Source organism: Scyliorhinus torazame, chromosome 10, assembly GCF_047496885.1.
Source record: "Scyliorhinus torazame isolate Kashiwa2021f chromosome 10, sScyTor2.1, whole genome shotgun sequence".
NCBI classification, from domain to species: Eukaryota; Metazoa; Chordata; class Chondrichthyes; order Carcharhiniformes; family Scyliorhinidae; genus Scyliorhinus; species Scyliorhinus torazame.
Genome location: NC_092716.1, coordinates 95,886,369 through 95,992,650, shown reverse-complemented (window position 1 = coordinate 95,992,650; position 106,282 = coordinate 95,886,369). Strand labels below are relative to the sequence as shown.

The window sequence follows — 106,282 nt, the reverse complement described above, 5'->3', positions numbered from 1 at the left end:
AATTTAGATTTATCAATTGGTTGTTCTTTTTTACAGTTTGGAATGCAAGTTTGGAATTGAGCGGTGCAATGGTAGGGTGGGTATGAAATTACTGTTCTCATTTTGCTCATGATCTTTGTGCAAAATATCTTTTATTTTGAATGTGTGGAAATCCCCTGTTATAATCTGCGGTGACCTTGAAAGCATCCAAACAACATTGAAACTGAAAGCAGAGTTTGTTCCGGGAAATTGTAGCAGTGACTAACCACTGAACAAACATTCAACATTTCAAATTAAGCAATTCCAAAAGGATGGAAGTCATTATTTATGAAGCAGCTGGAGAAGATTTCAGTTTGTCACTGTAAGGAGTTTGGAGACGGGTAAAAAGCATTTTGCAGATGGTGTGGAACAGAATTGCTAACTGTAAGCCACATCCTGCCTGTTTGTTGGGCTGTTGGTGGTGAGATGTATACAGATAAGTACTCAACGGACTTGTCAGTAACAAGAGTATCAGGATTGCCTCACATTGAGACAGGACGGCAAGTGAATGGTAGGCTTGTAACCTGGACAGAGACCATGTTAGTATTTTGAAAGGCAGTTATTTACATCAAATAGTTTATTATGATCTGTAATAAGTAATTACTTTCCTGTTGCAGCAGTTAATTCATTAACATTAACAGCGATGGACATAAACCCCTGTACTGCTTAATTCCCAGTGCAGGTTACATTGGAAACCAAGGGAAGAGAGTGAGAGATAATTATAAGGAGGAATTCTGTTTTAGCTGTCCTCAGCACTCCCTCAGAATAGGTGTGATAAACATTTGAGAGAATCTGGCAAGAAGCCCTGTGTTTGTCTTTTTGGTTGCAAGTAGCCAACCAGATTCATGGATTTAACTTATGGAATGAGGTTGAAAGATGTCCATCTGGAAAAAAAAACAAGTTTAAGATGAATACATCCAGCTTCTAATGGGCGATGCGATAATGCTCAGTTTCAGTTTAGAATTTGCTTTTAGAAAACTATGTGACTCATTTCTAACTTTTGTGGTACTCATTTTGTGGTACTTTTTGGAAATATTTAGAGATATTTTTCTGGTAACGTGACGAACGTTGCAGAGTTTATGAAGGATGAAGATGGCAGGAATGTGGTGATGTATTCTAGATCCTAGTGACTGGGTGTGTGATCTGTAGTTCCCGAGCTGTGTCATCAGATTGCTCAGCTTTATTTATTGTAGCTTCAGTTACAGGGATCCCAGTGGAAGGATTTTTAACTCTGCAATTTTGCAGCACAATCTCCATTAATACTTGCATGGACTTCAGGTACAGTCTCATCATCTCCCTCCACTCTCTGCCTCTCTCTCTACATATGAAATCTAAGCTGCTTTGAGCAGGGAAGTGCTAAATAAATCGTGAAGAACACTGGGAGCCTCTCTGTCTGCTCCTTGAAGTCTCCACAAAGTCCCAAATCCCCCAACAACAAGCTGTTGTCTCTCTCATGCATTCCAGGGTTTTTGTCTCCAGTGCTCTATCCGGAAGTCCTTTCCAAACATTATTTTGTGTGAGAAGATTTCTCATCAGCTCCAAATTTACTAACTTGAAGTTCCTGACTCACTCTAGTTATTTTGAAAATAATATTCCAAATTTATTTTCTGTAATTTTATTAAATATTGTGTGTGCAAGTTTAAGATCACTTCCCTAATTTTCTCTCAGGGGGTGAGAAGTCCATGATTCTACAGATTGACCTCACAACTCTGACCTTTAACACTTGGGATCAATCTCGTAGCTCTCTTTCTGCACTGAATCCAGTCTTGGAATATCTCTCACGTCTTGACTATCACCACTTGTACAGTTTAGTCATGACTTTTGATTTTGAATTTACTGATGTTCAATGTGGTATCACAGAATTGTTGCAGCACAGAAGCAGGCCATTCGGCCTATCGTATCTGCGCCTGGCCCTCCAGATGATCTTATTGGCCTCTGCTTTGGTAGAACTAAGAGTTGCTAAGATTTCCTGGGTTTCCTTCCACTTCATCCTTTTGCTCTTCCAAAACCACACTTTAACACCCATTTCCCTTGGGTGTAGCAATTTATATTCATCGGTATTAAATTGTTACTGTTGTTGTGTAGCCACACAAATTCTTAAACACATTTTGTCAATTCTGACTACCTCCTTCTGGTTCCAGTGCTGTTTCAAGGTGGTATTAGCCAACCTATCTAGGATGAAATTAGACTATGGTGGATTGATTCATTGATGCAGATTTCAAAGTATTTACAATGCAGAAAAAAGCAATATAGCTCAAGAGGTTAATCTGTTTGAATTAATTGCAAATGACAAGTTTCAATCTAGGCCTGTTTTTGTAGAAGGACATGAAGCATCCTGTGGCCATATGGTGAAGTCCAGTGGTCTGAAGGAATTGTGTAAGGCCCTTCTAGATTTGCTGAGTTCACAACAGGTTAGAATTATTTCCCAGTGTTGAGCTATAGGCTCCAAGGTCGGTCTGTGACGATCGAGGGGGTGGATGGTAGAACAGGAAACAACTGTTCTGTCCCAATTCACCAGTGAGAATTCTCCACATCGTAATCAGTCATTTTTGTAGCTATGGAGCAGTCAAAATATGGGAGATACTCTAATTCTATAAGGATCATTGAGATGCCCAGTAAAGTTCATCCTAGGTGAATGTCCAGTCCATGTTTAAGATTACTTAGAACCTTGTATTGGGTTTGACCCCGGTCCTGGGTCACTGTCTGTGTGGAGTTTGCACACTCTCCCCGTGCCTGCGTGGGTCCCACTCCCACAACCCAAAGATGTGCAGAGTGGATTAGCCCCTTAAGTGAAAAAGGTAAACAAAAATGTTGTATTGGGTTGCTAAAGATTATTTATAACAGGACTTCCTGAACTGTAGATTCACAAGACAAAATTATAGGGTCATAACCTTCGAGGCAGCAATGGATCTTGGACTGAATGCTAACTTGTTTATTTTGTATTGTTGGTAAAAAGTGTAACGAGGCCTGATAGCTGCTGCAAAGAAAAAACCTGTGAAAAGTTGCTATTTTAGAAAATAGCAGAATAAAGAAGTTCATCCAGGCTGAACTTGTCTCCACCACCACCAACACTTCCCCCCCCCCCCCACACACCATCACAGCGCCTGCACTAACCACTTCCCCTCCAAGCTCCGCAAATCACCACCCCCACCTCCACGTTAAGGAAATTCTGAGGCATTAAAATGGGATCACACTAGGCAAAGGTTTGGAAAAGACTGACCTCGAACCTTGTACTGGGTTTCAAGTCAGCTGCAGGGTAACTGCGATCAATGCAACAATATGGTGCCACAGTATTGAGCACATATTCAGCAGCAGCAGAACTCTATAAAATCTCAATGTGAAAACTCTTGGCTTGGCATAACCCCCACTCCACTTTTACCACCAAGTTAGAGGTTCGACGCTGGAAATGAAAATTGAGGGAGAGCATGTCAGGAACAGCACCATGTGCACCTAAAAATGAGCTGTTAATCTGGTGAAGCTTCAACCATAGGACTACTTGCATACCAAACAACGAAAGCAGCGTTCGATAGAACTATGTGATTTCCCTCAACCCACCGATCAAACCTAAGCTGTACAGTGCAGCTCCATTTAGTCATCAATGGTGGTGGACAATTAAATAACTCGCAGGATGGGGAGTCTCCAAAATATCCCCATCCTCACCGATGAGGGAGCCCAACGCATCAGTGCAAAATTTGCCAGTGGGTAATTCACCTCGGCCTCCCCCCTGGGTCCCTAACTTCACAGCTGTAAATCTGTAGCTAATTCAATTCACCCCACATTATATTTAAAAAGTGCTGGCTACAGCAAAGGCTAAGGGGCCCTGAAGACCTGTGCTCCATAAATTGCTACGCCTCGCTAAGCTGTTCCAGTGCAGCTCCAACACTGGCATCTACCCAACAATGTGGAAAATTGTTCAGGTATGTCCTGTCCACAAAACAATTCAATCAGTTACCGCCCCATCAGCTTCTGTTTGATCATCAGCGTAGTGATGGATAGTGTCGTCCATTGCACTATTAAGCAGCACTCACACAGTCAAAAAAACCTGTTCACCGGTGCTCAGTTTGGGTTCCAGCAGGGCCACTTGGTGCCTGAACTCATTACGGCCTTGGTTCAAATATGTACAAAAGAGCTGAACACGTGGTGAGGTGAGAGTGACTGCCTTTGACAAAATAGCATTTGACTGAGTGTGACATCAAGGAGCCCTGAAAAATTGAAATCAATAGGAATAGGGGAAAGCTCACTCCTGGTTGGAGTCGAGACTATCACAAAGGAAGATAATTGTGGTATTCAGAATCCACATCTCAGTCCCAAGATATCGCTGCTGCAGTTCCTTAGGCTAATGTCCTAAACCCAACCATCTTCAGCTGCTTCATCAATGACCTCCAGAGGATGTTCACAGATGATTGCACAATGTTCAGCACCATTTATGACTGCTCAGAGTGGAAGCAACCCATACCCATATACCGCAAGACTTGGACACCATTCATATGTGGGCTGATAAGTGGCAAGTTTCATTTGCACCATGCATGTATGAGGCAATTATCTCCAACAAGTGAGAATCCAACTATCTCCCCTTGACATTCAGTGGCATTGCCATTGCTGAATCCCCCACTATCAACATCCTGGGGTTTATCAATAACCAGAAATAGAACTGGGACAGCCACATAGACATTGGTTACAAGAGCAGATCAGAGGCTGAGAATTCTGCAGCGAGTAACTCACATAGAGTAGAATCCCTACAGTGCAGAGTGAGGCCATTCGGCCCATTGCGTTTGCACCAACCCTCTGAAAGAGCACCCTATCTTGGCCCATGCCCCGCCCTATCTCCGTATCCCAGTAACCCCGCCTAACCTTTTGGACACTAAGGGGCAGTTTATCATGGGCAATCCACCTAACCTGTACATCTTTGGCTTGTGGGAGGAAACGGGAGCACCCAGAGGAAACCCACACAGACATGGAGATAATGTACAAATGCCACACAGACAGTTACCCAAGGCTGGATTTTTTGGCGCTGTGAGGCAGCAGTACTAACCACTGTGCCACTGTGTTGCCCCTACTGTGCCAACACTGTCCCCCCACTGTCACCATGCTCACCTCCTGACTCTGCAAAGCCTGTCCATCATCTAAGGGGCTGGTTTAGCTCATTGGGCTAAATCGCTGGCTTTTAAAGCAGATCAAGGCAGGCCAGCAGCACGGTTCAATTCCCGTACCAGCCTCCCCGAACAGGTGCTGGAATGTGGCAACTAGGGGCATTTCACAGTAACTTAATTGACGTCTACTCGTGACAATAAGCGTTTTTCATTTCATTTTTCACAAGGAACAAGTCAGGAATGTGATGAAATGCTCTCCACTTGCCTTGATGTTTCCAGCTCCAACATCACTCAAGAAGATTTACACGATCCTGGCCAAACCATCCTGCTTGATTAAAGGGCCATCTTGGGCCAGACTCCGAGTTGTTGGAAACATCCAGTTAGGGACCAATAAGTCTTTGTTTAAAGGAGATAAAGTTTGAGATTCAAGACACTTGCTCAGTGAATAAAGCCACAGGATTCCATGGATTTTGAACAAACAATAAGAAGCTTTAATGTATATAGTTGGAAAGATAAAACAATTTACAATATCTATCTTATACGCTTAACATTCAGGGTAAGTATGAGGTACGTGAATTTTTTTTCCATAAATTTGGAGTACCCAATTATTTTATTCCAATTAAGAGGCAATTTAATGTGGCCAATTCACCTACCCAGCACATTTTTTGGGTTGTTGGGGTGAGACCCACACAGACAAGGGGAGAATGTGCAAACTCCACACAGACAGTAACCTGGGGCCGCGATTGAACCGGGGTCCTCAGCGCCGTGAGGCATCAATGCTAACCACTGCGCCACCATGCCACCCTTGAGGTACGCAAATTAACAGGAAAACTGTGGTCAGACACACCACACTACACAATAATTGACAGATGGGACTACTCCATGGGTTTCTCAACAACCCACCAACTCTTTGAGTTGACCAATCTGACTGAAACTTCATCTCCAGAGGGTTTCCAGTCTTCACCTTTCAAGATCTTGCCTTGGAATTATGTCCAAATGTCGTTCCAACTCGGACCACTTCGCAATGGCCAACTTTGGTAGATTGTATCTTTCGAGATTGTGTTTCCCTGGATTCCAGAGTACGTTGAAGCATCAACTTACAAGCACAATTTTAGAATTTCGCATGGCGCCAAGCAGAACATGACAGCTCTAAAGGAGTACCCAAAGGGGTAACGTTTGCCCAAAAGGCCTGCAGCACAGAATCACTAACCTTCGGCTTCCTTTGGGGATCTTCAGGGCTTCTTCCAAGGTCTTATCGATTATCAGGGCTTCTCTCGAGCCCATATCACTGAAAGGCTGCACCCCGCAGCCTTTTCTCTAACTAGGAGCCTATTTCTCTGCTCCTTTCTTTTAACTTAACTGGGACACATTTTTATTCCTTTGACCCTCACTTCAGACACTTGTTAGCCAACAGACTTTAACCCAACTGCATCATCAGACCAGCTGTTCACTGACCTTTGAACCGATTTAATCCTTTATCAAAAGAAGAGGGTCCCACCCTTGTTACTCAGCAGGAACAAACGTAACATGCAACGGAACATTCTGCACCTTAAATGTTACAATCTCCACAGAGCACACAGGGACACAGAAAAAAGAATTTCATGACATCCGTCAACCACATTCAACATCCACTCCCTCCACCCCTGAAGCACAGTAGCAGCAGTGTGTACCATCTACAAGATGGTACAGCAACTCACCAAGGCTTCTTCGACAGCGCCTTCCAAACCCACGACTGCTGCCACCTCTGAGGACAAAGGGCAGCAGACGCGTGGGAACACCACCAACTGGAGGTTCCCCTCCCAAAACACTCACCATCCTGACTCGGAAATAAATCACTGTTCCTTCACTGTCATTGACTCAAAATCCTACAATGGCCTGCGGTGCTTCAAGAAGGTGGCTCAACATCACCTTCCTGAGGACAATAACAATGCTGGCCTAGCTAGTGACACCCACATCCCGTCAATGAACATTTTAAAAAAACACACCCGCCACTCACTACTCTAAGCAGGTACTTGCAGTCTGTGCAACTGCAAGGCATTTGCTCAGCTTCTGAAGTTTTTGTGGTCCTGGGGCATTGCTTTGCTGGGCTTCTTGTAATTGGTGCATCTTCCCCAGTATCACATAGAAAAAACAGCCTCAGCAGCAGAAACGTTAATTTGCTGAGAACACAAAGCGTGCAACTTTAAGAATGTTCATTCTGTTCCATTTCAGAACTTTATCCACATTGTCCCAGCGGAAGTAAACAATCCCACATTAGCAGCAAAATTATGACTGCAGCAACAAATATATCACATGCGATCTCGGATGTGTGAGGGTTCTGAATATCTCAATTAGAATATACATCAGGAGGTGTAATCTATGTATGGATTTTCTGAATGGCTCCATTAGATTCATTCCAGTCAGCAACTCATTTTAAGATTTCCGTTACTCTGTATGTATTAATCTCCTGCCAGGGCCATAGAAATTCACAAGGGTAACATGCGGACTCGGGTAACTTAGAGCTTCACTTTAAAAATTAATACATACAGAGTAACGGATTTTAGCGTGGCCAATCCACCTAGCCTGCACATCTTTGGGCTGTGAGGACAAAACCCACGCAAACACGGGAAGAATGTGCAAACACCACATGGACAGTGACTCAGAGCCGGGATCGAACCTGGGACCTCGGCGGCGTCAGACAGTAGTGCTGACCACTGCGCCACCGTGCTGCCCTTATTTTCAGATTTTTAATGTTTACATAAGTGATTTTGAATTGAGCTGCGATTGTGTTTTCAAAGTAAGCCTATTAACAAATGTTTAATTAATAAAAACACCATCTTTTCAGCTTTCTTTTACACTGGGACAATGAGGTCAGTTGTCTCATCCCTAGTCTGTCATAATAACAATATAATAATAATCTTTATTATTGTTACAGGTAGGCTCACATTAACACTACAATGAAGTTACCCGAATTTGAGGTTGGCCCACCCAGAAGGAGACAATCATGCCAACTAAATGAGGATAATTAGCACCTATTTCTTCCTCCTTGTTGAATCAAGGAGATAGAGAACACCTGTTTCTCCATCTTCACTTCCTGTCTGTAATATAAATTCAGCTTAAAGTGTTTAATAATTTACATGGGGCTGTTGTACCTTCAATAATGACGCTAGAGAGTAAAACGGTAAAGAAGGCTTTAATAAGCTAAGAACTAGCCTGGTGCCGAGACGGGTGCTAACTGGGTACCGCCCACAAGGCGGCCCCTTATATATGACTCCCAGGTGGGCGGAGCCGGTGGCAGAGTCCCCCAGGGTTCAAAGCCTTAAAGGGACATCACCTTACATGATGACAAGGGTACAGTAGTACAGTAACCATTCATCACATTCACCCCCTGTTTTTAAAAAAAGTCCGGTGGGGGTGAAGTGCCATCATAAGTCCATTCGTCTCGGTGACCTGATCGTCCTTATCGACCTCCTCAGCTCGGGCGGTGGTGCGGCGGACATGGACGTCTTAGTTGAGGGTACGTCCGGGAGCACGGTGGTCGGAGCCTTGATCCGGGTCGGAGTAGGGGATCGGGGCGCAGGGGGAATAGGTGGGGCTGGGGGTAGCGGTGACGACGCCGGTGAGGTGTGTAGGGGGGGGGGGGCTGGGGGGCTAGGGGGCGCGTGCGGTAGGTGCCCACCAACGGGGAGTGGGGCCGGGAGGGTGTGTGTGTAGTGGGTGCCGGGTCCTGCAGGGGAGCTGCGAGGGAAGGGGCGTCTGTAGTGGGGGAACCAGCGGGTGCCAGATCCTGGAGGGAAACTGTATCTTGCCTGTCGTCGGGATACTCGACGTAGGCGTAACTGGGGTTTGCGTGTAGTAATCGGACCTTCTCAACCAGGGAGTCCGTTTTATGGCTCCTCGTGTGCCTCTGGGGAAGAACATGTCCCGGAGCCGTCAGCCAAGGTGGAAGCGAGACCCTGGAGGTAGATTTCCTGGGGAAAACAAACAATCGGTTGTGAGGGGTCTTGTTCGTGGCCGTGCAGAGGAGCGACCTAAGGGAGTGTAGGGCGTCGGGCAGGACCTCCTGCCAGCGGGTAGTTGGAAGACTTCTTGACCGTAGGGCCAGAAGGACAGCCTTCCACACTGTTGCGTTCTCCCTCTCCACCTGCCCGTTTCCCCGTGGGTTAGAACTGGTCATTCTGCTCGAGGCGATGCCTTTGCTGAGCAGTTCATCGCTCCTGAACGATGTACCCCGGTCGCTGTGGATATAAGTGGGGAAACCGAACCAGGTGAAGATGCTGTGCAATGCCTTTATCACGGTGGCAGAGGTCATGTCGGGGCAGGGAATGGCGAATGGGAAGCGGGAGAACTCATTGATAACGGTGAGGAAATAGGCATTGCGGTTGGTGAACGGGAGAGGCCCCTTGAAGTCCACACTTAGTCGCTCAAAGGGCCCCGAGGCCTTCACGAGCCGAGCCTTGTCTGGCCGGTAGAAGTGCGGTTTGCACTCCGCACAGATCTGGCAGGCCCTGACCATGGCCTTGACCTCCTTGGTTGAGTAAGGTAGGGTGCGGAACTTGATAAAGTGGACGAGACGGGTAACCCCCGGGTGGCAGAGGTCATTGTGGATAGTTTGCAGGCGGTCCTCCTGCACGTTGGCGCACTTGCCGCAGGTCAGGGCATCTGTGGGCTCGTTGAGCTCCCCTGGGCGATACTCGATATCGTACGTGTAGGTGGCGAGTTCGATCCTCCACCTCAAAATTTTATAGTTTTTTTTACTTTGCCCCGTTGCGCGTTATCGAACATAAAGGCGACCGACCGTCGGTCGGTGACGAGGGTGAACCTCCTACCGGCTAGGTAGTGCCTCCAGTGTTGTACAGCCTCCACAATGGCTTGTGCCTCCTTCTCGACTGCCAAGTGTTGAATCTCGGAGGCGGTGAGGTTCTGGGAGAAGAACGCTACTGGTCTGCCTGCCTGGTTGAGGGTAGCAGCCAGGGCGATGTCTGATGCATTGCTCTCTACCTGGAAGGGGATAGTTTAGTCCACCGCGCGCATAGCGGCCTTGGTGATATCGGCCTTGATGCGGTTGAAGGCCAATCGAGCCTCAGCCGTGGGAGGAAATAGCGTGGTCTTTATGAGTGGGCGCGCTTTGTCCACATATTTGGGGACCCACTGGGCGTAATAGGAGAAGAGCCCCAAGCACCGTTTGAGGGCCTTGAGGCTGCGGGGAAGGGGGAGTTCCTTTAGGGGGCGCATGCGGCCTGGGTCGGGGCTTAGGACCCCGTTTTCCACGACATAGCCGAGGATGGCTAGTCGGGTTGTGTGGAAAACGCAATTTTCTTCGTTATAGGTCAGGTTAAGGGCTTGGGCGGTCTGGAGGAACTTTTCGAGGTTCGCGTCATGGTCCTGCTGACCATGGCCACAGATGGTGACGTTGTCCAAGTATGGGTATGTAGCCCGCAAGCCGTACTGGACACCATTTGGTCCATCGCCCTCTGGAAGACGGTGACCCCATTTGTGATGCCGAAGGGGTCCCTGAGGAAGTGGAAGAGCCGGCCGGCTGCTTTGAAGGCAGTATAGGGTCGGTCTTTCGGTCAGATAGGGAGCTTGTGGTAGGTGGATTTGAGATCGACTGTGGAAAATACCCGGTATTGGGCGATCCGTTTTACCATTTCTGCTATGTGAGGAAAGGGGTACGCATCAAGCTGCGTGAAGCGGTTTATGGTCTGGCTTTAATCCACGGCCATCCGTTTCTTTTTCCCAAACCGGACTACCACCACTTGTGCTCTCCAGGGGCTGTTGCTAGCCTCGATGACCCCCTCTCCCAGTAAACACTGGACCTCTGACTTGATAAAGGTCATGTCTTGGGCACTGTACCGCCGGCTCTTGGTGGCGACAGGCTTACAGTCGGGAGTGAGGTTCGCAAATAGAGAGGGGGGTGCGACTTTCAGTGTTGCAAGGCTGCATACTGTGAGGAGGGGCAAGGGTCTGCTGAACTTCAGTGTCAGGCTTCGGTGGCTGCACTGGAAATCCAGTCCGAGCAGCAGGGGGTCGCAGAGGTGAGGGAGGATATACAGTTTGGATCGGGTGTATTCGGCGCCCTGGATCGAGAGATCCGCAATACAATACCCCTTGATTTGGGCCGAGTGGGACACGGATGCGAGGGCTATGGTTTGGGACATGGGATGGGTGCGCAAAGAGCAGCGCCTTACCGTTTCTGGATGAATAAAGCTCTCCGTGCTCCTGGAGTCGAAAAGGCATGGAGTGTCGCGCCCGTTGACCTGGACATGCATCATAGAGTTCTGCAGGTGTTTTCGCTGCGTTTGGTCGAGGGTGATCGCTCCCAGTTGCGGGTAGTCTGAGTCCTCAGGCGAGTAAGATTCGTAAAATGGCCGCCGCTGTCGGTCGCATGTGTCGCGTCAAGAAGATGGCCGCCGCCAAGATGGCTGCCCCATGATTCGCACGAGATGGATGACGCGTCAGAAGGGGGGGTGTCGGGTCGATGCGCAGCCGCGTTGCGAAGCCTGCGGGCCTGTGAGCCTGATTTTCGGGCCTGCTGTTCTTTGTGTTTCTGGCCCTTGGGTCTGGCCAGGCAGACCCTCGCAAAATGCCCCTTCTTCCCGCAGTCGCTGCAGACGGCGGAGCGGGCTGGGCAGCGTAGGTGTGGGTGCTGGCCCTGCCCACAGAAATAGCATGGTGTGCCCCCGGTCTGGGTGGGTCGCCGCGTGGCGCAGGCCCGTAACGTGGCCGAGTCTGGGGAAATCCGAGGGGGGCTTGCAGGGTCCGCAGGGTACGTTCCTAAATTATGTCTGGCCACTTCCAGCGAGGTGCCGGACGTTAGCGTGTCCTGGAGGTCTTTTGCCCCGTTTTCGAGTAGTCGCTGATGGATGTAGGTCGAGGAGACGCCGGACACGAAAGTGTCCCTGATGTGCAGGTTCTTATGGATTTGCCCCGTCACATCCTGATGATTACAGTTCCTGGCGAGCGCGGTGAGTTTTTCTACGAATTCGTCTAGCATTTCCCCTGAGAGCTGCCGGCAGGTAGAGAGCAGATGTCGGGCATGTACCTCGTTGATGGGTTTGACAAACCACTTGCGTGTTATCTCGACCACCACTTCGTAGGTAGTCGCCTTCTCGATCGTGGCGGAGATTCTGTGACTCACCCGAGCGAGGAGTAGGCGCAGCTTGCGTGGCCTCAGGATGGGAATCTCTGAGGAGTCTAGGTCGGCCTCGAAGCATCGGAGCCAGTATTGAAAAAATTCCTTTGCCTCCGGTGTCCGTGCTTCCAGATTGAGCTTCTCTGGTTTTAGGCCTGCGTCCATCCTGATGTAGTTTAGCTTATTAAATTGTTGTACCCTCAATAACGATGCTAGAGAGTAAAACGGTAAAGAAGGCTTTAATACGCTAAGAACTAGCCTGGTGCTGAGACGGGTGTTTACTGGGTGCCGCCTGCAAGGCGGCCCCTTATATACGACTCCCAGGTGGGCGGAGTCAGAGGCGGAGTCCCCCAGGGTTCCAAGCCCGGTCTTGAAGGGGACATCACCTTACATGATGATGAGGGTACAGTAATACAATAACCGTTCATCACATATTGTAAACCCTTAGCAGACGTTGTTTGCTTTCTGTTTCTATCTCTCTTTAGGAAAAAAAAAGCATTCTTAGCTGCCAGGGCCTGAGGTAAAATAAAAATGTACATATTCCACAACAACAGCAGGGAGTCAAACCCCCCCCCCCCCCCCCCCCCCAACTCAAACTTCACCTTCTCCAGGGTCAAAAACTCCAGCAGATCCCCCGCCACACCGAGCCACAGGGTGGCGAGACTGACCTCCACCCCAACAGGACCTGTCTACAAGCAATCAATGAGGTGAAGGCTAAAACATCCACACCCACCTGTAACTCGGGCCAGTCCCACACTCCAAATATGGCTTCTAGGGAACCGGACTCCACATCCATGTGCAAGACCCCCAGGATTGTGCTAAATACCGTCCTCCAAAACCTTTCCAGCTTCGGGCAGGACCAAAACATATGAGGATCCTCTCTCACATCGCTCACAGACATCCTCCACCCCCTCAAACAGCCGGCTCATCCTTGATTTTGTGTGGTGCACCCTATGCACAACTTTCAACTGAATCAGCCACAGCCTCGCGCAGGAGGTTGAGGCATTTGCAGCACCTCACACCACAATCCCTCTTTCATCAACCCCACTCCTCCAGCTTCTCCTCCCACTTTGCCTTAATCCCCTCGGTAGACACCCTGTCCTCTTCCAGGATCCCCCCATAGATCGCTGAAACAACACCCTCTCCAGCTCTCCCACTGAAAGAACTGCCTCTAGCAACAAGGAGGCTGGCTCTATCAGGAAGGTTGGGAAAGCCTTCCTTGCAAAATCTCGAACCTGCAGGTACCTAAACCCTACCCCCTGTGACAATCCATACTTCCCTCCCACTCCTCCAGACTCGCGAACCATCCCCCAAGAAACAAATTCTTCATCTCCTTGATCCCATCTCCGAAACCTCACATCCACCCTCCCGGCTCGAACCCATGATTCCCCCTAATCGGCAGCCCCCGACCCTGCTCCCAGCCTGAAATGTTGGCTGAACTGCTTACAGAATTTCAAAGGATCCGTCATCACTGGACCCACCTTGGGAGGATGCAGGCAGGGAAAGTGGCGGGGCCTGATGGATTCATAGATCATCGAATTTACAGTGCAGAAGGAGGCTATTCGGCCCATCGGGTCTAGCCTGGTCCTTGGAAGGAGCACCCTACTTAAGCCTACTCCTCCATCCTATCGCTGTAACCTAGTAACTCCACCTGACCTTTTAGACACGAAGGGGCAATTTGGCATGGCCAATCCACCTAATCTGAATTCAGTAGAGGTGTGGGCCTATACGATCCACTCTCCACTGGGTCCTTATCCTCCTTATCTTTGGACTGTGGTAGGAAACTGGAACACCAGGAGGAAACCCACACAGACATGGGGAGAAAGTGTAAACTCCACACAGTCACCTGAGGCCGGAATTGTACCTGGACCCCTGGAGCTGTGAGGCAGCAGTGCTAACCACTGTGGCACCGTGCCGCCCTGTTGGATTTTTAAAAAAAAATTTAGAGTACCCAATTTCTTTTCCCAATTAAAGAGCAATTTAGCGTGGAGAATCCACCTATCCTGCACATCTTTGGCTGGTGGGGGTGAGACCCATGCAGACACAGAGGGAATGTGCAAACTCCACATGGACAGTAACCCGGGGCCGGGATCAAACCCGGGTCCTCAGTGCTGTGAGGCAGCAGTGCTAACCACTGCACCATGCTGCCCTTCCCAGTTGAATTCTATAAGAAGTTTATGGAGAAGTTGGTAACGCTGATGGTGGGAATGTTCGAGAATGTGATAGGCAGGGGTGTCTTATCACAGCCAATGGGGCAGGCTTCGATTTCACTGCTGCTAAAGGAGGATAAGTACCAGTGGGGTGTGGATCATATAGGCCCATATCTCTACTGAATGTTGATGCCAAGATATTGGCAACTGTTCTGGCGGTAAGGTAGGAGGGATATCTCCCGAAGGTGATTGGGGAGGACCAGACTGTGTTCATGACGGGAAGGCAGCTGTTCTCGAACACGAAGTGGTTGCTGAATGTGACCCTGTCTCCGGCAGAGTGAAAGGAGATGGAGGTGGTGGTGGCACTGGATGTAGAGAAGGAATTTGATCGGGTAGAGTGGGGTTATTTGATGGCGGTATTGGAGAGATTTGGAATTGGGCCGAGGTTTATGGCGTGGGTGCGGCTGTTGTACAAGGAGCCGATGGTGAGCATTCGCACTAATAGTATGAACTCAGGGTACTTTGCACGGCACCAGGGTATGAGGCACCAGGGTATGAGCATAGGGTGTCCCTCTGCACCAATGATTTGCTGTCGTACATCTCGGAACCGGGTATGTTGGTGGGAAGTAAAATGGAACTGCTCCAAAGATTCGGGACGTTCTCGGAGTATACATTGAACTTAGGCAAGAGCCAGTATTTCATGAAGGAGGGGGAGGGGGAGGGGGGGGGGCTGCCATTCCATTTGGGGGTAACCCACTTTACCATTCAACCAACCCAAAACCAACTGTTCTTTCCACAAATAACAACCCAAAATGAGAAATAAAGGCTAAGTACAGCTACCCTCCATTCTGTCCAAGCCCCAATCCGAATCCCATCCCTCGTTTCAGCCCTAGTTCTTCAGCCTTCATAAATGCCTCCACCATTTCCACCGTCTCAAAGTAGAAATCTGTCGAGTTGTAGGTCATTCTCAGCTTTGCTATGTAGACTACGCCAAATCTCACACCATTACTGTAGAGTGCCACCTTTGCATGTCCGAAGGCCGCCTGCGTTCTCGCCAACTCCACCGTCAAGCCCCGGTATATTTGAACGTCAACGCCTTCCCACCTCGCCTCACGCATTTGCTTCACCCAACTCAGGACCTTCTCCTTGACATGAAACTTATGGAAGCAAATTCTATCTTCCCTTGGTGACTTCTTTGCTTTCGGCTTGGGCCTGAGCGACCGATGAGCCCTGTCCAGCCCATATCGGGAGGGTTCTTCCCCCTCAGCCAACAACTCCGGCAGCATCTTCATGAAGTACTCAGTCGGCCTCAGGCCCTCCACCCCTCAGGCAAGCCCACAATTCATAAATTCTGCCACCTTGACCTGCTTTCCAGGTCCTCCACCTTGGCTCTAAGTCCTTTGTTGGCTTCCACCACCCTCCACAGCTCTTCACCCATCAAGGTGGACTGGTCACTGTGTTGCGACAGAACTTCCTCCACCCTCTTCAACTTCTCTCCGTGCTCCTGTACCTCAGCCGATGTCTTCGACACCACCACCTTCACCAGGGCCATCGCCACCTCCACCAGCTCCTTCATCGCAGCCATCATCTTCTTTCGTAGCACATCCATGTGCTTAGTGAACTGCCTCTTATCTTTCTCAAATATTATGTATACTGGCATATTTATTTCTCAACCATGATCACCCTGTAACCGTGTTTCTAATGGTGATTAATTCGAAATAATTGATCTCAATTTGTGTGACTAGGTCATCTGTCATATTGCAGATGCTTTGTGTAATCAGGTAAAGAAACTATAATTTCATTTTTACTACAATGCATAGACACATTTGCTATTTCGCAATTAGTGTTAAACTCCCTCGTCCCTTCCTATCCACTCTGTCTTTATTCACATCGCTACACTGCTCTGTTGCATTGACCGTTCCCTTTGGATTCCCAAATCTCCCTTCACCCCAACCCCCTGTTGTATCTGTCCAATTCAGATACTTCAACCAGCTCCTTAATTAAAGTTTAAACAGATGTCTTTATTTATGAACAGAACAAAGTGCGGATCCGGATATAATGTGCTAAATTGCCCTTACTCTCCAAAAAAGGTTAGGAGGGGTTATTGGGTTACGGGGATAAGGTGGAAGTGAGGACTTAAGTGGGTCGGTGCAGACTCAATAAGCCGAATGGCCTCCTTCTGCACTGTATGTTCTATGTTCAACGCACTTTATTAAATATAGTTAACCCGTAAATCACCCACTATATATACAAGCAACACCCAGGATTCGACGATTCTACCCGCAAAGGTGGTCTGGTAAGTTGTAGATCCGATCCCTGAGTCCCTCTGGTTCCTGTTTGCTGTTGTGTTATGTAATTTGGAATAACACAAGCTGCCACTTGATGCAGTTTTGAGTAAAAGATGCTCCAGACTTTGAAGTGAGTTCAGTGTGTTTTATTGAACTATTAGCAGTTCTCAATGAGTTCGACTCTCTGCTAATCTAAACGTAGTAACTCAGTCTAACTGAACCAGCCTTGCTCTAAACCATGTGCTTGGATGTGACGCTGAGGTTACATCCTGTCTCACTCTGTAGATGTTGGTCTGTGGAAAGAGGCGGGGTGTGAGTGCCTCATCCCTTTTATAGTGAGATATCACCCCTGAGTGTCCGGACTGCTCATTCATCGTATCCTATTCTATGTGTTCATTAGCTGCATGTTTGCATATCATGACATTTGCAAATGTGATTCTCACTGTCTGTTTCTTGCTTGCTTGCTTCTGGTCTGGTCAGGGTCACCTCACACACTGAGTCTCCTTCCTGCCACTGGGTCTCTGACATGCCTACTTTTATCCCCCTCTCCACTCCTTTTCCAGAAACTTCTCTGGCTTCCGGCCAAATGAGCTCTCGGGAGGGGCGTCCCAGCAGCCAATGGTCTGGTTGATGACTGTTTGACAGGCCACCTGAGTCCGCCCAGGTGTCCCATCTCTGGGGATTGCACATGACCTGTTCTCATATAAGGTAACAGTAGATACTCTCGGTGACGGAAAGTCTGACTCGATCTGGGCTACGAACAACAGTCTGCCTGAGGTTTGACTGCAGTATGATTTTAAAATGACCACACCTCCACCTCTTGTCAGTTTAAAGCTCTGTGCACATCTCTAGTTGTACGATAGGCCAGGACACTTCTCAGGCCAGGCTGTCAATTTTAGTTATATCTGATTTAGATTTATTGATGACTTGATCTTATCAGTTTGGAATGGCAGTCACCATTCGCTGTGCAATAGCAGGGGGAAAAGTTATAGCTTTTATTTTTGTCAGGGAATATTTTGCATGATCGGACAAAAGTTTCCCTTTGTGAAAGTGGAAAATCCCCCTTCTCCACCGTTGTGAGCTCAAGGGCATTGAGACAGAATGGAACAGAAAGTGAGGTGAGTTACAGGAAATTGAAGCAGAATAAACATTCAGCATTTTAATTTCAGTAGGAAAGGACGGAAGGCATTGTTTATGAAGCAGATTGTAGACGATTTCAGTTTGTCACTGCAGCGAGTTACCTAGAGACAGGTAAAAAACACTTTGCAGATGCTTAGAACAGAATTGTTAACTGTAAGCCGTGCCGTGTATATTTGCTGTCGCTGTTTATAGATGAATATTCCTTTGACTTGTCTGCGATGGGAACGGCAGGAATGATCACTAGTGGGTTAGAGTAAAACTGGAAGAATAGATCTGTAACTCGTTTTAGGAATAGCGGCTGTGTCTGTGTATTTTGAAGGGAAGTTATTTACATCAAATAGAGCATTATGCTGTGTGATAAGGAACTGCTTTCCTGATGCAGCAGTTAGTTCACTGGCACCCACTGCCATGTAGCGGGGCTGGATATAAACCCTGGACTGCTTCATTCCCAGTCCAGGCTACACTGAGTGGGCTGGTGGAGAGCAGATGGAGCAGATCTTAATTGTGGGGCTTGCAAGGCCACTGAGATGGAGAGAGAGAGAGAGGTCATTGTGGGAAGAATTTTGTTTTGACTGTCCTCAGCATCTCCTACCAGCTGATGTGATGTACCATTGGGAGAATCTGGCTGGAAGTCCTGTGTTTCTCCTTTTAGTTGAAAGATAGCCAACCAGATTTATGGATTAATTTATGGAATGAAGTTTAAAGATGTCCATCTGGAAAAGAACACGTTTACGGTGAATACATCCAGCTTCTGATGGGCGCTGTGATAATTCTCAGTTTATAATTTGCTTCTACAAAACAGATGTGACTCATTTCTAACTTCCAGCCCGAATGGTACTTTTTGCTTGGAAATATTTAGAGATATTTTTCTGGCAACTGATGTGTTGGGTACTCTGGATCTGTGGAGACTGCATTTACCTTAGCAGTAACATAGACAGGCTACCAACACATGTAATAGTACAACTCTACTTTATTTAAATAAGAGCTGTTAAACATACTTGCACTGTGGGTCGACACTATGTTAGATTGACTGAAGACCTATGCCTAACCTGACCAGCCTATACTGCTGGCACATGGTGGATGTTTGTGCTACTGACTGCAGGCTCTGTCTCTCTCAAATTTATTTATTGTAGCTTCAGTTACAGGGATCACAGTGGAAGGATTTTTAACTCTGCAATTTTACAGCACAATCTCTATTCATAGATGCATCGTCTTCGGGTGTGGTTTCACCATCTTCCTCCACTCTCTCTCTCTCTCTCTCTATATATATAAAATCTAAGTTGCTTTGAGCGGGGAGGTGTTGAACAAATGAGGAAGAACACTGGGAGCCTCTCTGTCTGCTCCTTGAAGTCTCCAGAAAGTCCCCAAATCCCCCAACAACAAGCTGTTGACTCTCTAATACATTCCAGTGTTTTTGTCTCCATTGCTCTATCTGGAAGTCCTTCCCAAACATTGATCATTCTTTTGTGTGAGGAGATTTCTGAACAGTTCCAAATTTACTAATATTAAATCCGACCCCTCGGCCTACCCTCATTTTATTTGAAAGTAACTTTCCAGATCTACCTTTTTATATTTTATTAAATATTTTGTCTGTCAGATTGTCCTCAGAACTCTGACACTCGTGATTAGCTCCTGGCTTTTTCTGCATTCCAGCCCTCGAATATCTCTTGTAGTTTAAGATACAATTAAATCATAACTTTTTGACTTGGACTTTTCTGTTTCCAAAACATTTTTTCTGGAATGATCCCATTTTACTTTCTCACACTTGGTGCAAGCCCAGAGTGACAATTGGGTGGAGTTCGAGGTGCAGGCTCGGGGTTCACACAGCAGGGATACAGGCACAAAAATAACAAAACACATCGACCATTTTGCCAGCTCTATTGGTGTCAGTGGTTAGTCCTCAAAACCATTGGATTGGGCTTCGCCCGCAGTCAAATTGATCTCACTCATTTGAAGGCGTCTCACTGCCAATCCCAGAGGTTGTCCAATTCAGAGTCTTGGTTCCACTCCTACCATTGACCCCTCAGAGTTCACGACCCCAATTGCTCATCTCATGGTCCCACTGGGATTGGCGACCCACAATTTGGGGACCCCTGTTTCTGTGGTTAAGCATCCTATTGCCTTTATCGCCCTCCGTTTTGCATTGGGAGGACACATTGAGCATCAAGTTTACTAAGATTTTCTGTGTTTCTCTCTATTTCACCTTTTGCTCTTCCATAACCACACTTTCTGTGTATCTCACACCCATTTTCACTTGTGTGGAGCAATTTACACGTCTGCATTAAACACTTTCTGCTGTTGTGTAGCCACACACTCATACTCAAACTCATCTTGTCAGTTCTGACTATCTCCTCCTGTTTACAGTGTCCCTCCCAGATGATAGAATGGGAAACAACTGTTCTGCCCAATTCACCGGTGAGAATTCTCCACATCGTAATCAGTCATCTTTGTAGCTGTGGAAAATATGGGAAAGATCAGAATGAATCAGAGTGTAATAGGGTCAAGTATTGAGTCGCATTTAGGTCATTCTTTGTCCCAGAAAAGGAAAAGGATAGATAGAAACATAGAAAATAAAAGTCAGAGGAGGTCATTTGTCCCTTCGAGCCTGCTCCGCCATTCACTATGACCATGGCTGATCTTCCAACTCAGTAGCCTAATCCCGCTTTCCCCATATCCTTTGATTCCCTTCGCCCCAAGTGCTATATCTAACTGCTTCTTGAAAACATACAATGTTTTGGCCTCAACTACTTCCTGTGGTAATGAATTCCACAGGCCAGCCACTCTCTGGGTGAAGAAATGTCTCCTTATCTCTGTCCTTAATGGTCTACCCCGTATTCTCAGACTGTGACCCCTGGTTCTGGACCCCCCCCCCCCCCCCCCACCATCCTAACTATCCACCTTACCCTGCGGAGCCCTGTTGGAATTTTCTAGGTTTCTATGAGACCCCCCCCCCCCCCCTCATTCTTCTGAACTCCAGTGAATCCAACCCTAACTGACTCAATCTCCCTCATACGTCAGTTCCACCATCCCTGTAATCAATCTGGTATACTTTGGTGCATTCCCTTTATAGCAAGAACATCCTTCCTCAGAGGAAAACCAAAACTGCACACAATATTCGGGGTGTGGCCTTACCAAGGCCCTGTATAATTGCAGCAAGACATCCCAGCTCCTGTAATCTAATCCTCTCGCTATGAAGGCTAATATACCATTTGCTTTCTTTACCGTCTGCGGTATCTTTATGTTTACCTTTAATGACTGGTGTACAAGGACAGCCAGATCTCATTGCACATTCCCCTCTCCTAATTTATGGCTATTCGGATAATCGTCTACCTTCTCATTTTTGTTACCAGAGTGGATAATCTAGCATTTATCCAAATTATACTGCATGTGCCATTCATTTGCCCACTCACTCAACTTGTTCAAATTACACTGAAGGATCTCTGCATCCTCCTTACAGCTCACCCTCCCACACAACTTGGTGTCATCTGCAAATGTGGAGATATGACATCTTGTTCCCTCATCTAAATCATTAATATGTATTGTGAATAGCTGGGGTCCCAGCACCGATCCATGTGGTACCCATGAATCATTGTCTGCTAATTTGAAAAAGACCAGTTAATTCCTACTCTTTGTTTCCTGTCTGCCAACCAGTTTTCTATCCATCTCAATAGACTACCTCTAATCCCATGCGCTATCATTTTCATAGATTATCATAGAATTTACAATGCAGAAGGAGGCCATTTGGCCCATCGAGTCTGCACCGGCTCTTGGAAAGAGCACCCTACCCAAGGTCAACACCTCCACCCTATCCCCATAACCCAGTAACCCCACCCAACACTAAGGGCAATTTTGGACACTAAGGTCAATTTATCATGGCCAATCCACCTAACCTTTTACACGCTAATCTCTTATGCGGACTTTCTCAAAAGCCTTCTGAAAGTCCAAATAAACAACATCCACTGACTCCTCTTCATCAACTCTACTAGTTGCATCCTTGAAGAATTCCAGTAGATATGTCAAGCATGATTTCCCCTTCATCAATCCATGCTGACTCTGTCCGATCCTGCCACTGTTTTAAAAAAAAAAAAAAAAATTTAGCGTACCCAATTCATTTTTTTTCCAATTAAGGGGAAATTTAGCGTGGCCAATCCACCTAACCTGCACATCTTTTGGGTTGTGGGGGCGAAACCCACGCAAAAACGGGGAGAATGTGCAAACTCCACACGGATCGAACCTGGGACCTCGGCGCCGTGAGGCAGCAGTGCTATCCACTGCATCACCGTGCTTGCCATTGTTTTCTAAGTTCTCTGCGATAAAATCTTTTATAATGAATTCTAGAATTTTCCCGATGTCAGCTTTGCTGGTCTATGATTCCCTATTTTCTCTCTACTTCCCTTTTTAAATAGTGGAGTTACATTAGCTACCCTCCAATCTGCAGGAACTGTGCTAGAGTCCGTAGAATCCTGGAAGATGACCACCAATGCATCCACTATTTCGAGAGCCAATTCCTTAAGTACTCTGGGATGTAGATTATCAGGCCCTGGGGATTTACCAGCCTTCAATCCCATCAATTTCCCCAACACCATTTGTCTGCTAATGTTGATCTCCTTCAGTTCATCCCTCTCACTAAACCCTGCATTTCCCAACATTTCTGGTAACTTATTTGTGTCCTCATTTGTGAAGACAGAAGCAAAGTATGAATTTAGTGCTTAGCCATTTCTTTGTCCACTATTACACATTCCCCTGTTTCTGACTGTAAGGGACCTACATTTGTCTTCACCCATCTTTTTCTCTTCATGTACCTATAGAAACTTTTACGGTCAGTTTATATGTTCCCTGCAAGCTTACTCTTGTACCCTATTTTCCCCTTCTTGATCAATCCCTTGGTCCTTCTTTGCTGAATTCTAAACTGCTCCCACTCCTCAGGCCTGTTGTTTTTCTTGGCCAATTTGTATGCTTCTTCCTTGGATTGAATACTATCTGCAATTTCCCTTGGAAGCCATGGATTGGCCACCTTTCCCTTTTTACTTTTGTACCAGACAGGAATAAACCATTGTTGCAGTTCCCCCGTGCGCTCCTTGAATATTTGCTCTTGCCTATCCACTGTAATCCCGTTAGGTAATGTTCCTCAATTGATCATAACCAACTCACACCTCATATCATCATAGTTTCCCTTGTTAAGACTCAGTAGTCTCAGAATCGACTACTTCACTCTCCATCTTGATGAAAAATTCTATCATACAATGGTCGCTCATCCCCAGGGGGTCTCACACAACTAGATTGCCAATGATTCCATTCTCATTACACAGTACCCATTCCAGGATGGCCTGTTCTCGAGTTGGTTCCTCAATGTATTGGTCCAGAAATCCATCCTGTATCGACTCCAGAAATTCCTCCTCGACGGTATTGTGGCCAATTTGATTTGCCCAATCTATATGCAGATTGAAATCACCCATAATTATAGATATTCCTTTATCGCATGCATCTCTAATTTCCTGCTTAATGCTATTCCCAACATCACCACAGCATTTTGGGGGTCTATATATGACGCTCGCTAACGTCTTTCCCCCTTGGTGTTTCTGAGCTCTCCCAATACAAATTCCACATTGTTGGAGCTAATATTCTTCCTCAATTCCCTCTCTAATCAGCACTGCAATTCCACCATCTTTTCCTTTTTGTCTGTCCTTCCTAAATACTGAATACCCCAGGACATTCAGTTTCCATCCCTGGTCATCCTGCAGCCATGTCTTTGTAATCCCAATTTTGTCATATACCCGTTTATGCCTATTTGCGCGATTAGTTCATCCACTTTATTGCGGATGCTACGAGCGTTAAGCTACAAAGTCTTTAAGTGTGCCTTTTTAACATTACTTGTCTCACTCCCAATATTTTTCACTGCCCCGTTTGATTCTGGCCCTTGGTTTCTTTGCCCAACACTGTCCTCACTTTCCTTTCTGTCTTTTGTTTTTATCCTTGATTCCCCCTCCCCTCACTCATTGCATAGGTTCCCATCCCCTGAGTTTTTAGTTTAAAATATCCCCAGTCACTCCAGCCAATGCTTCTCCTAGAACATCAGACCCGGCCCTGCACAGGTGCAATCCCCGTCCAATTTGTACTGTTCTGACCTCCCCCAGAACTGGTCCTAATGTCCCACGACACTCAACACCTCGTGGATGCTCCATAGTGTCCATAGGCCACTGCTCCAGGTCCAAAACCCGGGCTTCCAGGAGCTGTAACTGGAGACACTTCCTGCACACATACTGGCCATGGCCCTGGAAATATTCCTGGCTTCCCTCATGATGCAAGAGGAGCAAATCAAGGCTTTGAGCTCTCCTGCCGTGCTTTACCCCTTTAAATTAAACCTTTGGAAGATGCCTGATATTAGATTATATCCAATTCTCTATGGCCCTTCTTTCCTTGTCCTCGTTACTACCAATTATTGCCTTTACAGATTATAAACCACAAAATGAATTTTAAATCTACAAGTGATAAAAGTTGTAAAGATCTACAGACCCTACCTATTACTTACCAATCAGCACTTTCCCTTGTAGCCTCAGATGCAGCAGGGCAAAACCACTCACTGAAGATTTAAAAGTTACAAAGCAAGGAGGAAAAGCAAAAAGCACCTCTTCCTGCTCTGCACCTACTCTGTTTCAAATCAAAGACAGTCTAATGCATAGGAACATAGAAATTAGGAGCAGAAGTAGGCAATTCAGCCCTTCAAGCCTGCTCCACCATTCAATCAGATCATGGCTGATCTCTTCTTGGTCTCAAATCCACTTCCGCACCTGTTCCCTGCTTTATATCAGAAAAACATCTGTCTCCCTCTTGACACCATTTAATCACTCCGATTCCACCGCACTACGGGGTAACGAGTTCCACAAATTCACCACCCTCTGCGAGAAGTAGTTCCATCTCATCTCAGTTCTAAATCTACCATCTCAGCCAAATCTGCGACCTCTCATTCTAGATTTCCCCACAAGGGGGGGACATTTGGTCAATGTTCACTTTATCAATCCCTTACAGTATTTTATATACATCGATCAGATCCCCTTTCATCCTTCTAAACTCCAACGAGTATAAGCCCAAACTGTTTAATCACTCCTCATACGTAACCCTTTAATCTCTGGACTCAATCTGGTGAACCTCCTCTGAACTGCCCCCAATGTCACCACATCCTTCCTCAAATAAGGAGACCAAAACTGGACACTATACTCCAGATGTATACAATTGCAACAACACTTTTCCACTTTTGTACTCCAGTCCCTTTGCAATAAATGCTAACATTCCATTTGCCTTTTTAATTACATGCTGTACCTTCATACCGACTTTCTGCGATTCATGAACAAAGACACCCAGATCCTTCTGCCCAGACATATTTTGAATCTGCTTTCCATTTAGAGGTTAATTCGCCTTTCCATTTTTTCGGCAGATGTTGGCCCAATCTCATAGCCTATCTATATCCGGGTGTAAAATATTTATCTCCTCTTCACGACCTGCTTTCCCACCTATTTTAGTATCAACCACAAATTTTGCTATGTTACACTTTGCCCCTGCTTGCAGATCATTTATATAGATACAATCAGGATTGTTGAGATACCCAGTAAAGTGTTCTCTGAGGCGAGTTAATAATCCATGCCTAAGATTAAAAGTAAGTAAAATCGCGACAGTCCCAGATAACCAGAGGCCGTTTCCCCTTTGAGGGGGAGAGCTGATTGGTGGTACTTTAATCTGAGGATCACCACATCTCGGGCGAGGGGCAATTGAAGTAAACCGGCTCCCATGTTTAAGATTACATGGACCTCGTTAGGTGTTGTTAATCAGTTACTGCAATCAGTGCAACCTTTAAAAATAACTATCTCTCAGGGTGTTGCCAAGATATTGAGCACACACGCATGCACACAGTCACACGCGCGCATGCGTATGCACACACGTGCACACACACACATGTACACACACACGTGTACAAACACATACACGTACAGACACGTAACATGTACACATATACGCACACAAATGTACACAGCAATGTATACACACACGCGAATACACACAGACACATATACACACATGTACACACGTACACATACACACACACACACATGCGCACACACGTACACACACACACATACACACATGTCCAAATACAATCTCTGTCCAAATCCTGACCTCTGAATCATTTGTAATCCTTGGGCCCTGTTTAGCCTGGGGCTTCTTGTACATGATGCACTTTTGCATTCCTGTCCATTGGAAAGCATAAAGAAAAACCAGCTGCTTTAAAATTATCTTTCAAATAGCATTACCCCAGCAAAGGTTAGCAATCCTGTCTTAGCAGGAAATTTATACATGTAGCAGGATATATGTTCAGGACGCCTGATGTACATTCAACATCTACACTGTCTGAATGATTCCATTAGATTAATTCCAATTGGTAACTCATTCTCATATGTATATTTTTAAAAGTGTGATTATCAGTTAATTCAGTTATCCTGTGTACATCTAGCTCATTGTAAGTGTTCAAGTCATTGTTACAAGAGTTTGTGTTGTTATATTTCCCATGTTTGGATGCTAGATGATGCTCGGGATGGTGAAAGGCAGCAGTTTTAAATAACAATTGATTCTCTTTCGGGTCGCTTCACGTTTAACTGCCCCAAGTGTGCGAAGGAGTGGCCCTGGCAGGAGGTACGGCATCTTGCACAGTTGTCGCAGGAGGAATGCAGACGGTATGAGGAGCAGCTCGGCAGAATAATGACAGAAAAAAAGATGTACCGAAAGGTAACTTGTGTTATTTAGGATTTTGATCTTTGCTTCTTCAAATAAATATTTTAAAATTGAACTGTGTCTTTGAATGCTATTTAACCGGAGATAATCTATGTCCAGTTATGGGCACGTTTAGTGGGTTGTTTTTCTGTGGCTCCAGCGCCGGGAAATACCCCATTATTCAACACACTTTGCCTTTTTTTGGCCACGGGGAGTTTATCTCCGCCAAGGCCGCAGTTGGAGACCTCAACAGGTAAGGCTCCTTGCAGATCGGATGCCATTTTGTCTAGAAGCCCCGTTACCCCCCCCCCCCCCCCCCCCCTCCTCCCCCAAAGCCTCAGGGAGGCCACCGGGCCTGATGCCTGGCAGTATCAAACTGTCACCTGGGCACCCTGGCACTAGCGTCCTGGCAATGCCACCTGGACACTATGGCAATGCCAGGGTGCACGGGTAGTACTGCCAAGGCGCCTTGCTGGTAGTGCCAAGATGCCAGAGAGAGTGCCGAGTGCCACCCTGCCCTGTCTCCAACCACCCGGGGGTCTCTAATGGCCTGGAGACTCCCCCGGTGCCATTATGACTGGTCCACGTTTGTGGAAACCGGTACTAAACGGCGTCCTGGCGGGTTCTCCCAGGCGTGATCGTTAGGCCTAACGGCTCATTTAAACATGCTGATCTGGGTCATGCCCAGTGAGGGTGACATCCAGATCGCAACATCTCGGGAGATTCAACGATCTCGTCCCGACAATAAGTCGGCTGTGATGCCGCCGTTAAATTGCGCTACGTTTTCCAACTAAGGCCGGAATTCTGCGGTCATTGCCATTCACATTTCCCGCCGGCAGTGCAACCCTGCCTGTCGGTTTCACGGCAGCATATCTTGCTTATAATGGGAAATCTCATTGACAATTGGCAGGAAGAGAAAATCGTGCTTCCATTGAACAGCGTGCGGCTGAGAAACAGTACTGGGGGACCGGAGAATTCAGCATCAAGTGTATTGGGCACGATTCAATTAATTGGGAATGAAGTTGCTAGTTGGCAAACAGTAGCTAGTGGTGTCCCTCAGGGATCAGTGTTGGGCCCACAATTGTTCACAATTTACATAGATGATTTGGAGTTGGGGACCAAGGGCAATTTGTCCAAGTTTGCAGACGACACTAAGATGAGTGGTAAAGCAAAAAGTGCAGAGGATACTGGAAGTCTGCAGAGGGATTTGTTTGGATCGGCTAAGTGAATGGGCTAGGGTCTGGCAGATGGAATACAATGTTGACAAATGTGAGGTTATCCATTTTGGTAGGAATAACAGCAAAAGGGATTATTATTTAAATGATAAAATATTAAAACATGCTGCTGTGCAGAGAGACCTGGGTGTGCTAGTGCTGAGTCGCAAAAAGTTGGTTTACAGGTGCAACAGGTGATTAAGAATGCAAATGGAATTTTGTTCTTCATTGCTAGAGGGATGGAGTTTAAGACTAGGGAGGTTATGCTGCAATTGTATAAGGTGTTAGTGAGGCCACACCTGGAGTATTGTGTTCAGTTTTGGTCTCCTGACCTGAGAAAGGACGTACTGGCACTGGAGGGTGTGCAGAGGAGATTCACTAGGTTAATCCCAGAGATGAAGGGGTTGGATTACGAGGAGAGGTTGAGCCGACTGGGACTGTACTCATTGGAATTTGGAAGGGTGAGGGGGGATCTTATAGAAACATATAAGATTATGAAGGGAATAGATAGGATAGATGCGGGCAGGTTGTTTCCACTGGCGGGTGAAAGCAGAACTAGGGGGCATAGCCTCAAAATAAGGGGAAGTAGATTTAGGACTGAGTTTAGGAGGAACTTCTTCACCCGCCATTCAAGGGTTGTGAATCTATGGAATTCCTTGCCCAGTGAAGCAGTAGAGGCTCCTTCATTAAATGTTTTTAAGATAAAGGTAGATAGCTTTTTGAAGAATAAAGGGATTAAGGGTTATGGTGTTCAGGCCAGAAAGTGGAGCTGAGTCCACAAAAGATCAGCCATGATCTCATTGAATGGTGGAGCAGGCTCGAGGGGCCAGATGGCCTACTCCTGCTCCTAGTTCTTATGTTCTTATGTTCTAAGTCCCATAGCGAGCAAGATATACAACGCAAGTCACTCGCTGTGTATAAAGGGCCTCAGCGGGGAACGCATGGCCGAACCCGCATATAGCTCTGTTTTGAACACTGAGGAGCTCCGCTCCCTGGAATTCCCCAGTGTAGCGAGAGATAGGGATGCTATTTTTAAATGCCACCTGTTCTCCAAGGCCCCCAAAGCGGCCCCAAAACCCCCAGCCCGAATGCACTATGAGAGGGTCCATGGCCCGTCCCACGGCCCCCCCCAAACCCACGCAGGGCATCGCTGGCCCAATCGCGCGCATGCAATAAATGCCAGATTGGCACTGCCAACCTGCCATCTTGGCAATGCCCCATTAGCTTTTTTGTTCTTTATTCATTCTTGGTATGTGGGAATAGCGGCTGGGTCAGCATTTATTACCCATCCCTAATTGCCCTTGATGGGGCAGTTAAGAATCAATCACATTGCTGTGGGGCTGGAGTCACATGTAGGCCACACAAGTAAGGACGACAGATCTTCTTCCCTGAAGGACATTAGTGAACCAGATAGGTTTTTACAACAATCTACAACGGCTTCATTCATCATTAGACTTTTAATTCCAGATTTTTATTGAATTCAAATTTCTACAGTGGCGGGATTTGAACCTAGATCCACAGAGTATTACTCTGGAACTCTGGTTTACTAGTCCAGTGACAATACCGTTACACCGCTACCTCCTCTGGCAGTGCCACCTGGGCACCTAGGCACTGCTAAGGTGCCAAGCTGACAGTGCCAGGTTGCCCAGGTGGCACCAGCAGTGCCAGGGCACCACATTGCCCTGGGAGACCCGCATGGCCCGCATGGAGCGGCAAGGTAGCACAGAGATTAGCACTGTTGCTTCATAGCACCAGGGACCCGGGTTCGATTCCTGGCTTGGGTCACAACTGTGCGGAGTCTGCACGTTCTCCCCGTGTCTGTGTGGGATTTCTCCGGGTGCTCCAGTTTCCTCCCATAAGTCCTGAAATACGTGCTTTTTAGGTGAATTGGACATTCTGAATTCTCCTTCAGTGACCCTGAACAGACACCGGAATGTGGCGACTAGGGGAATTTCACAGTAACTTCATTGCAGTGTTAATGTAAGCCTACTTGTGACAATAACAATTATTATTATTATGATGATGATGAGGGCCGTTCTGTCTGGTCCCTATTTGTGGAGACCAGTACCAAACAGCACTCGCCCGAGGTCCCTGAGGATAGATGTCAAACCTCAGGTACCTCGGGAATCTGCACATTAAAGTTAGATTAGCTGTCTCGCTTTAATTTGCAGATTTGCCAAAATGTGATCCCGTCCACAATGTGCGGGATTTACATTGCAATTTCTTGCGAGATCGCGCTAGCTCTTGTGTGGCATTGCGACCCAGGTAAATCCCGGGAGCGGTGTCTCCCGGTTTTTATTGGCCAAGATGCGAGCTTTGACTTTCAGGTGCAGCGTTGCAATTGGATCGCACCCATTAACACACATTAAATTTTTTTTTTTAACTCACTGGGCGGGGTTCTCTGACCCCCGCCGGGTCGGAGAATCGCCGGGGGGGGGGGCAGCGTGAATCCCGCCTCGCTGCTCTGACACCGGATGCCGAATTCTCCAACGTCGGCTTTTTGGCGGGGGCGAGGATCACGTCGCACCGGTCAGGGGCCGTTGGCAGTGGCCCCCCCCCCACCCAGCGATTCTCCGGGCCCCGATGGGTCGAGCGGCCACCCGTTTTTGGCCAGTCCCGCCGGCGTGAAATGCACACGGTCCATACCGACAGGACCTGGCTCTGAGGGCGGCCTGCGGAGTCCTCGGGGTGGGGGGGGGGGGGGGCGCGGGTGGGGGGGGGGGGGCGCGGGGGGGGGGCGCAGTGGGTCCCCCACTGTGGCCTGGCCCGCGATCGTGGCCCACCGATTTTGGCGTCGGTACGGCCTGCCCGCCAGTTGGGGGAGAATCCCGGCCACTGTCTTTTTAACTATTCGTTAAAGCTAAATGAGCCAGTTTGTTGAATGTTATGGCCCACAGCCTAATTTACACTTAGGATCATGATGTCAGCAGCACTGCAACCAAGAGAATATCCAAAGCAAACTTGTGATTCACTTTTCCTGCCAACAGCACCCACCCCACTTCCCAGCCCGTGGGTATTGCGGAGGCATGGGTTGGTTACAATGGAAATTGGCAAGAGGCGGGAAGATAGTATCCCGCTGTCAGTATAGAGCAGACACAGTGAGCTGCCAAGTGGACGTGATGTGTGAGGTTGGGGGCAGGGTGGAGAACAAGTGTTCAGGCCCGAGAGCGGGAGGAAAAATCTAAAATGGGAAATCACTAGAAAAAAATGTCACCATTCTGATTTGCTGCACAGATATTCTGCGATTCATGCTTCAGTTCCAGCTTCAGTGGAAACTGGGAAGGGGCCCATCCAATGAACCCTGCATTAAATAGCAACAATGGAAACTCAATAGAAAGATTTAAAAATATTGAATAAACATCTTATAGCCCTTCGCGACTGTTAATAGGAAACAAAAGGGGCAGGAGGTTAATGAAAAGATAAACAGCTCGGAATGTTACACTTGTGACCTATTTCCAGAAACGTTCAGTCCTGTCTTCTGTCCTGCATATGACCATGCGCTCACAAGAGTTTTAAATTCCCTGGGTGTATAAACACAAACCTTTGGGTGGAATTGTCCCCAAAATTTGTCAGTGTTAATTTCAGACTGTGAACCGACATGTATCACTCCAGCTGCACAGCCGAGTTTTCACTCCAGGTTTTAGTGGCCATTACCAGATTTGTGCCCATGGCGAGCGAAGCCGCTAAATTGCGGCCTTAGAAGTTGGTTGGAAAGATCCATCACTGGATAATTGGCACACAGCCAGCAAACAGCTGTATGGACACAAATGTGGTAACAGTTACTCAGGTGTCAACATGTTTAGATGTAGAAAGAGACTCTCTTGAGAGACTCGGGTAAGTTATGCTGACTGTAAAAGAATGAGGAAAACACTTTCACATGATGACCAGTTTTGTTCACGAGAGTTCTGATAGAGAAAGGAAACACTGACTAAAGTTCAAAGGAAGGCATCAAATGACAGACTTCAGTAGGAGCAATTGAGAAAGCAGGTCATACTGTGTTAATTGTGATAAAAATTTGGGATACTCTCTTCAAAAGCATGTTGATTGTGGAACAATTGGAACATTGAAGAATGTGGTAGATTTTTGTTAGTAAACATATCTATCGAAGGATATAGAGCTAATGTGGATAAATTGAGTTAGTTTCAAATCCTCTATTATCTAATAGAATGGTAGAATAAGTTTGAGAGGCTGAATGGCTTCCTCCTGTTCTTGTGTTCTGATTAATAGTGAACACAAAGATATTTGCAATCAAATATACCAAAATCAAAATGGGGTCAATAGGCTAATGTTGGGTAGTTCTGTGCGGTGCAACAGGAGATGTCTAGCTAAAATATAAATGCTATATTTTTCCTAGTTATCTGTTCTTGATTTATGTTCCCACAAATTACCTGTGGTAGTATGTATTGGGGGTCATGTAGGACTGGAAGCCCTAATGTCATTGGCTGACAGATCCCGGGTCCTGGTTGGCCGTTGACCTCTAGCTCCGCCCTGAAGGCGGAGTATAAGAAGCCGGTCTTCCCCCGCAGGCCAGTTTACTATCGAGCTGCGGGGAACAGACACGCTTAATAAAGCCTCATCGACTTCACTCTATTCGTCTCACGGAGTCTTTGTGCGCTACAATTTATTAAGCGTGCCTAAAAAGGACTATGGAGCTCAGGATCATTCCGGAATGCCTGAGGATCAGCCCCCACGCAGTGAACGCGGCAGCAGCCTTCAAGCACTGGCAGACTTGCTTCAAGGCCTACCTCAGAACGACCACCGGCCGGGTCACAGAAGACCAAAAACTGCAGGTTCTGCACTCGAGGGTGAGCACGGAGATTTTCTCCCTCATCGAAGATGCGGAGGATTTCCAGACGGCGTTCGCAGCACTGAAAAGTCTCTATGTCCGCCCAGTAAACCAAATCTACGCTCGCTACCAGCTCGCGACGAGACCCCAAGTTCCCGGAGAATCGATGGACGAATTCTACGCCGCGCTGCTGATTTTGGGACGAGCCTGCAGCTGCCCGTCGGTGAACGCAAACGAACACACGGACATGTTAATGCGCGATGCTTTTGTGACAGGTATGCAATCCTACCAAATCCGCCAAAGACTTCTAGAAAAAGAGTCGCTAGGACTCTCAGAGGCACGGGCCCGAGCAGCCTCCCTAGACGTGGCCGCGCGTAATACCCGCGCCTACGGCCCCGACCGCGCGGCAGCCCATTGGGCCCCGTACGTAGCCGTCGCGGCAAAACCCCTACCCCCCCCCCCCGGACACCCCACAGGCTTGCGCGGTCCAAACGCCGAGTCACACCGGGGCGCCCGCTGTTATTTCTGCGGCTAGGTGAAACACCCCCGACAGCGTTGCCCGGCCCGCGCAGCTATCTGCAAAAGCTGCGGGAAAAAGGGCCATTATGCGGTTGTGTGCCGGTCCCGCGAGGTCGCCGCTGTCCCGGGAGAACAGGGAGCCCTGCAAGCCGTTTACGCGCCCCAACCCCCCCCAGCACGCCATGTACGACCCGCAGGCGCAGCTGCTCTGGGTCTCGACCACCGCGGTCCCGGGAGAACAGGGAGCCCTGCACGCCGCTTACGCTCCCCAACCCCCCTCCCCGCAGCCCATGTATGACCCACCGCCGGCGCTACCGCTTTGGGTCCCGGCCAACACTCTCCACGGAGAGGAGGGAGTTTTGCGCGCCCCTAATGCCCCCTAACCCCCACCCCGCGCCCCACGCCTGACCCGCCGGCGCCACCTACTTGGGCCCCGACCACCGCTGTCCCCGGTGAGGGAGCTCCGCGCGGCCCTAGCGCTCGCGGTCCTAGCACTCGCGGTCCTAGCGCTCCCCAGCCCTCCCAGCGCACCATGTGCGACCCACAGACGCCGCCATTTTGGGTCCCGGCCACCACGAGGGGCGCCGCCATCTTGGACCGCCCCAGACCTGTACGACGCGTGGGGGCGGCCATTTTGTCCACCCCCGCCGCCATCTTGTGACCCCCCAGCCACGTGCGATGTATGGGGGCGGCCATTTTGTCCATCCCCGACGCCACCTTGGACGGCAACAACGGACCCCACTCCACTACTACAACCACGTCTCGCTTCAATTACACTCGATCAAGCTCGGCCCCGGACACTCCAGACGACGACGACAACGGTGCTAATGAACGGCCACGAGACGCCATGCCTAGTCGACTCCGGGAGCACGGAGAGCTTTATACACCCCGACACGGTAAGACGCTGTTCCTTGACCACCTATCCCAGCGCACAAAAGATTTCCCTAGCTGCAGGATCCCACTCCGCACAGATCCAGGGATTCTGCGTAGTTTCCCTAACGGTGCAGGGGAGGGCGTTCAAAAACTACAAACTAAACGTCCTTCCCCAACTCTGTGCCCCCACCTTGCTGGGATTAGATTTCCAATGCAATCTACAGAGCCTTACGTTCAAATTCGGCGGCCCAATACCCCCACTCACTACCTGCGGCCTCGCAACCCTCAAGGTGCAACCCCCGTCCTTGTTTGCGAACCTCACCCCGGGTTGCAAACCCGTCGCCACTAGGAGCAGACGGTACAGCGCCCAGGACCGGACCTTCATTCGGTCCGAAGTCCAGCGGCTACTAAAGGAGGGCATAATCCAGGCCAGCAATAGTCCCTGGAGAGCGCAGGTGGTAGTAGTGAAGACAGGGGAGAAACAAAGGATGGTCATTGACTATAGCCAGACCATCAACAGGTACACACAACTAGACGCGTACCATCTCCCCCGCATATCCGACATGGTCAACCGGATTGCCCAATATAAAGTCTTCTCCACCGTGGACCTCAAGTCTGCCTACCATCAGCTCCCAGTCCGCCCAAGTGACCGCAAGTGCACAGCCTTCGAGGCAGACGGGCGATCATACCATTTCCTACGGGTCCCTTTTGGCGTCACAAACGGGGTCTCGGTCTTCCAACGGGAGATGGACCGAATGGTTGATCAACATGGGTTGCGGGCCACGTTCCCGTATCTCGACAATGTAACCATCTGCGGCCACGATCAGCAGGACCACGACGCCAACCTCCAAAAATTCCTCCAGACCGCCAAAGCCTTGAACCTCACGTACAACGAAGACAAGTGCGTTTTTAGCACCGATCGGCTAGCCATTCTGGGCTACGTAGTGCGCAATGGGATAATAGGCCCCGACCCCGAACGTATGCGCGCCCTCATGGAATTTCCCCTCCCGCACTGCCCAAAAGCCCTGAAATGCTGCCTGGGGTTCTTTTCATACTACGCCCAGTAGGTCCCCCAGTACGCAGACAAGGCCCGCCCCCAATACAGACCACGACCTTCCCTCTGTCGACAGAGGCTTGCCAGGGCTTCAGCCGCATCAAAGCGGATATCGCAAAGGCCACGATGCGCGCCATCGACGAGTCCCTCCCCTTCCAGGTCGAGAGCGATGCCTCCGACGTAGCTCTAGCGGCCACCCTTAACAAAGCGGGCAGACCCGTGGCCTTTTTCTCCCGGACCCTCCACGCCTCAGAAATCCGCCACTCCTCAGTGGAAAAGGAAGCCCAAGCCATAGTGGAAGCTGTGCGACATTGGAGGCATTACCTGGCTGGCAGGAGATTCACTCTCCTCACCGACCAACGGTCGGTAGCCTTCATGTTCGATAATGCACAGCGGGGCAAAATCAAAAACGACAAGATCTTAAGGTGGAGGATCGAGCTCTCCACCTTCAACTATGAGATTTTGTATCGTCCCGGAAAGCTGAACGAGCCGTCCGATGCCCTATCCCGTGGCACATGTGCCAACGCACAAATTAACCGCCTCCAAACCCTCCACGAGGACCTCTGCCACCTCTGCCACCCGTGCCGCCATCTTGGGCAGCACGGTAGCATTGTGGATAGCACAATTGCTTCACAGCTCCAGGGTCCCAGGTTCGATTCCGGCTTGGGTCACTGTCTGTGCGGAGTCTGCACATCCTCCCCGTGTGTGCGTGGGTTTCCTCCGGGTGCTCCGGTTTCCTCCCACAGTCCAAAGATGTGCGGGTTAGGTGGATTGGCCATGATAAATTGCCCTTAGTGTCCAAACTTGCCCTTAGTGTTGGGTGGGGTTACTGGGTTATGGGGATAGAGTGGAGGTGTTGACCTTGGGTAGGGTGCTCTTTCCAAGAGCCGGTGCAGACTCGATGGGCCGAATGGCCTCCTTCTGCACTGTAAATTCTATGATCTATGATCTACCCGGGGGTCACTCGGTTTTACCACTTCATCAAGTCCCGCAATCTCCCATACTCTTTAGAGGAGGTCCGTACAGTCACAAGGGACTGCCACATCTGCGCGGAATGCAAGCCGCATTTTTTCATGCCGGATGGAGCGCACCTGATTAAGGCTTCCCGCCCCTTTGAACGCCTCAGTCTCGATTTCAAAGGGCCCCTCCCCTCCACCGACCGCAACGCATATTTTCTTAATGTGGTGGACGAATACTCCCGCTTCCCTTTTGCCATTCCCTGTTCTGACATGACCGCGGCCACAGTCATTAAAGCCCTGAACAGCATCTTCACACTGTTCGGTTACCCCGCATACGTCCACAGCGACAGGGGGTCCTCTTTCATGAGTGAAGAGCTGCGCCAGTTCCTGCTCAGCAAGGGCATAGCCTCAAGCAGGACGACCAGCTACAACCCCCGGGGGAACGGGCAAGTAGAAAGGGAGAACGGCACGGTCTGGAAGGCCGTCCTACTGGCCTTACGGTCCAGGGACCTCCCAGTTTCACGGTGGCAGGAGGTCCACCCGGACGCTCTCCACTCCATCCGGTCGTTATTATGTACGAGCACTAATCAAACGCCTCATGAGCGTCTCCTGGTTTTCCCTAGGAGGTCCTCCTCTGGAACGTCGCTGCCGACCTGGCTGGCGGCCTCAGGACCCATCCTGCTCCGAAAGCATGTGCGGGCACATAAGGCGGACCCGTTGGTCAAAAGGGTTCACCTCCTCCACGCGAACCCCCAGTACGCCTACGTGGAGTACCCCGACGGCCGACAGGACACGGTCTCCCTGCGGGATCTGGCGCCCGCCGGCAACACGCACACCCCCCCCGACACCATCAACCCTTCCTGCCACCGCCGCACCCCGCGACCGCCCCCTTCCCAGGAGGATCGGTTCCCCTCCCCTCAGCACCGACAAAGAATAAAGCCCAAGCTGAAACCGTAAGGCTCCTGGAGGCGACAACACTGGTACAAGCACCACCACCACCGGGGCCAAGGCGATCGACACGGACGACCAGACCACCCGACCGACTCGTGGCGTCGATCTAAAACTAAATATGGACTTTTCACAAGAACATTTTGCTTTTCTTCCTATACCCTCTATAAATAGTTGCAACAGGACAAAATTGTACAATACTGTATTGCCATGTGAATGTTTTTTTCCTCCCAGGACCAGCCCTGTAAACCCTTACCACCATACGAAGCATCACCCCGCCGGGTTCATTTTTGACAAGGGGTGAATGTGGTAGTATGTATTGGGGGTCATGTGGGACTGGAAGCCCTAATGTCATTGGCTGACAGATCCCGGGTCCTGGTTGGCCGTTGATCTCTAGCTCCGCCCTGAAGGTGGAGTATAAGAGGCCGGAGTCTTCCCCCGCAGGCCAGTTTACTACCGAGCTGCGGGGGAACAGACACGCTTAATAAAGCCTCATCGACTTCACTCTATTCGTCTCACGGAGTCTTTCTGCGCTACATTACCTTCCTAACATAATCACACACATTTATGTCACTGATATCTTGTCTCATTTTGTCCCTCAGTGTCCAGTCTGCAGTCTCTATGTACAGAGAATGGATGCGGAGAAGCTGTGTGTTCAGTGTCTGCCTTGCTCAGAGAAATCAAAGAAAACCTTTCAGTTCTGCTGGGAGTGTCAGAGGGAGTGGAAGAATACTGATGTGCAGAGTGACTGCGGTAACGAATCCTGCAGTCTGACAGCTCTGCTTCTGGGCTGTGGTACAATCAAAAAGAAGGGTAGCTCAGTGTATGGCTGTCCTGAAGTACGGGCCTGTCCCAACTGTGAGACATTAACACAGCATTGCACGGCAGGTTGTCCATTTGTAACATGTCCCAATTGCTGTTATCCATTTTGTTATCGGTGCCTTGTGTTATTTGGATATTGTACAGATTGCCACATAGTCGGAAGGCAAAAGCTGACTGGCAAAGAGGCTGATAGTAAATGGAAGGCTAAACCTTCAATTCAAATGTTGACTGAATTGTTAGCTGGTCGATACTCCCTTCTAGAACAACAAAGAAACCAAATGAGGAGACATTTACGTGTAGCGGAACAGCAAAACTGCTCCGCCGTGCCACATTTCTGTTTTACTCTGCCGGCGGGATACTCTGTTAAGCCGGATGGTCAATAGGGTTTCCCGTTGTAGGGCAGCCCCAAGCCGTGGGGAAACCCGCTGGCTGCCGGCAAAATGGAGCATCCTGCCGGTGGAGAATCCAGCCCCTAAACTTCGTGTTTGGGAAATTCTCCTTGAATATTCTCCTTGATGCAAAGTAGAAACTTTATTTGATGTGACAGCTTTATTGTTTGCTGCCTTCCATTTTTCAAATATTTTCTCCAACTCTTGCTTAGATGCTTTTCAGTTCCCCCACATTCCCTCTCCTGAGTGGACATTCCTCGTGTATGACAAATTGTGAATTGGCAGATGCCTCCTCACACTGCCTATTGTGAAAATCACTATGCTGTGGTTCAGTATCAAGGACCAACCTCTGGGCAGAGAACACAATAAGAAGATGGACAAGGTGGAGAGGTGTTGACCTCAATCCACCTATCACTGAGTACCCCAGAAAGAAAGTCCGTAGCCAGCTTTGTCCATGGGGATCTCGATAAAGCTGTTGGTGATAGGTTAGCTTACTTACGTGGCTTGGACCGTGGATCTAGTAATCAAGATATCATAAAACTTGCTACCAAATAGATCTTTCTGATGTATTTGGTAAAGTTGATAGTCACATTCCAGGACTATATAGACAGGCTGGGAGCTCCTGCTGAAGCTGCCTGTCTCTAAGTGCTGGTACATCACTATTCAGTGCAATGTGATGTGTTTCCCTTAGATGATAGGTGGTTTGAAACTAACTCCATTTTTCCAAGGCTCTTACACATATTATGGTGAGATGTCTTGTTCATGATGTTTGTGAGGAATTTGACTTGACTGCTGTCCACCTTGTGGAAGGCTCCATATATCCTATTGTCCACATGTCACTTCAGGTTCTTTGGCCAGTCACTGTAAATCTGTGTCCTCTGGCCATCGACCCTTCCTGTCATGGGAAATAGTTTCTCTTGATGTACTCGATATCAATCATTCCCATCTCTAACACCTTCATTCTGGTGAATTGGCAGCTGCCTCCTCACTCTGCCCAGAGTGAAAATCACGGCACTTTGCTGTGGTTCACTATCATGGACTAGCCTCTGGACAGAGAACACAATAAGAAGATGGACTGGGAAAGAGACATAATTTTTCATATCTATTGGTCGTTACTTTAGGCTTCGATGCCTTTGATTGGGAAAGGGGAAATTAATTAGTGTTCCTGTTTGGAATTGTAAACCAGTCCGCCTTAGTTAAGTGCTCCCCTGCATTATATAGGTAACATAACTCCATGATCTTTAAAGCATAATTTAGATTTTTTTTTGGAGTTATGTCAGTAAGTTTCGTGTTAATTTGGGGATTCGTTTTCAACCAAGCTTTCAGCTCAGGGCCGTCAGTCTGGCTGCACTGTGTTCTCAGGTTGAAGGTTTCTGTGGCAATCACAATGGGATTGTCCAAGGAGTTTTAAATAATTAGTCAGTCATCATGTTCAATAACAATCATTATAATCATTGTTCAAATTTGTATTGGAATTTGTTATTAAGAATGCAGCTTTGTGTGGACGCTGTTGATCTAATGTAATTATGGAAGATGCCATTGTCCATTGCTTTTTACTCCTGTTTGTGTTTTTGATGAAAAATCGAGACTTCTGCCGTCAGTTTCAGTTTCACAACCAGTACTTCAGTTTAGAGAGCTGTCCGCATAACTCTGCTGACCAGTAAAGGAGATTGTTCCGTTATGGGGTTGAGGTATCTTTCACGAATTAAGAAGTAACTTTTTGTTTTACAGTATATGTTTAGCGAGAACATCGTTTTCGTTTTATTTGATGTAACTGCAAAAATAATGTAAGATTCACAATTAATTCACCCTGCCTGAATGAAATAAAGTTACCAGTTAATCTGACAAGACCGCACCTACAGTTTGCTTTTTGAAGAATGGAGAAGAATGTTCTGTTTCTTTATCATTATGCCTGGGTCTTGCTGTTGTTTACCTACATACCAGACAGAAAATGAAGCAACTTGCAGCACAAGAAACTCGAGGCCTGCTTGTGTGGTGGGCGAGTCACAATAAACCCGAGAATTTTTTGAGTATTTTGTCACAGATGCTGTTATCCCCAAAGTTGTCCATGAGCGATGTATTTGTAAGTGAGTGTCTATAGTTTACCCTTGGAGTGAATCATTCAATTCAAAAATAACTCAGCACCATTTTTACTTAAAAGGAGAAAGGTGAGTTCATTTCACAATATTGCACAGACATTACTTAAGACCATGTTCCCAACATTAACACAAAGATTTCTTATAAATGAAGATAAAACAATGGTGATCAAAATTGGAACAGTTTCACCCATTATTGATACAGGCCGGATCTTTTTGAAGTTTGGATGTTGCATTGTCTCAGGTGAAGGTTTTGAGGTTGTGGGGTAATCTCTGCAGTTGTGATGGGCTCCACTGTCTATTGGCTTTAACAGATGATTGAGTCGGTGGAAGCAAAGTTTAGGGGGAACGAGAGAAAGTTCTTTTCTCCTGGTGGAGGTCCACGTCTGCAGAGGAAAATGCGTTTTTAATGCAATAGCGGTCACCTACCTGGGTTATGAGGATTGCCATGGGTGGCACCCCATGGAGGAAAATGTACAGGCCATCCGTCAGGTACTGATGTCAATCGGACTGATGGAACTAAGTGCATTTTTGGGCCGAGCAAGTTACTGTGGCAAGTTTATTCTGAACCTCACCATAGTCTTGGCTCTCCTCCACTGTCTGCTAAAGAAAGGTCAATGCTGGGAATGGTCCCACGACCAGGAGACGGCTTTCGTGAAGAAGCAGCTATCCTCCTCCCGTCCACTGATTCACTTTGACACAACCAAGCCGCTGTTGTCAACTTGCGATGCTTCCCCCTACAGAGTTGGGGCCATCTTCGCCCACTGGATGGACGATGGATCGGAACGCTCCATAATGTTTGCGTCCTGGACATTGGGAGACGCGGAAAAAAGCTATGCACAAATCGAGAAGGTAGGCTTGGCCGTGGTGTTTGGGGTAAACAAATCCCATCAGTACGTCTACGAGCATCCTTTCACTGTCTACACCGATCACAAGCCCCTTTTGGGGTTGTTTAAGGAAGAACGGGCGATTTTCTCCCCATTGCCTCTGCCAGGACCCAGCGGTGGGTGCTACTGTCAGCAGCATACAGGTATGTATTGGAACATCGCTCCAGGTCCGCGATACGTTGAGCTGCCGCCCTCTCCCCACCAGGTCGCTTGCACCGGTGTCGGCCGACAAAGTGATAGCCACGCTCCATTTTATGGATTCCTTGCTGGTCACGTGTTCAAACATCCACGGCTGGACTCAGGCGGATGCGCAGTTGTCCCGGGTAAGGCACATAATCCAGTATGGGGCCCAACACCTTGCCTTGGCGAGGGATTTGCCGACGTACACTAACAAGATACCCGTGTCATCCTGTGGGGAACACAGATGGTGGTTCCCGAGCACGTGCTTGCCCCACTCCTGCAGGACCTCCGCAATGGACACCCAGAGGTGTCAAAGATAAAGATGCTAGCCCGCAGCTACGTATGTTGGCCAGGCATTGATGCAGCGTAGAGAAGGTGGCTCAACGTTGTGCTCAATGCCGGGGCCGGCGCCTTCACAGAGATGTTGCAGGACCTTTCTAGGGAGCAATGTTCCTCATCAACATAGTCAGCCACTCAAAGTGGATGGAGGTCCATTAAATGCAAACCACGATAGCTCGAGCCACCATTGATCGGCTTGTAGCCATGTAAAATGGCCACCTGCAAAGGACCATGGGAATTGTGGTCAATTTGGGACACAGACATGGAACTTAGAACATTACAACGCAGTACAGGCCCTTTGGCCCTCGATGTTGCGCCGACCTGTGAAACCACTCTGAAGCCCATCTACACTATTCCCTTATCATCCATATGTCTATCCAATGACCATTTGAATGCCCTTAGTGTTGGCGAGTCCACTACTGTTGCAGGCAGGGCATTCCACGCCCTTACTACTCTCTGAGTAAAGAACCTACCTTTGACATCTGTCTTATATCTATCTCCTCAATTTAAAGCTATGTCCCCTCGCGCTAGACATCACCATCGGAGGAAAAAGGCTCTCACTGTCCACCCTATCCAATCCTCTGATCATCTTGTATGCCTCTATTAAGTCATCTCTTATCCTTCTCTCTAACCAGGCAATATTCTGGTAAATCTCCTCTGCACCCTTTCCAATGCTTCCACATCCTTCCTATAATGCGGCGACCAGAATTGCACGCAATACTCCAAATGCGGCCGCACCAGAGTTTTGTACAGCTGCAACATGACCTCATGGCTCCGAAACTCAATCCCTCTACCAATAAATGCTAACACACCGTACGCCTTCTTAACAACCCTCTCAACCTGGGTGGCAACTTTCAGGGATCTATGTACATGGACACCGAGATCTCTCTGCTCATCCACACTACCAAGAATCTTCCCATTAGCCCAGTACTCTGTCTTCCTGTTATTCCTTCCAAAATGAATCACCTCACACTTTTCTGCATTAAACTCCATTTGCCACCTCTCAGCCCAGCGCTGCAGCTTATCTATGTCCCTCTGTAACTTGTAACATCCTTCCGCACTGTCCACAACTCCACCGACTTTAGTGTCATCTGCAAATTTACTCACTCATCCTTCTACGCCCTCCTCCAGGTCATTTATAAAAATGACACACAGCAGTGGCCCCAAAACAGATCCTTGTGGTACACCACTAGTAACTGGACTCTAGTCTGAACACTTCCCATCATCCACCTGTTTGGTCACCTTCTCAAAGAACTCAATAAGATTTGTGAGGCACGACCTACCCTTCACAAAACCGTGTTGACTATCTCTAATCAAATTATTCCTTTCCAGATGATTATACACCCTATCTCTTATAAACCTTTCCAAGATTTTGCCCACAACAGAAGTAAGGATCACTGGTTTATAGTTACCGGGGTTGTCTCTACTCCCCTTCTTGAACAAGGGGACAACATTTGCTATCCTCCAGTCTTCTGGCACTATTCCTGTTGACAAAGATGACTTAAAGATAAAAGCAAAAGGCTCAGCAATCTCCTCCCTAGCTTCCCAGAGAATCCTACGATAAATCCCATCCAGCCCAGGGGACTTATCTATTTTCACACTTTCCAGAATTGCTAACACCTCCTCCTTATGAACCTCAAGCCCTTCTAGTCTAGTAGCCTGAATCTCCGTATTCTCCTCGACAACATTGTCTTTTTCCTGTGTGAATACGGACGAAAAATATTCATTTAGCACCTCTCCTGTCTCCTCTGACTCCCAGCACAACTTCCCACTACTGTCCTTGACTGGCCCTATTCTTACCCTAGTCATTCTTTTATTCCTGACATATCTATAGAAAGCTTTAGGGTTATCCTTGATCCTACCTGCCAAAGACTTCCCGTGTCCCCTCCTGGCACTACTTAGCTCTCTCTTTAGGTCCTTCCTAGCTAACTTGTAACTCAGGAGCGCACTAACTGAACCTTCATGTCTCATCTTTACATAAGCCTCCTTCTTCCTCTTGACAAGTGTTTTGACTGCCTTAGTAAACCACGGTTCCCTTGCTCGACCACTTCCTCCCTGCCTGACAGGTACATACTTATCAAGGACACGCAGTAGCTGTTCCTTGAACAAGCTCCACATTTCCATTGTGCCCATTCCCTGCAGTTTTCCTCTCCATCCGATGCATCCTAAGTCTTGCCTCATCGCATCATAATTGCCTTTCCCCCAGATATAACTCTTGCCCTACGGTATATATCTATCCCTTTCCATCACTAAAGTAAACGTAATAAAATTGTGGTCACTATCACCAAAGTGCTCACCTACCTCCAAATCTAACATCTGTCCTGGTTCATTACCCAGTACCAAATCCAATACGGCCTCGCCTCTCGTTGGCCTATCTACATACTGTGTCAGGAAACCCTCCTGCACACATTGGACAAAAACGGACCCATCTAAAGTACTCGAACTATAGCGATTCCAGTCAATATTTGGTAAGTTAAAGTCCCCCATAACAACTGCCCTGTTGCTTTCGCTCCTATCCAGAATCATCTTTGCAATCCTTTCCTCTACATCTCTGGAACTTTTCGGAGGCCTATAGAAAACCCCTCACAGGGTGACCGCTCCTTTCCTGTTTCTAACCTCAGCCCATATTACCTCAGTACACAAATCCTCATCAAACGTCCTTTCTGCCACCGTAATACTGTCCTTGACTAACAATGCTACCCCTCCCCCTCTTTTACCACCTTCCCTGAGCTTACTGAAATATCTAAACCCGGCACCTGCAACAACCATTCCTGTCCCTGCTCTATCCATGTATCCGAAATGGCCACAACATCAAAGTCCCAGGTACCAACCCATGCCGCAAGTTCACCCACCTTATTCCGGATGCTCCTGGCATTGAAGAAGACACACTTTAAACCACCTTCCTGCCTGCCGGTACACTCCTGCAACTTTGAAACCTTACTCATGACCTCTCTACTCTCAACCTCCTGTATGCTGGAGCTACAATTCAGGTTCCCAAGCCCCTGCTGAACTAGTTTAATCCCTCCCGAAGAACATGAGCAAATTGCCCCCCCAGGATATTGGTACCCCTCCGGTCCAGGTGTAGACCATCCCGTTTGTCGAGGTCTCACCGACCACAGAATGAGCCCCAATTATCCAGAAATCTGAAACCCTCCCTCCTGCACCATCCCTGTAGCCACGTGTTCAACTCCTCTCTTTCCCTATTCCTCGTCTCACTATCACGTGGCATAGGTAACAACCCAGAGATAATAACTCTGTTTGTCCTAGATCTAAGTTTCCACCCCAGCTCCCTGGATTACTGCCTTACATCCCTATCCCTTTTCCTACCTATGTCGTTGGTACCTATGTGGTACCACATAGGAGCTGTTGTCACTTGACAACAGCTCCTCCACAAACCACCTTCAAGTTAGGGTGACCACAACAGAGGTATGCAAATTTCCCTCGCAACAGCCAATCAGCAGCTCCACTATACTGCTCTCTGCTGGATGCTTGGCTTAACTTGAACAGCTAGGGTCTCTTGCTCAGGTACACCTTCAAGTCAGGTTGACCACAATGGAGGTATGCAAATTTCCCCCGCAAAAAGTCAATCAGCAGCTCTGCTCTACTGGGCTCTGCTGGATGCTTGTCTTAACTTGAACAGCTGGGGTCTCTTGCTCAGGTACACTTTCAAGTTAATTTGAACGCAACGGAGGTATGCAAATTTCCCTCGCAACCGCCAAATCAGCAGTTCTGCTCTACTGCCCTCTGCTGGATGCTTGTCTTCACCTGAACAGCTAGGGTCTTTTGCTCAGGTACACCTTCAAGTTAGGTTGACCACAACGGAGGTGTGCACATTTCCCCTGCAACAGCCAATCAGCATCTCCGCACTAGTGCCCTCTGCTGGAAGGTTCTCTTCACCTGAACAGCTAGGGTCTCTTGCTCAGGTACACCTTCCAGATCGGTTGAGCACAACGGAGGCATGCAAATTTCCCCCCACAAAGGCAAATCAGCACGTCCGCTGTACTGCCCTCTGCTGGATGCTTGTCTTAACTTGAACAGCTAGTGTCTCTTGCTCAGGTATACCTTCAAGTTAGGATGAACACAACGGAGGTATGTAAATTTCCCCCGCAACAGCCAATCAGCAGCTCTGCTCTTCTGCCCTCTGCTGGATGCCTGTCTTCACTTGAACAGCTAGGGTATCTTGCTCAGGTACAGCTTCAAGTTAGGTTGACCACAACGGAGGTATGAAAATTTTCCCCGCAACAGCCAGTCAGCAGCTCTGCTCTACTGCCCTCTGCTGGATGCTTGTCTTCACTTGAACAGCTACCGTCGCTTGCTCAGGTACACCTTCAAGTCAGGTTTAGCACAACGGAGGTATGCAAATGTCCCTCGCAAAAGCCAATCAGCAGCTCCACTCTCCCGGCCTCTGCTGGGTGCTTGTCTTCACTTCAACAGCTAGGGTCTCTTGCTCAGGTACACCTTCAAGTTAGGTTGACCACAACGGAGGTGTGCAAATTTCCCCCGCAACAGCCAATCCGCACCTCCGCTCTACTGCCCTCTGCTGGATGCTTGTCTTCACTTGAACAGCTAGGGTCTCTTGCTAAAGTACACATTCAAGTTAGGTTGACCACAACCGAGGTATGCAAATTTCCCCCACAACGATAAATCAGCAGCTCCTCTGTACTGCCCTCTGCTAGATGCTTGTCTTAACTTGAAGCGATAGGGTCTCTTGCTCAGGTACACCTTCAAATTAGGGTGACCACAACGGAGGTAATTAAATTTCCCCCGCAACAGCCAATCAGCAGCTCTGCTCTACTGCCCTCTGCTGGATGCTTGTCTTCACTTGAACAGCTACCGTCGCTTGCTCAGGTACACCTTCAAGTCAGGTTTACCACAACGGAGGTATGCAAATGTCCCCCGCAAAAGCCAATCAGCAGCTCCGCTCTCCCGGCCTCTGCTGGGTGCTTGTCTTCACTTCAACAGCTAGGGTCTCTTGCTCAGGTACACCTTCAAGTTCGGTTGACTATAGCGGAGGTATGCAAATTGCCCCCGCAACGGCAAATCAGCAACTCCACTGTACTGCCCTCTGCTGGATGCTTGTCTTCACTTGAACAGCAAGGGTCTCTTGCTCAGGTACACCTTCTAGTTAGGGTGAGCACAACAGAGGAATGCAAATTTCGCCCGCAACAGCCAATCACCAGCTCCGCTCTACTACCCTCCGCTGGATGCTTTTCTACACTTGAACAGCTAGGGTCGCTTGCTCTGGTACACCTTCAGGTTAGGGTGACCACAATGGAGGTATGCAAATTTCCCCTGCAACAGCCAATCAGCGGCTCCACTCTACTGCCGTCTGCTGGGTGCTTGTCTTCACTTGTACAGTTAGGGTCTTTTGCTCAGGCCATCTTCAAGTTAGGTTGACCGCAACGGAGGTATGTACCCTTCAACAGCCAATCAGCAGCTCTGCTCGACTGCCCTCTGCTGGATGCTTGTCTTCACCTGAACAGCTAAGGTCTCTTGTTCAGGTACACCTTCAAGTCAGGTGACCACAACGGAGGTATGCAAATCTCCCCGCAACAGCCAATCAGCGGCTCCGCTCTAGTGCCCTCTGTTGGATGCTTGTCTTCACTTGAACAGGTAGGGTCGCTTGCTCAGGTACACCTTCAAGTTAGGTTGACCACAACGGAGGAATGCAAATTTCCCCCGCAACAGCCGTCACAGCTCTGCTCTTCTGCCCTGTGCTGGATGCTTCTTCACCTGAACAGCTAGGGTCTCTTGCTCAGGTACACCTTCAGGTTAGGGTGACCACAACGGAGGTATGTACCCTGCAACAGCCAATCAACAGCTCCGCTCGACTGCCCTCTGCTGGATGCTTGTCTTCACCTGAACATCTAGGGTCTCTTGCTCAGGTACACCTTCAAGGCTGGTTGACCACAATGGAGGTATGCAAATTTCCCCCGCAACAGTCAATCAGCTGCTCCGCTCTAGTGCCCTCTGCTGGAAGCTTGTCTTCACTTGAACAGTTAGGGTCTTTTGCTCAGGTACACCTTCAAGTTAGGTTGACCACAACGGAGGTATGCAAATTTCCCCCGCAACAGCCGTCAGCAGCTCCGCTCTTCTGCCCTCTGCTGGATGCTTGTCTTCACCTGAACAGCTAGGGTCTCTTGCTCAGGTACACCTTCAGGTTCGGTTGACCACAACGGAGGTATGCAAATTTCCCCCACAACAGTCAATCAGCAGCTCTGCTGTACTGCCCTCTGCTGGGTGCTTGTCTTCACTTGAACAGCTAGGGTCTCTTACTCCGGTACACCTTCAAGTTAGGTTGACCACAACGGAGGTATGCAATTTCCCCCACAATGGCAAATCAGCAACTCCGCTGTACTGCCCTCTGCTGGATGCTTGTCTACACTTGAACAGCTCGGGTCTCTTGCTCAGGTACACCTTCAAGTTAGGTTGAACACAACGGAGGTATGCAAATTTCCCCCGCAATGGCCAATCAGCAGATCTGCTCTACTTCCCTCTGCTGGATGCTTGTCTTCACTTGAACAGCTGGTGTCTCTTGCGCAGGTACTCCTTCAGGTTAGGGTGACAACTACGGAGGTATGCAAATTTCCACCGCAACAACCAATCAGCATCTCTGCCCTACTGTCCTCTGCTGGATGCTTATCCTCACTTGAACAGCTCGGGTTTTTTGCTCAGGTACACCTTCAAGTTAGGGTGACCACAACAGAGGTATGCAAATTTCGCCCACAACAGCCAATCAGCGGCTCCACTCTACTGCCGTCTGCTGGGTGCTTGTCTTCACTTGTACAGTTAGGGTCTTTTGCTCAGGCCATCTTCAAGTTAGGTTGACCGCAACGGAGGTATGTACCCTTCAACAGCCAATCAGCAGCTCTGCTCGACTGCCCTCTGCTGGATGCTTGTCTTCACCTGAACAGCTAAGGTCTCTTGTTCAGGTACACCTTCAAGTCAGGTGACCACAACGGAGGTATGCAAATCTCCCCGCAACAGCCAATCAGCGGCTCCGCTCTAGTGCCCTCTGTTGGATGCTTGTCTTCACTTGAACAGGTAGGGTCGCTTGCTCAGGTACACCTTCAAGTTAGGTTGACCACAACGGAGGAATGCAAATTTCCCCCGCAACAGCCGTCACAGCTCTGCTCTTCTGCCCTGTGCTGGATGCTTCTTCACCTGAACAGCTAGGGTCTCTTGCTCAGGTACACCTTCAGGTTAGGGTGACCACAACGGAGGTATGTACCCTGCAACAGCCAATCAACAGCTCCGCTCTACTGCCCTCTGCTGGATGCTTGTCTTCACCTGAACATCTAGGGTCTCTTGCTCAGGTACACCTTCAAGGCTGGTTGACCACAATGGAGGTATGCAAATTTCCCCCGCAACAGTCAATCAGCTGCTCCGCTCTAGTGCCCTCTGCTGGAAGCTTGTCTTCACTTGAACAGTTAGGGTCTTTTGCTCAGGTACTCCTTCAAGTTAGGTTGACCACAACGGAGGTATGCAAATTTCCCCCGCAACAGCCGTCAGCAGCTCCGCTCTTCTGCCCTCTGCTGGATGCTTGTCTTCACCTGAACAGCTAGGGTCTCTTGCTCAGGTACACCTTCAGGTTCGGTTGACCACAACGGAGGTATGCAAATTTCCCCCACAACAGTCAATCAGCAGCTCTGCTGTACTGCCCTCTGCTGGGTGCTTGTCTTCACTTGAACAGCTAGGGTCTCTTACTCCGGTACACCTTCAAGTTAGGTTGACCACAACGGAGGTATGCAATTTCCCCCACAATGGCAATTCAGCAACTCCGCTGTACTGCCCTCTGCTGGATGCTTGTCTACACTTGAACAGCTCGGGTCTCTTGCTCAGGTACACCTTCAAGTTAGGTTGAACACAACGGAGGTATGCAAATTTCCCCCGCAATGGCCAATCAGCAGATCTGCTCTACTTCCCTCTGCTGGATGCTTGTCTTCACTTGAACAGCTGGTGTCTCTTGCGCAGGTACTCCTTCAGGTTAGGGTGACAACTACGGAGGTATGCAAATTTCCACCGCAACAACCAATCAGCATCTCTGCCCTACTGTCCTCTGCTGGATGCTTATCCTCACTTGAACAGCTCGGGTTTTTTGCTCAGGTACACCTTCAAGTTAGGGTGACCACAACAGAGGTATGCAAATTTCGCCCACAACAGCCAATCAGCGGCTCCACTCTACTGCCGTCTGCTGGGTGCTTGTCTTCACTTGTACAGTTAGGGTCTTTTGCTCAGGCCATCTTCAAGTTAGGTTGACCGCAACGGAGGTATGTACCCTTCAACAGCCAATCAGCAGCTCTGCTCGACTGCCCTCTGCTGGATGCTTGTCTTCACCTGAACAGCTAAGGTCTCTTGTTCAGGTACACCTTCAAGTCAGGTGACCACAACGGAGGTATGCAAATCTCCCCGCAACAGCCAATCAGCGGCTCCGCTCTAGTGCCCTCTGTTGGATGCTTGTCTTCACTTGAACAGGTAGGGTCGCTTGCTCAGGTACACCTTCAAGTTAGGTTGACCACAACGGAGGAATGCAAATTTCCCCCGCAACAGCCGTCACAGCTCTGCTCTTCTGCCCTGTGCTGGATGCTTCTTCACCTGAACAGCTAGGGTCTCTTGCTCAGGTACACCTTCAGGTTAGGGTGACCACAACGGAGGTATGTACCCTGCAACAGCCAATCAACAGCTCCGCTCTACTGCCCTCTGCTGGATGCTTGTCTTCACCTGAACATCTAGGGTCTCTTGCTCAGGTACACCTTCAAGGCTGGTTGACCACAATGGAGGTATGCAAATTTCCCCCGCAACAGTCAATCAGCTGCTCCGCTCTAGTGCCCTCTGCTGGAAGCTTGTCTTCACTTGAACAGTTAGGGTCTTTTGCTCAGGTACTCCTTCAAGTTAGGTTGACCACAACGGAGGTATGCAAATTTCCCCCGCAACAGCCGTCAGCAGCTCCACTCTTCTGCCCTCTGCTGGATGCTTGTCTTCACCTGAACAGCTAGGGTCTCTTGCTCAGGTACACCTTCAGGTTCGGTTGACCACAACGGAGGTATGCAAATTTCCCCCACAACAGTCAATCAGCAGCTCTGCTGTACTGCCCTCTGCTGGGTGCTTGTCTTCACTTGAACAGCTAGGGTCTCTTACTCCGGTACACCTTCAAGTTAGGTTGACCACAACGGAGGTATGCAATTTCCCCCACAATGGCAAATCAGCAACTCCGCTGTACTGCCCTCTGCTGGATGCTTGTCTACACTTGAACAGCTCGGGTCTCTTGCTCAGGTACACCTTCAAGTTAGGTTGAACACAACGGAGGTATGCAAATTTCCCCCGCAATGGCCAATCAGCAGATCTGCTCTACTTCCCTCTGCTGGATGCTTGTCTTCACTTGAACAGCTGGTGTCTCTTGCGCAGGTACTCCTTCAGGTTAGGGTGACAACTACGGAGGTATGCAAATTTCCACCGCAACAACCAATCAGCATCTCTGCCCTACTGTCCTCTGCTGGATGCTTATCCTCACTTGAACAGCTCGGGTTTTTTGCTCAGGTACACCTTCAAGTTAGGGTGACCACAACAGAGGTATGCAAATTTCGCCCACAACAGTCAATCACCAGCTCCGCACTACTGCCCTCTGCTGGATGCTTGTCTTCACTTGAACAGGTAGGGGCTCTTGCTCAGGTACACCTTCAGGTTAGGTTGACCACAACGGAGGTATGCAAATTTCCCCCGCAAAAGCCAATCAGCAGCTCCTCACTAGTGCCCTCTGCTGGATGCTTCTCTTCACTTGAACAGCTAGGGTCTCTTGCTCAGGTACACCTTCAAGTTAGGTTGACCACAACGGAGGTATGCAAATTTACCACGCAACAGCCAATCAGCAGCTCTGCTCTACTGCCCTCTGCTGGATGCTTGTCTTCCTTGAACAGCTAGGGTCTCTTGCTCAGGTACAACTTCAAGTTAGGTTGACCACAACAGAGGTATGCAAATTTCCCACTCAGCAGCCAATCAGCAGCTCCTCTCTAGTGCCCTCTGCTGGAAGCTTGTCTTCACTTGAACAGCTAGGATCTCTTGCTCAGATACACCTTCAAGTCAGGTTGACCACAACGGAGGTATGCAAATTTCCCCCACAACAGTCAATCAGCAGCACTGCTCTACTGGCCTCTGCTGTATGCTTGTCTTCAATTGAACAGCTAGGGTCTCTTACTCAGGTACACCTTCAAGTTAGGGTGACAACAACGGAGGTATGCAAATTTCCCCCGCAACAGCCAATCAGAAGCTCCGCTGTACTGCCCTCTGCTGGATGCTTGTCTTCACTTGTACAGTTAGGGTCTTTTGCTCAGGCCATTTTCAAGTTAGGTTGACCGCAACGGAGGTATGTACCCTTCAACAGCCAATCAGCAGCTCTGCTCTACTGCCCTCTGCTGGATGCTTGTCTTCACCTGAACAGCTAAGGTCTCTTGTTCAGGTACACCTTCAAGTTAGGGTGAGCACAACGGAGGTATGCAAATTTCCCCCACAATGGCAAATCAGCAGCTCCGCTGTACTGCCCTCTGCTGGATGCTTTTCTTAACTTGAACAGCTTGGGTCTCTTGCTCAGGTACACCGTCAAGTTAGGGTGACCCTATGGAGCTATGCAAATTTCACCCGCAACAGCCAATCATCAGCACCGCTCTTCTGCCTTCTGCTGAATGCTTGCCTTCACTTGAACAGCTGGGGATTCTTGCTCAGGTACACCTTCAAGTTAGGTTGACCACAACGGAGGTATGCAAATTTCCCCTGCAACAGCCAATCAGCAGCACTGCTCTACTGTCCTCTGCTGGATGCTTGTCTTCACTTGAACAGCTAGGGTCTCTTACTCAGGTACACCTTCAAGTTAGGGTGACAACAACGGAGGTATGCAAATTTCTCCCGCAACAGCCAATCAGAAGCTCCGCTCCACTGCCCTCTGCTGGATGCTTGTCTTAATTTGAACAGCTAGGTCCCTTGCTCAGGTACACCTTCAGGTTGTGTTGACCACAACAGAGGTATGTAAATGTCCCCCACAATGGCCAATCTGCAGCTCCGCTCTACTGCCCTCTGCTGGATGCTTGTCTTAACTTGAACAGCTTGGGTCTCTTGCTCAGGTACACCTTCAAGTTAGGGTGACCCTATGGAGCTATGCATGTCTTCACTTGAACAGCTGGGGTCTCTTGCTCAGGTACACCTTCAAGCAAGGTTGACCACAACGGAGGTATGCAAATTTCCCCTGCAACAGCCAATCAGCAGCGCCGCTCTACTGCCCTCTGCTGGATGCTTGTCTTAATTTGAACAGCTAGGTCCCTTGCTCAGGTACACCTTCAGGTTGTGTTGACCACAACGGAGGTATGCAAATTTCCCCCACAATGGCCAATCTGCAGCTCCGCTCTACTGCCCTCTGCTGGATGTTTGTCTTATCTTTTCACTTGAACCGCTAGGGTCTCTTGGTCAGGTACACCTTCAAGTTAGGGTCACCACAACGGAGGTATGCAAATTTCCCCCGCAACAGTCAATCAGCAGCTCCGCTCTACTGCCCTCTGCTGGATGCTTGTCTTAACTTGAATAGCTTGGGTCTCTTGCTCAGGTACACCTTCAGGTTAGGGTGACCCTATGGAGCTATGCAAATTTCACCCGCAACAGCCAACGAGCAGCTCCGCTCTACTGCCCTCTGCTGGATGCTTGTCTTCAATTTTCACATGAACCTCTAGGGTCTCTTGGTCAGGTACACCTTCAAGTTAGGATCACCACAACGGAGGTATGCAAATTTCTCCTGGAACAACCAATCAGCTTCTCCACTCTACTGCCCTCTGCTGGATGCTTGTCTTCACTTGAACAGCTGGGGTCTCTTGCCCAGGTACACCTTCAAGTTAGGGTGACCACAACGGAGGTATGCAAATTTCCCCCGCAACGGCCAATCAGCAGCTCTGCTCTACTGCCCTCTGCTGGAGGTACACAGCCTCTGAGTATTGTGCAAAGAACCACATCTGGTTCTTTTGCCAGTCACTGTAAATCTGCCCCCCCCCCCGCTGACCCTTTCTGCCATGGGGAACAGTTTCCCATTATATCCTCCATATAAACTCAATGATCTTAAACACTTCTATTATGGGTTGCTGCTGCTGCTGACCGACCTTCCTCTAACGCTCCGCGAGGTAGTCTAGGAACGGTTGCCACCACCTGTAGAACCCCTGCGCAGACCCTCTCAAGGCAAACTTAATCCTCTCCAGCTTTATGAACCCAGCCATGTCGTTTATCCAGGCCTCCACGCTGGGGGGCTTCACCTCATTCCACATTAGCAAGATCCTTCGCCGGGCTACTAGGGACGCAAGGGCCAGAATACCGGCCTCTTTCGCCTCCTGCACTCCCGGCTCATCCACTACTCCGAATATTGCTAGCCCCCAGCTTGGCTTGACCCGGACTTTCACCACCTGAGATATTGCTCCCGCCACTCCTCTCCAGAACCCCTCCAGTGCCGGGCATGACCAAAACATGTGGACATGGTTCGCCGGACTCCCTGAACACCTTCCACATCTGTCCTCTACCCCAAAGAACCTACTCAACCTCGCCCCCGTCAAGTGCGCTCTGTGAACCACCTTAAATTGTATCAGGCTGAGCCTGGCACATGAGGAGGAGGAATTAACCCTACCCAGGGCATCAGCCCACAAACCTTCCTCGATCTCCTCCCCCAACTCCTCCTCCCATTTACCCTTCAACTCTTCTGCTAGGGCTTCCCCCTCTTCTTTCATCTCTTGGTGTATTGCCGAAACCTTGCCCTCCCCGGCCCATACACCCGAGATCACACTGTCTTGAATTTCTTGTGCCGGGAGCAACGGGAATTCCCTGACCTGTCGCCTCACAAAAGCCCGCACCTGCATATATCTAAATGCATTTCCCGGGGGTAACTCAAACTTCTCCTCCAGTGCCCCTAGGCTCGCAAATGTCCCATCAATGAACAGGTCCCCCATTCTTCTAATCCCCGCCCGATGCCAGCCCTGGAATCCCCCGTCCATCTTTCCCGGGACAAACCGGTGGTTACCCCTGATCGGGGACCACACCGAGGCTCCCCCTGCACCCATGTACCGTCTCCATTGGCCCCAGATCCTTAACATTGTCGCCACCACCGGGCTCGTGGTATACTTTAAGAACATAAGAACTAGGAACAGGAGTAGGCCATCTGGCCCCTTGAGCCTGCTCTGCCATTTAATGAGATTGTGGCTGATCTTTGGGGACTCAGCTCCACTCTCCGGCCCGTACACCATATCCCCAAATCCTTTTATTCTTCAGAAAGGTATCTATCTTTTTCTTAAATAAGAACTTTGATGGTGAGAGCGGCAGCGGTGCCGTCACCAACGCACCCAAGCTCGTTCCTTTACAGGACGCCATCTCCATCCTCTTCCATGCCGCCCCCTCTCCCTCCATAACCCACTTGCGGAACATCGCCACATTTGCTGCCCAGTAGTAGCTCCCTAGGTTTGGCAGTGCCAGCCCTCCTCGGTCCCTACTGCGTTCCAGGAACCCTCTCCTTACCCTCGGGGTCTTATTCGCCTACACAAACCCCATAATACTCCTACCTACTCTCTTGAAAAAGCCCTTGGTGATCACGATGGGAAGGCACTGAAACACAAGCAAAAACCTCGGAAGGACCACCATTTTGACCGACTGCACTCTACTCGCCAACGAGAGCGGCAACATGTCCCATCTTTTGAAGTCCACCTCCATTTGGTCCACCAACCTCATCAGATTCAATTTGTGTAGGGCCCCCCCAACTCCTGGCTATCTGGATCCCCAGATACCGAAAAATCCCCACCGCCCTCCTCAGCGGTAGGTCCCTTATCCCTCTTTCTTGGTTCCCTGCCTGTAGTACAAAAAGCTCACTCTTCCCTACATTGAGCTTATAGCCCGAGAACTCCCCAAACTCCCTCAGAGTCTGCATGACCTCCACCATCCCCTCCATTGGGTTCGCCACGTATCGCAGCAGGTCATCCGCGTATAGCGACACCCGATGCTCTTCTCCCCCGCGGACCACCCCCCTCCATTTATTAGACTCCCTCAGTGATATGGCCAAGGGTTCGATCGCCAATGTAAACAACAGGGGTGACAGGGGGCACCCCTGCCTCTTTCCTCGGTACAGCCAAAAGTGCTCCGACCTCCGCCGGTTTGTCACCACACTCGCTGTAAGGAGCTTAACCCAGCTAATAAATCCTCCCCCGAACCCAAACCTACGCAACACCTCCCAGAGGTACTCCCACTCTACTCGGTCAAAGGCCTTTTCCGCGTCCATAGTTGCCACTATCTCCGCCTCTCCCTCCTCCGATGTCATCATTATCATATTTAAGAGCCGCCGCACATTGGTATTTAATTGCCTGCCCTTTACGAATCCCGTCTGGTCCTCATGAATCACCCCCGAGACACAGTCCTCAATCTTCGTGGCCAGCACTTATGCCAAAAACTTAACGTCCACATTAGGGAGCGAAATCGGCCTGTACGATCCACATTGCAGTGGGTCCTCGTCTCACTTCAGAATCAAGTAAATTGTCGCCTCCGACATTGTCGGGGGCAGGATCCCCTCCTCACTTGCCTCGTTAAAGGTCCTCACTAGTAACGGGGCCAACAGGTCCACACACTTTCTGTAGAACTCCACCGGGAACCCGTCCGGCCCCGGGGCCTTCCCCGCCTGCATGCTCCCCAAACCCTTACTTAGCTCCTCCAACCCGATTGGTGCCCCCAAACCAGCCACCTCTTGCTCCTCCACCCTCGGGAACCACAGTTGGTCTAGGAATCGTCTCATCCCCTCTTCCCCCCCTGGGGGCTGGGGTCTGTTCAGCTCTTCATAGAAGGCCTTGAATACCTTGTTTATTTTCGTTGCACTCTGAACCGTGGCTCCCCCTCCATCTTTGATTCCCCCTATTTCCCTCGCTGCCGTCCTCTTACGGAGCTGGTGTGCCAGCATCCGACTGGCCTTTTCCCCATACTCGTAGGTCGCCCCCTGCGCCTTCCTCCACTGTGCCTCCGCCTTCCCCGTGGTCAACAGGTCAAACTCCGTCTGGAGCCGTCGCCTTTCCCCAAGTAATCTTTCCTCCGGGGCCTCTGCGTATCTCCTGTCCACTCTCAAAATCTCCCCCACTAACCTCTCCCTTTCCATGCCCTCTGTCTTCTCCCTATGAGCCCTGATGGAGATTAGCTCTCCCCGATCACCGCCTTCAACGCCTCCCGTACCACCCCCACTCGCACCTCCCCGTTGTCGTTGGCCTCCAAGTACCTTTCGATACACCCCCTCACCTTCCCACACACCACCTCATCTGCCAGCAGTCCCACGTCCAGCCGCCACAGCGGGTGTTGGTCCCTCTCCTCTCCCAGCCCCATTTACACCCAGTGCGGGGCATGGTCCGAAACGGCTATGGCCGAATACTCCGTCCCCTCCACCCTCGGGATGAGCGCCCTGCCCAGAACAAAGAAATCTATCCGGGAGTAGGCCTTGTGCACGTGGGAAAAGAAAGAAAATTCCCTGGCCTGCGGTCTTGCAAACCTCCATGGTTCCACTCCCCCCATCTGATCCATAAACCCCCGAAGCACCTTGGCCGCCGCCGGCCTCTTTCCCATCCTTGATCTGGAGCGGTCTAGTGCTGGATCCAGCACTGTATTGAAGTATCCTCCCACTATCAGTCCTCCTACCTCCAGGTCCGGAATGCGCCCCAACATGCGCTTCATGAATCCAGCATCATCCCAGTTCGGGGCGTATACATTTACCAACACCACCCACGTCCCTTGCAACCTACCTTTAAAAAGCCTTACCTTTACAGGAGCAGCCCTTTGGATTTCGGCGGCAGCGGTGCGCAGGGGCCTTCTGGGAGGTGAGTAGTGAATTTTAAAAGCCTTACCTTTACAGGAGCAGCCCTTTGGATTTCGGCGGCAGCGGTGCCCTGGGGCCTTCTGGGAGGTAAGTAGTGAATTTAAAAAGCCTTACCTTTACAGGAGCAGCCCTTTGGATTTCGGCGGCAGCGGTGCGCAGGGGCCTTCTGGGAGGTGAGTACTTACTTTAAAAACCCTTACCTTTACAGGAGCAGCCCTTTGGATTTCGGCGGCAGCGGTGCGCAGGGGCCTTCTGGGAGGTGAGTACTTACTTTAAAAAGCCTTACCTGGTCCCGTGTCTGTTCTTCTTTTCTGTTTTATTTGTTTTTATATAAGGCGGGAACCGGAAGTTCGACCCGCGGACCTCTGGGAAGTCCCCCCCCCAACCAATAAATTCTGGTGGAGAGGAAACCCGAGACACTACACGTGTAGTGTCTCACACCCGCCCTCCTCTTCTAACCTAATAATAAGACCCATTGGTGTGAGGTAAGTGCCATATTATATTATTATTATATTATTAGCATTGTGCAGGTCAAGGTTCGGAGGTGGAGGAGCAGTCTCTGTCAGCGAGAGAACCTGAGAACATCTAAGACACTCAGAAGGTAAGAAGGTAAGTAAGTGATTTTTACTCATTTTTACTTTTATACCTTTTTCAAATTGTGTGTGTCGGGGGGAAACTGAAGTGACATCACAGAAAAGCTGTGGCCAGAGTGGCTGGTTGGGATTCAACACTAAATTTAAAAAAAATTTGAGTATTTGGTAACTAATTAAACATAATAACTTAATTATATTTTAGAGGGATATCTAAGCCAGAGATCGGAGAGTACTATAGTTAGCTATCGCATTTTTATTAGAAATCTAGTGCTAGGAAACAGATAGTTGACAGTAACTTTGAAATTTAAAAAAAAATATTTAAAAAAAAATAAAATAAAAATTTAATTTTAATTATAATTAATTGACGCAATGTCAGTTAGAGGGGTGCTGTGCTCTGACTGTGATATGTGGCAGGTCCGGGAGGCTTCCAGCGTCCCGGATGGCTTCATCTGCAGAAAGTGCACCCAACTGGAGCTCCTCACAGACCGCATGGTTCGGTTGGAGCAGCAATTGGATGCACTTAGGAGCATGCAGGTGGCGGAAAGCGTCATAGATCGCAGTTATGTAAATGTGGTCACACCCAAGGTGCAGGCAGAGAAATGGGTGACCACCAGACAGGGCAGGCAGTCAGTGCAGGAATCCCCTGTGGTTGTCCCCCTCTCGAACAGATATACCCCTTTGGATACTGTCGGGGGGGATAGCCTATCAGGGGAAAACAGCAGCAGCCAGAGCAGTGGCACCACGGCTGGCTCTGATGTTCAGAAGGGAGGGTCAAAGCGCAGAAGAGTAATAGTAATAGGGGACTCTATAGTCAGGGGCACAGATAGGCGCTTCTGTGGACGTGAAAGAGACTCCAGGATGGTATGTTGCCTCCCTGGTGCCAGGGTCCAGGATGTCTCCAAACGGGTAGAGGGCATCCTGAAGGGGGAGGGCAAACAGGCAGAGGTCGTTGTACATATTGGTACGAACGACATAGGCAGGAAGGGGCATGAGGTCCTGCAGCAGGAGTTCAGGGAGCTAGGCAGAAAGTTAAAAGACAGGACCTCGAGGGTTGTAATCTCGGGATTACTCCCTGTGCCACGTGCCAGTGAGGCTAGAAATAGGAAGATAGAGCAGCTAAACACGTGGCTAAACAGCTGGTGTAGGAGGGAGGGTTTCCATTATCTGGACCACTGGGAGCTCTTCCGGGGCAGGTGTGACCTGTATAAGAAGGACGGGTTGCATCTAAACCGGAGAGGCATAAATATCCTGGCCGCGAGGTTTGCTAGTGTCACACGGGAGGGTTTAAACTAGTATGGCAGGGGGGTGGGCACGGGAGCAATAGGTCAGAAGGTGAGAGCATTGAGGGAGAACTAGGGAATAGGGACAGTGTGGCTCTGAGGCAGAGCAGACAGGGAGAAGTTGCTGAACACAGCGGGTCTGGTGGCCTGAAGTGCATATGTTTTAATGCAAGGAGCATTACGGGTAAGGCAGATGAACTTAGAGCTTGGATTAGTACTTGGAACTATGATGTTGTTGCCATTACAGAGACCTGGTTGAGGGAAGGGCAGGATTGGCAGCTAAACGTTCCAGGATTTAGATGTTTCAGGCGGGATAGAGGGGGATGTAAAAGGGGAGGCGGAGTTGCGCTACTTGTTCGGGAGAATATCACAGCTGTACTGCGAGAGGACACCTCAGAGGGCAGTGAGGCTATATGGGTAGAGATCAGGAATAAGAAGGGTGCAGTCACAATGTTGGGGGTATACTACAGGCCTCCCAACAGCCAGCGGGAGATAGAGGAGCAGATAGGTAGACAGATTTTGGAAAAGAGTAAAAACAACAGGGTTGTGGTGATGGGAGACTTCAACTTCCCCAATATTGACTGGGACTCACTTAGTGCCAGGGGCTTAGACGGGGCGGAGTTTGTAAGGAGCATCCAGGAGGGCTTCTTAAAACAATATGTAGACAGTCCAACTAGGGAAGGGGCGGTACTGGACCTGGTATTGGGGAATGAGCCCGGCCAGGTGGTAGATGTTTCAGTAGGGGAGCATTTCGGTAACAGTGACCACAATTCAGTAAGTTTTAAAGTACTGGTGGACAAGGATAAGAGTGGTCCGAGGATGAATGTGCTAAATTGAGGGAAGGCTAATTATAACAATATTAGGCGGGAACTGAAGAACATAGATTGGGGGTGGATGTTTGAGGGCAAATCAACATCTGACATGTGGGAGGCTTTCAAGTGGCAGTTGAAAGGAATACAGGACCGGCATGTTCCTGTGAGGAAGAAAGATAAATACGGCAATTTTCGGGAACCTTGGATGACGAGTGATATTGTAGGCCTTGTCAAAAAGAAAAAGGAGGCATTTGTCAGGGCTAAAAGGCTGGGAACAGACGAAGCCTGCGTGGAATATGAGGAAAGTAGGAAGGAACTTAAGCAAGGAGTCAGGAGGGCTAGAAGGGGTCACGAAAAGTCATTGGCAAATAGGGTTAAGGAAAATCCCAAGGCTTTTTACACGTACATAAAAAGCAAGAGGGTAGCCAGGGAAAGGGTTGGCCCACTGAAGGATAGGCAAGGGAATCTATGTGTGGAGCCAGAGGAAATGGGCGATGTACTAAATGAATACTTTGCATCAGTATTCACCAAAGAGAAGGAATTGGTAGATGCTGAGTCTGGAGAAGGGGGTGTAGATAGCCTGGGTCACATTGTGATCCAAAAAGACGAGGTGTTGGGTGTCTTAAAAAATATTAAGGTAGATAAGTCCCCAGGGCCTGATGGGATCTACCCCAGAATACTGAAGGAGGCTGGAGAGGAAATTGCTGAGGCCTTGACAGAAATCTTTGGATCCTCGCTGTCTTCAGGGGATGTCCCGGAGGACTGGAGAATAGCCAATGTTGTTCCTCTGTTTAAGAAGGGTAGCAAGGATAATCCTGGGAACTACAGGCCAGTGAGCCTTACTTCGGTGGTAGGGAAATTACTGGAGAGAATTCTTCGAGACAGGATCTACTCCCATTTGGAAGCAAATGGACGTATTAGTGAGAGGCAGCACGGTTTTGTGAAGGGGAGGTCGTGTCTCACTAACTTGATAGAGTTTTTCGAGGAGGTCACTAAGATGATTGATGCAGGTAGGGTAGTAGATGTTGTCTATATGGACTTCAGTAAGGCCTTTGACAAGGTCCCTCATGGTAGACTAGTACAAAAGGTGAAGTCACACGGGATCAGGGGTGAGCTGGCAAGGTGGATACAGAACTGGCTAGGCCATAGAGCGCAGAGAGTAGCAATGGAGGGATGCTTTTCTAATTGGAGGGCTGTGACCAGTGGTGTTCCACAGGGATCAGTGCTGGGACCTTTGCTCTTTGTAGTATATATAAATGATTTGGAGGAAAATGTAACAGGTCTGATTAGTAAGTTTGCAGACGACACAAAGGTTGGTGGAATTGCGGATAGCGATGAGGACTGTCGGAGGATACAGCAGGATTTAGATTGTCTGGAGACTTGGGCGGAGAGATGGCAGATGGAGTTTAATCCGGAGAAATGTGAGGTAATGCATTTTGGAAGGTCTAATGGAGGTAGGGAATATACGGTGAATGGTAGAACCCTCAAGAGTATTGAAAGTCAAAGAGATCTAGGAGTACAGGTCCACAGGTCATTGAAAGGGGCAACACAGGTGGAGAAGGTAGTCAAGAAGGCATACGGCATGCTTGCCTTCATTGGCCGGGGCATTGAGTATAAGAATTGGCAAGTCATGTTGCAGCTGTATAGAATCTTAGTTAGGCCACACTTGGAGTATAGTGTTCAATTCTGGTCGCCACACTACCAGAAGGATGTGGAGGCTTTAGAGAGGGTGCAGAAGAGATTTATCAGAATGTTGCCTGGTATGGAGGGCATTAGCTATGAGGAGCGGTTGAATAAACTTGGTTTGTTCTCACTGGAACGAAGGAGGTTGAGGGGAGACCTGATAGAGGTATACAAAATTATGAGGGGCATAGACAGAGTGGATAGTCAGAGGCTTTTCCCCAGGGTAGAGGGGTCAATTACTAGGGGGCATAGGTTTAAGGTGAGAGGTGCAAGGTTTAGAGTAGATGTACGAGGCAAGTTTTTTACGCAGAGGGTAGTGGGTGCCTGGAACTCGCTACCGGAGGAGGTAGTGGAAGCAGGGACGATAGGGACATTTAAGGGGCATCTTGACAAATATATGAATAGGATGGGAATAGAAGGATACGGACCCAGGAAGTGTAGTAGATTGTAGTTTAGTCGGGCAGCATGGTCGGCACGGGCTTGGAGGGCCGAAGGGCCTGTTCCTGTGCTGTACATTTCTTTGTTCTTTGTTTGTTCTACCACTCACCATCACATATCTCCCTCCATTATCCACTACGATAGTCTTGGCCTCAAATGACACATGCTTTCCCACCAGAATTGCCACCCCTCTATTTTTCGCGTCCAGTCCCGAGTGAAATACCTGTCCTACCCATCCCTTTCTTAACCTGACCTGCTCCGCCACCTTCAGATGTGCCTCTTGGAGCATAGCCACGTCTGCCTCCAGTCCCTTCAAGTGCGCGAACAGTCGAGCCCTCTTCACCGGCCCATTCAGGCCCCTCACGTTCCACGTTATCAGCCGGATTGGAGGGGCTCTCACCCCTCCCCCCCACCGACTAGCCATCTCCTTTTCTGGGCCAATCCTGTGTTCGTGTCTCCCTCACCCTCCAGTCCCCCAGCCGGGGGACCTCCGTCCTGACCACCTCTTCTGTGTCCCATTCCCTTTCGGCCAGTGCAGCAGCAACCCTTTTCTCCCCCCTTCCCCCCTCCCCCCCTTCCCCCCCCCCCTCCCCCCCGCTAGATCCCTGTCTAGCTTTTTTGCTCCCCCATATCACTCCCGTAAGTCAGCTTACACCTGCTGACCTCGGCTTCCCCCGCCATCCCTTTGACCCCCCCGTGTGGGAGTCTCCCCATCAGTATACGTTCCTTCGTTCCCCTTCCCGCCTTTCTTCCCGCGCGCGGGAAAAAACCCCCGCTCTTTCCAAAGCCTGCCCCGCCCCCTCTGGCGCAGCTCCTGTCGCGGCCTTGTCTCTCTCCCCCAGCCCATATAACATTCCCTGCGCGTGATTGCCACCCTATATACACCAACCATCATACTTCAACCCTCAGACACCCCCCACCCTCACAAACCCTCAATTAGAGTCCAACTTTTCAGTTAGTATAAAGGTCCATGCCTCTTCGGGCGTTTCGTAGTAGTGGAGTTGGCCATTATGTGTAACCCACAGTTGCGCTGGCTGCAACATTCCAAATTTCACTCCTTTCCGATGCAGCACCACTTTGGCCCGGTTGAAACCCGCTCTCCGCTTAGCGACCTCCGTGCTCCAGTCCGGGTATATTCTGATCTCAGCATTGTCCCATTTGCTGCTCCGTTCCTTCTTGGCCCATTTCAGGACACTCTCTCTGTCCGTAAGCTGGTGAAATCTGACCACCATCGCCCTTGGCGGCTCATTTGCCTTGGGCTTCCTCGCCAGCACCCGATGTGCCCCATCCAACTCCAGCAACCCCGGGGGAGCCTCCGCGCCCATCAGCACCCCGATCATTGTGCCCGCATATGCCGCGACGTCGGCCCCCTCCACTCCTTCTGGGAGACCCAGGATCCTCAGATTATTCCTCCTCGACCTGTTCTCCAGGTCTTCGAGTCTTCCCGCCCACGTCTTGTGTAGCGCCTCGTGCCGCTCCACTCTCACCGCCAGGCCCACGAGCTCGTCCTCATTCTCACTCACTTTTTCCTGGATCTCCTGGATCTTCACCTCGTGGGCTTTCTGGGTTGCCCCAAGTCCTTCAATTATTGCCAACATAGGCGCCACCATCTCCTTACGCAGCTCCTCGAAGCAGCGCTTGATGAATTCCTGCATCTCCTCTTTGTCCCCGGCCGCCGCCATTTTGCTTGTTTTCCCTCGCTTCTCCCGCTGTTCCAATGCCACTTTTTTGGCCGTTTCGCTGCGGGTCCCGTCCATACAAGTTAGTAGGGGACCTCTCTCCTCTCTTCCCCATGGGTTGGCTGTAAAAAAAATTCCGTTGGGGCTCTTCTATCGAGCCCGAAAGTCCGTGTTCGCGGGAGCTGCCGAATCGTGCGGCTTAGCTCCGCATAGCCGCAACCGGAAGTCCATTGCTCTGTTGCTTTGACAGTTCTCTTTGGATTTCCAAATCTCCCTTCACCCCAACCCTCCACCTTCCTCTGTCAGCTTAAAGCCCTGTGCACAGCTCTAGTTATACAATTGGTCTGGACACTGTTCCCAGGCCAGGCTGTCAATTTTGGTTATACCTGATTTAGATTTATTGATTACTTTACAGTTTGGAATGGTAGTCACTGTCAGCTGCGCAATAGCAGGGGACAAAGTTACTGCTTTTAGATTGTTCATGATTGTCAGGGAATATTTTGCATTATCAGACAACAGCTTCCCTTTGTGAAAGTGGAAAATTCCCCTTTCTCCACCGTTGTGAGCTCAAGGGCATTGAGACAGAATGAAACAGAAAGTGAGGTGAGTTACAGGAAATTGAAGCAGAATAAACATTCAGCATTTTAATTTCAGCAGGAAAGGACGGAAGGCATCGTTTATGAAGCAGATTGTAGAAGATTTCAGTTTGTCACTGCAGCGAGTTACCTAGAGACAGGTAAAAAACACTTTGCAGATGCTTAGAACAGAATTGTTAACTGTAAGCCGTGCCTTGTATGTTTGCTGTCGCTGTTTATAGATAAATATTCCTTTGACTTGTCTGCGATGGGAACGGCAGGAATGATCACTAGTGGGTTAGACTAAAACTGGAAGAATAGATCTGTAACTCGTTTTAGGAATAGCGGCTGTGTCTGTGTAATTTGAAGGGCAGTTATTTACATCAAATAGAGCATTATGCTGTGTGATAAGGAACTGCCTTCCTGATGCATCAGTTAGTTCACTGGCACCCACTGCCATGTAGCGGGGCTGGATATAAACCCTGGACTGCTTCATTCCCAGTCCAGGCTACACTGAGTGGGCTGGTGGAGAGCAGATGGAGCAGATCTTAATTGTGGGGCTTGCAAGGCCATTGAGATGGAGAGAGAGAGAGGTCATTGTGGGAAGAATTCTGTTTTGACTGTCCTCAGCATCTCCTAACAGCTGATGTGATGTAGCATTGGGAGAATCTGGCTGGAAGTCCTGTTAGTTGAAAGATAGCCAACCAGATTTATGGATTAATTTATGGAATGAAGTTTAAAGATATCTGTCTGGAAAAGAACAAGTTTACGATAAATACATCCAGCTTCTGATGGGCGCTGTGATAATTCTCAGTTTATAATTTGCTTTTACAAAACAGATGTGACTCATTTCTAACTTCCAGCCCGAGTGGTACTTTTTGTTTGGAAATATTTAGAGATATTTTCCTGGCAACATTACAAAACTTGCAATATTTATGAAGGGTGAAGATGGCAGGAATGTGGTGATGTATTCTAGATCCTAGTGACTGGGTGTGTGATCTGTAGTCCCCGAGCTGTGTTATCAGATTGCTCAGCTTTATTTATTGTAGCTTCAGTTACAGGGATCCCAGTGGAAGGATTTTTAACTCTGCAATTTTACAGCACAATCTCTATTCATAGATGCATCGTCATCGGGTGTGGTTTCACCATCTTCCTCCACTCTCTCTCTCTCTCTCTCTATATATATAAAATCTAAGTTGCTTTGAGCGGGGAGGTGTTGAACAAATGAGGAAGAACACTGGGAGCCTCTCTGCTCCTTGAAGTCTCCAGAAAGTCCCCAAATCCCCCAACAACAAGCTGTTGACTCTCTAATACATTCCAGTGTTTTTGTCTCCATTGCTCTATCTGGAAGTCCTTCCCAAACATTGATCATTCTTTTGTGTGAGGAGATTTCTGACCAGTTCCAAATTTACTAATATTAAATCCGACCCCTCGGCCTACCCTCATTTTATTTGAAAGTAACTTTCCAGATCTACCTTTTTAAATTTTAATAAATATTTTGTCTTTCAGTTTGTCCTCGGCCACGGAAAAATCCATTCTACAGATTGTCCTCAGAACTCTGACACTCGTGATCAGTTCCTGGCTTTTTCTGCATTCCAGCCCTCGAATATCTCTCGTAGTTTAAGATACAATTAAATCATAACTTTTTGACTTGGACTTTTCTGTTTCTGCCATTTTAATGTCTCACACTTGGTGCAAACCCAGAGTGACAATTGGGTGGAGTTCGAGGTGCAGGCAGCAGGGATACAGGCACAAAACTAACGAAACACACCGACCATTTTGCCAGCTCTATTGGTGTCAGTGGTGATGCACTATCAATTATCACAAAGACGAGAGTAGTGAATAATCGAGGCTTTATTGAGAAAAGATGTGTGGCCTCCTGTAGCTGGAACCAGAATGGCTGCAGCACCGGTGAGCACACACATTTATACGCCGCCTACTGGGCGGAGCCAACAGGCAGGGATTTACCCATGTACCTCTAGTATATGTGTCTTACCATAATACATATAATACAGCTCCTGGTGACTACCACAATTGGTTAGTCCTCAAACACTTTGGATTGGGCTTCGCCCACAGTCCAATTGGTCTCACACATTTCAAGGAGCCTCACTGCCAATCCCAGGGCTACACAGCGCCATGGTCCCAGGTTCGATTCCCGGCTTGGGTCACTGTCTGTGCGGAGTCGGCACGTTCTCCCTGTGTCTGCGTGGGTTTCCTCCGGGTGCTCCGATTTCTTCCTACAAGTTCTGAAATACGTGCTGTAGAGTAATTTGGACATACTGAATTCTCCCTCTGTGACCCAACAGGCGCCGGAATGTGGCGACAAGGGGCTTTTCACAGTAACGTCATTGCAGTGTTAATGTAAGCCTACTTGTGACAATAATAAAGATTATTTCATCATTGTCCAATTCAGAGTCTTGGCTCCACTCCTGCCATTGACACCTCAGAGTTCCCAACTGCTCGTCTCATAGTCCCACTGGGATTGGTGACCCACAATTTGGGAACTCCTGTTCTGTGTGGTTCAGCATCCTATTGTCTTTATCACCCTCTGTAATGCATTGGGAGAACACGTTGACCATCAGGTTTACTAAGGTTTCATGTGTTTCTCTCAATTTCAGTCTTTGCTCTTTCAAAACCGCACTTTCTGTGTATCTCACACCCATTTTCACATTTGTGTGGAGAAATTTACACGTCTGCATTAAACGTTTTCTACAGTCCTGTCGCCACACACTCATACTCAAACTCATTTTGTCAATTCTGACTATCTCCTTCTGTTTCCAGTGCCCCTCCTGGATGTTATTAGCTGCCACTCTAATCTATAGCATTGTGGATTGGAAGATTACAAAGTATTTACAGCACAAAAATAGGCCATTCAGCCGAAAAAGGTCAATGTGTTTAATTAACTGTAAATAACTAGTTTCAGTCTCGGCTTGTTCTTGTTTGTAGGAGGACATGAAGCATGTTGCGGCCATATGGTGAAGTCCAGTGGTCTGAGGGAATGGTATAAGGCTCTTCTAGATTCGGTGAGTTTACAGGCGATCAGAATTATTTCCCAGTGCTGGGCACAAACTCCAAGATCGGCCTGTGACAGTCGTGGGGGGGCGGGGGAATGATCGAACGGGAAACAACTGTTCTGCCCAATTCGCCAGTGAGAATTCTCCACATCGTAATCAGTCACCTTTGTAGATGTGGAACAGACAAAATATGGGAGAGATCATAATGAATCAGAGTGTAATAAGGTCAAGTATTGAATCATATTTAGGTCATTTTGTTCACAGATCGGGAAGGCAGTTTAATCCCTTCAGGATCAGTGAGATGCCCAATAAAGTGTTCTCCGAGGAGGGTTAATAATCCATATTTAAGATTAAAGTAAATAAAGTTACCATAATCCCTGATGACTGTTTTCCCCTTTGAGGGGGAGAGCTGATGGGCGGTGGTTTAACCTCAGGCTCCCATGCTGAAGATTACTCAGACCTCGTATTCGGTTGCTAATCAGTTCCAGGATAACTGCAATCAATGCTACCTTTAAAAATAACTATCCCTCAGGGTATTGCCAAAATATTGAGTACACAAACACACACACACACGCTAAACCAGCCTGAGCAGGGACTTTCCATATACAATCTCTGTCACTACAGGGCATTGGCACGACCTCTGAATCCTTTGTAATCCCTAGGCCCTGTTTAGTCCGGCTTCTTGCACGTGATGCATTTTTTGAATTCCTTCCCATTGGAAAGCATCATTGAAAATCCGGCTGCTGTAAAATTATCTTTCAAATAGCATTACCCCAGCGAAAGTTAGCAATCCTGTACCAGCCGAAAAATTATACGTGTGGCAGGAAATAGGTTATAGGAAATAGGTCAAAAGCTCCTGATGTACATTCAATACCTAAATTGTCTGAATGGTACCATTGGATTAATTCCAGTTGGTAACTCATTCTCATATGTATATTTAAAAACAAATGTGATTATCAGTTAATTCAGTTATCCTGTGTTCATCTAGCTCATTGTAAGTGTTCAAGTCATTGTTACAAGAGTTTGTGTTGTTATATTTCCCATGTTTGGATGCTGGATGATGCTCGGGATGGTGAAAGGCAGCAGTTTTAAATAACAATTGATTCTCTTTAGGGTCGCTTCACGTTTAACTGCCCCAAGTGTGCGAAGGAGTGGCCCTGGCAGGAGGTACGGCATCTTGCACAGTTGTCGCAGGAGGAATGCAGACGGTATGAGGAGCAGCTCGGCAGAATAATGACAGAAAAAATGGAGATGTACCGAAAGGTAACTTGTGTTATTTAGGATTTTGATATTTGATTCTTCGAATAAATATTTTAAAATTGAGCTGTGTCTTTGAATGCGATTTAACCGGAGATAATCTATGTCCGGTTATGGGCACATTTAGTGCCGGGGAATACCCCATTATTCAACACACTTTGCCTTTTTTTGGCCACGAGGAGTTTCTCTCTGCCAAGGCTGCACTTTGAATCACCAGCAGGAAAGTCTTCTCGCAGATTGGGACGCCTTTTTGTCTGGCTGCCCAGACATTCTCTCTCTCCCCCAGCCCCCCCCCCCCCCCGCCCCCCCCCCCCCCCTCCAAACCCCACAACATCAGGGAGGCAACTGGGCCTGATCTGAATGACAAACTGGCACTCTGGCCAGGGTACACAGGTGGTACTGCCAGGGTGCCAGTCTGGCGGTGCCAAGATGCCAGGGGGAGTGCCACCCTGATGCCACCCTGCCCTGTCCCCGACCACCCATGAGGTATCTAATGGCCTGAGAGACCCCCACAGGTGCCATTATGACTGGTCCACGTTTGTGGAAACTGGTACTAAGCGGCGCCTTGGGGGGTTCTCCCAGGTGTGACCGTTGGCCTAATGGCTCATTTAAACATGCTGATCTGGGTCACGGCCGGTGAGTGTGACACCCAGATCGCAACATCTCGCGAGACTCCGTTAAATCTCGAGAGGCCTCTCGTGAGATTCAATGGCCTAGTTCCGACAACAAGCCGGGCATTAAATTGCTCCCTATATTTTCCAACCAAGACTGGAATTCTCATGTTGTTATGATTCACTTTTCTTGCCGATAGCGCAGCCCCGCCTGTGGGATTTACTGCAGCGTGGGTTGGTCACAATGGGAAATCCCATTGACAAGAGACTGGATGATAGTATCCCGCTGCCAGCGAAGAGCGCGCAGTTGAGAAACACGCGGCTAGGGGACCGGAGGATTCAGCCCCAAGTGTATTAAATAACATTTAATTTTTTTAACTTGCTGTCTTTTTAACTGTTTGTTAAAGTTAAATGAGCCAGCTTGTGGAATGTTATGGCCCACAGCCTAGTTCACACTTGGGACCATGAGGTCAGCAACACTGCAACCAAGAGAATATCCAAAGCAAACTTGTAACATGACTATCGATGATGAAAGATAAAACTCCAATTACCACACTGCCTCTAATTTTAGTTATTTCCTCTTCTCTTTACCCTTTTCTCAATTGACATCAATACTGCAGCTTAAATTGGAGTGGGGGAGGTGCTTCAAAGCCTTTGCTGGTTTAAAACGAAGATACATGAGTACGGTAGAGTATCTTCCATTTATAAATCCAATGTCACATGTAGGACATCTAAATGCTTCAAATTTCTCCCTCTCTTTAACTCTGAAGAAGAGTTAGGCGGACTCGAAATGTTAACTCTGTGTAGCGCACAAAGACTCCGTGAGACGAATAGAGTGAAGTCGATGAGGCTTTATTAAGCGTGTCTGTTCCCCAGCAGCCCGATAGTAAACTGGCCTGCGGGGGAAGGCACCGGCTTCTTATACTCCGCCTTCAGGGCGGAGCATGAGGTCAACGGCCAACCAGGACCCGGGATCTGTCAGCCAATGACATTAGGGCTTCCAGTCCCACATGACCCCCAATACACACTACCACATTCACCCCTTGTCAAAAATGAACCCGGCGGGGTGATGCTTCGTATGGTGGTAAGGGTTTACAGGGCTGGTCCTGGGAGGATAGAACAGTTACATGGTAGTACAGTATTGGACAGTATCGTCCTGTTACAACTATTTACAGAGGGTATAGGAAAAACAAAATGTTCATTGGACAGTCCATCTTTGTTTTACATCGACGCCACGAGTCGGTCGGGCGGTCTGGTCGTCCGTGTCGATCGCCTCGGCCCCGGCGGTGGTGGTGGTGTTTGTACCAGCGTTGTCGCCTCCGGGAGCCGCACGGTTTCAGCTGTCGGTGCAAAGGGGAGGGGGACTGATCCTCCTGGGAAGGGGGCGGTCGCGGGGTGCGGCGGTGGCAGGAAGGGGGGCGGTTGGGTTGATGGTGTCGGGGGGGGTGTGCGTGGTGCCGGCGGGCACCAGATCCCGCAGGGAGACCGTGTCCTGTCGGCCGTCGGGGTACTCCACGTAGGCGTACTGGGGGTTTGCGTGGAGGAGGTGAACTCTTTCGACCAACGGGTCCGCCTTATGTGCCCGCACGTGCTTTCGGAGCAAGATGGGTCCTGGGGCCGCCAGCCAGGTTGGCAGCGACGTTCCAGAGGAGGACCTCCTAGGGAAGACAAGGAGACGCTCGTGAGGCGTTTGATTAGTGCTTGTACATAATAACGACTGGATGGAATGGAGAGCGTCCGGGAGGACCTCCTGCCACCGTGAAACTGGGAGATCCCTGAACCGTAGGGCCAGTCGGACGGCCTTCCAGACCGTGCCGTTCTCCCTTTCTACTTGCCCGTTCCCCCGGGGGTTGTAGCTGGTCGTCCTGCTTGAAGCTATGCCCTTGCTGAGCAGGAACTGGTGCAGCTCGTCACTCATGAAAGAGGACCCCCTGTCGCTGTGGACGTATGCGGGGTAACCGAACAGCGTGAAGATGCTGTTCAGGGCTTTAATGACTGTGGCCGCGGTCATGTCGGAGCAGGGAATGGCAAAAGGGAAGTGGGAGTATTCGTCCACTACATTAAGGAAATACGCGTTGCGGTCGGTGGAGGGGAGAGGCCCTTTGAAATCGAGACTGAGGCGTTCAAAGGGGCGGGAAGCCTTAATCAGGTACGCTCCATCTGGCCTGAAAAAATGCGGTTTGCATTCTGCGCAGATGTGGCAGTCCCTTGTGACTGTACGGACCTCCTCTAAGGAGTATGGGAGATTGCGGGACTTGATGAAGTGGTAAAACCGAGTGACCCCCAGGTGGCAGAGGTCCTCATGGAGGGCTTGGAGGCGGTCAATTTGTGCGTTGGCACATGTGCCGCGGGATAGGGCATCGGACGGCTCGTTCAGCTTTCCGGGCCGATACAAGATCTCATAGTTGAAGGTGGAGAGTTCGATCCTCCACCGCAAGATCTTGTCGTTCTTGATCTTGCCCCGCTGTGCATTATCGAACATGAAGGTTACCGACCGTTGGTCAGTGAGGAGAGTGAATCTCCTGCCGGCCAGATAATGCCTCCAATGTCGCACAGCTTCCACTATGGCTTGGGCTTCCTTTTCCACTGAGGAGTGGCGGATTTCTGAGGCGTGGAGGGTTCGGGAGAAGAAGGCCACGGGTCTGTCCGCTTGGTTAAGGGTAGCCGCTAGAGCTACGTCAGAGGCGTCACTCTCGACCTGGAAGGGGAGGGACTCGTCGATGGCGCGCATCGTGGCCTTTGCGATGTCCGCTTTGATGCGGCTGAAGGCCTGGCAAGCCTCTGTCGACAGAGGGAAAGTCGTGGTCTGTATTAGGGGGCGGGCCTTGTCTGCGTACTGGGGGACCCACTGGGCGTAGTACGAAAAGAACCCCAGGCAGCGTTTCAGGGCTTTTGGGCAGTGTGGGAGGGGAAATTCCATGAGTGCGCGCATACGTTCGGGGTCGGGGCCTATTATCTCATTGCGCACTATGTAGCCCAGAATGGCTAGCCGATCGATGCTAAAAATGCACTTGTCATCGTTGTACGTGAGGTTCAAGGCTTTGGCGGTCTGGAGGAATTTTTGGAGGTTGGCGTCGTGGTCCTGCTGATCGTGGCCGCAGATGGTTACATTGTCGAGGTACGGGAACGTGGCCCGTAACCCATGTTGATCAACCATTCGGTCCATCTCCCGTTGGAAGACCGAGACCCCGTTTGTGACGCCAAAAGGGACCCGTAGGAAATGGTATAATCGCCCGTCTGCCTCGAAGGTTGTGTACTTGCGGTCACTTGGGCGGATGGGGAGCTGATGGTAGGCGGACTTGAGGTCCACGGTGGAGAAGACTTTATACTGGGCAATCCGATTGACCATGTCGGATATGCGGGGGAGAGGGTACGCGTCTAGTTGTGTGTACCTGTTGATGGTCTGGCTATAGTCAATGACCATCCTTTGTTTCTCCCCTGTCTTCACTACTACCACCTGCGCTCTCCAGGGACTATTGCTGGCCTGGATTATTCCCTCCTTTAGTAGCCGCTGGACTTCGGAGCGAATGAAGGTCCGGTCCTGGGCGCTGTACCATCTGCTCCTAGTGGCGACGGGCTTGCAATCCGGGGTGAGGTTCGCAAACGAGGACGGAGGTTGCACCTTGAGGGTGGCGAGGCCGCAGATAGTGAGTGGGGGTATGGGGCCGCCGAATTTAAACGTAAGGCTCTGTAGGTTACATTGAAAATCTAAGCCCAGCAAGGTGGGGGCACAGAGTTGGGGAAGAACGTTAAGTTTGTAGTTTTTGAATTCCCTCCCCTGTACCGTTTGGGTAACTATGCAGAATCCCTGGATCTGTACGGAGTGGGATCCTGCAGCTAGGCAAATCTTGTGTGCGCTGGGGTAGGTAGTTAAGGAACAGCGTCTTACCGTGTCGGGATGTATAAAACTTTCCGTGCTCCCGGAGTCGACTAGGCATGGCGTCTCGTGGCCGTTAATTAGGACCGTTGTCGTCGTCGTCTGGAGAGTCCGGGGCCGAGCCTGATCGAGCGTAACCGAAGCGAGCCGTGGTTGTAGTAGTGGGGTGGGGTCCGTTGTTGCCGTCCAAGATGGCGTCGGGGATGGACAAAATGGCCACCCCCATACATCGTACGTGGCTGAGGGGTCACAAGATGGCGTCGGGGGTGGACAAAATGGCCGCCCCCATGCGTCGTACAGGTCGGGGGCGGTCCAAGATGGCGGCACCCCTCCTCCACTCGTGGTGGTCGGGACCCAAAATGGCGGCGTCTATGGGTCGCACATGGTGTGCTGGGGGGGGTCTGGGAGCGCTAGGACCGCGAGCGCTAGGACCGCGCGGAGCTCCCTCACCGCGAGCGCTAGGACCGCGAGCGCTAGGACCGCGCGGAGTTCCTGCACTGCGAGCGCCAGGGCCGCGGGCGCTAGGACCGCGCGGAGTTCCTTCACTGCGAGCGCCAGGGCCGCGGGCGCTAGGACCGCGCGGAGCTCCCTCGCCGGGGACAGCGGTGGTCGGGGCCCAGGTCGGCGGCGCCGGCGGGTCATTCGTGGGGCCGCGAGCGCTGGGACCGTGCGGAGCTCCCTCGCCGGGGACAGCGGTGGTCGGGGTCCAGGTAGGTTGCGCCGGCGGGTCAGGCGTGGGGCGCGGGACGGGGGTGAGGGCCCAGGTCGGCGGCACCGGCGGGTCAGTCGTGGAGCCGCGAGTGCTGGGACCGTGCGGAGCTCCCTCGCCGGGGACAGCGGTGGTCGGGGTCCAGGTAGGTTGCGCCGGCGGGTCAGGCGTGGGGCGCGGGACGGGGGTGAGGGCCCAGGTCGGCGGCGCCGGCGGGTCAGTCGTGGTGCCGCGAGCGCTGGGACCGTGCGGAGCTCCCTCGCAGGGGACAGTGGTGGTCGGGGTCCAAGTCGGCAGCGCCGGCGGGTCAGTCGTGGGGTGCGGGACGGGGGTGAGGGTGCGTTAGGGATGCGAAAAACCCCCTCTTCTCCGTGGAGAGTGTTGGCCGGCACCCAAATCGGGAGCGCCGGCGGCGGGTCGTACATGGACTGCGGGGAGGGGGGTTGGGGAGCGTAGGCGGCGTGCAGGGCTCCCAGTTCTCCCGGGACCGCGGTGGTCGGGACCCAAAATGGCGGCGTCTGCGGGTCGCACATGGCGTGCTGGGGGTGTTGGGAGGCATAGACTGCCTGGAGGGCTCCCTGTGGCCCCGGGACGGCGGCGACCTCACGGGATCGGCACACCACCGCATAGTGGCCCTTTTTCCCGCAGCTTTTGCAGATGGCTGCGCGGGCCGGACAGCGTTGTCGGGGGTGCTTCGCCTGGCCGCAGAAATAACAGCGGGCGCCCCCGGTGCGACTCGACGTTTGGACTGCGCAAGCCTGTGGGGTGTCCGGGGGGGGGGCGGGGGTAGGGGGTTTGCCGCGACGGGTACGTACGGGGCCCAATGGCCTGCCGCGCGGTCGGGGCCGTAGGCGCGGGTATTACGCGCGGCTACGTCCAGCGAGGCTGCCAGGGCCCGTGCCTCTGAGAGTCCTAGCGACTCTTTTTCTAGAAGTCTTTGGCGGATTTGGGAGGATTGCATACCTGCCACAAAAGCATCGCGCATTAACATGTCCGTATGTTCGTTTGCATTCACCGACGGGCAGCTGCAGGCTCTTCCCAAAATCAGCAGCGCGGCGTAGAACTCGTCCGTCGATTCTCCGGGAGCTTGCCGTCTTGTCGCGAGCTGGTAGCGAGCGTAGATTTGGTTAACTGGGCGAACGTAGAGACTTCTCAGTGCTGTGAACGCCGTCTGGAAATCGTCGGTGTCTTCAATGAGGGTGAAAATCTCCGTGCTCACCCTCGAGTGCAGGACCTGCAGTTTTTGTTCGTCTGAGACTCGGCCTGTGGTCGATCTGATGTAGGCCTCGAAGCAAGTCTGCCAGTGTTTGAAGGCTGCTGCCGCATTCACTGCATGGGGGCTGATCCTCAGGCATTCTGGAATGATCCTGAGCTCCATAGTCCTTTTTAGGCACGCTTAATAAATTGTAGCGCACAAAGACTCCGTGAGACGAATAGAGTGAAGTCGATGAGGCTTTATTAAGCGTGTCTGTTCCCCAGCAGCCCGATAGTAAACTGGCCTGCGGGGGAAGGCACCAGCTTCTTATACTTCGCCTTCAGGGTGGAGCATGAGGTCAACGGCCAACCAGGACCCGGGATCTGTCAGCCAATGACATTAGGGCTTCCAATCCCACATGACCCCCAATACATACTACCACACTCTGTTTCTCTCTCCACAGACGCTGCCAGACCTGCTGAGATTTTCCAGTATTTCCTGACTGATTACAAAGGAAACGAGGTTAAAGTAAAGGTGAAGAGACAGGAAAGTTCAGGAGGAAGGGGAACTGAAGAAAGTGGACAGGACCAGCAAGAACCTGGAGGGAAACGAGGGATTAGTGTAGGAGACTGAGCCAAGCTCAGATGGAGGGAAGTGCAGACACAGTAAGCTGCCAAGCGGACTTGTTGGTGTGAGTTCAGGCCCGAGAGCGGGAGGAAAAATCTAAAATGGGAAATCACTGGAAAAAATGGCACCATTCTGATTTGCTGCACAGATATTCTGCGATTCATGTTTTAGTTCCAGCTTCAGTGGAAACTGGGAAGGGGCCCATCCAATGAACCCTGCATTAAATAGCAACAATGCAAACTCAACAGAAAGATTTAAAAATATTGAATAAACATCTTATAGCCCTTTCCGACTGTTAATAGGAAACAAAAGGGACAGGAGGTTAATGAAAAGATAAACAGTTCGAAATGTTACATTTGTGACCTATTTCCAGAAAAGTTCAGTCCCTTATCTTCTGTCCTTCATATTAACATGTCCCTGGGTGTATTTATGCAGAATGTTGAAATTAGCTGGAAACGTCCATCACTGGATGATTGGCACACAGCCAGCAAACAGCTGCATATACACAAATGTGGTAACAGTTACTCAGGTGTCAACATGTTTAGATGTAGAAAGAGACTCTCTTGAGAGACTCGGGTAAGTTATGCTGACTGTAAAAGAATGAGGAAAACACTTTCACATGACGACCAGTTTTGTTCATGAGAGTTCTGATAGAGAAAGGAAACACTGACTAAAGTTCAAAGGAAGGCATCAAATGACAGACTTCAGTAGGAGCAATTGAGAAAGAAGGCGTGGTAGTATGTATTGGGGGTCATGTGGGACTGGAAGCCCTAATGTCATTGGCTGACAGATCCCGGGTCCTGGTTGGCCGTTGACCTCAAGCTCCGCCCTGAAGGCGAAGTATAAGAAGCCGGTGTCTTCCCCCGCATGCCAGTTTACTATCGGGCTGCTGGGGAACAGACACGCTTAATAAAGCCTCATCGACTTCACTATATTCGTCTCATGGAGTCTTTTTGCGCTACAATTTATTAAGCGTGCCTGTTCCCCAGCAGCCCGAAGTGCGCTACAGAAGGTCATACTGTGTTAATTGTGATAAAAATCTGGAATACTCTCTTTGAAAGCACATTGGTTGTGGAACAATTGGAACATTGAAGAATGTGGTAGATTTTTGTTAGTAAGCATATCTGTCTAAGGACATAGAGCTAATGTGCAAAATGGAGTTAGTTTCAAATCACCTATCATCTAATAGAATGGTAGAAGAAGTTTGAGAGGCTGAATGGCTTCCTTCTGTTCCTATGTTCTTATTAATAGTGAACACAAAGGCATTTGCAATCAAATATAGCAAAAAGCAAGATGGGGTCAATTTTTCCCAATTATCTGTTCTTGATTTATGTTCCCACAATTTACCTTCCTAACATAATCACACACGTTGATGTCACTGATATCTTGTCTCATTTTGTCCCTCAGTGTCCAGTCTGCAGTCTCTATGTACAGAGAATGGATGCGGAGAAGCTGTGTGTTCAGTGTCTGCCTTGCTCAGAGAAATCAAAGAAAACCTTTCAGTTCTGCTGGGAGTGTCAGAGGGAGTGGAAGAATACTGATGTGCAGAGTGACTGCGGTAACGAATCCTGCAGTCTGACAGCTCTGCTTCTGGGCTGTGGTACAATCAAGAAAATGGCCAGTGAAGTGCGTGGGTGTCCCAAAATCCGAGCCTGCCCCAATTGTGAGACATTAGCACAGCATTGCATGAGCGGCTGCCCAGATGTAAAGTGTCCCAATTGCTGTTATCGATTTTGCTTTCGGTGCCTTGAATTAAATGGATGTTGTACAGATTGCCAGATAGTCGAAAGGCAAAAGCTGACCGGCAAAAAGATCTACAAGAAAAGAGTGCGCCGAGTGAAGCAAATTCCCCAGTGAGACTAACTAACCGTTTTTCTTTGCAGAAAGGGCCATCGTTATCCAAGATTGGCAAAGAAACAGACGGGAATGAAATTTACCTTTAGTGGAGCAGACAAACCAAGTCTGAAAATTCATGTAATTTCCTAAACTTTGTGTTTGGAAAGTTCCTGTTCAGCATCCCCATTGATATAAAATAGAAACTTTATTTGACGTGACAGTTATATCTTTATCCCTTGCTGCTTTCTGCAGGGAGTTTTTTTAAATACTCCAAACTCTTGGGATGCTTTTGCTATGGATGCCAGCAGCAACTCCATGTTCCCTCTCCTGAGTGAACACTCTTTTTTAAAAAATCATTCATGGGTTGTGGGCGTCACTGCCTGGGCTACCATTTATTGCCCATCCCTAATTGCCCTTGAGAAGGTGATGGCGAGCTGCCTTCTTGAACTGCTGCAGTCACTATGGTGTAGGTACACCCACTGTGCTGTTAGGGAGGGAGGTCCACAATTTTGACCCAGTGACAGTGAAGAAACAGCGATGTCTTTCCAAATCTGGACGGTGACCAGTTTCGAGGGGAACTTCCAGATGGTGGTGTCCCCATGTGTCTCCTACCCTTGCCCTCCTCATGTAGCTGTCATGGGTTTGGAAGGTGCTGTCCTATTTGTAAGCTTAGACAGTAAACAGGAAGCAGCTGTGGACAAGGTGGAGAGGTGCTCGCCTCCATCTACCTGTCACTGAGTACCCCAGAAAGGAAGTCTGGTAGACAGTGTTGTCCATGGGGATCGCAATAAAGCTGTTGGTGGGGCAGCACGGTGGCGCAGTGGGTTAGCACTGCAGCCTCACGGCGCCGAGGTCCCAGGTTCGATCCCGGCTCTGGGTCACTGTCCGTGTGGAGTTTGCACATTCTCCCCGTGTTTGCGTGGGTTTCGCCCCCACAACCCAAAGATGTGCAGGGTAGGTGGATTGGCCACGCTAAATTGCCCCTTAATTGGAAAAATTAATTGGGTACTCTAAATAAAAAAAAATAAAAAAAATAAAGCTGTTGGTGAGAAGTTAGCTTGTGTACATGGCTTGGACCTTAGGGGTGTCGTTTTCCGACCCCCCCCCCCCAGAGGGTCGGAGAATGGCCGTTGGCCGCCGTGAATCCCGCCCCCGCCGGTTGCCGAAGTCTCTGAAGGGAGAAAAGTCGGCGGGGCGTTAATGGCGCCGCTGACGTCGGAGAATGGCGCGGGTCTGCGCAAGGCAGCCGATTTTCGGCCTGCCGATATTCTCCCTTCCGGATGGGCCGAAGTCCCGTCGACGTGATGACCGTTCACATCGACGTAAATCAAACCTCCTTTTCATCGGCGTGACCCTGTGCTCCAGGTTCAAGCCGACCAGCGTGGAGGTGAGTGACGGCCTGGGGGGTTGGCCGCTGGGCAGGCGATGGCGTGGCCGCAGTCTGAATGTGTGGGGAGAGGTGTGTCTCGGGTTGTGTGTGTCTGTGTGCGGCGGGGGGGGTGGGGGGGGGGGGGTTAGAGTGTGCTGGGCTCCGGGGGAGTGCCGGGAGGGGGGTCCGTGCCAGGGAGGAGGATGGGGGGGTCCGTGCCGGGGAGGAGGATGGGGGGTCCGTGCCGGGGAGGGGGGTGGGGGGGTTGGCCGCCGTGAATGCCGGGGAGGAGGAGGTTGGGGTGCGTGCCGGGGAGGAGGTTTGGGGGGTCCGTGCCGGGGAGGAGGATGGGGGGTCTGTGCCGGGGAGGAGGTTGGGGGGTCCGTGCCGGGGAGGAGGATGGGGGGGTCCGTGCCTGGGAGGGGGATGGGGGGTCCGTGCCGGGGAGGAGGATGGGGGGCCTGTGCCGGGGAGGAGGATGGGGGGGGTCCGTGCCGGGAGGGGGATGGGTGGTCCGTGCCGGGGAGGAGGATGGGGGGGTCCATGCCGGGGAGGAGGATGGGGGGTCCGTGCCGGGGAGGAGGATGGGGGGTCCGTGCCGGGGAGGGGGATGGGGGGTCCGTGCCGGGGAGGAGGATGGGGGGGTCCGTGCCGGGGAGGAGGATGGGGGGTCCGTGCCGGGGAGGGGGATGGGGGGTCCATGCCGGGGAGGAGGATGGGGGAGGGGCCCGTGCCGGGGAGGAGGTTGGGGTCCGTGCCGGGGAGGAGGTTGGGGTCCGTGCCGGGGAGGAGGATGGAGGGGGGGGGGCCCGTGCCGGAGAGGGGGATGGGGTGGTCCGTGCCGGGGAGGGGGCTGGGGGTGCAAGTGAGTTGGTCCACCTGGCCAGGTGCCAGGCTCCAACAGTTGGACCCATGCGGTCCATGCCACCTGGCTGGGGGGAGGAGGGGATATGGGCAATGATGACATGTCGTCGTTCAACCCCCCCCCCCCCCCCCCCACCAGGCCATCATGTTTTCCGATCATCCAGCGATGTTGGCCGCCGTGGCGGCAGCCGCTAATGTCCATGTTGCCCCGGATGATGAGGAGGAGGAGCGTGCCAGAGAGGCGGCGCAGGCTGCCGCAGAGGGGCAGGCGGCAGTCGCACAGGCTGGAGGGACACCTGACCGACAGGACGATGAGGGGGAGGAGGACGTCGCGGCCCCATGGCAACGGAGGCACCCGAGGGCGCCCCGTGTGTACCATCCCCGGCAGTCATACCAGGACCTCACGGACCGGGAATGCAGGAGGAGACTCCGGATGAGGCGGGAAACCGTGGCACACATCTGCCACCTGCTGGCACACCTGTCACCGGGTGGCACTGGCGGGGGACACCCTCTCCCCGTGTCCGTCAAGGTTACGGTTGCCCTGAACTTTTATGCAACGAGGTCATTCCAGGCACCGAGTGGGGACCTGTCCGGCATATCGCAGACATCGGTGCATCGGTGCATCCGGGCAGTAACAGATGCCCTATATGCCATGGCGCACCGCTACATCCGCTTCCCTGTGGACCGGGCCAGCCAAGATGCCCGGGCCGTGGGCTTCTCTGCCGTGGCCAGGTTCCCCATGGTCCAGGGCGCGATCGATGGGATGCACGTCGCCGTGCGGCCACCTGCAGATAACAGGGCCGTGTTCACCAATAGGAAGGGGACCTATTCGATGAACATACAGGTGGTCTGCGCCCACCGCATGATGATCCTGCACGTCTGCGCCCGTTACCCAGGCAGTGTACACGACTCATATGTGTTGTCGCGGTCATCCATCCCCGGCATGTACAAGGGACGCCATCCCCGGCTGAGGGGCTGGTTGCTGGGCGACAGGGGCTACCCATTGTGATCGTGGCTGATGACGCCTGTACGGAGGCCACGCAATGAGGCGGAGAACCGCTACAATGATGCCCATGTAGCGACAAGGGGAGTGATAGAGAGGTGATTTGGCGTGCTGAAGATGCGTTTCAGGTGCCTGGACCTCTCTGGGGGCGCCCTCCAGTATCGGTCAGATAGGGTCGGCCGCATCATTGTGGTGTGCTGCGTCCTGCACATTATAGCCCAGCATAGGGGCGATGTGCCGCAGGCAGAGGAGGGCGGAGTGGAGGAGCAGCAGGAAGAGGCGTAGTCCTCCCCAGATGAGGGGGATGGGGGCAATGGTCAGGGCAGACGGGCTAGACACAGGTGGGTGGCTGTCCACCGTTACCGGCTGGCCCAGCGGGCACGGGACAGACTGATAGCCGCCCGCTTCACTGACTAGATGGGCGTGGGAATCGGGTAGTATGGCCACAGACCGCACACCATGGCAACAGCCGACCACCCACACCCCCCACCCATCCACCCACCCAGCACCCTCACCCCCCTCCCCAACCCCACCCACCCCACCCGCATGCACACCACCCCCCCCCATTGCCGATCCACCTGCGGCACAATGGCTGGGCTCACACAGTTGCGGGTGGACGCGTGTCTATTGCAGGCCATGGAGGATGATGACAACCCGCCCTACGGTGAGCTCCTGGCTCCACATCGTTGGACTATGTCTGACCCATGGCCACAGTACCACCATCCACCCGCATCATCCCTGCATGCGGCTGTGACACTGCAGCACACGGTCCCGTCCTCTGCCCGGGGGATGTTGATGGCGGCCCAGGGGGAAGGGGGCAGACTCACCTGGGGCTGAGGTAAGACCACCCCTCACACACACACTTGCGCTCAACGTACATGACACCCCCGCACGCTTTGGACAGAGCACAAAGGCAGCTTCTGTAGGTGTAACATTGACTTTAATAACCAAACGAGTTCATGCACGTGCCCTAGCCCCTAAAACTCATCTGTGCCCTGCACCCGTGCCAACTTACTCAGTGTCTAATAATTTGGCCTTACAGGCCCTTTGACTACGTCTACGTGGTTCCCCAGACGGTACAGCAGAACTGGAGGTGGACTCCTGTGATTCCTGCCCTCTGACCCTGGATCATTTGGCGGCCGTTTCCTGGGGCGTCCTGGCCTAGATGGGTCAGGCTGTGGCCCGGGCGACTGGGATGGCGAGCTGCCAGCCTGTCCTGCCCGTTGCCCACCCGATGCACCTGGGACGGAAGGGGGGTTGTCCGAGGTGTCGCGGTGTTCCGGGACCTCCCCTACAGGGGGAGCCGGGACGGACTACACCACCTCCTCCTCCCTCGGGGTGCCCGATGGCCCCCAGGCCTCTACATGGGTGGGGGATGTAAACGGACTGCCCATCCGACACCCCCCCGACATCTGGCGCTGCCAGTCCTGGAGGCCCGTGCTGGTATCGACAGGGGTCTGCAGGTTTGCAGCCATGGAGCCCAGGGGGTTGGCAAACCCTGTCTGTGACAGTGCGACGCCGGCTCGCACATGGCCACTGGCGCCGATGCCCTCAGCGATGGCCTGCAGAGACTGGGCCATGGCCTGCAGAGACTGGGCCATGGCCTGCTGAGACTGGGCTATGGCCTGCTGAGACTGGGCTATGGTGTTGAGTGCCTCTGCCATCTGGCGCTGGCACTGGCTCATGGCCTCCTGTGAGAGGGCAGCCATGTCCTGGGCCACAGACGCCGCCTGCACGGAAGGCCCCAGGCCTCGCAAACCGTTCCCCATGTCTGACACCGTCGCACCCATTGCCTCCACCGCGGACGCAACCCGTGCGGTGTCGGCCTGGGTGGCACGCATGACCGGCACCACTTCCAGCTCCTGGACGCGGGTGGACTCCTCCACCTGCGACTGCAGCCGCCGCAAGCCGGCCGTCACCCTCATCGCTCGTCTCCGGGTCGGTGGTTGCATCGGATCTATGTGTGGGTGTGGTAACTCCAGGAACCCGGGATCCATCTGGGCGGCAGATGTTCACTTGGGCTGGGCTGCCCTCCGACCGTCCGGCCCCTCTGCTGCTCCTACTTCCACCTGCTGTACCGGGACGGCTGTGTTGTGCGCACCAGTGAGTGTACCAGACGCCTCATCACTAAAGTGCCCAACCGAGGTGAGTGTTTCTGCGATGGTGGAGGGTGTTGATGACAGCAGTGGCGTTGTGTCGTGCTCTTCGTCCCACTCTGAGTCCATGGCACTTTGGGGTGGGGGTTCGTCTCCACCCATCCACTCTGAGTCACTGTCCGGTATTTCATCTTCCTGGGTAGTGCTGTCCCGGGTAGGGGTGTCCTGGGTAGTGCTGTCCCGGGTAGGGGTGTCCTGGGTAGTGGTGTCCTGGGTAGTGGTGTCCTGGGTAGTGGTGTCCTGGCTCGGATATGACGGGGGCCTGTGGCTGCCCCCCTTGTCGCTGGGTGGCACACGCCTGCCTCGTCGCTCCCGCACGTGACAGGGGTGTCGTCTCCCTGTTGCTCCAGGTCTCTCCATCTCCCGTGGTGTGCGAGGGGCATCCTGCGGGCGTCGCATGCCGGAGGGTCCGGGTCACTCCGTCTCCCGTGGTGTGCGAGGGGCATCCTGCGGGCGTCGCATGCCGGAGGGTCCGGGTCTCTCCGTCTCCTGTGGTGTGCGAGGGGCATCCTGCGGGCGTCGCATGCCGGAGGGTCCGGGTCTCTCCGTCTCCCGTGGTGTGCGAGGGGCATCCTGCGGGCGTCGCATGCCGGAGGGTCCGGGTCTCTCCGTCTCCCGTGGTGTGCGAGGGGCATCCTGCGGGCGTCGCATGCCGGAGGGTCTGGGTCTCTCCGTCTCCCGTGGCCTCCGAGGGGCATCATGCGGGCGGTCTGCATCTGCGGGGATGGGTGCCTGGACGTTTGGTCCTGCGATACACAATGAAGCATGCATGGTTAGACACGCAGGCAGTGATCAGGTGATATAGGGGAGGGGGATATAGGGGAGGGGGGATATGGGGACGGGCTGTCGGTGGCTCACTTGCTAGTACGCCCCCGACCTCTGCATCAGCAACCTCCCGGTCCTCAGGTCCGCCAGCCAGTTCCAGGGCCCTTTCCTCGTGTTCGGTCAGTGGCCTCTCATCAGCGGGGCCTCCTCCAGTCCTCACATGCTCCCTATTGTTGTGTGCGCCCTTCTCCTGTGGCAGGGGGGTGGTGGCAGGGGTAAAAGGCAACAGTGTTAGGCAGGTATATGAATGCACGCCATCGGTTGCGCGTGCATTGCAGAGGTTAAGGTTAGGGCTGGATTCACTTGGGGATATGGGGGAGGGGGGATGGGGAGGGGGGATATGGGGGAGAGGGATATGGGGGAGGGGGGATATGGGGAGGGGGGATATGGGGGATATGGGGGAGGGGGGATATGGGGAGGGGGGATATGGGGGAGGGGGGATATGGGGGAGGGGGGATATGGGGGAGGGGGGATATGGGGGAGGGGGGATATGGGAGAGGGGGGATATGGGGATATGGATATCGGGCAGGGGGGGAGGCTCACCCTGCCTGCTCTGACGAGGTCATTCACCTTCTTGTGGCACTGGGTGCCTGTCCGTGGTGTCAGGGCCGCAGCGGTGACGGCCTCTGCCACCTCCCTCCACAGACGCCGGCTGTGGCGTGGGGCAACTCTGCGGCCGTGCCCGGGATACAGGGCGTCCCTCCTCTGCTCCACTGCGCCCAGGAGGGCCTCCACATCCCGTGACTCGAACCTCGGGGCTGAGCGACGGCCAGCCATCCAGTCGGGTGTTCCGGTCGGGTGGGGGGCAGCAGCGCGGCCTTATGAGCCGTCACGCCGTGCGGCGCGTATGATGCTGCACGGCGTGAACCACGTGCGCAAGCGCGGATCCCGTCACGTCGCTGTTAGCCCATTTCGGGCCGGAGACTTTTGACCCATTTTTCCGACGTGATGCAAGTCGGATTTGCGCCGTGTTTTGCGCCGATCGGCGGACTTTGCGCCGATAACGGAGAATTTCGCCCTAGATGTCTGCACATCAAGATAGTCCAAGTCATAAAAACTGCTACTAAGTAGCTCTTTTTGATGACATGTGCTTGGTAAAGTTGATAGTCATATTCCAGGACTGAATAGAGAGGCCAGAAGCTCCTGCTGAAGCTTTAACTGCTGGTAAATCACTATTTGTAGAATCATCGAATCACTTCAGTGCAGAAGGGAGCCATTTGGCCCAACGAGTCTGCACCGATCCTCCAAAGAGCATGACCACACCCGACCCCCGTAACCTATTAACCCCGCCTAACTGTTTGAACACTGAGGGGGAATTTAGCATGGCCAATCCACTTCACCTGCACATCTTTGGACTGTGGGAGGAAACCGGAGCACCCGGAGGAAACCCACTCAGATGGGGGTAGAACGTGCAGACCCCGCACAGTCACCCAAAGCGGGAATTGAACCCGGGTCCCTCGTGCTTTGAGGCAGCAGTGCTAACCACTGTGCCACCCAGCCGCCCAGTGCAATGTTATGTGTTTCCCTGGCCAAGGGAATGGTAACAATGCTCTTACACATTTTATCGTGAGATGTCTTGTTAGTGCTCTTTGTGAGAAACATAGAGAACATGGAATCTAGGAGCAGGAACAGGCCATTCAGTCCTTCAAGCCTTCTCCGGCTTTCAATATGATCATGGCTGATCCTTAATCTCCCATATTCCCGCTTTCTCCCTATACCCCTTCATGCCATTAAAATCTAAAAATAGATCTATCTCTTTCAGGAATACATTCAGTGACTTAGCTTCCTCAGCCTTCTGTGGCAGAGAATTCCACAGCTTCACTGCTCTCTGAGTGAAGAAATCTTTCCTCATCTGTGTCCTCAATGGTCTGCCTCATATCCTGAGACTTTGACCCTGGTTCTAGATTCCCCAACCGGAGATATCATCCTTCGTGCATCTAGTGGAGGAATTTGTCCACCATGTGGAAGGTTCCATTTCTCCAAATCCCCCTTGAATGTGTAAACACCCCTTCATCACACAGTGCATTTCCAACCCTTACCACACAAACTGCATTAAAACTATTGTCTGTATGTCACATCAGGGGTGTCATTCTCCGACCCCCCGCCGGGTCGGAGAATCGCCGGGGGCTGGCGTGAATCCCGCCCCTGCCGGTTGCCGAAGTCTCCGGCACCGGAGATTCAGCGGGGGCGGGAATCGCGCCGTGCCGATTGGCGGGCCCCCCCACTCGATTCTCCGGCCCGGATGGGCCGAAGTCCCGCCGATAAATTGCCTGTCCCGCCGGCATGGATTAAACCACCTTTTGAACGGCGGGACAAGGCGGCGTGGGCGGGCTCCGGGGTCCTGGGGGGGCGCGGGGCGATCTGGCCCCGGGGGGTGCCCCCACGGTGGCCTGGCCAGCGATCGGGGCCCACCGATCCGCGGGCGGGCATGTGCCGTGGGGGCACTCTTTCCCTTCCGCCTCCGCCACGGTCTCCACCATGGCGGAGGCGGAAGAGACTCCCTCCACTGCGCATGCGTGGGAAACTGTCAGCGGCCGCTGACGCTCCCTTGCATGCGCTGCCCGGGGATGTCATTTCCGCGCCAGCTGGCGGGGCAACAAAGGCCGTTTCCGCCGGCTGGCGGGGCGGAAATTCCCCCGGCACCGGCCTAGCCCCTCAATGTTGGGGTTCTGCCCCAAAGATGCAGAGCATTCCGCACCTTTGGGGCGGCGCGATGCCCGTCTGATTGGCACCATTTGGGGCGCCAGTCGGTGGCCATCGCGCCGTTTCGGGAGAATTTCGCCCCAGGTTCTTTTGCCAGTCACTGTTAATCTTTGTCCCCTGATCACTGACCTTCAGTCATGGGAAACTGCTTCCCATTATATACATGGGGCGGGATTCTTCCAGCCCTGCGCCGGGCTGGAGAATCCCTACGAACGGGCCACGCCGCCCCAATGCTGGCACGCGATTCTCCCCAGTGCGGAGAATTGGCGCCATTGGCGCCGACGTAGTTGGCGCGGCGTCGGTCGCGGGCCGCTCTACGTTGCCTGCCTGACAATTCTCCGGCTTGGATGGGCCAAGCGACCGTAGGAAAAGAGCCGAGTCCTGCCGGCGCCATTCTAACCTGCTCTGGGCCAGCGGGACCTCGGTGTGTAAGGGTCGGGTGGTGGCCTGTGGGGGGGTGGGGGGGGGGGGGGGAACCAACCCTGGGGAGGGCCTCCGATGTGGCCTGGTCCGCGATCGGGACCCACCGATCGGCGGGCCAGCCTCTGTGGCTGGGGGCCTCCTTTCCTACGCGCCGGACCCTGTAGCCCTGCGCCATGTTGTGTCGGGGCCGGCGCGTTGAAAGAGGCCATTGTGCATATCCTCGTTGGCACCGGCGCAACTGTGCATGGGCGGATCCCGCGGCACACAGTTCGTGCCGGGATCTGCAGCTGGAGCGGCGCGAACCGCTTCAGCGCCGTGCTGGCCGCCTGGAGGGGCCAGAATTAGACGTGGGAGCGGCCCGTTCACGCCGTCGGAAAACGTGACGTCGTTTACGACGGTGTGGACACTCTGCCACGGGATTGGAGAATCCCGCCCATGTGGTCTGGCTGGAATCGACACATAGACCGGGATACTGGCCGTCTGCAAGAGTACTCAAGTCAACACATAAACTCGTTATCGCGATATGGACTTTGTGATTACCCACTCACGTTTACACAAAAGAACAAGACCATGCTGTAAATCTGTAACAACCTTCCAGACACAGGTGATCAACTTTGCAGCAGGACAAAGGATAGACAAAAGAAGCCATCAGACTCCGTAATAAGCTGATGGCTGATCAGATGAGGGTGTTTCAGGGGACAATGGGTCTTGACTGAATCACCCTGGATGAACAGGAGTATCCTGACTTTCCCATTAATCAGTTGGGGTCTGGATGGGACAATGGCCAGTTCTGGGAGTATACCTATGGCTCAATGCTAGCAGACCAGTATAAAGGAAGGAACATTTGAAACAGATCTTTAGCGATAACCTGGGAGACCCCCAGGCACAACTATCGCAGGAAGAAAGGATCCTGAGTTTCGACATCCACATCGAGTGATCGTAGCCTGGCCAGCCTCCTTCACTAAGAGCTAGAGCTCAGCTGTGAGTCTGAGTCATACTTTGTTGAATAAGAGAATTGTGAATAAAATGGTGTTAAACTGTGAACCTGTTTTGTCGTTTGTTCATCTCGCAGATAAGGGCACCTGGGTAAAACTTTTGATTGATATACTGGTCGAAGTATCTGAATTGGACAGATACAACATACTCCATATAAACTCAATGATCTCTTATGGTGATTATAAATGCCTGACTCATCTCAACCCAATATAGTTTAAATACAGAAACCAATGTTACAGAACATTGAAGAAGATTCATCCGGACACTAAATGGTTTTTTTCCTAAATTTAGAGTGACCAATTCTTTTTTTTTCAATTAAGGGGCACTTTAGCACGGCCAATTCACCTACCCTGCACATCTTCTGGGGAAGGTGGTACCTGTACATGAAGGACGGATTGCACCTAAACTGGAGGGGCTCCAATATCCTGGGTGGGAGGTTTGCTAGAGCTCTTCGGGAGGGTTTAAACTAGTTTGGCAGGGAATGGGAACCAGAGCTATGGATCAGAGGATAGGGTAGCTGTTGAACAGGCAGAAATAGTATGTCTGTGAGGAAGGATAGACAGTTGATAGGGCAAAGTTGCACACAGTGGAATGGGTTAAAGTGTGTCTGTTTCAATGCAAGGAGTGTCAGGAATGAGGGAGATGAACTTAAGAGCATGGATCAGTACTTGAAACTCCAATGTTGTGGCCATTACAGAGACATGGATTTCACAGGGACAGGAATGGTTGTTAGATGTTCCGGTGTTTAGATGTTTTAAGAAGAATAGGGAGGGAGGTAAAAGAGGAGGCGGAGTGGCATTGTTAATTAGGGAGTGCACCACAGCTGCAGAAAAGGAGGTAGTTGAGGAGCGTTTGTCTACTGAGTCAGTATGGGTGGAAGTCAGAAACAAGAAAGGAGCAGTCACTTTATTGGGAGTTTTCTATAGACCCCCCAATAGCAGCAGAGAGATAGTGGAACAGATTGGGCGTCAGATCTTGGAAAAGTGCAGAAGTAACAGAGTTGTTGTCATGGGTGACTTCAACTTCCCAAATATTGACTGGAACCTCCTTAGTGCAAATGGTTTAGATGGAGCAGATTCTGTCGGATTCCTGACTCATTATGTAGATAGGCCGACTAGGGGGGAGGCCATATTGGACTTGGTGCTCGGCAACGAACCAGGCCAGGTGTCAGATGTCTCGGTGGGAGAACATTTCGGTGACAGTGACCACAACTCCTTGACCTTTGTCATAGTCATGGAGAGGGATAGGAACACACAGTATGGGAAGGTATTTAATTGGGGGAGGGGAAATTATACTGCTATTAGACAGGAGCTGAGGAGTATAAAGTGGGAACAATTGTTCTTGGGGAAATGCACAACAGTAATGTGGGGGTTGTTTAAGGAGCACTTGCTGCGAGTGCTGAATTGTTTTGTCCCATTGAGACGAGGAAGAAATGGTAAGGTGACGGAGCCTTGGATGACAAGAGAAGTGGAGCTTCTAGTCAAGAGGAAGAAGGAAGCTTACGTAAGGTTGAGGAAGCAAGGATCTGACTCGGCTCTAGAGGGTTACAAGGTAGCCAGGAAGGAACTCAAAAACGGTCTGAGGTGAACTAGAAGGGGGCATGAAAAAGCCCTGGCGGGAAGGATTAGGGAAAACCCCAAGGCGTTCTACACTTATGTGAGAAATAAGAGGATGATCAGAGTGAGAGTGGGGCCGATCAGGGATAGTGGAGGGAACTTGTGTCTAGAGTCTGAAGAGATGGGGAGGCCCTAAATGAATACTTTGCTTCAGTATTCACTAGAGAGAGGGACCTTGTTGCCCATGAGAACAGTGTGAACCAGGTTAATGGACTCAAACAGGTTGATATTAAGAAGGAGGATGTGCTGGAAATTTTGAAAAGCATCAGGATAGATAAGCCCCCTGGGCCTGACGGAACATACCCAAGGTTACTACGGGAAGCGAGGGAGGAGATTGCTGCGCCATTGGCGATGAATTTTGCGTCCTCACTCTCCACTGGAGTAGTACCGGATAATTGGAAGGAGGCGAATGTTGTTCCCCTATTCAAGAAATGGAATAGGGAAATCCCTGGGAATTACAGACCCATCAGTCTTATGTCTGTGGTGAGCAAAATATTGGAAAGGATTCTGAGAGATAGGATTTATGATTATTTAGAAAAATATAGTTTGTACAAGAGACAAACCTAAAGATTACAGACCAGACGAGATTGAGGAAGGGGTGGGTTCGCCAAGTGTTCCACTCAGGACTAGACTCAAAGACCAGGGGGGGTAGCGACCTTGATCAGCAAACAAGTGGCATTCGAGGCAGGGAGAATCGTGTCAGACAAGGGGGGTAGGTACATAATGGTGAGTGGGAAATGGAGGGGGTGCGTGTGGTACTCGTGAACATATATGCTCCGAATTGTGACAATGTGGAATTTATTCGCATTGAGGATCACAAGGAGGAAGCGTAGCCATCTGGGATGGCGACTTCCCGATTACAAAATGGACACTTTGCAAAGATTGCAGGGAAAATGGACAATACTAAGAAAGCAAGCAGGTGCAAGGTTTGCCTGTTGATTGAAGCCATAGCTCCCAGACAAGACCGATACTGCAAACCATTTCCATACTAATGAGCCATCCCCGGGAACAAAAAGGTAACATTTAAGTAAACAATGCTAAGCCAGACACCCCGGCACCAGAGGAGACCTGAACAAAGCAGACCAATGGCCACCCAGGCCACGCCCAGCAATCAGGGCACCCACCCCTTTATTGGTGGAAATCGAGGAGAACGATTGGGAAATGGCCCAATTAATTGGGGCCAAGTTCAAGGCCCACCCAAAAGCGCGCAAAGCCAATTCTGGGTATAAGAAGAATCCCCCAAGAGAGAATCGCTCTCTTGCGGCCCCGGCCCTCACCAAGGAGAGACCTGCCCAACAGCAACATCAGAACAAGTAAGTCCAACGTCAACGCACACTACGAGACAGACGCTCCTAGCTGTTATTCCGTACCAATTCGACCCCAGCAGCCTCAGACCCGAACAACGGCCATTGTTCCTCTGACTGAGTGGGCGCCCGAAGCTAAGTATAGGCTTTTGGCAGTAGTGATAGTTTAGTTTGTAGAGTTTTATGCATAAGTATATTTGACTGTGTGTGTAAATAAATGAGCATTGAGTTTGAACTAACTAACTGGTGTACCGACTCTTTGATCAGTATTCGGGTTTGAACCTTGTGGCGGTATCGAAAGATACCTGGCGACTCTAGAGCAAACGTAATTAGAATTAAGGAAGGCGACCATATTGGCGCCACCTTCAGAGCCAAATTAAGAGAAACACAATTAGCAACATTTACTGGCGACATCTGACAGGTCTTGACTTAGAAGTGGCCTAACCACTCCGAGAGAACCCAGATTTGAGTTGGAATCCAATTAGAAACAGAAAAACCACAAGTGTAAGAACAATACTGATCAAACCTCCAAGGTTCGGAAGTGTGTTAATGCATGCGTACTAACAGGGATATAAGGTAAACCTGAGAGATTTTGTTGGGTAAAACTGTCGGGAGTCTTGTAGGCCGGACATTAGCGTAAGCCGTACCCGTGTTTACATCACCACTTTATAACCCCTGTTCCAAATTCAGTAGAGAACCCAGATAGAGAAAATGGCAATGAAGGCAATGGAACGCCTTATGAACCTCCAGGAATTTGAGGTTGCAGCGACCAGTAGAGTAGGCCAGTGTCCCGTATGGGAAGAGGAAATCAGAAAGTACCTCAAAGGGAAAGGCTGGCCCCTTTGGAGCGAATTCTGCGCGAATGATGAAACAGGTCCCGGGAGTATAGGACATACTTGGTGGGAGAACCTGTCAGAGATCCACACGAAGAGCTTAGGGAAAGATCGCAAGCTGATGACAATCGTGCCTGCTTGGCACAATTGCGAGGCACAGAGGAGGTCGTTAGGACGCTCCGTAGAGAGATAGAGAAGAGAGACAGAAATAGTGAGGGAGATGTGAGTGAGTTTGAGAAAGAGAATAAAGATTTCAGAGAACAGTTAGCAGCGAGGGACAGAGAGGTGGATGATGCCAAGAGGGCACACCAGTCTTGTCTCGCCCATTTGAGTAGTTTTCAGACCCACTATGATAAGGCCTACCAGGACACGCAACGTGCGGTCTTGGTAAGACAAGAAACCGCGCAACAGGTAGAGAAATTGCAGAAACAGTGCAATGATTTGAAAGCAGCCCGACGAGCGCTCCACACTTCCACGACGGAACAAAGGCAGAGCTCAGTAGATCACGCAAAGTGCCGGAAGCAAATTGCAGAATTGCAATCTCTGCTTTCTGTCCAGAAAGTAAGTTTGGACCCCAAATAGACCAGGAAAACGGCCCCGATTGGCAAGAGTTAAATGAGACTGCCCACAGATACGTACATGGGACATGTACGCAAGAAAAACTCCAAAGGAGGAAAGCATCCCAACCCCCGACTGAACAGGCAGAACACCCCCCCATGAACCCTGTAACCAAACACCGCAGGGCTGCAGCAGAAGGAAACGTCGATTTCCTGTATACAACCCCGTTAACCGTGACGCAATTACGGGACGGGTGTGGGAAAATTACACTGTTCCTTCCCACATCAGACCCCCACCAGTTTTTCGCTAGAGTTAGACAGCAGGCTACCATGTACGGCCTGGACGAAAAGGAGCAAGTGAAGCTCACAGTTTTAAGCCTCGACCCTTCAGTCGTGGCAGCCCTTCCCGACCCACAGAATGTAGGAGAAGGCACGCTCCAAGAGATGCACACAGCGATCCGAGATGCGATCGGCTATAACAGAGGAGACCCGGTAGAAGGCCTAAATAAGTGAAGGCAAAAGAAGACAGAGCACCCCACAGCGTTTGCTGGACGCTTGTGGATACATTTCACCGCAGTTTTCGGAGAGTTAGCCTGTGCCCATTTGTCCGCAGATAATATGGCCAAATGGAGTTGAATCCTAGTCTCTCACGCGACAGACCCAGGACAGAGAGCTTGTGCAAATTATGACTCCTCAGACGAGGCCCACAACGAGAAATGGGTTCTGAAGAGATTGTCCCGTGCTTGGGAGCAATCCGTCCAAGGCAAAACCGCATTTATAAAACCCGAGGAAGAGCAGGCAGATATGAATCCAGTTAAAGTGCACCAGAACCCCGCATGGGTAAATGAGGGCAGGGACAGCCCACCCCAGCCCAAAGCTCAAGAATGTTACAACTGTGGACAATTAGGACACTTTGCACGAGAGTGCAACGCGCCCCAAAAGCAGCAGAGAAGCCAACAGACAGGCACGCTAAATAAGAATAGGGCAAAGCCAATCCATAGCGTTAACGCCCGTTCAGAGAATGCAGACATGAACGGCACCGACTGACGGTGTTCGGGCTCCCTAACTTGGGTCTGCAACACCCTTTGGGACATGTCCGGTAGACCGGTCGTAGCAGGCAAAGTCCGGGGACACCCACTAGAATTTCTTTGGGACACAGGAGGGTCCTGCACCACACTCAATTCCTCCACGATGTTTCAGCGAGACACGTGGCCCACAACAGACACCATCACACTCAGCGGTTTTACAGGCCATTTACAACAGGGACACATCACAGCCCTGTAGCAATACAAATAGGGAACATCACAATTAAGCACCCCATAGTTTTGGTCGACCTACCCCAGACAGCTGAACAAACCGTAGGAATCGATTTTATGAGCTCCCACAACCTCTTTTGATCCAGTTAATAAATGTGCCTGGAGAATGGCAAAGGCAGCACGAGCCCCCGCCACGCTCACAGTTGGAGACTATGAAAACAGTATTAGCTCAGTAGACTTCTGGTTCGACCCTCGAGCCAGTATTCAGGACAAGCAGGTTAGGGAAGTCCTGCAGCAACACAAAGCAGCATTTGCACAGCACAAGCACGATTGTGGCAAATTGGCTGGCTTTGTGAACATTACAGGTCCCGACACCAGACCCCAGAAGCAGTACAGATTTCCCCAGGAAGCAGAGGGAGAAATCTCAAAGGTAATAGAGAGTTTGTTGGATCAAGGTGTACACAGATCAGTAGCCTCCACAAACAACGCACCAATTTGGCCCGTCAGGAAACCGGATGGATCATGGCGACTGACCATTGATTACCGGGAACTGAACAAAGTAACCCCAGTAACAGCCCCCACCGTAGCCATGAGTCCCGAGACCATGCTCATACAGGGACTCCAGTCAAATTTTTTTTTTTGGTTTTGGACATTAGCAACAGCTTTTGGTCCATTCCATTGGATAAAGCGTGCCAGTACAAATTTGCCTTTACATTCCAGGGACAACAATATAAGTGGATGTGCCTTCCACAAGGCTTCCAACTCCCCCTCCATTTTCCACCGACAGCTGGCAAATGGACTAGCAATATTTTCCCGCCCCGATTGTCTGGTCCAGTATATAGATGACTTGCTACTACAGACAGACACAAAGGGAGAGCACATTTCGCTTCTCGCCGAACTCCTGGCACTCCTAAACGATATTGGTTGGAAAGTCAACCCCAAGAAGGCCCAGATTTTGCAGGAAAAAGTGATTTATTTGGGTACAGTAATCACACTTGGTAAACGCGAGGTCGAGCAAAAGAGAATTGACTCGATCGTCAAATTACCCCTTCCACATAATGTCTCAGCCCTCCGGTCATTTTTAGGACTGGTTGGCTACTGCAGAAACCATATTGATGGATTTCCCACAAAATCAGCGCCCCTATCCGACCTTCTCAAGAAAAAGGCACCTTGGGAATGGCTTCCACAGCATACAGATGCCGTGGATGCTTTAAAAAGAGCCCTCAGCACAGCCCCCGCATTACAGGTCCCGGATCCACTTTCCCCGTAAGCAATCGAAGTTGCAAGCACCGGCCGAACCCTTTCGGCCGTACTCCTCCATGAACGCCATGACCAAATACCATGACCCCCCGGGGGACCATGACCCCCCCCCGTAGCATACGCCTCATGCGTGTTAGACCCCGTCGAGCAAGGATTTTCTGCCTGCGAGAGGCACCTGCTCGCAGTTTTTTGGGCAGTACAATACTTTGCATACATTAGAGGACTCAACCGCATCACCATCCTCACAGAACACACCCCAACACAGCTATTGTTAGACGGTCGACTTAAAGATGGCACAGTCAGCCAAATCCGCGCAGCCCGTTGGACCCTTTTACAGGGACGGGACATTACAGTCAAAAGAACCAAGACCCACACTTTCCTAGCTGATAATTTGCAATATGCAGGAACCCCTCATGAGTGTGAGATCATCACCACAAAACACAACACAGGCCCATTTATGCCTCAAACACCTCCCAGGAAAACAGGTAATACACCCCAGAGACCCCAGCCCACAGACACGTGCGCACCCCTGAATATTTATGTGGATGGCTCCTCCACAGTTTTGAATGGAAAGAGAATTACCGGTTGCAGTATTTATGTCGAGGACGCGCAGGGACGCGCCCTAGATGAGATTTCATTAAAGTTGCCGGGACACTTAGGCTCGCAGGCAGCAGAACTGGCAGCAATCACTTATATTGTAGACCACCCTGACACGTTTCCGACCCCTGCAGACATCTATTCGGACAGCTTGTATGTCTGTAATAGTTTAACAGAATTCCTACCCCTGTGGGAAACTAGAGGATTTGTTTCCGCTGATGGAAAGCCCTACCCTCAGCCCCATTACTCTGACATATCCTAGAGACAGCTAAAAATAGGAAATATGGCATAATTAAGGTTGACAGTCATCAGCGTTCTTCCCCCACTAGTAACGTTAAAGCAGACGCCCGAACGAAGGCAGGTTCCAGGCATGGTTACTTTTGGACCCCCCCCCCCCCCCACCGCGAGAGCACCCCAGTACACATGGTTCAGGTCTCACAGACCAACATTCAGGATCTAGCAACGGCACAGACGGAAGATGAAAAACTCAGGGAAGTTTTAAAGGGAACCTTCCCAGCCCCGTACGATAAGTTAAAAAACGCAATCACCACACATTTTAAAAGAAGGCATTTATATAGTTCCCAGCCAGGACAGGAACCAGATTATTTGCCAGTTCCATGACAATCATGGACACCAAGGCATTGAACCCACCCTAACCCACCTCAGACCGCTCTGCTGGTGGCCTGATTTAAAAGCCGATGTTATTCACTACATTGAAAATGATTGATCTGTGCCCAGAACAATCCGGACAGATATGAAAGAAAGGCTCAGCCTAGTCACACCCACCCCATTAATGACCCCTGGACGAATTTGCAAATAGACTACACAGGACCCCTACCCCCCTGCAGAAATAGTTATAAGTGTGTGTTGGTGGTCATCGACACCTTCACAAAATGGGTGGAAGCTTTCCATCAAGAATGAATATGGGCAAGACAACAGCTAAAATACTAACACAGCACATCTTTACATGATGGGGCCTCCCACGCAGTATAGAATCCGATCAAGCTCCCATTTTACAGGACGAGTAATGAAAAACGTCCTCACAATTTTCGGAATTAGGCAGAAGTTTCACATAGCCTACCACCCCCAGTCAAGCGGCATTGTAGAGAGGATGAACAGAACTCGAAAAGCCACTCTCAGGAAAATGGCACCTGGGATTCAGTTCTCCCATTTGCTTTAATGTTCTTAAGAAACACGGTATCCACGTCCACAGGATACACCCCCCACACTATCATGGCCGGACACCCCATGAAAGGGACAGAGTATTTATTAGGACTGGATTTGGCCAGCCCCGCAGTCACTGCCCTCACGCATGAAAATGCTGTACAGCAGTTACTTGAGAATATAAAGGCAGCCCAACTCGCAGCAGCTGTGAGACTTGGGACCAGGACGAAACAAAGCAAGGCTTGTTTTGACAAAAAGGTACACGCCACCGAGTTTGTAGTAGGGCAGCAAGTGATGCTTTCCCTATACAACCCCAGTTCATTCCTTTCCCCCAGATTTTCCAGACCATACTCTATTTCGGACAAAGTCAGCCGCTCGGTATACAAAATCACATATCCCAACGGCAAGTCTGCGTGGTTTCACATAAACCAGCTTAAGGCTTATGGCTCGCAGAACAACCATGCACACCACATCCCGCTCGCAGCAGCAGACGAGCACGCCCCGCCCATAGATGACGCATTCCTACCCTCCCCCAGCCAGTCCAGCCCGTCCTCAGACACATCTTCAACTCCACCCCCAGAGGCACGACTCCGCCTCTCCCTCCTTCAACCAGCAGCGACAGTGACAGCGATGACGACCGCCACAGCACACCACGTTATGATTATACCCCCACACCAGGCCCCACTCCCAGCGAATCCGAGCATGATTCCAGTGACCCCTTCGAAATCACGTACATCAAAGCCCCTGACCCAGACCCACCGCCTGACGATTACGGATTACAGCCTAGCAGCTCCAACCTCGACACAAGATTCTGGCACCGAGACAATTCGTTCAGGCTCATCCGGAATGATGAGATGGACCCCAATTCACCCCACGCAGCTTTAGCCAAACTACCCAACCAAGGGCTGCCCCACCCACTCATATAACTGGTTGGCAGTTAAGTGTCAGTTACTTTAAATCTACCTTGATCTAAAAGCAGGTGGGGGAGGGGAGATAACTCAGGACAATTTAAAAAGAGCAACTTGTAAACTCACTCCCAGTGAGTTCTCCCAGTGAGCCAGAGAAGACACAGCCAGAGTGAGACAGAACCAAGAGTGAGTTTGGGAATTTGAATCTAGGTGGGAATTGAATCAAATCAGTAAGGCAGCTCCTTTTAAATTTCAGGAGTTTCAATTAATTTAAATTAAGCTAGAATTGTGCAGTGTAGGTTAACAAGGGCTGCCCCACCCACTCACATAACTGCTTGGCAGTTAAGTGTCAGTCACTTAAATCTACCTTGATCTAAAAGCAGGTGGGGGAGGGGAGTCAATTCAGGACAGTTTAAAAAGAGCAACTTGTAACTCACCCCCAGTGAGTTCTCCCAGTGAACCAGAGAAGACACAGCCAGAGTGAGACAGAACCAAGAGTGAGTTTGGGAATTTGAATCTAGGTGGGAATTCGAAGCTGGGTGGGGAGGTAGTGCTTTTTATCCCTGGTAAGTGACTGGTAAGTAGTTTTTCTGTTTTCTTTTTCTTTTCATTGGTATATTTATTTATTTTTTCTTCGTTGTTTATTTGTTTGTTTACTTATTCATTTATTTTAAAATATTTTTTTTTGTGGGGGGGGGAAATTGTAATTGTTGAAGTTAACCGAAGGTTTAAGACATTGCAGGAGATCTCAGACCCGCGTCATGCTCCTCGTGTGCGATGTGGGAGCTCAGGGACACATCCACTGTCCCTGGCTCCTTCACGTGCAAGAAGTGTGTCCAGTTGCAGCTCCTGTTAGACCGCTTGACGGCTCTGGAGCTGCGGATGGACTCACTTTGGAGCATCTGCGATGCTGAGGACGTCGTGGATAGCACATTTAGCGAGTTGGTCACACAGCAGGTGAAAGGTACTGAGGGAGATAGAAAATGGGTGACCAAAAGACAGAGCAAGAGTAGGAAGGCAGTGCAGGTGTCCCCTGCGGTCATCTCCCTGCAAAACAGATATACCGCTTTGGATACTGTTGAGGGAGATGGCTCACCAGGGGAAAGCAGCAGCAGCCAGGTTCATGGCACTGTGGCTGGCTCTGCTGTGCAGCTGGGCAGGAAGAAGAATGGCAGGGCTATAGTGATAGGGTACTCAATTGTAAGGGGAATAGACAGGCGGTTCTGCAGACGCAATCGAGACTCCAGGATGGCATGTTGCCTCCGTGGTGCAAGGGCCAAGGATGTCTCGGAGCGGCTGCAGGACATTCTGGGGGGGCGGGGAGGGTGAACAGCCAGCTGTCGTGGTGCACATAGGCACCAACAATATCGGTAAAAAACGGGACGAGGTCCTACAAGCTGAATTCAGGGAGTTAGGAATTAAACTAAAAAGTAGGACCTCAAAGGTAGTAATCTCAGGATTGCTACCAGTGCCACGAGCTAGTCAGAGTAGGAATGTCAGGATAGATAGGATGAATGCGTGGCTCGAGAGATGGTGCAAGAGGGAGGGATTCAAATTCCTGGGGCATTGGAACCAGTTCTGGGGGAGGTGGGACCATTACAAACCGGACGGTCTGCACCTGGGCAGGACTGGAACCGATGTCCTGGGGAGGGTGTTTGCTTGAGCTGTTGGGCAGAGTTTAAACTAATGTGGCAGGGGGATGGGAACCAATGCAGGAAGTTGGAAGGTAGTAAAACAGGGACAGAAACAAAAGGCAGTAAGGGGGAAAGTGTAAGACAGAGAAGCCATAGTCAAAAATCAAAAAGGGCGACAGACCAAGGCACAGTGACTGAAGGGAGCTCAGTGAATAGGACCAGGAATACTAAAAGGAATAAAACGGGAAGTGAAAACATTAATGGTAAGCGATACGGCAGGTTGTTACATGAAGATATGGGTTCAACGACAAGGAAAATTAGGAGAAAGGTTAGGAGGAAATATAACTTAGGAGAGGTTACTGATCGAGGTATTAAGATTCAGAACAGAGGTAAAATAGCCAACATAAGTGTACTTTACCTGAATGCTCGTAGTATTCGGAATAAGGTGAATGAGTTGATGGCGCAAATCATCATGAATGACTATGATTTAGTGCCCATTACTGAAACATGGTTAAAGGATGGTCACGACTGGGAGTTAAATATCCGAGGGTATCAAACTATTCGGAAGGACAGAGTGGATGGTAAGGGAGGTGGTGTAGCTCTGTTATTTAAGGATGACATCCAGGCAATAGTAAGGGATGACATCTGTGCTATGAAGGATGGGGTTGAATCCATTTGGGTGGAAATCAGGAATAGTAAGGCGAAAAAGTCACTGATAGGAGTAGTCGATAGGCCACCAAAATGTAACATTATAGTGAGGCAGGCAATAAACAAAGAAATAACTGATGCATGTAGAAATGGTACAGCAGTTATCAAGGGGGATTTTAATCTACATGTCGATTGGTTTAACCAGGTCGGCCAAGGCAGCCTTGAGGAGGAGTTTATAGAATGTATCCGCGATAGTTTCCTAGAACAGTATATAATGGAACATACGAGCAAACAAGCAGTCCTAGATCTGGTCCTGTGTAATGAGACAGGATTGATTCAGGATCTCATAGTTAGGGATCCTCTCGGAAGGAGCGATCACAATATGGTGGAATTTAAAATGCAGATGAAGGGTGAGAAGGTAAAATCAAACACTAGTGTTTTGTGCTTAAACAAAGGAGATTACAACGGGATGAGAGAAGATCTAGCTAAGGTAGACTGGGAGCAAAGACTTTATGGTGAAACAGTTGAGGAACAGTGGAGAACCTTCCAAGCGATTTTTCACAGTGCTCAGCAAAGGTTTGTACCAACAAAAAGGAAGGACGGTAGAAAGAGGGAAAATCGACCGTGGATATCTAAGGAAAGAAGGGAGAGTATCAAATTGAAGGAAAAATCATACAAAGTAGCAAAGATTAGTGGGAGACTAGAGGACTGGGAAATCTATAGGGGGCAACAGAAAGCTACTAAAAAAGCTATAAAGAAGAGTAAGATAGATTATGAGAGTAAACTTGCTCAGAATATAAAAACAGACAGTGAAAGTTTCTACAAATATATAAAACAAAAAAGAGTGCCTAAGGTAAATATTGGTCCTTTAGAGGATGAGAAAGGAGATTTAATAATGGGAGATGAGGAAATGGCTGAGGAACTGAACAGGTTTTTGTATCGGTCTTCACAGTGGAAGGCACATGCCAGTGACTGATGGAAATGAGGCTATGACAGGTGAGGACCTTGAGAGGATTGTTATCACTAAGGAGGTAGTGATGGGCAAGCTAATGGGGCTAAAGGTAGACAAGCCTCCTGGCCCTGATGGAATGCATCCCAGAGTGCTAAAAGAGATGGCTAGGGAAATTGCAAATGCACTAGTGATAATTTACCAAAATTCACTAGAATCTGGGGTGGTCCCGGCGGATTGGAAATTAGCAAATGTGACACCACTATTTAAAAAAGGAGGTCGGCAGAAAGCGGGTAATTATAGGCCAGTGAGCTTAACTTCGGTAGTAGGGAAGATGCTGGAATCTATCATCAAGGAAGAAATAGCGAGGCATCTGGATGGAAATTGTCCCATTGGGCAGACGCAGTATGGGTTCATAAAGGGCAGGTCGTGCCTAGCTAATTTAGTGGAATTTTTTGTGGACATTACCAGTGCGGTAGATAACGGGGAGCCAATGGATGTGGTATATCTGGATTTCCAGAAAGCCTTTGACAAGGTGCCACACAAAAGGTTGCTGCATAAGATAAAGATGCACGGCATTAAGGGGAAAGTAGTAGCTTGGATAGAGGATTGGTTAATTAATAGAAAGCAAAGAGTGGGGATTAATGGGTGTCTCTCTGGTTGGCAATCAGTAGCTAGTGGTGTCCCTCAGGGATCAGTGGTGGGCCCACAATTGTTCACAATTTACATAGATGATTTGGAGCTGGGGACCAAGGGCAATGTGTCCAAGTTTGCAGACGACATTAAGATGAGTGGTAAAGCAAAAAGTGCAGAGGATACTGGAAGTCTGCAGAGGGATTTGGATAGGTTAAGTGAATGGGCTAGGGTCTGGCAGATGGAATACAATGTTGACAAATGTGAGGTTATCCATTTTGGTAGGAATAACAGCAAAAGGGATTATTATTTAAATGATAAAATATTAAAACATGCTGCCGTGCAGAGAGACCTGGGTGTGCGAGTGCATGAGTCGCAAAAAGTTGGTTTACAGGTACAACAGGTGATTAAGAAGGCAAATGGAATTTTGTCCTTCATTGCTAGAGGGATGGAGTTTAAGACTCTGGAGATTATGCTGCAATTGTATGAGGTGCTAGTGAGGCCACACCTGGAGCATTGTGTTCAGTTTTGATCTCCTTACTTGAGAAAGGACGTACTGGCGCTGGAGGGTGTGCAGAGGAGATTCACTAGGTTAATCCCAGAGCTGAAGGTGTTGGATTACGACGAGAGGTTGAGTAGACAGGGACTGTACTCGTTGGAATTTAGAAGGATGAGGGGGGATCTTATAGAAACATATAAAATTATGAAGGGAATAGATAGGATAGATGCGGGCAGGTTGTTTCCACTGGCGGGTGAAAGCAGAACTAGGGGGCATAGCCTCAAAATAAGGGGAAGTAGATTTAGGACTGAGTTTAGGAGGAACTTCTTCACCCAAAGGGTTGTGAATCTATGGAATTCCTTGCCCAGTGAAGCAGTAGAGGCTCCTTCATTAAATGTTTTTAAGATAAAGATCGGTCGTTTTTTGAAGAATAAAGGGATGAAGGGTTATGATGTTCAGGCCGGAAAGTGGAGCTGAGTCCACAAAAGATCAGCCATGATCTCATTGAATGGTGGAGCAGGCTCCAGGGGCCAGATGGCCTATTCCTGCTCCTAGTTCTTATGTTCTTTTGTACTCCAGTCAAGAGTATGGCAGCCGGGAGAAGATGATGACATAGAGTCTGACTCCCACCAAACAAATTCCTTTGCGACCCTGTTCGCTTCTGAGCAATGAGGTGTCCAGGTGATGAAAAAAAAAGGAACCGATGCAGAGATACGGTGTCCTTTCTGATGGAACCTACACCATGTTTGTTGTATGTTTGTTTGTTTAATGTACATGTTTGTTGTTTGTAAATTTGGAATTTTTTCATGTCGCCACGCCACCATCCTTTTGACGCCCAATTCCTGTTAATGGAACAAGTTTGTCCCCAGACAACCGTTCAGAGGAACTAGTTTGTCGACAGACAACCGTTCAGAGGAACTAGTTTGTCGACAGAACACCACGCATAGCTACTCTCCTGATTCGATCACAAGAGGCAGCCCCCACGACGACCACATTCTTACCTGTTCTTGCAGTCGCTCAGGCAGTGGAAAAACGGCACTGGTCCCCGCCGTGTCTGAGGACACCCCCTCTGGTCAGCTGCGCTTGGATAGAGCACAAACGGCACTGATCACCGTCCGACCCGGGGATTCCACCCATTTCTTACCCGCCGCGGCCCATACGCACCCCATTTTGGCACTTTCAGTTCGAAATTCTTTTGTTTGTTTTTGCCAACCCTTAGGTTGCTTCCGTATGCTATTTACATCCTCATACACTAGGATGGTAGATCGCACAGGCTGCGAGACAGCTCGCACTATGTCAGTATTTTTCTCGGATGTCTTGTCCCAAATATTTGGATTAAAACATTTTTTTTTTAAATGAGGGAGTCACAGATGGTCACCAATCATAATGGGAAATTGGCAACAAAGGACAGACCGACATACGAGATCTTAAGCAAGATAATAACAGATATTATGCTTGTGTCCATAGAACTTCGGAACCTCAGGAACCCCAGAGGAAGAAAAAGAAGAAGACAGAAAGACGGAAAGATGAAGACAACCTTCATGTTCTACATCTGGATCTTAGCGGGATCCCTTCAGTTGTGCACAGACGCTACCCCCCTGACCCCTACCACACAAGCCGTGAATGATTCCCATCCCTGCCATACACAGAACCCCGAGATAGTTAGTCCTAAGACTGTTAACGACACCCTGACCTGGTGTGATAAGTTTATCACCTGGTATTCACTATCCTACATAGTAGAAGCCCTCTTAGTATTGGCGATACTTTGCAGTGTCGTGCAGCCACTTAGAATCAGAAGAGCCTACCGCTCTCGCGCCCCGGTATACACATTTACGTCCCCTATTTTCGGACTTCACCAAACCCCAAACCCCTTGACATGAATTAAAGTGCATCCGCTTCTCTTTATGTGTGTTTTGTTCAATAAAGAAATGTAAACCTCTGTGCCTGACTGCCAGGCCAGAGAAACTTGTGTTGCTGCTATTTGTACATTTAAAATGTTGTAGATTATTTTTGATTGTTTGAGTGAGGATAGTTTATTGAGGATTGTTAGAGGTTCCAGTTTTTTTATTTTGTAATGCATGCCTGAATGTCATAGCGCCCCGTAGAGTTTTATACTGATGTATGTAAGTAAAATGATTTTTGGTAAAGAATTGCGTTTCGTAAGATAGGGCAGTGTAGAGCCCATGAACTGCTTACGGGTGTCCCGCTTGGTCAGAGAACGAAGACAATGCAGTAATGTGATCCTTCACGCTTTGCGTTGAGGATCACAAGGAGGAAGTGTAGCCATCTGGGATGGCCACTTCTCGATTACAAAATGGTCACTTTGCAAAGATTGCAGGGAAAATAGACAATACTAAGAAAGCAAGCATGTGTAAGGTGTGTCTGTTGATTGGAGCCGTAGCTCCCAGACAAGACCGTTACTGCAAACCATTTCCATACTAATGAGCCATCCCCAGGAACAAAAAGATAACATTTAAGTAAACAATACCAAGATAGACACCCCGGCGCCAGCGGAGACCAGAACAAAGCAGGCCAATGGCCACCTAGGACATGCCCAGCAATCAGGGCACCCACCCCTCTATTGGAGGAAATCGAGGAGAACGATTGGGAAACGGCCCAATTAATTGGGGCCAAGTTCAAGGCCCACCCAAAAGCACGCAAAGCCCCTTTTGGGTATAAGAAGAATCCCCCAAGAGAGAATCGCTCTCTTGCGGCCCTGGCTTTCACCAAGGAGAGACTTGCCCAGCAGCAACATCAGAACAAGTAAGTCCAAGGTCAACGCACGCTACGAGACAGATGCTCCTAACTGTTATTCCGTACCAACTCGACCCCAGCAACCTCAGAACCGAACAACGGCCATTGTTCCTCTGACTGAGTGGGCGCCCGAAGCTAAGTATAGGCTTTAGTAATAGTGATAGTTTAGTCTGTAGAGTTTTATGCATGAGTAGATTTGACTGTGTGTAAATAAATAAGCATTGAGTTTGAACTTACTAACTGGTGTATCGAGTCTTTGATCAGTATTCGGTTTGAACCTTGTGGCGGTATCAAAAGATACCTGGCGACTCTAGAGCAAACGTAATTAGAATTATGGAAGGCGACCATATTGGCGCCACCTTCAGAGCCAAATTAAGAGAAACACAATTAGCAACAGGTAAGATCCCAGACTTAGAGTCACATAACCTGATCATGGGAGGGGACGTCAACACAGTCATTGATCCGGAATTGGACCGGTCAAAATGCAGGACAGGGAGGAGGCCACTGCAGCAAAGGAATTGAAGGGGTTTATGGAACAGATGGGGGGAGTAGACCCATGGAGGTTTGCACGGCCGAGGACAAAGGAGTTTCCCTTTTTTTCACATGTCCACAAGGTATACTCTCGCATCGACTTTTTTGTTCTGAGCAGGGCGCCAATGCCGAAGCTGGTGGGTACTGAGTACTTGGCAATCGCAGTGTCGGATCATGCCCCGCACTGGGTGGATCTACCGGTTAGTGTGGAGAGAGGGCAACGCCCACTGTGGAGACTGGATGTGGAGCTGCTCGCGTACGGGGCTGCTGAGGGAGCGGCGGAGATTACAGGTGGAGTTTGGGCTATTGACCACAGGGAAAGCAGTGGAACAGTTGAGGAAGGCAAGGGGGGCGATCTATGAGTACGGGGAAAAGGCAAGCAGAATGTTGGTGCACCAGCTCAGGAAAAGTAAGGCGGCCAGGGAGATAGTTACCGTAAAGATTAGAGACGGTAATACTGTCCTGGGCCCAGCGAACGAGGTGTTTAAGGACTTTTATAGTAAATTATATGAGTCGGAACCCCCGGCTGGGGTGGAGGGGATGAGGCATTTTCTGGATCAGTTGTGGTTCCCAAGGGTGGAGGAGGACCTGGTGGAGGGGCTGGGAGCCCCAATTGAGATTGAGGAAATAATCAAGGGGCTGGAGGGCATGCAGTCGGGCAAGGCCCTGGGGCCTGACGGCTACCCGGTGGAATTCTATAAGAAGTTTTCAGAGATATTGAGCCCACTGCTGGTGAGGACATTTAACGAAGCAAGAGAGAAGGGAGTCCCAGGCCTCGATTTCATTGATCTTGAAACGGGAGAAGGATCCGGAGCAATGCGGGTCATACAGGCCGATTTCTCTATGAATGTGGATGCCAAACTGCTGGCTAAGATACTGGCCACAAGGATAGAGGACTGTGTCCCGGGGATGATAGGGGAAGACCAGACGGGATTTGATAAGGGCAGGCAACTCAAGGCCAATGTTCGAAGGCTTCTAAATGTTATTATGATGCCCTCAGAAGGAGAGGAGGCGGAGGTGGTGGTAGCGATGGATGCGGAGAAGGCTTGGGTTTGGTGAGGGCTTTATTGACTAGGTGTGGCTGCTCTATCAGGCACCAGTAGCGAGTGTGTGTACGAACCGACTGAGGTTGGGGTAT

At 50.2% G+C, this 106,282-nt stretch overlaps 1 protein-coding gene and 1 long non-coding RNA gene across 5 annotated transcripts; both read left to right on the top strand.

The window, feature by feature from the left end:
- Positions 1 to 274: 274 nt before the first annotated feature.
- LOC140430769 (uncharacterized) lies at positions 275 to 39,972 on the top strand. Of its 4 annotated transcripts, none has more exons than XR_011949540.1 (3): positions 275 to 402; positions 26,373 to 26,575; positions 37,516 to 39,972. It is a non-coding gene; the product is annotated as an uncharacterized lncRNA (long non-coding RNA). The 4 variants fall into 4 exon arrangements; XR_011949538.1 differs by lacking the exon at positions 275 to 402 and adding an exon at positions 435 to 529; XR_011949539.1 differs by lacking the exon at positions 275 to 402 and adding an exon at positions 17,419 to 17,911.
- A 710-nt stretch (positions 39,973 to 40,682) lies between these two features.
- On the top strand, positions 40,683 to 77,870 carry LOC140430236 (uncharacterized). Its single transcript, XM_072517665.1, has 6 exons — positions 40,683 to 41,072; positions 64,616 to 64,697; positions 67,483 to 67,559; positions 68,664 to 68,813; positions 70,039 to 70,104; positions 77,234 to 77,870. The coding sequence occupies exons 1-6, from the start codon at positions 40,683 to 40,685 to the stop codon at positions 77,681 to 77,683; spliced, it is 1,215 nt and encodes a 404-aa protein (XP_072373766.1). The 3' UTR covers positions 77,684 to 77,870.
- Positions 77,871 to 106,282: the final 28,412 nt, after the last annotated feature.

Excerpts from the sequence above, each read along its gene's own strand:
- LOC140430236 (XM_072517665.1), top strand. The coding sequence starts at position 40,683 with ATGGAGGAAAATGTACAGGCCATCCGTCAGGTACTGATGTCAATCGGA. Across the intron at positions 68,814-70,038 it reads AAATGGAGATGTACCGAAAG|CTTAAATTGGAGTGGGGGAG; the intron begins GTAACTTGTGTT and ends TCAATACTGCAG. Across the intron at positions 70,105-77,233 it reads AACGAAGATACATGAGTACG|TGTCCAGTCTGCAGTCTCTA; the intron begins GTAGAGTATCTT and ends TTTGTCCCTCAG.